Source organism: Paramacrobiotus metropolitanus, unplaced genomic scaffold, assembly GCF_019649055.1.
Source record: "Paramacrobiotus metropolitanus isolate TYO unplaced genomic scaffold, Prichtersi_v1.0 Parri_scaffold0000037, whole genome shotgun sequence".
Lineage (NCBI taxonomy): Eukaryota > Metazoa > Tardigrada > Eutardigrada > Parachela > Macrobiotidae > Paramacrobiotus > Paramacrobiotus metropolitanus.
In genome coordinates, this window is record NW_026570257.1 from 676,636 (window position 1) to 781,685 (window position 105,050).

The 105,050-nt window shown below is 41.4% G+C and overlaps 16 protein-coding genes, 2 long non-coding RNA genes and 2 other non-coding genes across 28 annotated transcripts; 11 read left to right on the forward strand and 9 right to left on the reverse strand.

Moving 5' to 3' along the window:
* The first annotated feature begins 364 nt into the window (after positions 1-364).
* LOC129589848 (uncharacterized) lies at positions 365-1,694 on the forward strand. Its single transcript, XR_008690662.1, has 2 exons — positions 365-975; positions 1,327-1,694. It is a non-coding gene; the product is annotated as an uncharacterized LOC129589848 (long non-coding RNA).
* A 588-nt stretch (positions 1,695-2,282) lies between these two features.
* LOC129589868 (uncharacterized) lies at positions 2,283-3,465 on the forward strand. Of its 2 annotated transcripts, none has more exons than XM_055484766.1 (2): positions 2,283-2,745; positions 2,973-3,465. In XM_055484766.1, the coding sequence occupies exons 1-2, from the start codon at positions 2,494-2,496 to the stop codon at positions 3,138-3,140; spliced, it is 420 nt and encodes a 139-aa protein (XP_055340741.1). In that variant the 5' UTR covers positions 2,283-2,493; the 3' UTR covers positions 3,141-3,465. The 2 variants fall into 2 exon arrangements, with proteins under 2 accessions (XP_055340741.1, XP_055340742.1); XM_055484767.1 differs by having other exon boundaries at positions 2,907-2,983.
* A 602-nt stretch (positions 3,466-4,067) lies between these two features.
* Positions 4,068-5,538, forward strand: LOC129589831 (uncharacterized). Its single transcript, XR_008690660.1, has 2 exons — positions 4,068-4,712; positions 5,205-5,538. It is a non-coding gene; the product is annotated as an uncharacterized LOC129589831 (long non-coding RNA).
* A 1,644-nt stretch (positions 5,539-7,182) lies between these two features.
* LOC129589870 (beta-1,3-galactosyltransferase 9-like) lies at positions 7,183-9,081 on the reverse strand. The gene is made up of 2 exons (XM_055484769.1): positions 8,390-9,081; positions 7,183-7,880 (listed from the first exon to the last, which is right to left on the reverse strand). The coding sequence occupies exons 1-2, from the start codon at positions 8,980-8,982 to the stop codon at positions 7,238-7,240; spliced, it is 1,236 nt and encodes a 411-aa protein (XP_055340744.1). The 5' UTR covers positions 8,983-9,081; the 3' UTR covers positions 7,183-7,237.
* Positions 9,082-11,244: 2,163 nt separating this feature from the next.
* On the forward strand, positions 11,245-12,269 carry LOC129589775 (uncharacterized). The gene is made up of 3 exons (XM_055484631.1): positions 11,245-11,434; positions 11,569-11,709; positions 11,834-12,269. The coding sequence occupies exons 1-3, from the start codon at positions 11,330-11,332 to the stop codon at positions 11,963-11,965; spliced, it is 378 nt and encodes a 125-aa protein (XP_055340606.1). The 5' UTR covers positions 11,245-11,329; the 3' UTR covers positions 11,966-12,269.
* A 2,423-nt stretch (positions 12,270-14,692) lies between these two features.
* LOC129589777 (uncharacterized) lies at positions 14,693-15,737 on the forward strand. The gene is made up of 3 exons (XM_055484634.1): positions 14,693-14,941; positions 15,108-15,236; positions 15,348-15,737. Exons 1-3 carry the CDS (start codon positions 14,837-14,839, stop codon positions 15,474-15,476), a joined length of 363 nt encoding a protein of 120 aa, XP_055340609.1. The 5' UTR covers positions 14,693-14,836; the 3' UTR covers positions 15,477-15,737.
* Positions 15,738-19,064: 3,327 nt separating this feature from the next.
* LOC129589776 (uncharacterized) lies at positions 19,065-20,515 on the forward strand. Its single transcript, XM_055484633.1, has 3 exons — positions 19,065-19,271; positions 19,668-19,796; positions 20,009-20,515. The coding sequence occupies exons 1-3, from the start codon at positions 19,167-19,169 to the stop codon at positions 20,135-20,137; spliced, it is 363 nt and encodes a 120-aa protein (XP_055340608.1). The 5' UTR covers positions 19,065-19,166; the 3' UTR covers positions 20,138-20,515.
* A 1,486-nt stretch (positions 20,516-22,001) lies between these two features.
* Positions 22,002-29,798, forward strand: LOC129589774 (protein tyrosine phosphatase domain-containing protein 1-like). Of its 2 annotated transcripts, XM_055484629.1 has the most exons (10): positions 22,003-24,234; positions 26,497-26,624; positions 26,738-26,759; positions 27,044-27,150; positions 27,407-27,494; positions 27,679-27,777; positions 28,438-28,534; positions 28,621-28,863; positions 29,063-29,143; positions 29,472-29,798. In XM_055484629.1, exons 1-10 carry the CDS (start codon positions 23,921-23,923, stop codon positions 29,724-29,726), a joined length of 1,434 nt encoding a protein of 477 aa, XP_055340604.1. In that variant the 5' UTR covers positions 22,003-23,920; the 3' UTR covers positions 29,727-29,798. The 2 variants fall into 2 exon arrangements, with proteins under 2 accessions (XP_055340605.1, XP_055340604.1); XM_055484630.1 differs by lacking the exon at positions 27,679-27,777 and having other exon boundaries at positions 22,002-24,234.
* Positions 29,799-31,314: 1,516 nt separating this feature from the next.
* Positions 31,315-35,168, forward strand: LOC129589781 (XK-related protein 6-like). The gene is made up of 4 exons (XM_055484642.1): positions 31,315-32,101; positions 32,491-32,692; positions 32,892-33,101; positions 33,560-35,168. The coding sequence occupies exons 1-4, from the start codon at positions 31,729-31,731 to the stop codon at positions 34,422-34,424; spliced, it is 1,650 nt and encodes a 549-aa protein (XP_055340617.1). The 5' UTR covers positions 31,315-31,728; the 3' UTR covers positions 34,425-35,168.
* Positions 35,169-35,365: 197 nt separating this feature from the next.
* Positions 35,366-35,438, reverse strand: Trnak-uuu (transfer RNA lysine (anticodon UUU)). The gene has a single exon. It is a non-coding gene; the product is annotated as a tRNA-Lys (tRNA).
* Positions 35,439-36,553: 1,115 nt separating this feature from the next.
* On the forward strand, positions 36,554-36,626 carry Trnak-uuu (transfer RNA lysine (anticodon UUU)). Its single transcript has one exon. It is a non-coding gene; the product is annotated as a tRNA-Lys (tRNA).
* A 26-nt stretch (positions 36,627-36,652) lies between these two features.
* LOC129589780 (tetratricopeptide repeat protein 21B-like) lies at positions 36,653-44,261 on the reverse strand. Its single transcript, XM_055484641.1, has 21 exons — positions 44,072-44,261; positions 43,769-43,898; positions 43,571-43,681; positions 43,379-43,443; positions 43,127-43,228; positions 42,971-43,053; positions 42,523-42,910; positions 41,948-42,140; positions 41,751-41,854; positions 41,523-41,684; positions 41,356-41,448; positions 40,877-41,095; positions 40,066-40,659; positions 39,461-39,710; positions 39,264-39,384; positions 39,129-39,194; positions 38,596-38,977; positions 37,973-38,239; positions 37,774-37,899; positions 37,586-37,699; positions 36,653-37,259 (listed from the first exon to the last, which is right to left on the reverse strand). The coding sequence occupies exons 1-21, from the start codon at positions 44,096-44,098 to the stop codon at positions 36,816-36,818; spliced, it is 4,041 nt and encodes a 1,346-aa protein (XP_055340616.1). The 5' UTR covers positions 44,099-44,261; the 3' UTR covers positions 36,653-36,815.
* A 599-nt stretch (positions 44,262-44,860) lies between these two features.
* Positions 44,861-53,059, reverse strand: LOC129589725 (transient receptor potential cation channel subfamily M member 2-like). Its single transcript, XM_055484573.1, has 22 exons — positions 52,794-53,059; positions 52,430-52,513; positions 52,274-52,351; positions 51,983-52,186; positions 51,578-51,917; positions 51,020-51,194; positions 50,620-50,959; positions 50,361-50,559; positions 49,839-49,990; positions 49,431-49,750; positions 49,141-49,361; positions 48,735-49,062; positions 48,518-48,675; positions 48,368-48,444; positions 48,236-48,295; positions 48,039-48,169; positions 47,864-47,982; positions 47,604-47,697; positions 47,344-47,515; positions 47,121-47,278; positions 46,280-47,050; positions 44,861-45,736 (listed from the first exon to the last, which is right to left on the reverse strand). The coding sequence occupies exons 1-21, from the start codon at positions 52,821-52,823 to the stop codon at positions 46,972-46,974; spliced, it is 3,519 nt and encodes a 1,172-aa protein (XP_055340548.1). The 5' UTR covers positions 52,824-53,059; the 3' UTR covers positions 44,861-45,736; positions 46,280-46,971.
* Positions 53,060-53,730: 671 nt separating this feature from the next.
* On the reverse strand, positions 53,731-60,858 carry LOC129589769 (transient receptor potential cation channel subfamily M member 3-like). Its single transcript, XM_055484622.1, has 19 exons — positions 60,372-60,858; positions 59,434-59,631; positions 58,945-59,281; positions 57,977-58,151; positions 57,480-57,828; positions 57,101-57,296; positions 56,876-57,027; positions 56,451-56,770; positions 56,144-56,376; positions 55,742-56,087; positions 55,479-55,636; positions 55,332-55,408; positions 55,205-55,264; positions 54,998-55,128; positions 54,802-54,917; positions 54,615-54,708; positions 54,376-54,550; positions 54,139-54,293; positions 53,731-54,064 (listed from the first exon to the last, which is right to left on the reverse strand). Exons 1-19 carry the CDS (start codon positions 60,444-60,446, stop codon positions 53,965-53,967), a joined length of 3,447 nt encoding a protein of 1,148 aa, XP_055340597.1. The 5' UTR covers positions 60,447-60,858; the 3' UTR covers positions 53,731-53,964.
* Positions 60,859-61,168: 310 nt separating this feature from the next.
* LOC129589772 (transient receptor potential cation channel subfamily M member 3-like) lies at positions 61,169-69,891 on the reverse strand. The gene is made up of 21 exons (XM_055484627.1): positions 69,786-69,891; positions 68,950-69,178; positions 68,620-68,673; positions 68,311-68,484; positions 67,783-68,149; positions 67,018-67,192; positions 66,599-66,941; positions 66,210-66,402; positions 65,947-66,098; positions 65,282-65,601; positions 64,713-64,894; positions 64,038-64,344; positions 63,671-63,849; positions 63,511-63,587; positions 63,365-63,424; positions 62,886-63,016; positions 62,651-62,781; positions 62,499-62,592; positions 62,258-62,435; positions 61,758-61,933; positions 61,169-61,675 (listed from the first exon to the last, which is right to left on the reverse strand). The coding sequence occupies exons 2-21, from the start codon at positions 69,004-69,006 to the stop codon at positions 61,450-61,452; spliced, it is 3,576 nt and encodes a 1,191-aa protein (XP_055340602.1). The 5' UTR covers positions 69,007-69,178; positions 69,786-69,891; the 3' UTR covers positions 61,169-61,449.
* A 1,694-nt stretch (positions 69,892-71,585) lies between these two features.
* Positions 71,586-75,205, forward strand: LOC129589816 (uncharacterized). Its single transcript, XM_055484696.1, has 4 exons — positions 71,586-72,269; positions 72,879-73,270; positions 73,689-74,136; positions 74,550-75,205. Exons 1-4 carry the CDS (start codon positions 71,933-71,935, stop codon positions 74,933-74,935), a joined length of 1,563 nt encoding a protein of 520 aa, XP_055340671.1. The 5' UTR covers positions 71,586-71,932; the 3' UTR covers positions 74,936-75,205.
* A 364-nt stretch (positions 75,206-75,569) lies between these two features.
* Positions 75,570-81,002, reverse strand: LOC129589788 (uncharacterized). Of its 3 annotated transcripts, none has more exons than XM_055484651.1 (9): positions 80,769-81,002; positions 80,351-80,611; positions 79,608-80,053; positions 77,558-79,084; positions 77,032-77,436; positions 76,694-76,936; positions 76,177-76,557; positions 76,013-76,108; positions 75,570-75,924 (listed from the first exon to the last, which is right to left on the reverse strand). In XM_055484651.1, exons 4-8 carry the CDS (start codon positions 79,032-79,034, stop codon positions 76,041-76,043), a joined length of 2,574 nt encoding a protein of 857 aa, XP_055340626.1. In that variant the 5' UTR covers positions 79,035-79,084; positions 79,608-80,053; positions 80,351-80,611; positions 80,769-81,002; the 3' UTR covers positions 75,570-75,924; positions 76,013-76,040. The 3 variants fall into 3 exon arrangements, with proteins under 3 accessions (XP_055340626.1, XP_055340625.1, XP_055340627.1); XM_055484650.1 differs by having other exon boundaries at positions 79,608-80,056; XM_055484652.1 differs by having other exon boundaries at positions 76,694-76,932; positions 77,028-77,436; positions 79,608-80,056.
* Positions 81,003-82,015: 1,013 nt separating this feature from the next.
* Positions 82,016-93,734, reverse strand: LOC129589797 (mucin-12-like). 3 transcript variants are annotated; one of them, XM_055484669.1, is made up of 10 exons: positions 93,480-93,734; positions 87,889-88,587; positions 85,318-86,142; positions 84,655-84,927; positions 84,170-84,585; positions 83,857-84,099; positions 83,339-83,758; positions 83,015-83,259; positions 82,489-82,914; positions 82,016-82,430 (listed from the first exon to the last, which is right to left on the reverse strand). In XM_055484669.1, exons 1-5 carry the CDS (start codon positions 93,526-93,528, stop codon positions 84,311-84,313), a joined length of 2,121 nt encoding a protein of 706 aa, XP_055340644.1. In that variant the 5' UTR covers positions 93,529-93,734; the 3' UTR covers positions 82,016-82,430; positions 82,489-82,914; positions 83,015-83,259; positions 83,339-83,758; positions 83,857-84,099; positions 84,170-84,310. The 3 variants fall into 3 exon arrangements, with proteins under 3 accessions (XP_055340644.1, XP_055340645.1, XP_055340647.1); XM_055484670.1 differs by having other exon boundaries at positions 83,339-83,776; XM_055484672.1 differs by lacking the exons at positions 83,015-83,259; positions 83,339-83,758.
* Positions 89,725-92,503, forward strand: LOC129589798 (uncharacterized). Of its 3 annotated transcripts, none has more exons than XR_008690656.1 (3): positions 89,725-91,213; positions 91,274-91,406; positions 92,043-92,503. XR_008690656.1 is itself a non-coding variant. In XM_055484673.1 (2 exons), exons 1-2 carry the CDS (start codon positions 90,192-90,194, stop codon positions 91,290-91,292), a joined length of 1,041 nt encoding a protein of 346 aa, XP_055340648.1. In that variant the 5' UTR covers positions 89,725-90,191; the 3' UTR covers positions 91,293-92,503. The 3 variants fall into 3 exon arrangements, 1 of the variants encoding a protein (XP_055340648.1); XR_008690657.1 differs by having other exon boundaries at positions 92,199-92,503; XM_055484673.1 differs by having other exon boundaries at positions 91,274-92,503.
* Positions 93,735-100,900: 7,166 nt separating the features above from the next.
* Positions 100,901-102,225, reverse strand: LOC129589750 (uncharacterized). Its single transcript, XM_055484601.1, has 4 exons — positions 101,971-102,225; positions 101,472-101,711; positions 101,010-101,414; positions 100,901-100,923 (listed from the first exon to the last, which is right to left on the reverse strand). The coding sequence occupies exons 1-4, from the start codon at positions 102,017-102,019 to the stop codon at positions 100,901-100,903; spliced, it is 717 nt and encodes a 238-aa protein (XP_055340576.1). The 5' UTR covers positions 102,020-102,225.
* Positions 102,226-105,050: the final 2,825 nt, after the last annotated feature.

Here is a 105,050-nt window from a genome sequence, read left to right on the forward strand (position 1 = left end):
GAAATTATTAATTAATATTGCATGCATAGAGTTCTAACACCTTTTTTTTAGTAGAAACGTTTCCAATATTCCATTAGCGGAGCTAATATAAATGAAAAATAATATGAGTATATTAATGTAATAAAAACTGAAGGCGCTCCCACAGCCGCATTTTCACTGCCAAAATAATAATTAATGCTCGTTAATCATGGTGATTGGTGATATCTGTAGAAGACTGTTAATCGTGAGAGCTTTAACAGGTTTTCGAACGAGATAACTGAACAAAACAAGGCGATGATCGCTTTAAGGTACTGAAGAGAATGATTTAGTACCACTATTAAACCATTAACCTCGGATATAAGTCATCTAAAGGGTTTAGAAAACCCTTTTGGCAGTTCAATTTCCAATAGCACAAGTATCAGTTTTGGTAAAGCCAGAGTACATATTTCTTGTATTTCCTTCTAGGATAAGGTAATAATAATCCACGCGCTCAGGAAACAGGTAATTCAGTAAGCTGTTATTGATACGAACGGAGACGATACGCGGATGTGCAAAGCTTTTGGAGGCTTGCGGCATTCGAAATTAATTAATGTCTGCTGACAGAATCACCGGTTTCTAGAGTTGAAACTCTTATAAAACCTGCATAACGTGAATGTAGTATTACCAATATCATTAAGTTTCCAGCCAAAAAACTTGTACACTTTACATCAATCCTTAAGCACTCTCTCCCATCTTGACCTTTGCAAAATGCTTGCAAAGAGCATAGTATTGATTAGCGTATGTATTGCGGTTGCCCTCGCCATCCGCTCGGATCCCAAGCCGGGCGATGCCGAAAGCACCAAAGTTGCCAACGATGCCCTCTTTGACCCATCATGTAATCCTCCTTCGTGCTTTCCTGAATATTCCCACTGCGGTGCCAGGATGGCCAAGGGAAAAGTCATTGTTAAGAGTTACCAAAGAGAACTTCAGCGTGAAGGAACCCTTTATATTCTGAAGGTATTTAAAACGTGTTTTCACCGGTGTTACGTTGACTTCGATCATTTACGGCATGTAGTGCAAAATTTCTTGGAGCCATAATTTATAGTTTTGTGGTTTGCTGCCAGCCATCTGCTGCTCTTTACCGATAACAATGTTTTCTCAATGGTAGTGATCAAGAACAATACATGCACTACACTTGCGTACTGCAAAACAGAAGTTATAATACAGGTGTTTGTTTTCTCTATCCTACTCCGCAGTAGGCGTGAGGTTTTACCCAGTTTCTGAATTACAGTACATATTTTGCACTCACTAACGCTTGCACTTATTGCTACCAAAGGCGTTCACTTATAACATTGCACTTCTTCTTAGGTCGACCTGGAAATGCCGCCCTCGGGTTCCCACAAAACCGAATTAATCCGTGGCAAAACCATGGAAGTGTTCAAGCCCAAGGGAAGAGCATCACCCACTGTGAAAAAGAATCCTTGCGACAATTAATCATCACAAAGTTTACTGTAGGATAAGGAATAAATATATAGTAAAATTTTCTGATTTCTGGTACAACTACTTATGGCCAATTTGTCTTACAACTGTATGTGCAACGTATTACAGTGCGTGCCGTTTTTAATAATCCACTCCAGCCTTTAAAGTACGAGTGCGTAGGGGGTGGAGGTTTGATAGTGCATGGTAATAAAAATGCGGGGTGTGGTATTAGGAAAAGCAAATTTATATTGCAAATGCACGCATAATGAAAATAATCCGTCAAAAGCGTTGAGAACTTGATTGTATTTGAGATCACACCATCTATTTTCTCTCTAAAGAATGCCACATATGCCAGTATTCGATCACGGCTATAATTGTACAATTATTACAGTTAGCTGCCTTATTTTGCTATCTCCCGACCCTAGTAATATTATACGAGCGCCATTGTTCCCTGCCAATGCATCGGGATGTACGTACGAGTACTACATCTAGCACTTATTGGCGCGATGTCCGAAATCCAATGCAGTAAATTTTAAGTGCAAAATATTTAATACTGTATTAACCATTGTATATCTTAACGGATGTGACATGGCAATGCGATATTTCTTTCATTCTTTTCATTCGTTTGTGCGAAAAGTACCGAATCTTACATTATGATACGATTGCACTGTGCGCATCCCTTATGTATATATAGTACTACATTGTGCTGCACAAACAAAACAATAATAAAATTCTGAAAATAGCCTGTAGCTGCTTTTTTAGAAGAATACTTCTTGTACCGCTGTAAATTCAAACCTAGCTGGGTATGGAGTGGCCAGTCCCATTACGCCGTAAATACACTCGGCTGTTCAGCATTCAGTAAATCAATATCTGTACATAATCACACCTATAAACCTGCAATATTTTTTCAGAACGTAGTAATCTCGACGTTAATTCAGTGCTGATTTTGATGGTTATACACTTATAGTGTGACACTTGCTATCACAGCTAGTTCTACAATATCGTGGTGCCAGTTCGCACTTGAGTTCGTTACATTAATTAATACGGCATTTCGAGATGCCGCGGATCGCAACCCTCGTGCTTTTGGTTTTTTGCAACTCACTGGTCATTATGGCCAAGCTGTCCCCCAGCAAACCCGGGGACAACGAAAGCCGGACGATCGCTCTGCAAGCCTTTGTTGGCGGCCTGGATGCCAGTAATAAACCACCGGCTCTGCACTGCGGAGTCAGTCCCGGTACATTGGTCAACCTCCAGGTCAACAGCTACCAAACCGAAAAGCAGAAGGACGGCACGCTCTATGTTATGAAGGTAACGATTAATATTTACTGGCATCGAACAGCATTTGTTCTTTTAATGCGCTTTAACGTTTTTATATTATGTTAAAATGCACGTTCATGGAATTCGGCCTCTATAAACGTGCATGGAATTCGGCCTCTACCGATATAACTGATGCTAGATTTGTTGCATAGATGTAGGTACTGCAGTACTAAGTACAGCAGAATGCGCTTCACTCTTGTGCCCAGATCTTCTGTTAGGTTGATTTATTTATTCCACAAAAAGTTGGCGGTACGGTCAAGATCAGGACGATACGCAACAGGGAACTGGACGCCTTCAAACCAAGTGGAGGGGATAGTTTTCAGAACTTCAAACCTCCAGTTGTCAAGAAAAACCCTTGTGATGGCCTTAAATTGAACACCGGCTGAAAAAGCTGGATTGTACCGTAGTTCTTTGATTTATGCGCTTATTAATAATGCAGATTTTTCCTTCGATATCGAATTTTAGTTTGCATACGCGCTGCGGCGCTTTTGCAGTTGAGCGGTTATGGGAGTTTACGTGGTTTTGTTTTACAGCCGCAGGCCGCAACAATGTGCAGGGATGCCGTTGACGTTAGCGGATCTGGGGCTTTGCTTTGTAAATTACTGCATTCAGCGTTAGCGCACATTAAATTGCAATGTTAGCTTATCCAGCGTACTTACATTAATAAGTGATTCTTGCCGAAGCTACTTCAACACTTTTTGTATGCAGATATGAAAAATTAAAGGTAAAATATATTTGAAGAAAACGTATTATTGTACCGTGCATGTAGAGACACTAACTATTAATCGGAACTAGCCGACTATTAATTTTTTCATAAAAGTTTTGCAAATTTGCATCCATTGGCGAAAAAAATTAAGTGCGGTTACCTCGCTTACTTCGAAATCAAAGTACGAGTAAATCGAGACGTCAGTGGATTATGTGTAAGATTCACTAACCCTTACATCAGTCGCACAGTAATGCTGCGTTTTATTTATTCATACAGTATTAACAGATCGTAATATATGTGTTGATCCCTGACATAATCGATATAAGGTTACATGGTTGGGAATTCGGTACACACTATGTCGAATTAACTTATACTGGAATTCTGACGATAAAAGTCAAGGACGCTCTAGCTTCACGTGTCTGCAACATGAGCTCTCAGGTTTTCTGGGATTTATGACGTAATGCATAATATTGTTATAATATGAACATGCTAACGCATACCTAAGCAAGTACTTGTAAAATAGTTGACGTAAATAGTTGACGTGACCGTGGTAGCAAAACATACAAAGTAGTAGAATCATATATACCTTCGCCATAATTTTCGTTACTTACTATTTTACAAAACACCGGCGTTTTATTTGTGCCTTGTAATGCATATCTCGTCATGATTCGCACCAAAAACGCTGTCCCATGCAAATTTCGCTGCCAACGTGATGAAGTGAGAAATTGACACAATTGTTTCCTAGTATACGAACCTGTCAAAAACCCGGTTCGGGACGGTCTGCGTCAAGCGCCCACTTCAATCAGCTGACGGACGCCCGTGCCAGTTGTCTCGATTATCTCAGACAGCGATTCCCATTTTGCCCGGTTATTTTGTAATTTCACTCGCCTAACAAGGAAACGGTCAATTCTTCGGCTTGCATAACACAGTCCGATATTATTCTAACGTTAACAATAGTGTTATAGCCCGGAAAAAGAATGCTGGCTAGAATTTTATTAGCAGCTGTGCTGTGTGTGCTGGCGGTGGACGGTTCCTTGTTTGGCAAACTGCAGAGGGTCAAACGGGACGGTGACGGTTATGGGTATGGTTATGGCGGATACGGTTACCCGTCGCCATATGGATACGGAGGATACGGCGGCGGTGCTAACAATGCCCTTTTAACCAGCCTCATGTTGGGATCACTCACGGGACGCCAGAGTACTGGCACCAGCAATACGGCTGCCTTGGCCGCACTCGCTCCGCTTTTGTCGCAGTAAGAATGACCTTTTACAGGATTTTGGTCCAACGTCGGTGTCGGCTCATGACCGATAAAAACTAGCTTGTAACAATAATGAATGGCTTACGTTACAACTAACTTATATAATTATTTACGTACGCATGTTAGTACTGCCACGCATTTTTTCGTGCGATTACCAAAATATCTATAGCGGTTATGTATACCCGGTCTAGCACATGTTCATTCTTCTGTACATACTAGTATTCAAAGACGCATAAAAATGCAGCAAACTGATTTTTTTTCATAGAACTAAAGGCACCACAGATCAAAATCCTCTCTTTTGTTATTGCTGTTGTACAAGCACCGTTTGTTAAATTATAATATTAATTTTTAATTAATTTGGTTTATCCAAAAAGCGATAAATACAGGAATCCGTTTTAAAGACACGGTTACCTTGAAAATTGCAGTATGGCTAAAATTAATAACAGGTAGCATAACCACAGTGTACATTGTTGAACATCTTTGCAGACCCTCTTATATGGGAATGGGAATGCCGTACTATGGCGGAAGAAGTTACGGAGGAAGAGGGGATTAGCCGGCAAAAAGATGGACTACTTGCTTGTTACGCCACGAATTGTATACGCATAAGATTGGGTTAAAAGGTTGTTAAAATCACTATACTACTTTCAGCAGTCTAGTTTTATTTATGGATGCATAGCAAAGCACTTCCCACTGTCAAAAACCGCATTTATTTTGTTGTTGATTTCCTTTGTGGTTTTTGCCTAACATTATTCTGCATGAACGAAATGTACTCTAATTCGGATTGCATTAATCAAAAAATGAATAACTGCTGTATAAGAGACCGAGTGGGCATCGGCTTTTTTACTGTACGTAGAAGTCTCGTTTTTAAACGTAGCATTTGTGCATGCAACTGTGCCGGTTAACCGGCTAATGATCTAGGTTCTAGAATACGTCACGTTCACAAAAAATATCAAAACACGTCAAAACACTGAACTACTCTGCGAGGTAATTAGAGCTCTATCTTGTAGAAAAACAGTAACTGTATCACGATAGCATAAAATTGTATCACGATACATATCGGCATAACTATGTGCAAATGCCAGAAAAATAAACTGCAATAAAAAACAAAGTAAAAACTTAAGAGCTTTTGCAACAAGCTCGTCGTTCGTCAAGATACTTAATAAATAAGGTAATACAAATGTAATAATGGAGTGCCCATTGCGAAATGCCATGATAAAAGCTAATATTGAGATCCATCTGAGAAAACGTTGTACAGTACAGTGCGCTGTATTGTTTCCGGTGCAGCCGAATGGCTTGTGATATCACTATCCAATACACCGGATAGCTCTGATGCCTTGTGCACGTTTGCAAGGCGAAAAATTTTCACCTTCTGAATTTCTGTTAGAAGGATGCTGCATCAGTGTGCAGTGCAGAATTGTGCATAACCAGATCATCCATGGCCATTGAGATTCTTCCGAGTGTTTCCGTCCGGAACTTTCAGGAATATGGACCACTACTCTGGTAGCGCCTCTCAGCCATATATATACTTATATACCTAGTTCAAATAAAAATATCCGAGCTGTTCAGTGCAGATATGTTCACCAAGAGTCCGGAGACTTTGTTATCCAATCCGGCAATTTCTCGTTCCCACGCGGGAAAATCGGTCTGATCGATGGGAACCAGTATGCGCGAAAACGTCAGCGATCCCAGCAACAAGCCTAAACTACCAAATACTACGGCTGTTGCAATGGCCAACAGGTAACGTTTTGACGTTATGATCATCTTGCAAAGTTCGGTACGTGGAATGTCCAGCGAGGATGCGGGAAGAGCATGCACCGGGGCCTAGCATAAGTTTTCAGGGACCACTAAGTATCAATACGAGTACTAACTGAAGTGGCAGTTTAAAAACCTGCCATAAAAAAATTCAAAATGCAAACTAGCCTTTACTCTAAAAAATCTGCATCTTCGCAGCAATACAAGTAGATTTTTCGAGATAAGATTTTACCATTACAAAAGTGACACGTAACAAACAACAAGTGAGAGTGAATTACACAAGAAACGTTTTGAAACTAAATTCTAATTCCTGCCATAACTACAAAGATTGCTTCGTAGAGAAGTGCCAGACGCGGAAGTTGTTTTCTGCGATCGACACCAGCATGCAGCAATGCTAGAATATCGCGGACAAGAGGGCGATACATTAAGTACGTATACGCTGACCGACAGCCGCCGGCCAAACATTAACCATAGTCGACAATAGTACGCATTTAGAAAAACGGTAGATATTAAATCGTACAAATTAACGTAGGTAAGTACTAGTTCATCTGCTCAAATATTTTGGCACTCGTTTAGATGTGTATAGGTGCTCGATTATATATTAAAGCAGTCTCCGTTTTGGAAAGTACTTTTTACGCTGCAGATAATTTATTTTTCAGTCTTTATAAAGAAGCAATAATAAAATCACAAAATTCAAATCCAGAATCACAGTTGTGAAAATATCTTACGAAACGAAACCTTGCGAAATTAACGTCATAATTTCCACATCAACATAATTTTTGGTAAGAATCACACGTATCATTCCACATGCGGTACATATCCTCCACCGACGAATAATGCACACACATTTCCTTTTTCTGACATTTATCCTTTTCCACTCGCCACGCATATCCCTCTACGTCCTTGCGCTCCAACCCGGCTGCTACCGTGACAATCCCATTAATATACATATCCTCGTTCAAGCCGGCATTCAGTCGGTTGGCCAAGTACACGACTTTGCCGACATATCTTGTCGGTAGCGCATAGAGCATGCCAGTTAAGTATTCCGGATACTCATCCGGTGGATAATCCTCCCGCGGCACAGAGTTCTTCTCCTCGGGATTGCGCAACGCCGTGACTCCACCCCTGAAAATTCCGCCGTGGACCAAAGGGTCGTCGGCCGGTTGGGAGCGCAGGTAGCGGAGGTACCGGGGCAGGTTCAACCAGTTGTCATCGTCAATTTTAACGGTAAAGGTGGAGTTTGGGCAGAAAGCCGCTACCCATTGGAGGGCGTGGATGGATTTGAGAGACTGAGCGCGGTAGTTGTCGTAGAACCGGTTGGACTGAACGATGTCGTGGAATTTTTCGGATTCGAGACCGATGCGGTATTGAATGGTTGAGCTGGCGATTTTCGCGATCATAAAAATTAATCTACAAAAAAGAAAACGATAATTGCTGCTGTAGTTAAGTCGGCGAGGAAGCAAGTTACATTCTGCATGCTCCACGGACAACGTCACTTCACAGATTATACCCATATTACTATGTAAAACTGTTACCATCGTGTAACCCATAACATTAATTTTTCAAACACCTAATAAATTAAGTATTAAATAAAATTTGGAGGGTTACGAGCTGGTATAATCACGATAAGTAGTCGCATCATAAAAAATACCAAAAATAAATTCCAATAGCCTTAAAAGTCTCCCAAGTGGAGTTTGGCTACTGTTGGTTCGATAATAATAATAATTGCTTAAAAAAGCGCTGAAGACACTGTATTAATTATGGACTAATGCGAATCGCGATCGCAGAAATGTTTAACATCGAACAAGCGTAATTATACGAGTATTATTAGCAGCTTATTTACCTAATTATTTATTAATTTTATAAGAATAATCATGCATATATTAAGAGCATGAGCAGTACTCATGCAGTTTTCGTACCTCACACCACATTGGATTTCAGCCAGCGATCCCCATGTTTCGCGAATAGCCACGCGGTAGCGAAACGCTTCCGGTCGTGTAACCACAATAACAATGGCAAACACCTCCTTGCCGTTGATTTCACAGGCTTCGGGCATGATACTATACTGTTTCGCCACAACTTCCGCTACAAATCGGAAGTCTAACTTGTCTTCCTTGAGCTTGTGCCAAGCCGGAAGTCTCTTTTGAATAAAATATTGTGCGATTTCATTACCGATCAGTAGATGCACCTTCATGAAGGTTTCGTTAATTGCTACCGGCTGCGCAACGGATCGCGATCGGCTGCGTCTGACCGGTAATGGCTCCGTAACCGGGTCAATAGGATTTTGTATTCGCAAAGGTGCCGGGTGCTTAACAGCGGCCAGTCCAAAAATAACGAATAAAACCGAACAAACTCCAGATAAAATAAGAATACATAGCTGCAGGTACGACTGAAACCGATACCGACGCCGCCGGTACATACTGTCCAGTATAACGCTCTGGTAACTCGGTAGGATGCGGAATTTCGAAGGATTAATCGTATGATCTCCGGGGTGCGTCGCGTACAGCGACATTATTCATCGTATAGCTGGCCATTATGCAATGGAAGTATGCATCGTAGAAAAAGGTCGAGCGGTTGATTAAAATATAAAACCATATAATAGATCATTGCTTTTTACGTCCTTATGCTAGTGTATCAACAGGTGGTTTAATTTTAATGCGCTTCCATGGCTTACCGTCGGAAACCGTGCAATGATAACAATACTTAATACACTATGAAAAAGTCTTGCAGAATTCAGGCAAAGCGCATCACATCGTAATGTACTCGTAAATCGTAAGTAGATCATTCACGAGGAGAAGATTTGGAGCAGATGTGCGAGACTACGCCGGAAGGTACGCAGTGCGTGCCAGTTAATGCATACTGCTTCAGTTTCGTACTAATACTTGTACAACGCTGATATTTTTAATTGTTATGTACAGTGTAATTTACTTTTTCCGAAAACCGTACGTATGTGCGAAAATTCAAACAGAAAAACCAAGTCAAATCTGACGGTAATGTTAAAACGAAATTCATCGTCTTGTACACACCGCTGGATCTTCCGAAGTGAAACTCTTTCGCCGGTATTGGATGACACAAACGGTACTTAAACAGCCTCAGTTTAACCAGTGATTTAAACTCCTGTCCATTACACTTAAGGGAAGTGGGCCGGTACATGGTGCCAAATTCGTATACATGCACGAAAACTTTCACTTTCGCGCACTCCCAAACACATTTTTGTTTCGGTTTAGGACATTCTACAGCCAGAAGGTTTGTATACACTGGCGTGAAAACCGTTTGTGCGCGCAACATCCGGTTCGGGAGTTATGGCTGTTAGAAAATCCAAAAAGTTTAAATGCGTTCAGGTGTACCAAAAGTCTCATTATGGACCGATCTCCCTCAAATTTTGCACGTAAATGCACATAATCACGAAGATCGTTTTTACACCGATCCACTGTTCTAGCATGTTTTTCAAATTTTAAAATGAATTTCAAAAATTTTAAAATTTATTTTAAAATTTGAAAAAAATCATTGAAGTCTGGATCGGTGTAAAAACGATCTTCATAGACATGCGCATTTATATGCAAAATCTGAGGGAGATCGGTCCATAATCAGACTTTTGGTACACCTGAATGCATTTAAACTTTTTGGAATTTTCTAACAGCCATAGCTCCCGAACCGGATGTTGCGCGCACAAACGGTTTTCACGCCAGTGTATACAAATCTTCTGACTATAGAATGTCACAAACCGAAACAAAAATGTGTTTGGGAGTGCGCGAAAGTGAAAGTTTTCGTGCCTGTACACGAATTTGGTACTATATACCGGCCCACTTCCCTTAATACGAGCATAAAGATACGTGTATCCATCTCCATACAGTTTGTGCATAACACATTTTTTGATTGTGGGGCAAGAAGCCGGTGTAGCATTTTAGTACATCGCTAGGTATTAAAATCAGAAATAGTTATGCGTATTATCCATTACTATGTCTCTCAAACAGAATATAGGTAAAATCTTAATAGCACAACCGCACCGGGCGATGCCAGCCGCGTTAAACGACGAAAGCATTTTAAATTTTCTTACGTACATGTTACGCTGTACACTATTTGTAAATGAAAACTACAGTTAATAGTGGGTGTTTAAACGAACAAACATAGCGTGGTGTTGCCGGAACTGGAAGACATTTGTGATTTGGGCAAAGGCCCGTCAGCCCCCTTTTACTGAACATACAACAACATGATGGATACCACCACAACAGATGCGGCAGAAAAACATTCGAAAACAAAGTCAATGCAGAGGGAAAGGGCGGAAGGGAAAAAAATTCACTGTCCAAACGCAGAAATGATTTCAAACGAACACACCAACACTTCAGCAGCGCAGAAACCCTCAGAATATCAATCTCTCAGGAAACAAAGCAACCACTGAAAGCTGACAAACAGCCATAAACAAGAAATGGGATGAATATTCACCCACAATAAACTATGATTAACCACGTTAATCATTCGTCATCCAAAAAGCCAAAGTCATTAGATAAGAAAGAGATTTTCGACAAATTCGAAGAAATGCGGTGAAATTATTCTATTCATGGACATATCGCGAATCCGCGCTAGGCAATCTATTAAAACTGCCTCCCAGGCTGTAGGATTACTTTATATTATTATCGCATAGAACTTGTACATAATTACACGTTCCCAGGCACCAGAATAAAGTTAATGCAACCGGACGTTGCAGTCATGATTTTACGGCATACCGCAGGCGGAACACACATCGGTCCAAATTTGACGGGATATAAAGTTCAGGTTTTCATTTTATTTCAAAATTCCGTTGTCGATCAGGTTAATATTAGCGTTAACTATACTTCGACGATCGTGCACTATTAGTTAGAATGGACGGTAAATTTTTGATTATTTTCCTGGGATGTCTGTGTGTGGCATACGCCGCCAGATCTGCTTCTCGGCCAGTTGATAAGCAGACGGAGAAGATTGGCCAGGTAAATTCATCGCACTTTTTATGCATTCCGTTGGCCGTTGTGCGCGCTCTTCGAACAATGCTTTATATATTTGCAGTAGCTTCTTTAGTTTTCCGTTATGCATTCAAACTGATTTTTTTGAGCATTATTTTCAGGATGCAATGATGACCCCGCAGAAAAACAGCCCGGCCCCAGCGGCCAAATGCGGCATGAGCTTTCAAAAAGTGATTTTTAAAACTTATCAGACGGAAGAAACCCGTATCTTCACCGGTTTATACACCACGTATTATTTTAATGTAAGCAAAAGAAACCAGCGCGGGTTATAGCTGTGCTTATTCGACGCGTACGCCGGCGCTGCGTGTCACGCCTCGTCTGGCAGACTGGCTCTGCATTATGCTGAAACTTGCTACTCTGATACAGGTTGACCTGCAATTTCGTGGTGATAATGCCGGTGCAGGCCGTCCTATGTTTGCCAGGAATAAGGCGCTCGTTGTTTCCGTACCTAAAGGAAGAGGTCTAGTGACGACTGTGGACGTTAATCCGTGCGCCTAATTTTCTTTGTGCATGATACAAACATGTACAAGAATGAAGTGAACGTCCTTTCCGATAGATTGTACATTGTTTTCTAACCACCAGCTTTACAAGTTTGATTTCGGAACATGTTTGGGCGAAAGGTCATAAATGCCATGGAGCGTTGTGTAACAAATGCTGTCAAACGCATTTTCTTAACGTACTTACTAACCTTGGAATGACTAGGACTTTCGTTGGAAAACTGATGTCAGGATTGTTTGTTAATGCCATTGCTGGAATGTTTTGTCAAATAAATACCGCATCTGATAAATGAATCTCTTTGCTAAGAGAGTTAAACAAATTTTAAAAGGTAAGGTTGATTTGACCAGCGGTACGATTCATAGACTTTACGGTCGCACCACGACAGGCGTTAACGCCACAGGTGTCGCAATGGCATCGGTTATTAACGATAAGTTAAATGCCAAGATTAGTGATAAGTGGTAGACTGGCAGTACAGCAAACCGTCATTAATTTAACTTTGGCCCTTAGGTTTTGGCACTACGGTACGGGATCGACCAGACTTGGCCTCCATTCCAAATAAACGGTTTGACGAGTAATACGAGTATAAATTCACAAATCGGTGGAACATTGCAATGTTATTACTATTTTGTCTGTATACGGAAATAAATTTGCTCATCGAAAAGATGTCGATTAAGAAGCAAAATTATTTTAATATTGTTTAACGAGCACAAAATAATATCAGATTTTACAATGGTCCTAAGTTTTAACGAGCAAGTAAATTTTGAAAAATTTGCCCAAAATCGTAGAATAAGCTACAGTAAATGACGTGAAGTAAAGTATAATTATCGAGGTTAGGAAAATCGAGACTTTGGTAAACATACAATATAATGAACACAAAGATTGGTGGTGCATCCTTTAAGGAAACAGCTTGCGCTGCCTTAAGCAGCTGGCGGGATTTTTAAGGAACTTAATTGTACAACAGGAGCTTTTACCTTTCATAAAAATATTTGGGCAGGGATGATCAATTTTATTATATGACACATGCCTCCCAAAAAACGTAGGCGTAAAAAAAGGCAACTAGAAAATTACATAATGTGGAATGTGAAATCAGTGCTGTAGGTTGGTTATTGTGAATCACGTTGTTAGTATTCGAACAAAATCAAAACTCCCGAAATATAGTTACTAGGGGTGTGTCTACATGAAATTCGGTTGAAAAATTCGTTATTGCTAGGCCGTTTAATCGTTGTCTCTGATACAAGGCACAACTGTTTTAGAAACAATGCATTACTACTTCAGATGTTCACATTTATTCTACTGCCAAAAAACAATAATTATAAAGGTTTCAAATCGTCGCTTCCTCGTGGCATTAAAATGTTTAGTACGCTGTTAGGGAACGTTGTGGTTCACCAGGTTTCAGACAAGATTTTTTGGATTCGACAGGAGTCAATCGACTACCCTGATACAAAACAAATCCTTTTTTTATTCATATTAATAAAGAATTTTGTATATGCAGTTATACGGTATATGCACTAACGGGTAGCATCACTCGCAAAGCGAAAAAAACACTGATGCTTTGACACAAAAAGTGCCATTGTACAACTTTTGTATTTGCTGTAAAGAAATAAGTTGTTCCGGGAATGTGCTTTTTATGAATGCTTATAATACAGGTCGATCGCACCAAGTGTGGGCAGTTGAGTAAAATAATTTAAAAAATAATCCTGTAAACAATTCTGTTGTTCACTTTCATCTTTGTTAGTGCAACTTTTTATTGCGGATCCAGTGATGTAAAAACTGAGATCCGTTGATGCGCCTGGAACGCGTAGGGCGGGGCTTAATAGGAGAGGGTATGGGCCAGTTTTTCAACGATTATAACCGCCCCTCTCAAAAATTCAGTATTTGATGTTTTTTTGTGAACTTATTGTTAACCATTGAGTGGCCTTAAAGGCATTCGTTAAGGGTTACCAAAAGATTTTTGCGCGATTAGTGCCAGTAGTGAGTTCAAAACAAGAAGTTGCTCTCATAGACTTGTATGTTAAAAGATTCCATCCGAAGGATGTGGTTGCCTAGAGTAGGGATCGTGGCTAGCCAGGTGTTTGTGATTCAAAGGAAGTTAGAAAAGGACTATTAGAAAACCAGATTATTGTTCGGTAGTTCTCACGTATCCAGAATTTTTAAAAAATTATAGACTGAGCATGGATATTTCTTAATAAGCAGTGCGTTTTTTTGGGAAAATGAAAGTAAAAATTCGGCTACCGTTCCTTGCGTATAAACTTCTACCGCAGAAATATGACTAAAAAAGTTATAAAAATAACAAAAAAATTTTCGGGTTCAATGGTAGCAAAGGAGAATTTTTTGTTACTGCCCACACTTGGTGCGATCGACCTGTATGTAAACATTTCAGGCACTTACTTATTTTATCGTTTCTCATCAGAGATACTTATTATAGTTACTTTTCTAAGCGTTTCTCATTTCGCATTCCGGATTTCGTCAGTACATCCCCTGCATCACATATAGACGATGTTATACCTACGTATCGGTTTTCTAATCGGGATCTTTGTAAAAATTCAACGCTATCAGATAAAAAAATTGCAGGAATTCCGGGATAACCTAAAGAGAATTACTCACGCGCATGCCGCGATACGAGTTTTGAAGCTACTCAAACTGCCTCCGGCCGGGGTAATTGTGAAAGTATCTTAAATATTACTATTACACAGAACTTACATAATACAAACTTCACCGTATACCGCAGGCAAACCACATGGTGGTCCAAATCGGATGGGATATAAGAGTTCAGTTTTTAGTTTAGTTTCCCAAATACGGTGTTCTTCCGCTATCGCCGCAAGTTTTCTCTGTGGTCAACCATACACTACCGCTCGTGCATAATTTGCTAGAATGAACGGCAAAATTTTGATTGCTTTCTTGGGATGCCTGTGTGTAGCTTATGCCGCAAAATCTGTTTCTAAGCCGGTGGATAAAAAGACGGAGAAAATAGGCCAGGTAACACAGTCCACAAATACGTTTTGAATTCCTGTCGGTTGACGGCGAGCGCCCAATTGGATAGTGTTTTATACTGTAGACGCAGTACTCTGTACATAGCTTCTCTGTTGTTTCGTTTCTGTCTTAATTACTGTAAATTGCCTATCTTCCTTTGTACTGTTTTCAGGATGCATTTATGGCCCCGGGAACAGATGGGATGCCCCCAATGCAAAAATGCGGCATGAGCATTCAGAAAGTGATTTACAACACTTATCAAAAGGAGGAAACTCGCGGAGGAACCAAATACTATTTTAATGTAAGCACAACACAACCAACGTGTTTATTATAATTAACAGAGCCGTGCTTATTCGGCATGCGGACCGTTTACTTGCACTGCATTATGATGGAACTTGTTATTTTGATACAGGTAAATCTGCAGTACCGTGGCGGTAATGCCGGTAGAGACGGTCCTATGATTGTTAAGGATAAGGAAATCGTTGTTACTGTCCCCAAAGGAAAAGGCAAAGCTACCGTGGACGTTAATCCATGCGAGTAGTTTTATTTGCTCAGACACATACTGGTACAAGATCGTAATAAACGTCCTTTCCAATAGACGATACATTGTATCTAACAAGCCACTTAACAAGTTTGATGTTAGAATATTATGCCATGGAGCACTGTATTATACGTGTGTTAAGAAGTGTAGCACATATTTTCTAACACAAAGTCTGCTAATTCCAAAGTATGTTGTCAAATAAACCTCGCAGGAATGGCTTTAGTAGAGGAATTTTTTTAAAGGCGTATAACTGACATTAAAATTCAGTCATTTTGTAGTCGTACCACGATAAATGTTAATAGAATGGCATCGGTAATTAACGAAAATGCCGAAAGTTAGTGGGAATACCACATTCCCTCTCAACAGCAAAGCGTTGTCTTAACTTTTGGCCAATGGGTTCTTGCACTACCGGATAATATAGCCTTCGGCCGCCATTCCAGATGAATACCTTTGATATAACCATAGCAGCTTAATTTGTCACAATTCAAATGGAATTTTACAATATTACTAGATAAATGCATGCTAGCATGCATTTGCAGACCGAAGCAAAGCGATCAGAACGAGTTTTATTACCGCTTCTTGTAATGTAACTTTACCAGTTTATAGCAAAATTTTTGTTGTTAACAACAAAAATGTACACGAACAGCGGGTTAAGCAAATTGAGTTTTTCTCACTGGTGGGCTGATCATGATATACCGTTTCTGTAAACATAAAAATTTTCTAGCAAAAAAAAGAAAACATTGATGGTTTTATTTGTACGGCTACAGTATTTACAATAATATTATTCTCTTACCGTTACAAACGGTAGATTTTGCCGCAGTCATAATTTTAAGCTCAAGCAAGCACATTTTAGGCAATTATATAAATATCTGCTGAAAATGATGAAATAAACTATACGCAGTAATTAGTAAATTATAATTACTGAGATTAGGAAAGGCAAAACTTGGGCAAGTATTACATACTGAACATTAGGATTGCTGTCGCACTCCTTAAAGAAACAGCTTGTTGCCTTCGAATAAATAGCTGACAGCTTTCCTATTAATTTTATCTTATTTTAGCAGTTTATTACTTTTATGTACTTGTTGTGTTTAAGATACAGTACGGACATTTAATCTCAATGACATTTAACCACCTGTATATGCTCAGTCGGTAAGCAAACTCTTAACTCAACTGCTACAGTGACAATCCGAGGATGGAATAGATGAGAGCGGAAACGCGAAGATCACGAATCCCTATGATGAACCATTCAGGAACTCGTGTTCTACTTTTACTTCCGGTCGTAGGTAGTGCGAGGGTCAAATATAAGACTAACCAATTGTGGCACGAGACTACCATGCAGATTACGTTATGTATATCCGAAAGGTGACTACGAACGCCAATGCGAAAGTGCTGCCTCTTATTAACACACAACGCTTTCCACAAGGAAATTAGACGTTAGAAAGTCGGAAATCGTAAGTCTAATTTCTGAGCTGCTGACATCAATGATCGTTGGAACTTACGTAGACTTCAGGTTTCAGCATCAGATATTCCGCGAGGTACAAGTAATGACGAATCACAGACAGAAACGAGTAGATAACATCCGGTGTGTTGCAGGTGAAGGCATACAGGAGTTCAGATGTGAGCTATCCAGTAATTCCAACGTGTAAGTACGGATCCGATGTGTACAATTGTACTCTTTCCACACGTCATTCTCATACTTTTTTTCTTCTTATTTACTCGTACAGTACGAAAGTATTTGTGCTGTATTCACTTACGGTTCCCATTGAGCCGGTGCGGCCGGTATCGGCTATTTGTGCTGTATTCACTTACGGTTCCCATTGAGCCGGTGCGGCCGGTATCGGCTAAACTACGATAGAGCGGCAATGCCTTAATCCATGCGTCTAATTTTACATGCCCAGACACAACGAAATGTACGTGCTTTGCAATATTAATAATTCACTGCAGATGGTTTGCCGAACCACTTTACAAGCTCAGTCCCAAATTACGCTTGTGTGAAAGGTCATAACTGCCATGAAGCGTACTCGAACGAATGTTGCCCACATTTTATTAATGTGCATACTAACCTTTGGATAAATTGACATTTCGTTGGAAACCTGAATTTTGAGGATTTGTTGTTAACGTCGTTGCAGAGCTACTTTGTCAGAGAAGTAACTTGCCACGGAAGACTTAGGGAAAAAACCGCTTTTTTTCGGCATCTCCAGGTTTGTACTCGCTTCATATTAGTCGCAAAAACAAAAATTCAAAATTGAAATGCTTCTGAAAGTGAGCATTTTATTGTAAAATCGCAGCTATGATTGTGGTTAATCATATAAAAAACTGGTAATCGAAGGGCTTATCAACAACAACGAAGGGAATAACGAAAGGTCTTATCAACAACGAAGGTCAACAACGAAGGTTTTATCAACAACAACGGTCTTATCGAAGGTCTTATCAATTCAACAACATTAGCATCATCCTCGCTTAGCAGAATTCCGAAGTCTCAACATATCTCTATAACACCCCTTATATTGTGGAAGTATATAATACAATACATGCTGGTAATGCACACAATTATTTTAAGCAGATGGATATTACGTGTACATACATGTACTCGTATTAACTTATAACAATCTGCACACATTTTAGAATTATTTGTACAACATTGCACCTTTTTTATCGTGACGGCATGTAAACCGCTTTACTATTTTTATCTATCGCTAAACCTTGAAATCAGAAATATTATAATGGTTGCATATTAACCGCACGTCTGCAAGTCCAAAGAAAACAAAAACTATCGAACATACAAAGGTGCTCGAAATTCATGTCTGTTAATTCTGTCATGCCAGGAAGCGATAGTCAATACGTAGTGCCATTTTACGAGAGCATTTGCAGTTAGCTACATAATAACCGGTAATAATAGAGCAGTTTAAAAACCGCCACAACAAAAAACAGTTGCAGTAATTCGCGATGGCCATCATGCAACTGTTTTTCCGCGCAGGCAGAACAGGGTGACGCTGATTTTTTACAAATCTTATTGAAACCGGCATTCTCTAAAAATGACTCGAAAAGATAATTCTTTGTTTTCCCATCTGCAAGTTAGCCCTTCGTTTTCCCATTTTTGATTTTTTGGGCCGAAGTTACTTTTCGGCCCAAAAAATCAAAAATCAGCAGAAACAAATTTTTAAAATTAAAAGAAGGCAAATCACGCAGCCGCAACGGGCAGACCCAACTGCGCCATGGATGAAAGCCCCTGAAATTCCTTTGCGTAAATGTTTAGCTCTGAGATCTTTGTAAAATTCTACGTAATCAGATCACGAAAAGTTTTTGCAGCAATTCCGGGGTAGCCTAAAGGAAATTACCCATGCGCATGCCGTCGCTATACGAGTAGTGCTAAATCTACTCAAACTGCCTCCCAGGCAATGAAAATTGTGGGAGTACGTTATATTATTTACTAATAACCAGAAGTTACATAATTATACATACGTTTCCAGGCACCAGCAGAAAGTCGATGCTACCGGATTACGGCAATTAAAATTATTTACGCTATACCCCAGGCGAAAAATATGGCGGTCCAAAATCGGATGCGATATAAAGTTCGATCTTTTCATTTTCTTTCCCGTTTCCGAAGTCTTTTCACTATCGGTCCAGTTAGCTGTCAGAAGTTTGCTGTCAGGTAAACCATACTGTAGCGCTCGGGCATTATTAGTTGAAATGGACAGCAAAATTTTGATTGCTCTCCTGGGATGTCTGTGTGTGGCTTATGCAGCGAAAGCCGATCCAAAGCCGGTCGACAAAGCGACGGAGAAAATGGCCAAGGTAATCAGCCTGCAAGCTGGTCCTGTGGTCCATATCGGTATAAATACGTAATATTATAGACATAGTGAAAAGATACATATATACGCATACTGCTGCAGACATATTTATATGGATTTATTTAACGTATATGTGGACCGTAACAGTAGACGTAATGAGTGGCAATAATTCATTGCGCAAACTTCGCGCTAAATACCTTAACCGGCTTAACGCTACGGGTAGATATTACGGACAAGCTGGTACGTATCGGTATCGGTATACTAACCATAAGTAGGTATGCCTTGAATTGCTTTCCGTGGGCTGTGGTGTGCACTCTTTAAAGAATGCTTTATTCTGTCGCTTCTCCGTAATTTTGCGTTAGTCATATAAATTGTCTATCATGTATATTATTGTTTTCAGGATGCATTTATGGCCCTGGATAAAAAGGGAATGCCGCGACAGGCGAAATGCGGCATGAGCTTTCAGAAAGTGATTTATAAAACTTATCAGAAGGAAGAAACCCGTGGAGGAACCAAGTATTATTTTGAAGTAAGCAAAGTAAAAGTAGCGCTGGTATAGCTTTGCGTATTCGACGCCACCGCGCTGCGTGTCACGCACCGCTTAGCGTTTACCTTGTTCTGAATTATAGAATAAAGTATCTGTATAAAGTAAAATGAGCCTGCGACGGCTAAGGAGAAATTTCCCAAAAAGTGTCCACACTTGGCTGAATAACCCTCTGTATGCTGAAACTTGCTATACAGGTTGACCTGCAATTTCGTGGTCCTGCTGCCGGTTCAAAAGGTCCTGATTTTGTGAGGAATAAGAAGATGGTTGTTACTGTCCCCAAAGGAAACGGCAACCCTACTGTGGACGTTAGTCCCTGCGAATAATTGTTATTTGCGCAGATACTCTGTATGTACATACATATGCAAGGGAAGAAATGGACGTCCTTCCCCGTAGACACTAGATATTGTTTCTAGCCACTTTACAGGTTGGATGCTAGAACACTTTTATGTGAAAGGTCACAATGCAGTGGTGCACTGTGCAACAAAATAATATCATCCCCCGTACATATATTAATATTGTTATTGTACTGTTGTTGTACAATTCTAGCTTTGAATGACTGAACATTTTGCTGGAAGATGAATTTATGGCACTGCTGGTTACTGGTAATACTCAAGTGTGTTGTCAAGTAAACAACGCACAAAATCGCTTCGCTAAGAGAAACCTTCAAAAGAGGTGAAACTGATAAAATTCGTTTGACTTCGCACTCATACCACCCGACTGTTGGTAACGCCGTACATTTGTAACGGCGGCTCGCAATAGCATCGGCAATTAATGAAAATCCAAAAATTAGTGGGAATACAATATTGCCTCTCAGTAGCAAAGCGCTGTCTAACTTTTGGGCGTTAGGTTGTTGCAATACCGAATTCTACAGCCTTGCGAGCCGTCATTCAAAATGAACTGTTCGACGTAACCAAACCAGCATATCACAATTCAGCAGAATACTACAGTATTATTAAAATAATCACTGATACGATGATAATTCTTTCTGGTCGAGAGTACTGACAGCAATACGACAGCCTCGGCTGCAGTAGCTCCACTTATGTCGCAATAGAAATGACCTTTTACAAGGTGCTGGCGCAGCGTCGGTGTCGGCTCGGGACAAATCAAAACGAACTGGTGCTAATAAAGAGTTGCATGCGCCACGGTTAATTTATATAGGTAATTATTTACGTACGAACGTAAAAGCCGTTGCGCACTTTTTTGTGCGATTATTAAAATATCTGCTGCGCTTATTTGTACTCAGTCAACACATTTTCGTTCTCCTGGTGTTGTTGCTCGTTAAGTATAAAACTGTATACTAGTGGTGGGTGTGAACCACAATCAATGGACGAGCGCGAGCGCCTGTACCACTTGAAAATGATACTGGATTTGTTGAACTGGAAAAAGGCTTCGTACGCTTTGCGTGGCGTCAGACAAATTTTATGCTCTTGAGGCTTAATTGCAGCATGTGGATTACAGCATTGCAGACGTCCACTGTTCCACGTTCCGATGGTTTTAATGCTTTTAACTGTGTTAAAATGTTTTTCGTATGTGATGTGGAAATTACTGGCTAATAACTAAACTATTGCAGCATCTCGCTGCGCTCGATGCAAAATCTTTTCTGGTACCGAATGCGAAGTACCGTTTGTTGAACTTTGTTCCATGAATTTTTAACTAATTTGCTTTGTCAAAAAAGCGATAAGTAGCGCTTCGGTCAAAACGGGAAGTCGGTGTCTGGCTCAACGCGTTACCATCCGCTCACATTGGCAATCTCCTCGACGATGACATACTAAAAATCTCATGATCAGTAGACCTCCGGCTCGGCGCCAAGGTCTGTTAAATCGCACATTTGCACGAAATGCGACGGGATGAGCGTCAGAGTCTTTCGTGTCCTTTCTCTGCCGGCAGACATTCACGGCATGGTGGACTTAACAGTATAGTATGTCGCGCTGTTGTATCGGCCGGAATGCCATCAAGACTTGAACCTCGTGGCACGCCCCACATCAGTGAACGACGTCCGGAGAATGCACGACTTTCGTGTGGCAAAGAGGTATATTTCTGGCCGGGATGTCACTTGTATGGATACCGTCGCCGCTTCCCAAATTAAGACCACATCGGTTGACGCAGGATCACCCGCTGTGCAGGCAGAAGAGAAAAACTTCTAGACTTTTACGGCCGTTACATTTTCGCACCTATCGCTTTCGAGACAGTGGGGCCGTGGAGTCCATCGGACACTGCCACCATCAAAGAACTGGGAAAGAGAGTACGGGGCCATTCAGGAGAAGGCCGCTCACATGTATGGTTCCGAATAATGAAAACGATTACAAGTACCGGAAGCCTTGTTGCAGACACGGTTACCTTGAAAACTGAAATGTGACAAAGATTAATTACACTGTCATTTACACATAGAATTCAGTACATTGCTGAATATCCTTTGCATGCCCTTATAAGGGAATGGAAATGCCCTACTATGGCGTGAGAGGTTTCAACGGAAGATCGAGGGGATTAGTCGGCAAATAGGATATACGTTTTGGTGGACTACTTGCTTGTTCCGCCACGGATTGTGTGCGCACAAGATAAACTTTGGAGGTAGTTAAAATCACAAGCATTATAGTAATATAGTATACTAGTTTCAGCAGTGTGGCTTTGTTTTATGGACGCATAACAATAAGCCAATCAGTTCGCAGGTGTAAGAACCGCATTTGTTATTGAATTGCTGGATATGTAAATTACCTATAGCTAAAATGCTTTGTCAAAATAATATATGCGTTGCCGGACTGTATTATTAGGTAAAGGAAATTAAGGATTTGTTTTTCCACTAACTGTAAGAGAAATGTGAAAATTTTGAATGAAGTAGACCTCACAACGTTATTTATAGACTTCACAGTCGCACCATGACGAGTTTTAACACGCCGGTTTCGCAGTGACATCGGCAGTTAGCGATGATACCAAGATCAGTGATTACTGATTAGTGGAAGTACAACAATCTCTCTCAACAGCAAGTGCTTTTAATTTTGGTCGTTAGATTGATGCACTACTGGACTGCACAATCTTCGGCTGTCAATCTGAATATACCGCACGAAATTAACCACTCAAGTGTAATAACATAATCATTGGCATCTTAGAATCTTAACCGAATCGTCGCTGATACTATTAAAAGCCAGAATAAGATATTAACAGAACTGTAAATGATTAACTGAGTTCATAGAATTAGGAAACACTTACAGAAGTATCTATGTTGCATATACGGTGGAACACATTTACAGTGCATGTTAATAAGTTTGATCAGGCGCATCCGCTGACCGACCGGCCAATTTCACCTTATTTTTGTCATGCACTGTAGATCGCTGTCACATACTTTTTAGCAAAAGAAGATTTTCTTCAACAGCTGCTGACATTCATAATACAGTAATTTTTTATTTACTTACTCGTACGTTGTCTTTATGCCGTTGTCGGCAGTCAGATGGTTGTATGTATATAGTAATATACAGATACGTTACTCCATCACTTCCGGTACCGGTAGGAAGAACTGTGCATCCCACAGTACTTGTGCAGGCCGACCGGTACAGTACAGAAAATAATTTAATAATATGACAATATGTAGAGTGTAGCGTACAAGTCTATAGCGCCACTGCAAAGTCGACAACAGGCAGGTCGACGCGATACTGAAAACAGATCGAAGATCATCACACTCTCCAGACGCTCCAGCCTTCGCCGGGGTTGGAGCAGGGCCTAATTGGCTATCACGCACCTTGACTGATGGAAGCATAATCCGATACAAATCCATAATGTAATAACACGCCATGCACGCCGGATCCGCGGGAGTTACCAACGCGCGCTTAACACAGCGCACACCGTCCGGGATTTCTGTCATTTCACTTTGTATCGCGCTGCCGGAAAGTAAAATGTAAAAACTGTTCCTGCCAGGTTAACATTGTTATTACTGTGCTGCGCGCTGGATGCTGGGTTGTTCTAATATGCGTCATTATGAGGACAGATTGACAGGCAACTTTGTCAAAAGTGCGTCAGCATAAACTCTTTCATGAACAGCTGTAAATTATAAAGATAATTTTTATCGGTGTTGTGCGATATTGAACAGCCATCGGTAATATCGTATAAAATTTATTATGGCGGAAAAAATCTGCGAGAATGTACTGACAGTTCCCGTTGAGCCGGTGCGACCGGTATCGCCTAAACTGGACCATCGTCCACGGTATAACAAACTATCGGAAGTGGTGCGACGGGTCGCGCCGGAGAATTCGCAGTGCTCGTTGTTCTGTGGAGGACGAAAGTGTAAATACGAAAATGAAGCATACTGGGCGATGGATCATCAAGCCATCAAGGGAATCTATTCGCACTGGATTAACGATAAGATTCTGGCCATGGCACGGCCCTCGACGTACGCCATTGAAAAGCACGGGATTATTGAGCAATTCAATAGGTAAGAAATACATAATATTGTTATAAGAAGCTCATAACCGTTTTGTTGGCAAGCCGTAATACTGAAATAATATTGATATATCTAACAGTACAGGATAAAGTCGTTTGTTAGCAGCAATACTACCCGATTAGTGCCACTATGTAGTCATACAAACCGTTTTCATTAGCATAATCGATCGTAACTGGATGTAGTATTGCTATAAACTGATGCACAGTAATGATGAATACTCTTATTTCCATTATAAAATAATAAAACGAGTAACAGTAAAGATCGTGTATGTCGTTTTCACATGGCAGCTTCCACACTTTCACTGTGACTTTTATGGCTACATGTAACAGCGTAGCTGAACACAGGTGTTCGTACTATCGCATATCATACGTTTATTACGTCCTCGGCAGTCATACGTTTATTACGTCCTCGGCAGATTACGAAAGATATATGATGATTTATCAGAGAAAAACGAGATTTACATTTATATATCGAATTTATTACTACTTTTTATTCAGACTGGCGATACGATACAGTCACAAGTTTCCTGTAAAAGTGAAAGATTTGTACTAAATTTATTAATTTGGATGACACCTGCCTTCGTATATAGTTCGTGGTGATGTGTAAGTTCAAGGATATTGTTTTTTTTTAACAAATTATATGTGCGTTTTGCTGTAATCTGTTCAGTTTTCTATTGTTCGGTCATGTACAGAGTACGTTTGAATTTAAACTGAAGAGGTAAAAATTTTCTCGGTATAATGTACTGCTTTTCACTGGATAACCAGGGAAAAAAAAGAGTATCGTTCAATACATCAGACAGTTCAAATCTGCTGCATGGCAGGATTTTACTGCCCGACGAAATGCTGTCCTTTTATGTATATCTATTTACGTTCGGAGTCGGATTTTTTGCCCTGTCGAACAGATATAATATGTAAGAAGCCTTTCGCACAAGTTGTACAAACGGGAAACATAAATTGTCAGTGCGGAATTGAGGAAGCCGTGAGCGCCGGTATAGATCGGCACATTTCCGGCTTCTGGAGAAATTCATAAAACCGACAGTAATCGGGTTACACCTGAGTAACTGTTCGTAATCTAAGGTGCAGCTCCCATTTCCGGTAGCAGGAAAAAGCCTAGATGGTGGATTTTTTAAGGTCACTGTACAATATGACTTTTTATCTTTCACAGAAAGATCTGGACAGAAGGACACATTTTATAATCTGACGCACGCAGATGTACAAAAATACACAAAGTAGAAAAACGATATACAATGTGAAAGCAGTGCTGTACGCTATGCTGGTTACTTTGCTGAAATTCAAACAAATCGAAACTCGCAAAATATATGTAATCCCGATCAGTGTATTTTCCACGAAATATTGTTGAAAAATTTATTATTTCGATGCCATTTAATCGTTGTTACTGCGGAAGTGTAAACGACTTTCAAGATAACACATTATTTGACAACAAAACAATACAACAGAGTTTTCCGTCAACGGTTCGGTACTAAAATTCAGCGAGGAAACGCAGCATCAGTAAGGGGAATAACAGCACCGGTGGCGAATTTAGACGAAATGTTTTCTGTTATTCGCTCGTCTCTGGTTTTGGATATTGCTTTGTAACTTGCTGTCATTCCGGTGTCTGACGATTCAGAGAAATTCCGAAAAATGTGTTACTGGATGCAATAGGAATACAATTTTGACAAAAGATAAATAAAAAAATACTTTTGGCAAAAGAATATGAGTTCTTTGAAACTGTGTCGTTTTCCCGTGGCGAAATTGTCGTGTTTTTTTTCCATGGCGAAATTTTGTAGAGAGATAACTGCTGTATCGATTTTTATGAATACTTTTCATAATGTGAGCATTTTGCAGGCAGTTACTTATTTTAGCGTTCTCTTCGAGGTTTTATTAGAACATCACTTTTATTAGGTATAGTGTGTCGGCTTTCTACGTTTCTTTCCTGTTGCTGATTGCGTATACCCTAATCTCTGTCCCATGGGAGCCATATGTCATGTCGCTGCATTGAGAATCGCTGATCGTTTATCAGCGTCCAGTCCGTCGAGAAAGCTCTAGAAATGTATCCTACTCTCGGCATCCCCAGGTTTATCTCGCTATACTAGCTTCTACAGGTTGCTACAAAAAGGACAAAATCGGGAAAGTGGGAATTATTTTTATATATCTCAAGTAAAATAGGTTTCGAAAATAGAAGCAACATCGCTTTACAGATATCATACGAGAGTTGTATTCGCAGTGACTACAATGGTGGCGTGTTTAATTTCAGACTGGGCATAAAAACTCTGCTCAATCTGCAGTGCCGGGGCGAACATCCGCACTGCGGACCGGATGTGGCGCTTGTCACGCCAAATCAAGATTTCTCCTACAATCCGCAAACCTTTATGGATGCTGGAGGTGGGTGGTAACGAGGATTCTGGTTATTATTGATTAACAAATGACCTTTCCAACAATCATCCCAATGACAACTGCGTAAGATGATTAATATGGCTTTTATTTTGCTTTTGCAGTGTACTTCTACAATTATGGATGGTAAGCTGGGAAATGTTATCTGTGTCCTAATAATCGCGCAATACAATATGCATACATGTATACTGTTCACTACGTAAAATTTCAGTTACGTTGCTTTGTTAAATTTTTCACCAATCAAAGCGCGAACAACAAATCTGTCATGACACACACCTTGGCACAAGTATAATAATATAAAATATTAATAGGGGTCACATATAAATATTAATTATGGTTCGCAGCATCCAGAATACTGAGCAAAGTTACGTATAAAAGACAATATTTCAATCCATTTTATTATATTCCAGGCGTGATTACGGCGTGGGTGCCTCGTCACAGATTCTGAGCATGGTAAAGGTCATGGCCTTTGCACTGACAGAAGGGAAAATTGCCGTGCACTGCCATGCCGGATTAGGTAAGACAGTCGGCACTGTAAAGCGAAACATTTTTCCGTTCACTTCATATTCCTGACCTCATATTACGCCTGGAAAAGACCACGCAGCGTAATTACTGCCACTTCCGGTCGAAGGCGATCGAGAGCAATGTTTACTATGTATACGCACATCGATTGATCCTTTTAGCGCAATATGTTGCATACAAAATATTATATGTTTCCTGCATCCATTTATATCAGACAAGGCATGCAGACGATGTGTTTACTGTTTGCACAGGTCGTACCGGAGTCATCATAGCCTGCTTCCTTATTTTCTCGCAGGGGCTTCCGGCCGAAGAAGCTGTACATTTGGTACGCACAAAAAGGTGAGCCGTTTGTTCCGCGAAATCGTTTTTGCCGAATAACCAGATTGTTGACCTCCAAAGAAAATGCATGATTTATTCTTGTGCTACCATTCACGTACATCTTATTTCTGAGAGATGTTTCTATTTGCTATGCTGACCCCATAAAGCTCTGTAATAGCACATAAAAATACCGCTAACATCGTAGGACCAACGCAATTCAGTCGCGCCATCAACTGGAAGCGGTGGCAAAATTCGAAGTGTATTTAAAGGAAACCCTATGCAGTGTATTTCCGTATTCGCTCAAGTAAGCAATACCGCCTTGTTTATAACAGAAAAATTTTAGTATAAACGAGTGCTTTTGTCTTTGTAACGTTTTGCATAAGATTTGCTAGCCAAGCACGCGCAAAATTCAACTTCAATCGCGCCAACGCTTTTTATTAACCTTACTATAAATAAATGTATTAATAAAATTGCTGTTGCTTTAATTTATAGAGTATATTTCTTGGGTTAATCATATCCATTAATTGCTGATCTTCTCACTGTATCAGTTTGCAATTGCAGCCTGTAGTCCCTGTACAGATGTATCATACAGATATATCTATACGATATATCAGTGCATGAAAAACCGTAAACGGCATTGTAAGTTTCAAGGTAAATATTTTATCGTTAATACTTGTACTGCATAGGGAATGAATGTATGCAGTGTGCACAGTCTACGATTTTAGTATGCACTCATGCCCGTTCGAGACCAGTATAAAATACGTACAACCCGCGCTTTATACTCTTTACACAAAAGCTTTACATGGTGTTATTATCTGTAATTATAAATATTTTGTCTGTAATTATATATATTTTGTTTGCAAAGCGCGGTGTTTTAATTATAACTATGTAATATCAGCGAGTAATTTAAGCAATTAAAACACGTGTGTCCAAGAATAACTGCCATATGTTATGTACTTTGTAGAGATCCATCGCAGAACTTGGCTCTGGAAGACTATCTTCTCCGCCAACAGCATGTTCTCCACGGTGATGAAGCACGCACACACCGCTACATCCCCAAAGTGCGTCATTGTGGTTCTGCGAAAATTAGCACTGACATACATGTATAACAAGAAATATTGATGACAACCGAGAGAGTGACCTTCAGGTGGTGGATATGCTGTTAACGTGTCTTGACACCGCCGTGGAAGGTATGGCTTCCGGTGAGGATAGCGTGATAGCCAACTGTGACCTGGCCGATGAGTCGCCGGCGGCGGTGCAGCTGGCACACTCCCTAGCCAGACAGTCCATATCCATCGAGGATACCGGCTTCCTGGCGGCCATCCAGCAGCACCGGGAGGATGTGAATTTTCTATTGAGTCTGGTGTTGTTGTGGATGGCGGCGTTAAAGGTGTGTGATATACGACGGAAGAGCTTAATAATTTTGTTATTGTAGGATTGTTATTGAAGAGATTAAGTTTTGATTTTATTCGCAATAATTTTAAAGGCGAGCATCGCTTATTAAGTGCTTATTAATATTGCTCTATGCACATCAACATAGTCCAAACATTTAGCATCATCGTAATATACGAGTAATATATTTTTTGCAGCATCCGTTTCTAAACGGAAAATTTCTACGGAAGCTTATCAAACGACGCACAACTCAGGCGGACCACTTCAACGTCGGCCAGGTAATTTGCACTGCATTTTACTGTCACTACTTTTATGCGAAAGACGGTAAATCAACTAGACTAGATCATAATATTGACATCTAATTCGACGTCCGTACGTTATATGGCTTATATTAACTATGTAGTCTGGAATAATTTCGTACTTCAGTAATACAAAGTGTACTACGAACATGCCTGTAAAAAGTACGAGTACAATACAGATGCAGTAATCGCACGTGGCGTTAACAGTAACTAAATATATTGGGCCAGTATGTTTCACTTTCACATAGTTGCAGAGGTAATTTTATTTATGCAGTACCTTTTATATATACACGCTACTTGTTTTTAGGGATATATGCAGACGCTACACCGTTTTGCCAGTTGTCTGCGGCATTACCAGTCGCTGAAGACTTCCAATCCATTCCAGCAGGACGTGCTTGCCGAACGGATAATGAACGCCCTAACGCACAATAACGACAAACTGACGCCCCAAAAAAGCCACTATTTATATGATAAATTGCTGCAATGCTTTTCCATTGTCGAAGAACCAATTGTATCGGTCTCCAAAGATGATGACAGTAATTCGTCCACGAAAAATGAATGAACCTGCGATAAACAGTGATTAATTATGCCGCAAAATAGCGCTTTCCTTCTGCCTGTAAAATTTGGAATAAAGATGTGCTATAAAGTAAAACTTACCATTAAACGTATGTAAGAAATCGTTGTTGTAGAATATTGATCGTCACTTCTGATCAGGGTAATCCAAAAGATGATGCGGTACATCTAATCGGAATTTCCGGCATGTACAAACCGTTTTTTGTGCCGGTCAGTATCGTCTTATAATTCGCGGGTGTACCGATGCGCGGATTGCCACTTGCCAGTTAGCTTCTTAGGTTTTTCTTTGCACCGTCAAAAAGGATGCATTAAAGCCACCTATGCTGAGAGCTGGAAGAAAGTAATCATCCATCGCAATAAATCTATTGTTCTGGGTGTTCGCTTTCTCGATCGTTCATGGCGACTGCGGCGCTAACTTGCTGAACACTAGCAAGCACTCTGCACTTCCGACGGATACGATCATACAGTACTAGAATACTATAGATATATCATCATATATGACAATGCGATGCAGTGTAACATTTGGTTGTCTTGCCGGAATTTATGGGCACTTTGCTCTGATTTTGATTATATTCAATGTCCGACTGTCGCGGGACCGGGTGATTCTCCATATATTTGACAATGTACGAGGAAGATACTGACCAACCGACCAATCCACTATAGCAACCATACAGAACCTCCGGCATCGTGGAAGCACAACTGCAGCATTTACCGGTATATAGGAAGTTTTCTCCACCACGCTACACGTCGTCGGCTTAAGGGGGACTAATTTATAATAAATACGTAAAAGTTCTTCACTTTCAGTTAAATTGGTGATCGTAGAATGATAGTAACGCCATAAGTGAAAGTGCTATTAAGTAGGATATTTTTTACTTTACCGCATGCACGATAGTAAAATTTGTAATGGTGCATTTTAAACTTTAAAATTTAAAAAAAAGTAGAAAAACACACATTTTAATACACTTCTTTCACAAACAATACCTACATAATCATGCCAAAACTGGCCTCAGCTGGTGTAGCATGCTATAAATTAGTCCCCCTTAAGCTCGCATGCGCTGGAAAATCACTTTTAGGGATCGCATAGGAATTTCCTAACATATATATTGTGTATGCATGCTCAAAGTTTTAAATTAGTTTCCAATACAAATGGTAAATGAGTGCAAGTATTTTTGCAAAAAATTTTCGCGGCAGTCAGTAAAGCGAAGAGATCTAGAATAGTGTGTAAATGAGAGAATGGCATATCGCAGTGGCACCGCTTTTCACTTCCGGTTCCACTGGAACTGGCTGTTTTCAAGATTTGCAGGCTCTATTTGAAATTAATTTGGAGAACAGAAGTCAGCAGATATTTCAGTGCTATGTACATATTTTAAAGCTTACATAATTCTTTTTGACAATATTACAGTATTAGAAAAAATAACTGTAGCCCAGGAAATAAGCGACAACGATTAACAAACTCTTAAACAAAAAAATTCGTATAGCGAAAATAATAATGGAATTACAGCCGCATTACCGCTTCCGGTTCCATTGGAAATACCATTCGGACGGCACGGACGGTTGCGAAATGCACCTGGAATGACTTTCAACTTTTCTCTGTTTTTCTGCGTTCTGTTTTCTTTTTTCGGAAATATTTTGGACGGCTCTCTGGAGCCGTTGTTGAATAGTTAGGTCGCAATCCTGAATGCCAGATAAACGAACCAGTGTTGAGAATTATCTACCGGTGCTCTAATTCCAACGGGGGTTCGTGATCTTACGAAGCTTGCCAAGTATTGCACTGCTAGTAAAGTTGCGATGATGTCGTCATGCTTTCACTGCGACCCACACTAACCACATCTCGGATTTGTGATGAACAACGCCTCCATTGCGGATCGTACTTTCTCGTATCGCCACGCATTATCACAACGTTGATGGATGCCATTCGCCAACAGATATGCTAGACCGCGACTCCTTACCTTCAAAATGCCCGTGCGATAAACCTTCATCATTATTTCTGCATGGCGTCGTTAAATGTCCCGTTCAGCGCTCGTCAGGACACCCCCAGTACGCCGTCCACCTCCACGGCCTTTCGCCCTAATCCCTTCGTCTTCCCGCCCACGGGGACCGATGACGCGCTGCACCCCGCGGACAGCACGTCCCCCAATTCCTCCCCGGACTCCACCTGTCCCCTGGAGGAGGAGGCACGACCCCGTCGACCCAGTGTGCTGCCGTTGGAGCAGCGGGTGACGTCGTTTGGGGTCTCTCCCGGGGTGGTCAGTGTCATCTCCGATGGGGGTGTCGTGGAGAATGGCCGGAGTACGGTGATCGTGCGGACGCCTGCGGTGGAGATGGCGCCCTACCGGACCAGGATCTACAACGAACGACTGAACGGTAAGCTCAGCGCGCGAAGTGCACGATAATTTTGTACTACTGGAGGATGGTTCCCTAGTCAGTGCATGACAACTCTGATAATCGTAAACGATTCGTTGTGGAATGCTTTATGGTATTTCTTTTTCTGGAATTTTTGAGAGCTGTTTAATGCAGGATTCAAGATTCCTGCATATGTTAGACAGTACGTGAATCAACGTTTTTTTATGGAGCTTTTTTTCTGGCCTTTCTGTCGTCGTTGTCGTTAGCTGATGGGATTTTCCCTTTACGAAATTATAGTCATTTCATTCTGGTTAGGTCGTAAGGAAGAAATTTTTAGTTATTTTGGCGTTTTTGTGAATCTGTATTGGAAAGCGGAGTGCATTTTATTGTCAACTGCCTTTTGGTTGCAGATGGAGTGTCGAGCAATCCGTACCCGCGATTGGCCCCGTCGCGGCCCAAATACGAGCGCATGCATTCCGGTCGTCTGCCAGTGCCGTCCGTCGATCCCGATGCCATGGATGCTTTACCCATTAAGAAGCGCTACCGGATCCGCGACATGATTCTCACCGGATGGGCCATGATCACGTATATCGCGGATATCGTAAGCGACTGGTAAAATTTCTTTGGACTATTTTTCTCGCATTTCGAATTATAATTTCAACTCTTTTCAGTGTTTATTAGTTTTTCGGCACTGTACTGTGATAATTATGATTAAAAAGTGTAGATATCGCTATATGGAGCGCTAATGGCGCATCGGGATAGTTATTGACGATGAGCCAACATTTTGACTACTCGCATTTCGCCGTTGTAGGTTCGTGGCGGTGGGATTTTATAACGATAACGATATTATATGGTTCGCGCTGACGGTGACGTTTATCCTGGTGCCGCATTTGTGCATGACGGGCTTCAGCTTGATTTGGTACATCCAGGACCATAAACACCATCCGTTGCGGACTTTATCGTGGAGGGATTGGATTATCAGGATTATTGTCCTGTTCTTACAACTGGCTCCCATTATGCGGTAAGGAACGAAAAACTGCTACAGTGGAGACCGCTTTAACCTTTACGAATTAATTAAGTACTTAAGTAGCTGCGTCGGTACCTTTTTCTGAAAGTACGTGTAAATTATTTTCGTGATTTATTTAGCGATAGATTCGAACTGATGTGACTGTGTATTTCAATATTTCAGTATATTGTGATTTTGCTGTTTTTGAGTACTTTTTTTACTATCTGTACTATAGACAGTGGATTAAACGTAGTACGGAGTGTAAAATACACACATGCAATCGTTCCTTACAACATGAATGTAATTAAATCAGGCTGGGAGAACGAAAGTTCACAAACGAAAGCCAGTTATTTTATTGCTGTTAATTTTTTCAGAATAAATTGTTGTTCTAACTAACTGCAGCTAAAGATGCAGCATTGCAGATATCGCAAATTTTACCTTGTTAACATCATCGCGTTGTTATTATCTCATAGATACATCGATTCGTTGCGCTACGGCTACAAATTCCGCAACTCCAGCGCCGGATCCCGGCTGGACCTGTACGAACTGCTTTGCTTCGAGAACGCCGACGCCGCCATGCTGCGTCTGGTCGAAGCCTTCATGGAAGCCGCTCCGCAGCTCGTCCTGCAGATCTACATCCTGGTGAAGAAACGCCTGGATTACGAGCGCTTCGATCTATTACAAACCGTGCAAATCGTCTCCATCTTCATCTCCTGGTTCTCCCTGGCCACCGCCATGGCCGCCTTCCACCGCGCCCAACGCTACTCCCAACCTACCAAGGGCTCTATGTCCATCTGCGGCTCCTTGATGCAGTTAGCCTGGCATCTCTGCATTTTCGCCTCCCGCGTTATCGCCATCGCGCTCTTCACGGTGCGCTTCACGTATTTCGGGATTATCTTCTGCGGCGTGCACATTCTGGTGATGATCGTGTGGATAATCAGCCAGAAGACGGATTTCTGCCCGAATAAGCCGCTGGAAGCGTGCTATGATGTGGCGGTGGGGTGTATCTATCTGTTCGCCTTTTTGAATGTGAAGGACGCGCGGACCCGGTGGAAGTATGTGGGGTACTATACGGTCTATTATGTGGAGAATGTGGTGATGATTACGCTGTGGTTCACGCACACGGAGAATGTGCATTGGTTCCGGGTGCCGGCCATGGTGGCGGTGATTGTCGGGTTCTGGGTGGGGATCGGGTTTATGCTGCTGTATTATCAGCTGTTTCATCCCGCGGACGGGGTGCTGGTGAGGAAGTGGCGGATGCGGTATGCCGTCGCCGGGGAGGAGGTGGGCACGACCTGGCCGAAATGGTTCCGGGCGGTCGTCGATTGCTGTTTATGAGAACGTGGAAAAATTCAACAAAACTTCTGGCAATAAACTCCTAAAAATTTTGCTGTGAATTGGACCGTTGGTTGTGGACTGCTGTTTATATGAGGGCGTCGACATGGAGAAAATCTTAAAAAAATCTCCTGAAAATTCAGCAGAATTATCTCGCAATCAGTTCATGAAAATTCTGCTGTGGATTGGACGGTCGGTCGTGGATTGCTGTTTATATGAGGGCGTGGACATGGAGAAAAATCCTAAGCGACAAATCTCCTGGCAATAAACTCCTAAAAATTCTTCTGTGATACGATATATTCTGGATGAATTTAACTGCCTTGAATCTGGATGTTCCTGATGGTATCCTCACTATCCTGTGGATATTTACTCACTTTCTTGGGGTCTGAGAGGATGGATTGGTTTGGAATCTCCCGTCAATGGATTTCTCCGATACTGCAGATCTTTATCTTCCCGAGAATAATGTTTCCTGACTCATCAAAAGTTCTCCAGAGATGTTGTGAACTGTTTACAAAAGTATTATGAAATGTACCCGTGTATTTATGAATCTGGCTTTTTTGCATCTGATTTCAGGTTTTAAACGTGTTGACTGTTGATGGTTTTGGACAGTTTTAGCATTATTTTGTGGCCTAAGCCGTTTAAGGGATATTTTCTTGTATAAACGTATGTCTCTGTTTAATTGTCTACGGTAGAGAAGTATGCTTATTTGTGCGCAGAATTTTAAAAAGAACCAGACATTTGTCGCTGCAGTGAACAGAGTGCCGTGTCTGGACCTGAATATGTACCTGATCTAACCATCAAACATTTACAGTTTGCTGAGATCAAAAGTCAGGATTTAATGCCCGTTAAAAATAAGTGCTTTAATATCAAACAAGTCTTGAAAGTACGAAATGGATTCTCCGCACAAAACTTTACGTAAAACTAAGAAAACAATTGCAAAAAGTCGCCCTCCGGGGGGCTCGAACCCCCGACATTCAGGTTAAAAGCCTGACGCTCTACCGACTGAGCTAGGAGGGCTTGTCTAAACATAACCGGCAATTTACAGAATAAGCCGTACTTTATTTAAGCGCGATATACTTGTATACTATATTCGAATAAATCGGGCTTAATTGCATGTAAATCAGCTACGGTAACAATAACTTATAATTAATTACGATAAATTAATAACTTCGGGTTTTGCTAATAATTTTTTAGCGTTACTAATTTATTTTAACCCTTGCTTTTAAATCACCAGTTACAAAACCAATAACATCAGTCCTGTTTTTAAATTATCTGTAAATGCCGATGTGAATAGTTATCTGTCGTTAACAGTTACATGTTTATCAGTAATTGCACTTCAATTAACTGCTGAGACTGTCAATACGCAAACCGCTGATGTACGCACTTCAACTAGTAATCGTATTTCAACTCGAAGTGAGTCCGAGTAATACAGTTTGTAAAAAAACGTTAGCCAAACGTTAGGTATAAGCCAAAATTCGAACACATCCGTTCATCTAGCGGTACTTAACGTAAAACTAATGTTTTTCTCTGCAAGCTGTTTTTACTCGGATATACTGTACAGGCTTTATTTAAGAATTTTTTAAAACATTAATTAGTTCCCCCTCCATTTCGACACACAGACATTTGAGGTTAACGCAACAATTTGAGGTTAATTAATCGTAAAATCGCGTAATTATTGTTATGTAGATGATAGATCGCCGTCTCATATAAGTTTATTTTGCGTGTAGCGCCCCTAAGACCATTGTTAGAACAATTCTCGATTTTATTGAGAAAGAATAAGGTATACTTCTACACGTATATATAGTAGAAGTATTGCAAGTTCCATCGTAATAGAAGGTGCATGAAACGATAGATGAGTCAGAGATTCAAAACCGATAACCACTTGCGAAGTTACGATCGCGATTACGAACATGCGCGGAAGGAAACAAACGCTAGGAATCACGCGACTCGTAGAAATCCAGTAAACGTTTTTTCATTTAATAAAAGTTGAAAAAGTTTTCGATGAAATATTAATACTACGGAAAAATATTAAGTTGTCCGTAAACAAAATCGTTCCACTAGTTGAAAAATTAAAACGAGAAAGTAGTTTTATAAACACATTATTTAGCAAAACGTGTTCAACTGTTAGCTAAGCCTTCCTAGCTCAGTCGGTAGAGCGTCAGGCTTTTAACCTGAATGTCGGGGGTTCGAGCCCCCCGGAAGGCGACTTTTTTTGCTCCTGAAGCCTCCATTTTTATATTCAATCCGCTGTTGACATTCCTTTTCGAGTCTAAGATGTAATTGTCTAAACACGCAGCAGCTGCCAATTGCAAACACGAACACCATCAAATAGACGCGCTGTAATGCGATTAGCGTTATTTATATAGCGACACCTTTGCGCCATTAGCCATTAGACTAAGTTCTCGACATTCTTCGTCCAGCCGCATCTGCCTTCATATCCCGCTCATCCTTGCGGAACGCCAGCTGATTTAGGGCAATCTGTCGCATCTGCACGATCGACCGGGCCATGTTGCCGTTGCTGTCCGCGGGCAGGCGGCTGAGCTGATCCACGGTATCCACGGCGTCCATGGGACGGTGGGAACTAAGTTGCGCCAGGGCCATGCGCTCCCCGCTGACGAAATCCGTACAGCCGGTGGTTTCGAATGCCCGCCGGAAGCATTCCGCCGCTTTGGGGTGGTTCTGGTTGCCGCAGTGGAATCCATCGTACATGTTGACCAAGTAGCCGGTGCGGTTGTATTCGATGCAGCGGAACATTAGCTGAGAGACGTCATCCCCGCGGTTGGACAGATCCAGCTGTTCGGCTAATAGCAGCCATAAGCGCTCCAAATATTCTGCATCCTGTAAAGTTACTCGTATTATTCAGTGACCTGCATGCTTAGAATCAACCGGCATTCTAATCCAGATATTAAGTCGATACCACCGTATAGCAACATAGGGTATATAAATTGCAGAGCAGAGAATTATTTACTTAACCAGCGGAATATATTATTTTAACAACTAATTATATTTTTCATATTGTACAGTTTGCAGGTGATTTTTACTGCACGCAATTAGCTTGCATTGTACTCGTATATTAAGTTGGCCATAGTTTTCGAAACTGGTTTTCACATTTTACGTATCTGTATGTACTCTTAATTAATCGTAAATGGCGTATTGCATTTCACCTGAAAGCTCCAAGGCATTCTTTCGTGTCTTCTCAATAATTCCAGAGCGCGGGGCTTTTCGTTTAGCAGCAGTAATACAGTAGCCAATATGTATGCGTTCATAGGCGGGATAACCTAAACAAAAAAAATCACAAAACCAAAATACTACAGTAAAATTGTATACTTCAATATTTTGCAACATGTAATACCTTTTCGGTTTCCCATTTTTCTATTTTGCCGAGCAGTTCCGCCACTTGGGCTCGATCGCCTCGATACAGTATGGGCAGATATTCGCAAATCATATAATCGTTGCTCCCTATCAAGAGTTTCGCTTTCTGCAAAAATTACGGTAATCAACTCGGGATATAAATCTTTATTCCCTTATTTCCGCAAAATAAAATCAGTTACCTGCCCAATAACATTGCAGACATTTACAAGATCTGTCGCGGAGGCGGAAGTCGACGGGAGGTGTTGACTGCCCGGTAGCTCGAGATCCCAGTTGCAAATGACCTCGATAAGGTTTCGAGCACCATAAGCTGCAATGTCGGTTAACTCAACAGCCGGCATAATCAACTCCACTGCGCGTTGCGTCTGTCCACAATACCGTGCACGCAATCCGTCGCACAAATTGAAGAGCACTTTGAATTCGGACTGACTGCGCATCTTTTCGTTTTCCTTAAATACAGACATATGAAAAAATACGGGATCAGATTTGCGAGGCGGGAAAAACCTTGATTTTTACTTCTGCCATTTTATTACGGATTACACTAATGCTAAAATACGTGAGTAAACCAAAGCGAGTGTGTATAATTTCGCCGGCCATGCGTAGTACATAATCAACATAAACAAACAGTGGTACGATTAACATAAATATGCACTACAGTACATAAATTTACTGCGGTTCCCATACCAAAATTTATAACGACCGGTATTTGTTTTCCTATTTTTATTAATTATCGAGGTAAGCAGACCCCGCGAACGCAGCTTGTTGTTTGCTCTAAGCCAGCACCGCACTGATTTATTTTATTCACCTCGAGAAACGATTGCAGAACGTTCACTTGCCCCAGTCTCATCAATACCGGCGCCATCTCCGCCACAGTTTTCAGATCCTGTGGATATTTCTTCAGATACTCCTTGTAATACGCCACCGCCATGTCAAAATCTTTGCGGCGGAACGCAACTTCCGCCATTAAGCGAATGGTTAGTGGTTCGGTGGGATTCATTTTCTGGATTTCTTTGGCATAACGAAACGCTTCACTGGCGTCGTTGTTGAGGAGCAGTACACGGGCCAGCGTCTTGGTTACTGTCAGTTTATCCTCTTCGCGCAGCAGAGACCGCGACTGCTGCAGGATATCCACGGCGGACTGGTGATCGCCTTGGTTACAGTAAAGGTCACACAGCAACTGAAGCACCCTGGGAAGATATACCGAAACACTGACAAGCCGTATAACTTAGCTTTTTTTATAAGTGCTTCAACAAAGTTTGGTAAAGCCGGTAAACGTGCAGGTACATTTAATTAATTATCGAACACGATAACAAGATACGAATTGCTTATTCCACTAACTCAGTTAATGAGGCCGAAATTTCCGGGATTGCATCGGGATTTTCTCGCCGCGCACGCAGAAATATCCTGTATATAAATGAGAATGCCATTACACTATTATATACCAACTGTTAAAATCATCAAAGATGCAAGTACTTTTCCAGTTTTTCTTTTCCTTCTTTTAGTGTTGCAATTGTTTTATCGGTTAAACCCATCGCTTTGTATGTTTTTCCCAGTAACATAAAAGCGACCATCTGCTGCATAGCGTCAGCAAAACCTGTAAATTATTCCAGAACATGATTTTATGTATTCTGTAGCCGAAGCAATTTTACACAAAAGATGCAGTGACAAACCGGGAGTTTCGCTGGCGATGATTTCCTGCAACAGCAGTTCCGCTCGTTCCAGGCGTTTCAGTTTTAATAAAAGCCGGGCGAAGTCCAAGCGCACAGTCCGGTTACCCTTCTTAACTGCCGCTTCGTAATAATTGACGGCATTGGCGAAGAGGTGGGTTTTCGTGTAGAACTGACCCATTGTGGCTTCCAAAACAGGGTTGTCCGGGTCGAGTTTCATCGCTGATTGGATCACTTGAAGAGCTTTGGTTGGCTGGAAACAGTGCGCATAAAACATTTTTATTGCGATATATAAAACATTTTTTTGTCAAAAACTCGTTTAAATACGGGTAATAAAATTTATAAAGGATGTATGCTATATATTCTATACTGATCATATACGAAATAGTTTTATGTACAGAAAAAATTACGAGTATTGTTTAATAATTATATAAAAAAAAATTACTATCGCCACTATTAAACGTCTAACAAAAACTAACTATGAGATACTAGAAAAATAATACCATCTTTCAAAGACTGGATGTATGATTAAGTCGATTAGTAGAAGAAATGTCCCACTTGTAGCTAAAGTTCAGATTAGGAAAAAACCGATCAAACGAACTGCGTACTTGTGGGACTCTCAAGTATGCCTCCCCCAACATCACCGCAGCCGCAATCTTATCCTTCATAGCCGCGTGTAGATTCTCATACAATTCCGCATATTCATTCGGCATCCCGTTGGCCAAATAATAACCGGCCAATTTTTCCTGCGTCCGATAGTAGCTATCCTCCATTTCCGGTCCAACCGAATTCAGCAGACTGATCACAGCCTTCGAACGGCTATCAATGGCCAATAAAACATCCGCCTTAGCCAGAATAAGGCGGGGATATTGTGATGTTCCCTTGAACACCCCGAATGCCACCTCCAGCGTATCCTGGGCGGCGGTGTACTGGCTGGTGGTAATACACAACTGGATGAGCGCCAGAAAGACGCTGCACCGATCGGAGAGGGTGTAGTCGGTGTCGGGGGTGTATTTGGAAACGCCGGGTTTGTTGAGGGACACAGTGAGGTTGGCGATGGCCTCTGCACTGTTGCCGGAAGCGGCTAGTTGTTGGTTGTGGAGGACGATGTATCGGAGATTGTCTTTTAAGCGGAAATTGTTGGCAAGCGCCCGTTCGAGGGCGGTGCGGCATTTGGCTGTCTGGTTTTGTGCCGCGTAAACCTAAATTTATAGTGTATAGACGCACTTATACTAAAGTACTCTTACCAGAAAATCATATCGGAAATAAGCCTTCCCGTAAATTTAATTATCATTATAACCCAGCTTTAGGGTCATTACAGATTTTGTTAATGAGTGGTTTTGCGTACGGATGAATACAGAATTTATGTCTTCTTGTTGCTTAACCAGAAAGCACAAATTTCACTGAGTTTAAACTGACTTCGGCTGCCACAAGAAGCGCTTCCGCGTCGCGCCCATAGAGTTCCGACTCCAGGACATTCTCCACCGTGTAGGCGGCTTTGGTGAAATCCGATTTGAGGTACTGTACATGTGCTAGCAGGACTGCGCAGTCCGTAAATCCCGGTGCGACTCCGAGCAACGAGGTCAGCACTTGCTCGCAATGGTTCAGTAAAGGGCTGTTAGCAATCAGCTTTTGCGGCTGAAAAGGTCAGTATCGCAGCTATTATAAAATTCTGTACCTGGTTAAATAAAACTGTAGTGAAAATATGAACTATTCTAAGATGAATATTAAGCACATTCAAATTGATTCAGGCTTTACGATGCTTGATTTTTGACTAAGCTGAGTTAAAGATACGACATAATAAAATAATCTAGCATAAATAAAAATTGTTCTACATAGTAAAGTACGGGTAGGATACATTTATTTTATTGTAATTATCGGAGCACTATACCACGTACCTCTGACTGGCAGTACTGCAGTGCATCCCTGATGAGACGCGTTGTGAAGTATGGATCAACCATGACGAAGTAATCCAGATCAAGCGGTTTGTTCTGTTTGTCAGTCCACAAAAAGATCACGCTTTTAGTAGATTTTTTAAAGAAAATTAACATGTTGGTTTACTGACCGTCTGCATGAACGATGTCGAACGGCTAAGAATGCGCAGTAGTTTTGTTCCGGTGGTTTTGCTGGTTTCCGGCGTACTTTCGATGCCATAGTTCTGTTTGACTAAATCCAGTTTTACGTGCAGATAATCGAGTTCGCTGCTTCTCAAGGGCAAATACGGCACCTGTATCATATTACTTAATAATTCTGTCCATGTTAGCCGTCTTGCTTTTTCGCAATAATTATTTACCAGTTCTCGAGGTTCAGTGTCAGAAATAAATAACTGAGCCGCTCGTTGCAAATCGCTTTGCGCCTTCTCATGTTTTCCTTGCATTAAATCACACTTAACTAAACCTGAAACGCACGAAAAAGATAATATTCAGAAAGTAAAGTAATGCAAAGTAGTTTTACTTTTATAATTTAATACGTATTTATATTTTACGGTACCCAGCATGGCCCGGAATCCAAATGCCGGTCGATTGAGTGCCCTTTCAAACATGCCGCGGGCGTCTTCGCTGCGACCCGCCGTCAACAGATGGTCGCCCAGCTCCAGAAGCAGAGTGGCATTGCCGGTGAATGTGGAAAGTGCTTGCCGCAGTAATGTCGAGGCTCTTTCGAGAACCGCCCCTGAGCCGTTATTCTAAAAATTAATATGGATATATTATCATATATTCATTATCATATATCAGTACATTTCTTCGCAATAAGGTATTCTTCGGATTGCAAACCAGTTATATGTAAAATATTTATTACGGTACATCCTCGTATTTAAAAAGATATAATGTTGTTTGAAAATAATTATTATGATATCGCGAAATAATCCAAAACATCCCTCACGCAAATTGTCTGCTGTGCGTGCAATTATACGGTAACTTGTGATCTGGTTTGAAACTGTTAAGCAAACACATCTGTAACAATCTGCCTTAGTATGTATCCGGTATTTTGGATACTCACCCACCGGAAGCTTTTGTTATACTGTATGATTATTACATAGCAGTTTAATTTTGATGGTCAGTGCTCACCATTCTCGTCAGTAGACGACACACTTTCGCCCACAAACCGGGGTTCTTCGGTTCGAATTTCTGCAGACGCTCCAGAACGGTAATGGCCGACGCCTCAAACTCTTTCCACACTGCCGGTCGCCGGGAGCAAATGTTGCATAGACACCAGTAAATATGCGGCAAGAACAGCTGTTGATCGACCGACACTAGTTTGTCCGCGGCCGTCGCCACGGCTTCCCAGTTGTTCTGCACGATCAGCAAGGTCAAGTTCATGATGCGCACCGGTGCGGCTTTCTCATTGCTGGAGACGATGTCGCGAAACTCCGCCGCTGCCGTCGCAAGGTCATTCTGTAGGATATGCCAGTGGATCAGTAAAAGTTTTGCCTGGAGGGCTTCCTTGGGATTTGCTCTAAAAGGGTGCAAAGTATTTTTTAAAAATTAATTCGGAGGAAAACGGTGCGCATCGTACGTAATGGATTTCTGAAGGTTGGTTTTGACGCGGTCGGTTGGACCATGTTGTTGCATTTCCAACATCGCCATCAAGGAATATGCCTGCAACATCATGATACCGCAATTAATACATTTTCAATAATTTTATAAGTACAATTTAGGCCGAAAGGCGTACTCGTCCATAACCGGCGTTGACCGCGATGCTCTGCTGAACGGACGCTAGCGCTTCGCTGTAGCTGCCGTTGTGGTAAAATATCCACCCGCTAAGAAAGTGCGCCTGAAAAACATTGACTCGAATGCCATCTTATCTCAACCAGAAACATAAGAAACATTTAATTTTTTCAGTCTATTTTATATTTTTAGAAAATGCATGAAGAGTTATAAAAAATAAATTTTTTTAATAGCTGCAATGGGTTAGCTAACGCACCTCGTCGATTGCGGAGGTCTTCGTCTGCTCGATTGTCTGCCGAAGCTTCTGCACAGCCATTCTGTCTACAGAATAAAATGATTAAAAAACATTCTACAGATTTACGGTTTACTTTTTATGCAGTTATATTCCCAACAGCGGCGAGCTTTTATTGTGGTCTCATTTTCCTACAAAAATATAACTACGTTCCACCTTTTTCATCTTGCTGACTGTAGATGCACATCTGTCCCGTCAGCGCAGGAAGCGCGAACACAGCATGTTCGAGGAGCTCGGAAAAATCCCGTAGTGACTCCTGTGAGTTTCCTGTCGGTTTTAAAAATTATTCTTAGCAAACAGAACCGCTTTTGAAGATGACCAATGCACAAGAATGTAACGCAGTATTAAGTGCACCTTCCAACATGTTGACAACACCGAGGAAGAATGTGTAGGCCGCATCCTGCTTGCTGTAGTTCGGAATCGACCTAATAAACTTCCGCGCCTGCTCAAATACTTGGTTGGAAAGGAAGAAGTCCACATTCACCTGAGAAATGAATGCACAGTGGCTTTAGTTAAAGTACTTCTTTCCTAAACCATACAGTCAAGTCTGAAAAGATTGTTTAACAGTGCATTGTACTGTACTGTGCAGTGTTTACAAACAGTGCCATGCAGACTGCGAGAAATTTGTGGGCATGTACTGTATAACTGTAAACTTACGAAAAAGTTTTCCGGCAAGTGGTTCATGATTATTGCAACTAGTGCCAACTACCCCTCCTTTTGGAAACAAAGCAGCGTTCGTGAGAAGCGAATAAATAAGAATTGTTTAAAGTAAGTAATTGTAAATGGAATTGTTATTACGTAGTATTCAGCAAAGTGGAAGCTAATGAGTAGATTATCAGGTGAGGCAGTGCAAAGACACACATCCACTGCAGGTTGCGGCGAACGACATGGTTGCTCTGATTCTCCCAGATCGATTCCTAGTCCTGCTAATCGTCCCAGTTCAAAGCAGTACGATGCCGGTGTACGCGGTAGACCATCCATTTTCCGTATGTACTGTACTTGAATAGTATTCATGACCGCTCGAGCTGGTGAGTGTCTACATTTGTATGGGTTTTGAATACTTTTATAGGTGCAGAGCCGATACCTCTACCTACAGAGTACGTACGTAATTATTATCACGCTGTACCTGTGCATGCACTCATCCATACCAATAGATGCATTTAACATTTAACATAGGTATTACGTATACGGGATCGGGAGCGTGAGATCCAAACAATGAGCACGTATAAAATTAAATTATCTTATAGTTATCATCAAAAATTCAGGCGAACATACAGCGTATACGAATATCATTTATAGGTGCCACACAGCACAAAATACTGTATTTATTAGATTGTATTTTTTGGGAGCTGTTCATGATCAGCAAATGTAAAAATCTACATTTTTTTAAGACAAAACGAGTATAATGATGGTATACTTCGAACTGCGACATCAGAGACTTCTAGATACCTTGCGCACGACAATGTGCGTATTTATTAATTAACAAACTCAAAGACTAGCGATTGTGAAACAAAAGCTACCTTTGCCGATATGAGAAAGCCCCCGAAATTTGATCACCGCCAAATCAGAGCTCTTGATCATGTGTCTGATTTTCAAAGGAACGAAAGCGAAACTGCGCTGCCGGAGTGAAATATCTGCGCTTGACGTACATCAAGAGCAGGCACACCAGTGCGCCTATAACACAACCCCCCAAGATCGCGGCAAACAGTTCCCCTCCGGTGTATCCGCTCTTAACCGCAACCAACTGCAGCTGTTGCGATTTACCCGGCGTTGTAGATGGAATCTTGACCGTTGGGCTAGTGCCTGACGGGCGCTTAGATGTGCTGGACTGTGAGGAGGTGGCGCTGCTTTTGGCGCGTGTAGTTGTGGCGGTCGGTGTGGTTGTGTCTTTTGCATGGGCCGTTGTGGATACTGTGGTCGGCGTTGTGTTCCCTGCGGGAGCGGCTGTAACCGTCGTTGTCACGACTGCCACAAGTGTACTCGTACCGGTGGTCGTAATAACCGTCGTCCCGGTAACGGTGCTGGGGTTTCCGGTGGGCGTGGTTACGGGGGATGGCATAGTGGTGCTGACATTTGTCGTGAAAGAACTGTCATTAAGTAACGCGGATGTTGTGTCTAATGGTGCAGTAGAAGTTGCTGAGCTGTTCGTGATATGGTCGGGAGGAGCTTTTGTACTATTGGTACTTTCTGTATTATCCCGGTGCACGTGTTGATTGACCGTAGGAGGAACTGGTTTGTTTGCAACGGCTGCTGATCCTGAAGGCACAACTGTCGCGCTGGTGGTAAGGCACAGGACAAACATAACACAGTGGATAGCGGTGCCTGACATAAAGAATATAAGATACAGTGTATTAGTGCCTAATTTATGATGTTTGTTCGGTAAAACTGGGAAGATAACGTCGTTTACATTCCGACAGCTATTGTAAAGCATCACGCTGTACAAATAACAGTTTTGAACCGTTTCCTGTCTAAACAAAAGCCTTAATAATATAGAAGAAATTATAATTTTTTACCGTACCGAACTTTGGAAAAGCATGCTTGGTGGTATGATCATCAAATATTCACTTGCAAATAAGCACGTCATGCAATTGAATGTGTTGAGCGATTAACTTACGTATTTACTCAGCTGTTCATATAAAAGCTAAAAATAACTATAAGAAATTAGTAAAACATATAATGAGTAAACACGAGTAAATTCAGAAGCTATTTTACGCCATTACGGTTTTATTATCGAAATATGCACTGAAAGACCATTTTTAACATTATTGACAAGTAAAAGAAGTCGACTGGCAAATTGTTTTTAATTGATTAATTTAACGAGATTTATGTTACACTCATTCAACTTTCTTCGGTTGACTTACTTACCGGTAACGGAAGTCATCTTCGTTTTGTAAGTCCAAGGTTAAGAATAATCCTCAAATACCGGCGGAAAGCGCAGCCGTCCCCAGGAACTCAACAAACGGGTGTCAGCAATGATTTTTCCCCCTACTACTTGCCGTTCCACAAGGCCGACACGATCGCTTTCGAAATCTGGCAGAAAGTCTCCATATAGCGGGAAGAATGTTCAACATCGTATTATTGCAAAACGTCTACCAATCACAAGTTCGAGTGCGCAAAGAAGTCAGCAGAAAGGTATATACAGGTGATCAAGTGCGCAGTAAAGTGGAACCGGCAGTACAAAACGTTTACATCAGCATTGATGTAAATTGCCGTAAACGTTGCTTTTATTATGCTGCAACCTTTGGTATTTACGGGCGTCCAATATGAGCATGACATCACAGTACAACTAAGTTTATGAACACATAGTCAGCTCATGCAGAACCGATAATAATTCTTATGATTTATGGCTTTGTCCGTGCATTCACCAATAGCGGAACATAATTGAGGCACGTAATATAGTACAATTAATTCCCGCTCTTTTCTATTGTACACCTACGCCGTATTGTGTTGCGGGAAGTGGACGGTACTTTACTGTAGTGCGTTGACCGGTAAATAAATATAATTTGAATGGTTGTTTAAACAGCACACCCATACTACAGATTTACAAAATTTGCTGATTACAAAGAAGACAGCAGACGTTGTTTGTCTTCTATGAATTCCAGAAGATAGGTCAGACCGACCTCCACGTTATGGCACCTGTAGAATTCACCATCCAGTCTTACTTATGGTAAATTTACACAACAAAAATAATTTTGCATTTGCTTACGCCTGGTCATCTTTTTCTTTTTGCAACACTGCGTTTTTCTTGTCATCTTCGTTACCGAAATACCGCAAAGCGACGGAAGACCAGTATGGTGATAAAGGACCACCGAAGGATGAATCGGCTCGTTCCAGTTTTTCCATCTCGATCATATTTTTAAGGCCCTATTTAAAATACCAAGTAATTAGATTACCAAACGTAAAAGGCAAAAAGGTCACAATCGCCTTACAGAGCCGGATTTTCTGCCTTTACTGATGCAATATTTAATGACTGTCCCCAGGTAGCCGAGAATATTCAGAGGCGGTGGCAATGACGACAGCACTCCGTATTGCATAATCAGCTTCGTGCGGTAATATTTCCAAACCAATGAATTATCCACCCATTCATCAATAAATCGCGTACTAAAAGAAAATCGTTTACATGGTGGAAATTGCAGAGGTGCGTTAAGAGCGAAAAAAAAGTACTGTCATTAGTTACAAATTTACGTACTAGATGGCGCAGGATAAAACAAATTGGGATCCGATCAGGACAAAAATATAATAATGCAGGTAGAAACCGTAGGACCAGAATGTAACCGTGTTACCTGGAACCAGCCAAACAGGTTATAAGGTGATCACGATCATTTCACTTATGGTCAACATAGGGTTTTGAAAAATCGAAAGAATTATCGAAATGACGGAACCGGAACGGGCGCCGCATCCTTTAAGTTGCAAATGCTACCAGTTATAATACAATTCAACAATACGTACAGCCGGGATCAGAGTAATCGCCAATCCAGCAGCGATCCTTTGGGTAAGCATTCGACATGTTCTTCATCGGTTGGTTAACGTTCGTCCAGTCTATTTTAGAGCTCGCACACGCTCCAGTGCTGCATATAGAACGTTTTCTCGATCATGCAAAATGAATGGATGGTGACAGCCTTACTATTCCAGCGAAGGGTAGTCGGCAAACCCGAATATCGCTCCGAAGGCCCGAAACAGCGCTCTCCGCCATTCACTGCCCGTGGCTGGAGCGTCTGGATACACAACTGTTTGCCACACTAATCCAGTCGCCATCTAGAGAAATACGAACAGAATACGGTCAAATTGTAAGTATTGTGACACTGTTGTTTAAATACGTACAAACATTGGATAGGTCACCGCGACCCATTTGGTCACATCGATTGTGAAGGACCGTACAACCTGAAAATATAATCATGTGATGCGCATACTGAATATTGATACCGCTGCTGCATACAATACACAGTCATTTACCAGTCGTATCGTGGGGCCAATTATGCCATCCATCGTGTAGAACATATCCCATACGCGGTAAGAATAATAAAACACTCCTAAATCAATTCCAAATTATTATAATCCAATTCTCGTTTTTACGGGTGACATGTTATTCGCCGCATACTGTACCGAATCCGAGAATGACACGTCCGGCCCATGGATAATCGTACCGGAACGGTGCAATTCGAAATAAAAAGAACAAAATACAGAACACTCCTTCGAAGAAAACACTGAGTTTGGTCTTCCAAGGTTCATAGACGAATTTATTCTGGTGCATGTAGGATCCTCTGCAATGTTTGTGAACATTGCAGCGTAGTAGGCTGGAAAAAAGGTCACCGCCACCTACTTCATGATTACGGCTATCCAACGCAGAACCACGTAAACACAGACGGCGATATCCACGCCAATGTAGCGGCACGGTGGCAGCATCATGGCGACGTACATGACAATCAGGAAAGTGTAATAAATCCATTGGCTGGTGTAGAATTTGATACAGGGAGAATTCCACACCGCATAGATTCGCTTCACCAAAGGGACAGAAAATTTTTTAGGGCGACTAGTACGGCGTTGATTGCCGAGGATTTCTTTGTCGCGAAGGGATGTGGCCAGTGTGCCGATATACGCTTGTTTTTCCTCGTCGGTGATCGGCCGTTCATGAAATCTGCTATTAGTATCTGGAATGCCGACAAAATCGAGTCACTAAACGTTAATTAGTCATTTGAGGACAATGTGGAGTTTTTACGTTTTTTTACCTATAAAATCCAAACCAATGCGACTTCCAGAGCGTAGCGTCTTCCTTCTTTTATAATACTGGGTTCGCTCGAGAGCAGGAAACGACAACCATTTATAGATAGGCAACACGAACAGAGCGGAGAGTAATAACTTTGCCGTATCGAAGCGTCCCTCCACGCTGATGAAGCCGTAATACCATCTACTGAGAAATTCTTGTATCCATCGATGCGATAAGAATTTCCTGTAAAACGTGGGTGCAGCTTTATTACAGAAAATAATTAATACAAAGTACACCATTATAGTTGCGTACTTGTCACGAGCATCCAGAGCCAATCTGAGGACGTTGTGGTTATTGTAATCCGGAAGATCACGAATCAGCAAGGCTCGCGCACGATACCGATTATCACTGTACGCCATATCGTACATGGCGTGTGCCACCTCACCCAGCCGGTCGGCCCGGGCGCGAAGCATCTGTCTGACGCTATAATCTGGCATGCAGCGCGCCAAACCCCGGTACATTGATTCCGCGAATAGCGTTGTCGGGATGGGATCCAGAGAATGTTTAATTGTCACCAATACCAGGTCGAAATCGTCAGCAAGAACAGCGAAAATCATCAGGGCATTCATTGCCTAGAAAGCCGCATACCACCAGTCAGCAAGACAGAAAACTGCCCCACAGAAAAAAATTGAATAAATCAAATTAAATAGATCCCTGGACCTTTCGATCAATATTAAATTCGGTTGCGCCTGATGTAAATCCGTAGGCAAACGTTGAAATTTCGCCTAGATCGACAAAATGACTGATTCCTGTCAGCCTGTCGATAAGCGGATTAAGGTGCAGCGTAACGAAGCGATCGTCCAGAAGGTCATCTAAAAAATTTATATCACCTCACATCTCCTCTTTATTCAGTAAAGTATTTCTGAGAAATTTAAATATCGATAATTTCGGTTGCTCTTTTCTTGTATGTGCTGAAAGTTTTGATGTTCTTTGCAAGGAAATCTGTTAGCTTCCAGCACCACCAGCGTGAGTTTGTTTTATCTTTGCAGACTTTACGGTAGAGACACTTTTATGTATTGTATTGTTGGAGCTATTCGTTACATATCGATTCTCACCACTCTCAAACTCAACTCTAATTGCTTTTGTTGAAATTTAACTTATGGCTTCTTCTTTCGTAAAGGTGCTAGTTCGTAAGACTAAAGATCAACTTGTCCACTCATAGTCAGCTAAAGCTTTACATACCATCACGAAATCCAAGTATTTCTTTCCACACATGTTTCCAGAAGAACCCTGTGGGATCATCAAAAGTGTACTGGAACAACCGTGCCAGTTTTACGGGTGTTAGGTGATGCTTCAAGGAAAACCCATCTTGAATAAACACATCCACAAACTGAGATCGGTTGCGAATACCAACGGCTAGTTCAAATATGTGCCAAGGAACCTGTTATTGTAACGAAGCGTTGGAATTCTAGTTCTTCGGGTACAGTAAAGGTAACCGTACTTGAAAAGCATTCCAAGTTGGATCGTGAAACATCATCGCCTTGGTGACTTCTAGCTGTCGGCATTTGAGCGCCAGTGAAAGGTTAGCATGAAAGATATATTCTTCCGCGAACCCGTACGAACCGCGCACAATGGCTCGCACCACATATTCTTCCAGATTAGCCAGGTTTTGTGAGTCGGTAGCGTCCAGTACGACAGCCCAGTCATCGATGGTTTTGCGTTCGAGAACTTTTATGACCGTTTCTACTAGAGACTGTATGGACGGTTTACTCAGGGCAGGAAGTAGCTGTTTTGCGTATGCTTCTAGGTCATGGGTTAATACATCACCGCTGACTTTCTTTCTGTAATGAGACTTGCTTTACCCATTATCGGGATTCTTATGCAAGGCGTCTTTTCGAGACCTCAGCGTTATTCCCTCGGCTAAAAGGTCCGCCATGCCTCCTGTTCCCGCTACAATGACAATAGCCACATTGTTGTCAATATAGGTCAGCAGAGCGGGTAGCTCGTCGACGCTCCCTTGGATCAGAATGACGACCGACGCAACTGGACTTCCACGGATATTGGATTCTCGTTTCTCTGGAAAGAATGGTTACAAAACTGCGCCACAGTTTCTTAGGTCATTACTTTTTAATAGCGTATACCTTGTAAATTGTAGCATGTGCAAAGTTTGTAAAAGAATGGTGACCCGCCATTTTGTCGACGAAAATTCGTCGACCGAAACTTCGTCGAACACACGCGATGTCGACCCGTCGCAAAGTCGACCAGCCGTTCTGCTGAATTTTCTTAGTTTCTACGTTCTTAGGTTTTCTCAGCTGTCGCCCTCGTGACTTTCGACAAAGTGTTAGTCGACGAAATGCCGGTGAGCCAATGAAAAGGTCACAACAGAAAATTACACCATTGAAGTTTGTATTACAGTTAAAAACTACAGATCACCTGGTCTGGCTGGTTAGCTGGCTTACCTGGTCTATACGAGTACTGATAAAACAGCTCCATCCATATGGCCAGTTCCAGCTCGGACCTCAGTCGGCTGCTTTCGGCAGCATTCGGCGCCCGCAGAATAACGATCTTATCGTAGTACGCTCCGACATACGGACCAATCTTAGCCTTCTTGCGTACCGGCTGCTGGAGGCGAATGACGGAGTTTTCATGGGGAATGTCCAGCCATTGTTTATCCACGGCGAAGCCCACGTGCTCTTCGTACTCGCTGACTCCTAGCAGCATGTTTTCCAGTAAAGTGGCTGGTTCTGACGGGATGGAGTGGTCGTATACGAAAATCGAGCCCGGCAAGTGGAGAATCAGCTGCGATGAAACAAGCCAATATCAGACGCTTTGTGTAGATTATGAAAAGTTCTGCAGACGCTCACTCCACCCATCCCCGCCTGGAATGCGTTGCGCTGCGAGACGGTGCGGAAGACTTTGCGATGCCCAGCTGATCCTGTTAGCAGAGAGCATATAAGATCCGGCATCCGGTCGGCGCCCCATTGCGCTGACACGGCTTTCGCGAGAGCGGCAATCTGATTTTCTGATTCGACTATAGCGCTCAGTCTGCGGTTATATTGTAGGGAATCCTATAATAACGGTAAGCTTTGGTAATAAACAAAAAACTCCTTTATAAGTGCAAAAGAACTAGAGTCTGATAGATCGTCCATCCGTACCCTTGGTTTCAGGTCGCCATATTCAGATGGTTGTGGTTTGGCTTGTGGGACAGTTGCTTTCAACCGCGCAGGTGAGTTCTGGGAAGACGAAAGAACTAATTTATCGGCTATCGTATCACCTTCAGTTTCAAGTGCCAGTAAATGGGCTTGACTTACTCGTGGTGTTAAGACCACTGTTTCAGTAGACAGGGACTTCACAGGAGCAATGGTCTTCTGCGCTCCACGTTGGCTGGCTGCATGCTATATTTATAATAAATATTGTGGATGTAAGCGTCATTATACATTGTAGGAAGTACAACGAAATTTTAGCAATAATTATTGTATCTGATCGTATAATATACAGATATGTCTAAGTCATAAGTCTACTCAGCTAGTTAGCGCCACTAAACGCTCCACTAAGTGTACACTTCGATTTTTATGTTTACATTATCACGCATCTTATATCTACAAACAGAGTAATTTGATGTAAATGTAAGCTACACCGTGGAACTGAAAACGGTAATAAATTTGCGGTACTTACAAAAATATTGCTGCTGTGAGTCTTGCGCATCTTGTAGTATTGTCAAAGGTAAATAATCAAAAGTATACAAACATGCAGTAATCGAGTGCAGTTTCCCGAGTAAACATTAACAGTTCAAGGTTTCTGTCGGTTACCGGAAAAAATGCACGTGAAAACAAGCGGAAACCACTGTTATACGCAGAAATTGACACATTTGCCATGTGCGGCACGTAATGACCAAGGTGTCGGATGATCATGTTTGCCTTTCATCTTAGTGTTGTTTAATGTATTACTGCAGGTTGTCTTAATATCAGTACTGAATATTGCTGTTGCGGCACAGCGCACAACGTTGCAACCTTTCCTGCTTGAGATCGTCAATTATGTATCAGTGGCTGTCAAGGCTGGAGGAATGTTTGACAGCTTTGCAACCTTAGGGCAATACCATCAAACGAGCATTGTCACATTTACAAAGAGTGCTGCTACAACACAAAACTACAGTTTTATTATCTAAATTAATTAAAAAGCTGGTACAGTAATAAGAAAGAAAGGCGTACATCAGTAGGAAAAAACGGTCAGCCATACTTGCGATTGATTTAAGCACTGTATCGTTTTGGTTCCTTGCGTAACTGTTACCTGATAGCTGTATGATTGTCGTTGCGCCAATAGCGTTTAGTCCCGGGAAATGGGCGCTGATATCTCTATCCATGCTCTCGTATCGAATCACCACAAGTTTTACGAACTTTATGGATAACAATGCTTTATGACAATTTTTGTTTGCCGGTTAATTTGCAATTGCATGAAATCGGGGTAGATAAATTTTTTCTCGCATTTCAACGCCTCGTAAACGGTGAATTCGTTGTATTTTCCTATCATTAAAGGATCCTAAGGAAGTATTTTTTCAAGTTTGTTGTTTTTGAATATACTAGATACAGACCTCTACACTATTATGCTTCCTGCCTGAACTGTCGCTGCTGCATGTGCAAAATTCTTGGGATGTAGTGCTAATTTTCACATGCCAAAAAGACAGATTGAATGACCACAGAAGTGTTTGTGCGAATGTATCTATGCCGGAAACCCAGACCGAGCCCGAATAAAACAGTACTGTTAAATGTCAGGCATTTAAATACAGCATTGCTTTTGCATTATAGACGGGAGCATGGCACGGTCGATTAATGATCAAACGTGTACGCAGCTATATAGAAGTAGTTAAATCCGAGCTCTTAAACATTTCAGCCTTTCTTAGCTCCAGGACTTGTATGAACTCATTCAGTTCTTTTTCGATATCGTCCGAACTAAAACAAATGAAACCGTACGTTAGTCGAAATAACTGATCAGATGTTTCGTCGCCATTTTACGCGCTCCTTACATGGCATCGGCTGCGGCGATCTTCTCCTCCATAGTCTTTTCCGAGTCTTTCTTAAGAAAGTAGCGTATGGCCACGGTGGACCAGTACGTAGAGACGGACGCAGCGGAGGCTTCCGGCATGTTGGCCTGCTCCATCTCGATCATGTTTTTAACCACCTGTTATAAACATGCACACCGCTTACAAAGCGATTGCTGCTGCTCGTAAAGAGGCATACTGCGTTGGCATGAAATGTCTTACCCCAACTTTACTTTGGCCTCTTTTTCCCATGAAAATTCTGATGCTGTTGGCCATGTAACCGAAGACATTTAACGGTGGCGGCAGCGATGACCGCACTCCATATTCCAGAATTAAATTGGCAAACCGAAATTTCCATATAACGGCATTGTCCACCCATTCGTCAATGAATCGTGTGCTATAAAACAGTGTTTCTAATCGTACCTTAGAAAATCAATTTATTATTTAAAAAATGGTCGTACAAGATAGCGCATCCAAGGACTAGCAGCGTTCCCAGTTGCAAAAATACGTAATAGTGTAAATAAAAGGCGTAGGACCAAAAGGTCACGGTGTTACCTGCAAACAGCAATAGCAGTCAGGTACGCTACGAAATTCCCGTGCTAACGATAGTTAACGTTATGTTATTAAAGATCTTGACAAACTGCATACAACTAGGGTCGCTATAGTCGCCGATCCAGCATCGTTCTTCTGGATAAGCGCCCTTCATCTTCAAAGGCTGTGTAACGTTGGACCAGTTTATCTTGGATGCATCACAGCTCGGCGTACTGCAAATCGGGAGTTAATTTTACAATGAAGAAAAAAAACTTACAGCCTCGCACTACCGATACTAATATACAAAACGTACTATTCAAGTACATTCGGGTCACCATAAGAGAAGAGTGTTCCAAATGCCCTGTATGCTGCCTTTCGCCATTCATCGCCTGTCATTGGAGAATCGGGTAAAACCGTTGCTTGCCATACGAGGCCAACTGCGAACTAATGAATACAAACGTTTTGCAAATAATAATGAAAAATAATTGATTTTTGGATGCTTCAGAAAGTAAGTACTAACGAATGCTGGATAAGCTATAACTGCCCACTGAAAGACATCGATTGTGAAGGAGCGATAAATCTGCAAATAGCAACCAAGACACTTGTTAAATGCGCTTGTAAACTTAATGAGTCGATGGTCAGCGTACCAGTCGAATTGAAGGACCGATGATGGGATCCATTGAATAGAAAATATCCCAGATGCGGTACGCATAGTATAAAACAGCTGCAAAAAATCACTGACATGACATTCCGTGATTGAAAATAACAGTGAATGATAAACCTTCTGGTTTTACCGAAACTTAGAATGACTCGTCCGGCCAACGGATGATCATAGCGGAACGGGGCTATTCGATACAAAAAGATCAGAATACATAGCACTCCTTCGGTTATTAATTCGAAGGTCACCATCCAGGGTCGCCAGGCAAATTTGTTCTGCCATCCATAGAGTTCCCTGTTTAGATCGGTACACGTATAACGGTTTACCATCAATTTTGGTGCGAGTTCAGTTTAATGGTCTCGTGAATGGCGAATATCACAAACATTACACAATCCTCACTTTGTTATAATAGCAATCCATCTCATCAAAATCCATATCCACACCGCGATATCTACTCCGATATACCTGCACGGTGGCAGCATCACATCCACCGACATCAGCATAAAGAACGCATAGTAGATCCATGCACTGCTGAAGAACTTGACGCAGGGCGAATTCCAGATGGCATAGATGCGTTTCCGTAGCGGCACGGTGGTGCGTTCCGGCCGGCTCAACTGGACGGAGCTGCTGCGCGAACCGAAGCGGCTCTTCCCGTGGAGATTGTTGCCTAGATTGGCCACGTATGCTTCTTTACCTTCTCTGGTTTCCGGTCGTGTGAATAAGTTCCGAGCCATATCGCCGCGATCTAGACGAGGAATGTACAGCTGATGGGTGACGATAAGGTGGAAGCTGGTTACTAACCGTATGAGGTCATACTGAGCCGAGCAGCCGCCATGGTTGATCGGCGTCGCCGCCAATACCCTGTTTTCTCCAGACTCTTTTCCAGCGCTGGGAAGGATAGCCATATGAACATGGGAAAGATGAGGAACGCCGACAACAACAGTTTCACCGTGTTCATAGATCCCTCAATACTGATGAAGCCGTAATACCAATGACTTAAGAAATTCTGCACATTGGGATGCGCAATAAACGTCCTGCAAAATAAGAGTCCAGGAAACAGCGAAGAATTTTCTTCGCAGGCAAGAATAAATGCGGTAGAATAATTTACTTGTCCCTGGCTTCCACTGCCAATCGTAGGGGATTCATGTTTTTATAGTCGGGAAGATCACGGATGAGCATAGCGCGCGAACGATTGCGATTGTCGTGGTACGCCATGTCGTACAGATCGTGGGCCACTTTGCCCAGGCGATTGGCCACACCCACCAGTGCGGCTTTGGCCGCTACTTCGTGACATGAGCGCGCCAGACCACGGAATAAGCACTCAGCAAATAACGTATTGGGAATGGGATCTTGCGAGTGCTTGAGCATCACCATGACCATTGGTTCGTCATAGGTCATTACCGCAAACACAAGGAGAGCGTTGCGAGCCTGCAAAATAAATTATTGCAACCAGATATTAATCCGTTATTTTGTCAACTTAAGCTGTACAAGATTCGTTAGCTTCAGAACCGCAATTAACTTTAATCAACGTACCTTTCGCTCTCCATCCGTGTCCGTGGTAAGAGGCGCGCCTTTTAAAGCGTGCGCTGTAATTTCCGCAAAGTCCAGATAGTCTTCCACACCGGTTATCTGATGGATGTAAGGATTAAGGTGCTTGATAATGAAGTGCTCATCTACTACATCATCTGCAAGAGAAAACGATTGCTGTGTGACAACATATACTCTGAGATTCCTACACTCTAAAAGGACAGTACTTACTGTCAGCGAAACCTAATCCTTGGCGCCACACGTGGGCCCAAAATTCGCTACCGTGTCCTTCCAGAGCGTATTGATACAGCTGAGCATATCGTTTTGGTGTAAGAAACTGGCGCACAGGGAAACTATTTTGCAGGAAGATATCGACGAACTCTGACCGCTTTAGGGCAATGGCCATTTTAAAGGGCTCCCAACCAACCTACAATGTTTGGAATGTGCGTACATGCTTCGACGTAGCGAGTGAGCGAGTACTTCGATTATTTTCGCATACATAAGAGACCCTAGTTTACATATTTCTGTATACTGGACAGTAAAAAAACGGAACTCCGGAATGCGAAACAAGTCGAAGTACTACAGTGACGTAGCTAGTAATTTTTCTTACTGTGAAATCGTTCCAAAGCGGATCCTCAAATATCATGTGCAGGGCTAAATCTGTTTTGTCGCATTTCATAGCGATCCGCAGGTTGGCATCGAAGACTAGATCTTCTGGAGCCAAAAACGAACCTTTAATAACCGCCTCCACAATGAACTGATCCAAACGGCTCAGCTTTTCGGGATCGGTCCCATCCACGACAACAGCGATATCCATGAAGCGCCGGTCACTGATGACTTCCACATGCTGCCGGGCGATGGAGCGGGCCCGGGTGGGATCATCTGCCAGATCGGGAAACTCTTCCACAATGTAACGCTCCAATAAATCGATGAGATCGCTTTCGTCCTCTCCTGATTGTCTAAGCACAATCGTTATCGTTATTCTCATACAAGGATGTTAACGATAAGGCTATTACTGTTAGCGATCCTGACTAGTTACGGTATACCTCGCAGTTCGTGTACGGGAAAGTACACATTGAAACTGGTACCGTAGCTGAAACACCTTACTTAAGATTAACACCATGGGCCAGCACATTAGCCACTCCTCCCGTTCCACCCACAACGACAATGACGTTGGTGTTTTTGGCAAAGGTCGGCAAAACAGCCAAGTCCTCTAAGTTGCCCTGCAGTAATATGACCGCCGAACCAACTGGACTGGAATTTACTTGTCGGCCATTGTAACCTGAAAATAATTATGAGTGTGATCAGGCACATGCAATCTTTGTTCGGAAACCGATCGTGGTCACTTAGAACTTGAGCTACTGTTTTCGGTTTTTTTCACCAACGAAAAAGATCACATGCGGATATTGAGGTACTTATGAAAATTTATGCAAGCCCGATCGGTTGTAAGAATTTAATAAAATTAATATTAAAAGCAAAGCCGGTATCTGCGCTGCGGCGCTGTACGCTCGCTGCGCAGTACGTAAAGTTCGACTTCGCACGAATCTCTAGAAGCTTCAAATACTTGCGAAAATTAAGGGAATGTGTACCACGTTTGGGTACAACTGCTAAAACTTTCGCACACTCCCAAACACTTTTTTTCATGACATTCTTCCAAAAGCGAATTTTCGAATTTCGCATGAAAACGCAAAATATCCTGGAAAGTTTTTACACCGAACCAGCGTTCCACCCTATTTTTGAAATTTTAAAATGAGTTTCAACCATTGTAAAAATTATTTTCAAATTTGAAAAAAATTGTTTAAAAACGAGCTCCGTGATAATGTGAGTTCGCAAGCAAAATTTGAAGAGCATCGAATCATAATGAGACTTTTGGTACATCTCCGTGCGTTTAAACTTTTTCAACCGCCGATTTACTCAAATGATTTGGCCACACAGTGTCATAAAACGATGCAAAAAATTGTTTGGAAGTGCGTGAAAGTGAAAGCTTTCGTACAGGTACTGAGGTACACCAGTTTGGCACCATGTACCATGTACCGACAGACTTCCCTTTAAAACAGCATAATACTCGTACGTACGAGTGGCAATGACGGCGGCATACTGACGGTAGATCTCTGTCCAAATGGCCCTCTCCAGGTCCATCATAAACTGCAGACTTTCTTGCTGGCTAGGTGACCGGCTGATAGCCGCTTTCGTATAGCTGACACCGGCAATAACACTACGCTGGATGCACTCTTCCAGCACCAGCATAAAATCCTGTCCCCGGCGGCTCTCGGTGAACCTCTTGTGCACGCCAGCGCCCAAAGATTGTTCATGAAGGGATAACTCGGTGAGAACATTCTGAAGGAGGTCGGTGGCCGCCGACGGAACTGAGCGGTCGTAGATCAATACTGTGCCGTTAAGGTTGGTTAACAACTGCCAAAAAAACGATTTGATCTTTAGATTTTACATATTTTTATAAAGACTTGTTAAATTGTGTTAAAATTAATTTTATATTTGGCCTATACGATATTAATCGGATGTTATTTTAGATGCGTGTTACAGTATGCAGTGCCAGAAACACAAACCGAGCCGATTCCATGCAAAAAGTACTGGCGATGCTGAATTGTGGGAAATGTTGGTCTTCCTTGCCTCACAACACCGGTGAGAAATGTGCAAATAAGATCGGGAAGCCGGTCGATTTCGGTGCACTGGCTGGCAACTATTTTAGCGATGCGTTGTGTCTGTTCTTGATGATCTGGATCGCTTACACTGGAATATTGTTGCTGAAAAAGCAATTTAAACTATGTAGTTAACAATAATATCACAATTAAATAATTCAGCGCTTTATGCATGCATGCGCATACTAAATGGATGCTAATGATGGTTAATTTGTTATTTTTAAAAAAAACACAGCTTTAAAGGTGTGAATAACTCGGATGCCGACAACTGCTCGACATGGTCTTGCCGCAAATATTTAACACAGCCCGTATGCCAATCACAGTCACTCCGTTTAGAATCATTGTCAGTGTTACGAGTATAATACGTATTATGCCTGCAGAATGTTAGGTGCGTTTACTGCGTTAGATCAGCACGTGATATTAAAACAGCGGTTTGCAGCAATTGCAAAAAATGTCTAATATTATGTATGACTAAGCATGTATACTTCTATAAATGTTTCTCTGTTAAATGCCGTATAGCAAAAGCCATAAGGGATACGAAGCACTATACAGATAAAAGAAACAGTAACTTTTTGATTCAGGGAGATAAAATGTGTGAAGAGTGCAGTAAATAAATTAGTTTTCCAGCGAAACCAAAAATACGTATTTACGTGCATAAGAATTAGAATAATTCATGCAGAGAAAGCATATTGTAAATCAGTAATAAGTTAATAACTGCAACTTCCGGGCACGTGCAGGCCTGCCAAAGCGCTGTTCAAACGTACCGTCATGTAGCAACTATTACATAAGTTTACCAAAGGTGATTTTAAATAATCCTCAAATAACATAGATAGCTTTTGGGTTACCTTAGTCCCGAATTCATTTCGAATTGTTGGCTTGGGGCGTTGTGACATGGGACGACCGTTCTGAATGGAACTCATGGCGCGAGTACTAGTATTGTATAATTAATGTATAATTTAAAAGAAAAATATACGGTTTTACTATAATAATATATGCATGCGTCCTGGTGGCATGATAGAAAGCTAGCAGAAAGGCCTCACATTTTCGTAATATCACACCCATGTGCAGCGTTAACCGTCGACTGTAAGTCAACTGTCCAGATATAATCGTAAAATAACGTGCAGTATTCGAAAGGCTTGCCAGCGTTCGCTGTAGCCTGTCGATGGTAATTTTTTGCCAGCCCTGTCTTGCAACAAAGTATAGCCGTCGCTGCTCCCAGAAAAATGCGCATTTCGCTACAGGCTAAGTGTTCAGTTAATCGCGTAACATTGTACGAGTTAAAGGAAAAAAAAATTTTGAATCGACATCAAGCCGGGACATATCTGTGCACGGTGTAGGACAACTGAATGCTTGTGCTTATATTTTTGTGCTTGCTTTTTCTGACATTTTCTAAAAGTGGTAATGGTGCACGTGCGGAACTAAGCCAGGGCGGAAAAAATGTTGCCGGTTTAGCAGCTGCGCGGCGTCGATTTACCGCTATTTATCATTATTTTGTGAAATCCCTTCGAGCAGAGTTGTTGCTGTAGACATTACGTCTGTAGTATGCAGAAGTGTTCAGCTTATGACTGCGGGCATTATTAATCAAAGAACCGTGTTCAACCACACCAGCAAACCAGTTTATCAATCGCACTTTTTTAATATCAAGGAAGATTTTTGTGAAGTCATGGATAGTAATGGATTTTTATGGTTGCAAATAGTCAACATAATAGCGATTCTTGATATGTGGCAACACGTTATACATTTATATGGAATAATGGCATAAGCGCAATAGATACTAAGAACTCTGAAACAGATGGAAGAATCAGTAAGATCAGCAATACAATTTAGTTACGTAAACAGATGCAAACCCTACGAAAAATGCATTTCGTTCTATATGTAAAAATTGGATTAATTCGGCATATTTCCTATATACGAAGCTGCTCCTTATTCGTTAACATCATGATGTATGTGGTCGTATTCGGAATCACTGAACGGTTCCGGCATAGCGTAGGTTGGGGCAACGGGACTCAGTGGACTGAGCGGATGTTGCGGCTCGTGAGCATTGCCGACAGACTGCCCGATGGGCAAAACTGGAGCCGTTGCTACAATGTGTGCCAAGTTCCCTGATACTTGGACTAAAGCGGCTAGTTCCCTTTCAATGTCGCCGATCCTACAACAAGCAACGGGAAAATTGCCGCTGATCGCATGTTTTTATCGTTTGATTTAAGAATAAGTTCAAATAGCATTCTTACGATTCATCGTGCTGAACCGCTAAAGTGGACTTTTCCGCTTCATCCGCTTGTGCACGATAACAGCGCTGGGCTACATTCTTCCAGAAGGATGAGTCCAAAATAACATTGGGAACGGGTGCATGGTTGGGAGATTCCGGAGAAAGAATCGGCTCAGCTTCGGTCATCGCTTTGAGACCCTTCAAAGTTATACGGAAGAATAATGAGAAATGATTTTAAAATGCAAGACTTTTCTTTTGTTACTTTGAAATGGACAATTCAGTGATTCCGATTAATTAAAAGTACTGTATGATATTTTTAACATTTACTTTGTTAATATTATTTAAATACGGTATTTTGCCAATGTTAAATTTTAAACCTTGCATTTATCTCGAGTTTTTGCTAATATTGTATAAATTTTATAAACCGTGAATTCGAAGCATCCTGTGTCGAACGTTTGGATTATAATACATGGAAGAATAAGTGCAGATTCAGACTGAAATAAACGGCGCGAGTGAACTTACGGTTTTCGGCTGATTATCCACATACTCCACGCCTTGTTTCTTGACAATATTGAAGATATATCCGATGATGCTGAATGGAGCTGGCAACGAGGTGCGCATACTGTAGTTCATAATTAATCGGCAGCGATGGTATTTCCAGATATTCGCGTTTTCCACCCATTCGTCGATGAAGCGCGTGCTAAGGTCCGACGAAAAATGTCATCGCCAATAATTGTCATAATCAAACTTTGTTGCGACTTACAAAATCCAGCTGGCCAACATGAGGAGAGTCCCCATCAGCACAAAGAAGTAGTATAGCAGATGGAAAAACCACGCCCAAAAGGTCACCGTGTTACCTGAAAGAACCTTGTTTGAAAAAAAAATTGCGCTGCCATTTAAAATTAGTCTTCCTACAAGAATAATCTGAATAATCTCCAATCCAGCAGCGTTCAGGTGGAACGGCCAGAACAACTCCGGCTTGACTGTACTGCTTAATGGGCTGAGTCAAGGAAGAACTGACCAGTTTGTCAGCGCCGCATGTTGCACTGCAATATTACATACCACATTTCAATTGCAAATGAAACAAGTATGTCAAAACTTGGCCTTGTTTTTATTAATAATGGATTTTTCAAGGATAACAATAACCTACACGAGATCAGTGTAGGGGGCACCGTATAAGATGGAATGAAATCCACGATAAAATGCTTTCCGCCAGTCCTCGCCGGTTCCCGACGGATAGTCCGGATAAACAACGGCTTGAAAAATTAGGGCGACAGCAATCTGTGTATTAAAAAAATAGGTAAAAGGAAAACAACTTTCCATTTTATTATTGACTTATTGATAATATACTTAGCTCAATACGTGTACGGTGTGCGTAATAATTTTCGAGGTACTTTGAAAGTCGAATGCGATCAAACATTTCAGGATCGTAAAAATTTTACTTTACCAAAACTCACAAATGTCGGATTGAAATTAATGCTGCAATAACGGCACTCTATTGTCATATTTTCAATAAAGGAAATTACCACTTTTTTCTGTAAATTTATTTTGAGAACGAATACCGCTCATAGAATAATAAAAAGCACTATTGATTTGGAATTAAATAACGAATCGGGATTCAATACTTACGAACAGGGTATAGGTAACCATTAGCCACTTCATCAGATCATATCGGAAAGAACGAATGGTCTACAGCAGCAGAAGCAGACTAGCAGTTACCATTAATACGAAGTTACGAACGTCATTGATGTGCTTCCTTTGAAGACCGCACTCACCATTCTGATAGTTGGTCCCAGGATGCCATCCATATAATAGTACATATCCCAAACACGGTAGTAGTAATACAGCACGCCTGGATTACACAAAAAATATTTAATCCAACCTTCGGGGTGAAAATAACAGACCGTGAATTTAATCTTGGCCAGCTTTACTCACCGCAACATAAGACAACTCGACCATACCAACCGATCGTACGTACGAACTCAATACTCGTATCTTGGAATGGATAAATGCGGTAGATGAAAAACAGAGCGTTAAAAGCGCCTTCAACGAATAGTTCCATCATGAGCCATTTGAAGTTAACCACCGGCAGTGCAAATGCGTCATAGATCGCTCTGCAACCATCAGTCATTATGTCAAAAATTTAAAAAAATGAGTTTCCGTTAAGAGATAAAATTATTATATATCTTTTTATAAATAATAAATAAATACCAGTTGCGGATATTAAAGGCAAATCAGCGCAATAAACCGGTTATATTAACAGGTAATTTTATAGAGTAGAGGGTTATTATAAAGTTTTTACTTCGTGCACAGTTCCAACCAGCGCAACCCGGCCAGCACCATGACAGCGTAATCAACTCCTTTGTACCGGCAAGGCGGCATCATGGCGGCAATAGCCAACAGCAGGAGAAAGATCCAGTAAGTGAACTGGCTAACGTGAAAGGTCACCGCCGGAGTGTTCCACACCGCGAATATTTTCTTGGACATGGGCAGACGGGTTCCGGTGGACTTTTCGGGCTTGAATGTCGAGTGCATTCGAAGCTGCATGTTGGTTATGTATTCATCTTTTTCCAGTTGGCTTTCAGGGCGCGGATGAAAGAATCCGTTGGCTAAAACAACGCCGCATGGAATTCGGGTTCAATGAATTACGGTAGTTTATTCTGTAATGCCTGCATCTGTTTGTAATTTGTATCTACATATTACGTCTTTAACACTGCAAAAAAGGTACTTGACGGAAGTGGCCCGGTCCATAGCACTAAATTCGTATACATCCAAGGGGACTTTCACTTTCGCGCACTTGTAACATATTTTTCCGTTTGCTTCTTGATATCGAGTAGCCAAATGATTTGTGTACACAGGCGTGAGCTCCGTTTTCACGCGCCACATCCGAAAGGGAAAGTTCCCGTGGATGTACACGAAATTAGTGCTAGGTACCGGGTAACTTCCCTTAAAAAGTACTTGCGTCGTATAAACATACCAGCTACAGTGGATCGTTCGCCGCGTTTCTCTAATGCCGGAAATCGCAACCACTTGTTGATAGGGAATATGAACAGTGCTGATGCGATCAACTTCGCCACGTTGAAGCTCCCTTTGATATCGATAAAACCGAAGTACCATTTGTCCAACAGCTCCTGGACAGCCGGATGAGCAACAAAAACCCTGCAGTGATTATAAATCCTTGCATTATTGGCAATTTACTAAGACTGCTAATGAATTTTGAAATTACGAGAACGATATTACCAAATTACATGTAAAATTACTACATAATAATGTGATATAGTTTTTCCAGCAACGGCTAAAATATATTAATGATTTAGTGACCTTATTAGTGATTTCCGTTATGCCAAATTTTTTTGAATTTACTTACACAAAATTACTGTAAATAAAAATTTCGAAATCGTATTTATTATAAAACGGGTATGGTTAGCAGGTAACCACCACCACAATAACAAAAGATGCTGCGTGGCTCAAATCACTTTGGAAGCAAAAAATCAGATAATATTAATAAGAAAAATATATTTGTAATTAATACAAATGTTATTTTACCGATCTTTGGCATCGTATGCCAGGCGAATGACATTGCGATTATTGTACAGCGGCAATTCCCGAATCAGCAATCCGCGAGCTCGTTGCGGGCTTTCCTCTAGCGCCATATCAAACAGCCGGATAACCATTTTACTGAGATTGTTCCCGTATTGTTTTAATTCTATCTCCGAGGATTTTTTGCGAGTTTCACCACCCAGTCCATGGAAGATGGCTTCCACCAGCAACGCAATCGGGATCGGTTCGGGCGAATGCTTAACCATAATCTGCACCAGATCCTCGTCTCCCACCAGTGCACCAAATACTGCCAGCGCGTTGAACGCCTAAAAAGATCATAAATTTGCCCATTTGTCACTAAATATTTATTTATATACAGACATATTTCTTTATAGATATTATGTAGAATTTATATGTGTTTGAATTTGCCGAATGGGCAAAGAAAACAGTTAAGAGAAATAGGCAGTACATTTCCTCAACAAAAATAAAAAAAAGTAATAGTAATACGTAATACTAATAGAACTAGTGATAGTAAGTGGTAATAGATAGTAATAAATAGTAATAGAACTACTCAGGATAGTAATAGTAAGTAAAAGTAAAGTAGTAGTAAGAGAGTAGTAAAAAGTAATAGAACCACCCCAAACAGGCAAAATTCATGCACAAAGTCCTACCATTCGTTCAGCAATGGAATCCGGAAGTGTTGACGATTTACTATGAACGCTCTCGTTCAGCATACCGATGTTGATAAAATTTTTTACGTCGGTTAATTTAAATATTAAATTGTTCAGCTCCACTCGGACAAACTTTTCCGTCACCGGTTCATCTGAAATTACAATGCAGCTTGTACATTTTTAAATAAACGTGCTGGAAATGTGATTAATTAAAATAGTATGCTGAATTATGTACTAGAAAACAAATCGAAAGTTACGCTAACTGTATGCGTGATTAAGCATCAGTGTCCAAACATTGTCGATGAAAAATGCTTCCTGGCTTCCGCGTTGATAAAGCCGCAAATACAACTCATCATCCAGGTACTCATGTATCGGATATCCTTGCTGTAAGAACAGATCGACAAAATCCGCACGATCATGCCGCACCAGGGATTCTTCGAAGGCCCGATAAGGAATCTGCGACAACCGCAATTTTCTTCATGTGGAAAACCTTTATTGTATTTTTGCTACATGGAAAATCTTTATTATATTTAGTATGTTTACTATAGACGTACTGTACTTACTTTATTATATTTATATGTATTTAATACATTTACTTTCTGACTATTCACTGTATAATAATCTGTACTCATTTTTGGTTAGCCACACACACCTGCATGCTTTCCCACACCGGGTGGCCAAAGAGCACCCGTTCAATAACCGCCGGCCGGTTGGCCTTAATTCCCAAGATCAGATTGGCTGAGAAACTGTGCTGACTGGCCGACGAGACCGATGCCTGAACCACCGCATCCACAATTAACGCGTCCAAATGTGCCAGTTGTTTGGGCGTGACCACTTCAATCAGGGTGACCTCTTCGATAGAGGCCAGTTTCAGCACGGCTAAATGCAGATCCACAGCGATGCGGAGGAGTTTGCGATCACGGGAGTACTCTGGGAAGACCGTACGGACTTTCTCGGTGACCTCGGCGCGGCGCTCGTGGTCGGTCAGCACTGAACTGAATCGACGATACATAGAGCGTGGTGCTTAGTTTGAAATTTTGAATGGCAGTGCAAGTAAATTAGCTGATTTACCTTAATCGTAATCCGTGAGCAAGCACATCGGCCACGCCTCCGCCGCCTTCCAGTAGAACGACTGGAACCCGATGACGCAGGTAGACGGCGAGACCCGATAGATCTTCGATGTTGCCGTTAATCAGCACGGCGGCAAAGTGGATGGGTTGCAGGTCCGCCCGTTCCATCTCATCATCTATCATTGCGAACAACGTACGTTTTGTTTCAGATATACATAGTTGCATATTATTTATGAAACTACTTAATTTTCGAAACTAGTAAATTCATTTTAGATTAGTGGCATAATTCATAAAACCGTTTGAAAATTCTGAAAAAGAGACGCACCGCAATTAGCACCGTTTGTAAAAGGTTCTTAATAGTCAAGCCCCATCCATACTTCTCTTCACAGTGGTTCAAACATACTTTTCTGACTATTTGTAATATCATAAAAATATATGTGTTATATACGATTTCTAATCCAAAAGTTAGAAAACGTTAATACAGCAACACAAAACATGCTTATTATAATTTTTGCTTTATTTCCATAAGTTTTTGCTTTCTTATGCCCTTTTATATAATTTGTTTAAGAACAACAACAAGACCAGCTAACACTTTCAGTTAAACACTGAAGCCCACTAATAACAAAATAATAATGCTTAATCCAATGATTAACACTTAATAATTAGCAATTTTGGACGAAGGATGGTAATACTCTATGTCAGTAAATTGTTAGATTTGTGTAATGAATGGATATAGTGCCGAAATTCTTTGTTAAAAAATGCGTACCTTGAGTGAGCCATTTCTCGTTATCCGTCAGATTTTTCCAGACAGCCATTTCCATTTCCGCACGGATCTTGCGATTCTGGTCTTCCGCACCGGCATCCAGAACAACAAGTCGTGTATGGTTGGCATCCGCCTGCAGATCGCGATGTTGCCGGGCGGGGGTTTGCGACACGACCCCGATCAGCTGTTTAATATGCCGAACATCGGAGACGATGTCCTTAGCCTTCTTTTTGTGCCGTGTACTGATTTTTCTCCGCTGCACATGCTCATCGAAATGGTCCAGTCCGCACAGCGTGTTTCCCAGCAAATTTGCTAGGCCGCTGCGCGAGCCGTTGTCGAAAAACAGTGTGTCTGGCAGTTTGTTGACCATCTGTAGTCAAATTATAAAGTAACTGTTAGCGGCTGCTGTTAGTTATTAAATACGTAATTGTTGCCGATTTATAAAAATATAATCAAATAATTGTCCCTGTTTCCAAAATGCACAGCGCACTTTTATGTATATTTAACCATAATTTAAATACGAGTAACTACCTGACTGATGCCCTCTTGAAAGGCATTACGCTGGATGATGTTGCGAAATGCACCTCCGTTATTCTCGTTCGTAAGAAAGGAGACAATCAAATCCGGTGGCCGACGAATCCATTGAGTGCAGATTTTGTTGGCTATCTCGGGGATCTGTTTGGAGTTTTCCACCCATATTTCCTCCTACAACGTATATTTTGACGAATTTGGTGGTAGAAACAGACTAACAGTTAAAAGAAGAACATAAACAATATTGCATTTTATTATTTTAAGATTATCGCGACATTCTGTCGAATTTTACGGTTCTTTCATCCGCACCTGTACGAGTGATCGCTGGTCCTGGAATGCCGGCTTTGGTAGAGCTTCCTCAATCTGCAACATATTGTATCGTCGAGATACTTCATGATTTAATTAAATCTTCTGTATTTACAATATATGTTCTATTTAATATTTTTCAAGAAGTAATTCGGTTTTCAAACTTTTCAAGAAGTTTTCAAGAAATAATACAGTATTCTAGCGGCTTTGCTGATAATATAATTCACGGCTGCTATAGCGCTCTTGTTTAAAAACACGCCTCATTTTTTTAAATTAAAAAAATTTGCGAAATAACGATTATAGTTTTTTGCTTTCAGAGTGGATAACCGGTACCTGCACGGGCACAGCGCTGTAATCCACGTTCTGCAAGGGTGCGGCCGTACTAGACATTGTTGATCATTATACAATCATTAATACATTGGCCAACTGCATTACAACCCGCGACAGAGCATGGAAATAGCGGCGAATGCTCTTTTAACCGTTCTCTAAAAACTTTATGCTTGGTTTTTCCAAAAGAAGACGTTCTCCCGCAGGCATAAAGTGAAGACAGGCCAATGATTTTCTGCAAAGCAATTTGAGTAGCGTACAGAGTATATGCAATAAGTAGTATTATTGTACTTGCAGTATACTTATTATAAAACAGCTAGAGCAACCGCTATAAGCGCCGGAAGCGTTGCTACTCATCCTTAAATTAAAGACAATGGGCGTCGATACTACATATCTACACCGACATGCTATAAATAACTGTTCCGGATTTATGTTTGCCAGGAATGTAAATTTATGCTGCTGCATGGAATAAGTAAATATAATGGAGTTTAATACTGAATGTGTCGAAGTTACATCCATATTTTTAATTATATGAAACGTCTAGAAAGGAAGTTCCGTAATATTTTACAATATATCAGTGAATATTTAAGCGATACTTGTACTGATGTTCACTTGTCAGTCTACAGTATATAAATATATATGCTTGTAACTAGCCAGAATTCAAAATATTGTATCAAACTTGAGCAGGCTGGAGGATTAAGAATAACGCAATATGCGCAAGTGTTATTTTTCAAAAATTTTCAACGTACGTACTTGTACATAAAAAATTTTCAACGTACTTGTACACTGTACTACATTTTAATGCTTCTGGTAAAAGATCATCCTTCGAGAAAGTGCAGTACCCCAGCGCAATAATACGGCTTTCGCTTTTAAGCTTATTCATGACTCATGGGTAGCCACCCTGGGGTGCTTGCGAATATGACCACCACATCTCCAGATGAATAACCGAGATCATTTTGCCGGCAAAAGTAAAATTATTACTGCAATTTGATGATGCCGGGTGCTCCTATACTTCTAGTGCATTCTTAGCTTTCTTGCAACCGTAGTCAGGTGATCCCATTGTTTTTACACACAGAAGGAGACAGATTAAATGCATACGCTGCATTGAAGAAAATGATATACTTTATTGTATTTGTGCTTATTATGTTTGTGTACAGAATATATTTACTTTGCACAAGTTATCAGCTTGGAAGCGAAAGTAAGGCTCGTGGTCTTACGAGTTGCAGCTTTTCATTCACTGGTAATATCGCCCCAAGCACATCAAAACTTTTTTGCGATACGGGTAGGCCGTGAATGTCTAAAATATGATAGCTGTATAGCTGCCGTAGTATGAGTATACATACGCCTTTAAAGTTTCGGTGCAGACTGCAAATTGTGCGGTTATTTGAGAATGGTATTTTAGGGACCTAGGGTGGTAAATGGCATGGTGACGGATGAAAAATACCACACAAACCCTATTTTCAAGGGTTTTGTATAATTAGGAGATACTCGTAATCAAAGAATAATATTCCAAAATTACCGCTCCAGCAATTAAGGACGAAACAGCATGTCCAGTTGACAGGGTGTGTATAACATATACATATATGAGGCTTGTTTGTAATTATAATTTGGCGCGTCACTAATGAAAGGCAATAGTGTAAGCAATTTAGCTGCATATACAATTTTTCACATCTTTCCATTCATTATTGACGGCCGGTATTTTGGCGCCTTTGCGGCCTTGTATTTAGCGAATCTGTATTTTTTTAAATTGTTGTTTTTTTCTGGCCTCTGGTCATTGTTTTCGAATGACCATGCCATTTTGAAAATTTTTGAAGCGTGGGATGACTGCGTTTTACTTTGTGCTGGTTTTGTAAGCTCATCATACTCCATAGAAACCACGATAAGTACAGAGTACAAGTACTCGGAAAACCAATAAAAAGAAACGTGGTGAGATCGACAAATGATTAAGGCAAAACCGCGGGAAAAATGGAGATATCGCTTTTTCCGTAGTGCAACAACTGGGCTGCCACTAATGCATGATGTTAATTGTTGGGAAAAAGCAAGCTTGTTAAAGATAATAACATTTGGCCAAAATAATGATAATCATATGATTCATATCGGTATGATTGTCGAGTACCGGGGTTTGTTTTTTTCCAGTCATGATTGTGCTATTCTAGTAACGGTAGTGGTACGACTTAGCAGGTACTTGTACATCGAAGATTGATTAATTTCTGAAAATAGACCATTTTCAGGGAATGAAATTCAACGCCACTTCTTCACAAACAAATACTACGACAAAAGCAAAATGAAATACACTGGTACGATTGGCCGTAGCTTGTACGATATTTGTTAATTTAATTAAAAATTCTTACTTATTAGTAAGGTGATTGTTGTTATGGAACAGGCTGTTTTTGCGTCATCTCGATCATTAATTACAAACCCACACTACTGCGAGGAATATTTTAAAAGCCGGTTATGACAACATCTGCAGTGCATAGAATTATTTCTAAAAGAAAAATTTCCGCCCTTAGTGCCAACAACCGGGAAATAGATCGATATTAAGACATCAGCTTCTTAATAAATCAGCTGATAATGATGTAAATTCGCACTGAAAAACTCAAATCATGTACGACAAACAGTTCATCTAAAGTCAGTTCCAAGATTGTTTATGTTTGAATGAGTGAAAAGTTAGTATTTTTCTCAGACCGAAAAGCCACTGTAGAACGGGCGTTAAAACATTGTTGCTGATTACGGTTTGTTTAACCGGAACTGGGTCCTGATATTGTTATCGCGCTTATGAATTAAATATTGATTTCTACTTATAAAATCATTTTATGCTTCATTGTATAATTTGTGTTCGACGTATTAGAACAATTGGATACAATTACTTCATAAAGAAAACTACAATCTTTAATGTGCGGATTACATCGTTTCCAACTTTCCATCATTTTGCGAGTTTCTCTTATCTTTCGCGGGTTCAATAGTTATTGTTTTGGCTGCTGTCTGTGCAATGTTATTCGCAGTCATTCTGATTACCGGCGTCAGCATGACGGCCGGATCAGCCATCGATTCTGACAACCAGTGCTGGCCGAAAGGTCAGTACACTTTGATGAGTGCGGCAGAAGGATGTCCTGGACCATCGTGGGCCAAGGGATGGACCGTGAATTATACGCACAAAAAGTCCATTGTCCCGCCACAGTTTGTCAATGGAACCGTTCAGGGACGGTATGTAAAACTAAATTACTGCTCGCACCAGATCAATGACAGCAGCTGTCAGGGAGGCGAGGAGCCGGCAGCGTTTCCGCCGGGATCGTATTGTTTGTTCGCACATGGACATCCCCCGGGCGGTAAGCGTACTAAAGCGGAAACGGTACTGTCTTATCCATGTTGAGACTGTCTGTTCTGACTAGCTTGCCATGGGCGTAGATTTACTGGAGGCGGGTCTCATGTTAAGTAATAAATAATCCCACTTCAGTTTTTTTCCCTTTTTTTATATTAGACAATTTAAAAGGTTATTGAATCGAGCGTTTGATCCAGGGTTTTCTTGGTTCTGGTAACTGCAATCATAGCGGCATTCTTGACCTTTTAGTATCGTTTTGTCACATAAGCAGCTTGAACCTCTCGCATAATCAACAGCTCGACTAACTTGCTTTACAAAATTAATAGAAGTAGGAATTTAGCAGCATGGTCCAGTTCGGCTAAACAGACAATGCAACATTGGCTTCATTGGCTTTTGTAACTTACATATACGCAACTTACGTATACTTTATGACAGAAAACGTATGCATCATAAAATAAGGTACGCAGTGCAGTTACTGCAACCAGAAATAGTTTACATCATGCGAACGACAAAAGTAAAGTTTAATTTGTTTCATTTGACGGGAAGTACGGTAGAGTCGTATGTACGTCAAACGTATCTATATCCATAAAACTAATAAATGCATTTTGCAATTTAGGCATCATCACCGCCAATTGTCCGGCCGGCTTCAACTGGACCTGGGTGGCCATTGACGACATTAACGGCGGCAATCTGTCCCATGGTGGTCAGCTGCCCAGCGGCGAGTTCTTCTCTTTCGCCACCGTACAGTATTACTGCTGTCGTGATGATGGCGATGCCGACACCGAAATCCAACTACCAAATCAGAAAGCCTTCCTTCTCTATCCCACCGCTGTCGGCAAGACCTGCCAGCAAGTTGCCGGTATGACAGTGAACAAGACGGAGATCTTCTATGATACGGATGACGATGATGCGACCACCAACGGCGCACCAGCAGCACCGGATTTCACTCCGCCTGAATATTCCTTGGATACTCATACGGGATTTTGGGGCAAAGGTCTCCATATGGCGGTAAGGGACTGTATGGCTTCTGCTAATTGAAATTAAGGAACCGCGGCAACGCTGACATATAATGGATATATACATTTTTCGCCAGATGCTAACAATTTAAAAATTTGACGTCATTGTAAAAAAATCAGTAAATTGCAAACTTATAATTTTTGCGCAAAATTAAATCGAAGGTAAGTGTACCAGCGCGAACTGCATTAGTATGGACTAAAAAGCAGCATTTACTTTTGCAACTTACGTAATTTCCTTAGGAAATATGAATTGTTCTGCACGTGCTGCACTTTTCAGTGTTGTGGTTTTTCTAACGATCAGCGTTAATGTATGCACCGTACGTGTTGCGTAAATACTAGGGCAAAATTAATATCATTCGTGCTAACAGTTTTGGAAAATTTGACATTATGTACCTTGTAATTGACTGTAGATATGCCACTATACTCCAGTAGATAAAAAACCCTTCGTTCCGCCCCGCAACGACACCCAGACGAAGAAAACCGCGCCGGTATGTTGGCCGGACGATAACTTTGTCCTGTATAAACCTACCAGCGGTTGCCCACTCAACTGGACTACCGGCTCCATTAAGTCGACCCTTGGCCCGAACTCGACCATAGCGGCTGATTTAGACGCCCAGAAGATCTCCAATGGTACCGTGGTCAACTTCTGCAACCACAATGCCAACACCAGCACAAGCCGTTGCAATGCCAACAATACGGCCCACTGGAACCCGGGTTCATACTGCATCTTCCTGGGTAAGGTCAAGGAGGGCAGCAGCATCGACAAAAACTGTCCAGCCGACTTCCAATACAGCTGGTATGTCGTCGACACAGTGGACAAAAATAATACGGACAGGGTTAAGGGCGATATACCAAGCGGTAGGTCAAATAGGCTTGTTTTGGACTGTTTACTTGTAGCTCCTTTTGATTTCTTTAAGTACCGGGTGTACCGAAAAAAATTTGTGAATTAATTCTGCTTCGTCATAATTTCTGATTTACCAAGAACTATTTCCCTGGCGCCGGGGAAGAGGCAATTTATTTATTAAGCCATTTTATGATGGCACTTTCGATCGTAGTTACACGATATTTGCATAATTTATATAGTTAAATTTGCTAATGTTTTGTGTTTATGTGCAATTTTGCACAGAGCTCCGATTAGTGTGCGTCCTTGCCATTTGATTAAACATCGCCAATTTAATTGTCATTAATTTTTTTATTTTGATAGTATGTATAAATGTATTAATGGTAGAAGTATAGGCATTATTATGTAAGGTAACCATGAGAAGTTACAGGTGAATACTATAACATCGCTTCGGTGTATTACTTATGCTGCCGTGATGACGGAAACGTCACCGACCCCATAACACTGCCGACCATGGATCCCTTCTTCCTCCTGACCACCGACCAGGCGCGCAACAAATGCCAGGCCGTGAACGGCATGACCGCCCATGTTAGGAATATGTTCTACGATACAGAGGATGTCGACGCGGATTATATCCCGGCATCGCCGGTACCGCCGGGTCCGGCGGTCTTCCTGGGCTCCAAAATTAACAAACCCCGAGCTGCCTGGGGTGCCGGCGCCAATATTGGTGTGTGCTATTACAGTGCGGTGTCGGTGCCAGCGCTGGAAAGTGGCAGGGATGAATTGTTTGGTCTCGAAGGTCATCCTCCCGCGTAGATTCCTGCCCGCGGCTTTCTTAGAGCCGAATAGTTACAATTTGAATTCAGAATATTTTTAGCACATAGATAATAATTTAATAATGATGTGTTATTACGTAGTAACGTTTTTGCATTTTTGTAGAAAGTCAGGGTGAAAGACTGCTCATGTTGAATCTGGGATACAGAAATTGCCTGTTATTCGCATTAGTTCGCAAGAACAAAAGTAGATTCAAGTTCCTCGAGGTGTTACGAAGATTTAAATCGTGCTAAAACGCACATCGCTGACATAAAATTAAGAGGTTACCGTGTGTTACCGTGTGTGCTATGTTCAAATTCGGACGTCAGCAAAAACTTCAAATAACGCTAGTGATCGCGTAGTTTTGAAGTGGTGCATTTGACGCTAAGTGCTAAGAACATTACATCGCCATCGGCAAAGCCAAGACTAGAGGTACTACCGGGGTACTCTAGAATAGTGTATCTCGTATGTTTAAGAGTATCGACGCTTTTTTTGACAGGCAGATCTTCCGGCAGCTTACTAGGTTTAAAAATCTTCATTGAATACACTGAATCCGGCCGTTTTATATCGTATAAGATGACCTGAAACTATCGTCGGTTGTATCATAAGATGCAAAGTACATTCCAACGATCGAGTATTATCATATCATAAAATTATTTATTTTTGTAAACGTAGAAACCACAATGTTTACACTTGTGAAATTAAGTGCCCACAAATGCAAATCTGTATAAAAGAATGTTTCAGTGTTTCAGCAAACAAAATAACAACTATGAAATATCTCTGGTGCGCTTGTGATTAAATGAGCGTACAACAGTACATAAGTACAGATAAGCTCAGCGCTTAAATGGAGCATTGTTTGGTGACGTTTGTGATGCTGAAAAATTTAGATTGGGTATTATCGGGAGTCAGCTGCCAGACCACAAGAGGTTGAAACGCTTGTCCAGTTTCTTGTGTTATTTGTGCCAGGTCATTCAACAATAGCGTTCAAATGCCTACATAAACAAATCAAATCATCAGCAACATACAGCAGGGCAATTTTGCATGCACAGCTACTGATGGCAGGCAATCATTACTGCGTACCTTCTAATTATGGGAAAGGTCAGTAATATTAATAAATGCCCTGAGCCGGTTGCAAGTGTCCTTTGCGCGTTGTACACACGCCGCCTCCTTCTTCTCCTGAAAATTTGCAAGGCTAATCTGTAACCATCGACTATAGCCTGAAGAATGCAACACGCAACACTGACCTTGCTTGGTGGTAATATCATCCAGTGCAATGGCCTGCTTATGAGAGGAGCAACGACTGCTATGATGTGCGACAAAATTTACGGTGAAACTATCGTCGACGTCGAATTCTACGGTTATGTTTTGCCACTGGTTGGCCGGCAATGCTAAATCTGTACGCCAAATAACTCGGTCTGGGATACGATTTTCGTTGCCCTTTCCTATGCGGACATCCAGGAAATAGTTGTCGGCTTCCTGGTTACCGATGACCGGAACGCCGGTTAAATTGTAGCTGAATGTGAGCTGATAATGGGAGCACTCTCTAACGGTAACGAGCGGGGTACGCAGCAGGGCTTTGCCGGCGACAGACCCGCACCGTGATAAGGCTTGCATGTTTTTAGGAGCTAAAACAGTAGAAGTACAGAAGTTACTTAAAAGACAAGCTACGTAAATAATGAAAGATGGCGTTGTAATCGTGCTGATTTAATTATGCGGGTGAAAGCTGAAATAAACAAAGCGTTCAGATAAAATTCGACGTACAGCGCTGTACAATGTCGAACTGGTATCGTTGGGAACTAAACTTCCGCTCCCAGTTTCGGCACCAGTATACGGACTGCGATGATGACGGTTGGGATGAGCCAAAGGTGCAAGTCAGCTTAGCCATGTCTGACTGCGGGAGCGGTTTCCAATCAGGGCATCGAAGTTCAGGGCAAAGAGGCTTAGCCGGTGTCGTAAGCGATGTTGTTGTACTGGGAGTTGGCATTGTACAATCCGTTTTTCTTCCTGCAAAACAATTAGCATTTTAATTAGTTCGGGTATTAGTAGGCTAGTAGCTGTATTCAAGTATTATGTGCAAATGAAATGCACAGTTAACTCGCCTTGTTTAGTAACAATATCGTCAATTGCAATCGTTTGCCGCTGAGTCGAACAGCCGTCATTGTGGTGAGCGACAAAGTTGATCGTGAAGCGTTCATCCGCCGCAACTTCGAATACCGCAGAGGCATGTACCCATTGGTCGGTAAAATTGGTTTTCGGGTAATCAGACATCTTCCCCCAGATGACGGTATTGTCAGCAGGAACTCTGGTTTCGTCTGGTTTACCGATTCTTACATCCAAGAAGAAATCGCTACGTGGAATAGCGGAAAGTTTGTATTTGAACGTGACGTTTAAGGTTAAGCACTCGCTGGCCAATGTCACGGGTGTGCGAAGGACTGCTAAGGCTTCTCGCGAATTTAGACTACTGCTCCTCGAGCACCTCGATATGGCGAAAAAATTTTTCGGATCTAAGACAATAAGTTACGGATAAGTGTTACATAAAGCCAAAGACAGGATTTGATTCCGAGACAATAATGACATTGTAATACTGAAGCATTTTAATTTTTGTATTCCTGATCAGGAACTCACCTGCGGGCAAAGAAGTGACATCAAAAGCAAAACTGTAGTAGTCAGCTCTTCTTTGCCACTGTGGGCACCAGTAAACGTTCTGCGAATTAGCGGGTTGGGAAGATCCGAACTGGCAGTTTAACCTATTCGCGATATTGCCATTCGGAGTCGCCCACTCAAGCCCACATTGGCTGTTCAAAACGTCACAAACAGATTCAATCGGTGTCTGAGTAACAGTGGTGCCTGATTGTAGTGTGGAATTATGCAAAGGGTCAAGGGTAGTACTGAAGAACACAGTAGAATTGCCCAGTGGATCGCTGGTAGTATTGAAGAAAACTGTGGAATTATCGAAAGGGTCATCGGTAGTATTGGAGGACACAGTAAAATTGTCCAGAGGATCACTGGTGGTATTGAAGGAAACTGTGGAATTATCGAAAGGGTCATCGGTAGTATTGAAGAAAGCAGTAGAATTGTCCAGTGGATCGCTGGTAGTATTGAAGAAAACTGTGGAATTATCGAAAGGGTCATCGGTAGTATTGAAGAAAGCAGTAGAATTGTCCAGTGGATCGCTGGTAGCATTGAAGAAAACTGTGGAATTATCGAAAGGGTTATCGGTAGTACTGAGGAACACAGTAGAATTGTCCAGTGGATCGCTGGTAGTATTGTAGAAAACTGTGGAATTATCGAAAGGGTCATCGGTAGTATTGAGGAACGCAGTAGAATTGTCCAGAGGATCACTGGTGGTATAGAAGGAAACTGTGGAATTATCGAAAGGGTCATCGGTAGTATTGAAGAACGCAGTAGAATTGTCCAGTGGATCGCTGGTAGCATTGAAGAAAACTGTGGAATTATCGAAAGGGTCATCGGTAGTATTGAAGAAAGCAGTAGAATTGTCCAGTGGATCGCTGGTAGCATTGAAGAAAACTGTGGAATTATCGAAAGGGTCATCGGTAGTATTGAAGAAAGCAGTAGAATTGTCCAGTGGATCACTGGTGGTATAGAAGGAAACTGTGGAATTATCGAAAGGGTCATCGGTAGTATTGAAGAACGCAGTAGAATTGTCCAGTGGATCGCTGGTAGCATTGAAGAAAACTGTGGAATTATCGAAAGGGTCATCGGTAGTATTGAAGAAAGCAGTAGAATTGTCCAGTGGATCGCTGGTAGTATTGAAAAAGACTGTGGAATTATCGAAAGGGTCATCGGTAGTATTGAAGAACGCAGTAGAATTGTCCAGTGGATCGCTGGTAGTATTGAAGAAAACTGTGGAATTATCGAAAGGGTTATCGGTAGTATTGAGGAACGCAGTAGAATTGTCCAGTGGATCGCTGGTAGTATTGTAGAAAACTGTGGAGTTATCGAAAGAGTCATCGGTAGTATTGAGGAACGCAGTAGAATTGTCCAGTGGATCGCTGGTAGTATCGAGAGATAACGTGGAATTTTCGTAAAGATCGCCGGTTGTGTTTGATGGTGGAGTGAAAGCTTGTGTTGGTTTGGTCATTGGAGATGTGTTTGTCGCCGGAAGTGTTGTAGTTGTACAAGTGACTTCTCCTAAAATTTTCATCAATGCCGATTTTTTTTTCATCAATGCCGATTTTCATCAATGCCAATTTTTTAAGCATTCAAAGCGCCTAGTACTACCCTATCTTAAAACAAAAAAAGAACTGTTTTTGAGGGCGATGAAAAAAGAAATTCCTGCCAGTAGTTGCTTCGATCACATGTTTACTCAAAAAATTAATATAAAAAAACGAGCTACCTGCGTTGATCACAGCAACTTATTTCATAGCTGCATTATTATGTATAATATGAGGGCGACGAAGAATTGTCAAAGTCCATGATTACGTAAATTTGATTGGGTACACACTACACACGCATGTTCAAGTTAACATTACCAATAGAACTGGGTCGCTATAGCATAATATTCTTTATAGGCAGTAGCCACCAAAATAACATAAGTTACTAGCGGAACATAGGATAATTGTTCTGTAATCATTCCTCTTATTCGTACGTGTCTATACTACTCCGACTCTTATGCTTGTTATATTTTGTATTTTCTTACTATTGCAATACTTACTAGCGATTGCTGTCTCGATTCCGCGAATGTCAATCGAATTTGCTTCATTTGTAAGGCAGGAAAAAAGTTTATGGTGAGCAAAGAAATTAAGAGTGAACTCCTCGTAGACAGTGTACTCGACGACGACATTTCTCCAGATATTTGAACCCGGGTGCTGATCATAATCCTTCTCGTCGCCCCAAATTCGCCGATTGGGAATGAAGTTAGACGCGGTGTTCTTTTTATAATGTATCACCAGTTCGAGGTAATGCTCCAGGTCCGCGATATCATCATGGAAGGCTGGCTTTGAAGAAAAGCGATACCAAAAAGACGTCCGTAGTTTACGGCAACCGTCGGGACGGTATGCTAACCTCCGCCGAGATGAGCGATTTGCCGGTCAGGATATTCAGTCTTTCCGGAAACGTCAGGTTTTCTGTAACAATTTGACTGCGCGAACCAACGGTAGACTGCTGCAAATACGAAGACGAAAATTACAAAGAAATAAAATTGTTAAAATTAGATTAATGTGCGAATACAAATATATACAATGTACTATTCCACAGATGGCTGCAGATACGGTATATGTCCTCACGCGCAGCACTAGTTTTCGGCCTGGGCAAGGCCAAAACTTGCCAACTGCCCGACGAAGATGTTATAATTCGTAGGATGTTATAATTCATGCTGTACTGTTTGTTGCTAAGTTTGCAGCTATACATAAAATCTAGAAACTGCGCCACTGCGGCTAATACAAATGCAAGCAGTACATGTTTGGGAGCCGTTAGATGATGGGAAATCGTTTCCATTATAATTACGAAGTTCAAAGCGGAAGGGAAACAGTATCGATGACCGCTTCCAGAATGGGCATGCATCCAGAGTTTCCATGTCGTTGTTGTACGGGTTCATAAAATCCATATTGCAGCTGAGCTTGAGGTCGTCCGCCGTCGGCAGCGGTATCCATTCGTAACAGCTGTGCGGATAGGCGCAGCTTTCATTGCCATTTGTCTTGGATTTCTGCGTTGTTATTCCTGAAACACAAAACGATGCGAATCATGCGATACATCCCACTGACATACGGAGAAAAATAATTAAAAATGTGTATTTTGTTCTGTATCAATTTTACAGTGACCTAGATACAAGCAAAAATCTGTAAACATTAAACTTCCAATTGGATGGACCTCTTACCCATAATCAGAGAAATAATGCAGATAATCGGCAACGAAAAATGGCCTGCCATGGTCCGAGTAGTAAGTACATGTATTTTATATGTAATTAAAAAACCTTGAACACCTTTCTTGGATTTAATACTGCGTCAAAGATCCGCAGTCAACCGCATAGGTCACAACTTCGGTACAACGTAAGGGTATCACTTTAAGAGTCTATAGTGTAGTGTCATTTTAAGCCCGTGCTCAGAAGCCGTCTAACAGTTCAAGACCACAAATGAACTGTCGAACATAGCATAAATTAAGACATACTTGTAATGGATTCTGTGCATTTCGCTGTTTTGACATTTTTACACTTTGCTCGCCCACGACACTCCAGGAGTCTGTCCTTGAATTTTGCAACCACACTCCAGGATACTCACTGCTTCGTGACGCCCACAGTACTTGTGGAAGTCACGTTCGGATAATCCAGGTTAATGGATGAGAATTTTACTGCTTGCGGTCATAACATTATATGCCGAGTGAAGCCCGGTTGCCTCTACTGGCTCCACATGTTGCAAAGTTTTAAAAGGTACTGCAAGAATTTTTACCAGTAATAAATTGATGTGGGCACTCAAATCATTCCTTGAATTTTTTCCATTATAATTTAGCATTTGTAATAAGTATCTGCACCCGTTTACGCAACCTACGCAGGCGTTCACGTTCCCAGGCATAATAAAGCGTACATATTAATTTTGTATGTGCTGCGATTCTCGTGTCTGTACACTGCTTTTGGCATGCCGGGCAATCGTATTCTTTTGAAATGTTTGTTAAATGAAAATCAGTGTTTTTAATATGAACTCATTGCCGGTTTAAGCTCCTCTTCATCCATGGCAAAGCAATGACCATCGAAATTGGTTACAGTTACAAACATATTAAATTTTTAGATACTGTATGTACACTGGAGAAGTACGAGTACTCGCATAATCGTATCAATTGATAATGGTTTACATTTGCAATTCCTTTATGTTACAAGTTTTATTTAGATTCAGATGTAAATTTTGTAATTAGATGTAGATTTAGATGTAAAAGTTAACATTCCAATGCTTTTCTAAAATTTTTAGAAAAGCATTGGAATGCTAATTTTTTTGAAGACTTGACTACGAGTAGTACTTTTTTGAAAATTAATACTATTCGATTATTGTATTTACACAAAGTGACCGCCTAGTGGAGTAGCGCAACATCAACACGGAATTTTGCGTTCTTCATGTACCTACTTCATGTATTCGTTAAAACATACAAACATACAACATTTCCGTCGCAGTCCTGCCTAAACAATTATATACTGTAATAAATTCGCTATGCCAAGGTAAGCGTGCAGTTAACGATAAACACTAATAAAAAACTTTGTTAGCAACTTCCACAGCGACTGCCATTGGATGGTGCGTGCTGCATTGACACACATCCCATTTCACGAAACACTACGGTGACAACTCTGACAATGAATGTCTGCGGATTTTATCTGTGTCTAAATTCGTTGTTTCTTCAATTACAACGGTATCAGCAGTACTTTCGCTTGTCTCGAAAGCGTCTGTTGTCGAAATCAAGTCTTTTGTTGTTCCATCCGTTTCATCCGAGCCATCAGCAGACGTCGTATCTTCCGATCCAGTTGTGCTTACGGTATTGCATATTTCGCCCTCAGCTTCTGTAACAGATAGAGCATAACGGCGCTTCGTTTAGGCGCGTGACGGAAGAGCTCTAACCTTTCAGCGTTGTGATATCGTCGATGGCTGTAGATTGACCTTTGACTGCACATCGGTTGCTGTGATGTGCTACAAAGTTTACCGTGAAACTAGCGTTTTCCGCAACATCAAATTCTGCGGTCACAGTGTAATTTCCCATGCTAATATTGCCTTCCATCAGTTCCATGTAATCCGCTCTGCTGCCCCAGATTACTCGATCCGGAATACGAGATTCACTACCGTTCCCGATACGGACGTCCAAAAAATAATTCTCCATCTCGTTGTCAGTAATCACCGGGGTGCGGGAGAATTGTAGGAAGAATGTAAGTTTATACCGGGCGCATGGTCCGACTGTAACGACTGGAGTTCTCAGCACAGCTTTCCCTTGAACGCTGGCGGACGAAGTCCCCACTGAGCATTTCGAAACTGCCTGCATGTTTTTGGCCTCTGCAGACAGATCCGTTACTTGTACAGTCTGATGTATTATAAACGATCTTCGCAAATGAAGCTATATTCGAAAGAAATATCATCGTGAAGTTATGTTTACCTCGTTGTGTAATTTCGAACTGGTGACGAAGCCAACTGAATTTTCGCTCCCATTTTGTGCACCAACTAACGCCCCGACGCTGCTGGTGACTGGGAAGCGCCGAAAGAGCATACCAACTTTGAGGATTCCGATGCCGGTGGCGTATTCCAGATGGCGCACAAAAAGGTCAGGGCATAATTTCGGAGCTGGTGTTGTTGTCCATGGGGTGGTTGGTGGCGGGGTGGTTGTGCAGTCTGTTTCCTCGGCTGCAATTAAATAGGGTTCGAATCTGCTGTCAGCGCGTTTTCGACAAAAACAGTGTTTGCTCGAGTAGAAAGAACAAACCTTTCATCGTGTTTATGTCATCGATGGCTATGGATTGACCTTTGATTGTACAACCGTTGCTGTGATGTGCTACGAAGTTTAGCGTGAAACTGTCGTTTTCCGCAGTATCAAATTCTGTAGTGACATTGTTATTCCCCATGCTTATCTGTCCCTCTTCATAATCCGCTCTGCTGCCCCAGATTACTCGATCCGGAATACGAGATTCACTGCCTTTCCCGATACGGACTTCCAAAAAATAACTATCCATCTCTTCATAACTAATCACCGGTGTGTGCGAGAATTGTAAGGAAAAAGTGAGTTTGTAATGGGCACAGGCACCAATGGTAATGACAGGAGTCCGCAAAAGAGCTTTTGCCAAGACAGTGCCGGCAGACGAGCTTCCCACAGAGCATTTCGAAACTGCCTGCATGTTTTTGGACTCTGCAAATAGATCCGCCACTTTCGCAGACAATATTGAAAAAAAACTGTTGCAAGCAAAGGTTTTTCTCTGGCAGTATTACTGTGCAGTTCTGGTCTACCTCGTTCAGTAATGTCAAATTGGTGGCGAAGCCAACTGAATTTTCGCTCCCATTTTGTGCACCAACTAACGCCCGACGCTGCTGGTGACTGGAAAGGGCCGAAAGAGCATACCAACTTAGAGTTTTCCGATGCTGGTGGCGCATTCCAGGTGAAACATGAAAGGTCAGGACATAATTTCGGAGCTGGTGTTGTAGTCCACGGGGTGGTTGGCGGCGGGTTGGTAAAGCAAATTCTTTCCTTAGCTGTAAAATGGGTTTTGAATCCGCTGCCAGCAGGTTTCCAGAAAATAATGCGATAGCAAAAGGTACAAACCTTGCAGCGTTACAATATCGTCGATGGAGATATTCCGTCGATTTTTCAAGCAATCGTCATTGTGATGAGCAATAAAGTGAACGTTAAAGATCTCGTTTGCTGCGGCCGTGTACGTCGTCGAATTGAAGAGAAGCTGGTTGGTCAAATTACCGAAATCGGTCGGATAATCTTGACGTTTGCCCCATATAACTGAGCTGTTTGGTGGGATCCTGCTTTGCCTGGCCTGCCAATTCTTACGTCGAAGAAATAATTGTTGTCGAAATCTGGCGGTGCGGCAAGCATGTAGTTGAAGCTGATGTTATAAATCACGCATTCCTTGACTTGCACAGGCGGTGTATGTATTATTGCTGCAGCTTCCCTCATTGGTGAGCTGCTCCTACGAGAGCACCGTGAGACAGCAAGAAAATCTTTCCCGTCTGAAAAAACATATCCATGCAAAAATGCAATTAACATTTATTATCGTGTTGGTCTGGTACAAAGTTTACTTGTGGGCGATGGAACAATATCATATACGAAGTTTAACCACGGAATCGTCCTCTGCCAATTTATGCACCATCGGATGTTCGGCACGGTAGCAGCTTGCGGCGATTTTCCAAAACCGCAGTTTAATTTGTTGTCGGTAGCAGAGCTCAACGACACCCATTCATGTCCACATGGTGAATTTTGAATAGGACAAGCAGCAGTAGTCGAATCGGTTGGCGTGGAGTAATCGTATGAAAAGGCTGTAGAGTTGGATGTTGTCTCCTCTGACGTTGTATCTATAGGATAAACTAGTCACAGTTGTGTTATGGGTACAATCCCCGAGCAGGATAGCATTGAAGAAGTGTTTTTGCTTTAAATTCGTTTGTTTTAGTACTCTTTTTGTACTTTCATGTGATACCCATTAAAGGTCAGTACACGTCACAGTTGACATTTAACTCGAAAGTCGTACAGTAGATCTGTCGTGGTTTCCTTAACCGACACTTTGTATGATTGTATCAACATTTACGGTATCGCTTTATCCGTATCCAGCAAAATAAATGTAGACGATTCATTGCTGGTGATATCGCCTAAGCTGATCGTATCGGCCGATTTGGTGACTACGGTATCTGGTGATGTTTTCGTTTCGACAAACACCGTGGTTGAAGCATTGCCTATAATTTCAGTACCTGTAATTTCATCTGGATCTAGTGTCGTTTCCTCCAATGCAGGCGCAGTTTCGACTAGCTCAGGTGTCGTTTCCACAACTGGTGTTGGCGTGGTACTGTCCGTCTTAAGGGTGTTTTCCTCTGCTAGCGTCGTTGTTTCTTCTGGCACCGATGTCGTTTCTTCTAGTTCTAGCGTGGTTTCCTGTGGGACGAGCGAGGTTTCTTCGGATATTGTTGTAGCCTCCTCAGATGCAGGTGTGGTACTGGTTTCCCCGGGAGCAGCTGTGGTCTCCTCTGGGACAATTGTGGTGTCCGGTGCGGGTGTAGTTTCCTCAGGTTCAGTTGTGTTTTCTTCGGGAGGAGATGTGGTTTCCTTTTGGACAATTGTGGTTTCTTCCGGTGCGGGTGTAGTTTCCTCAGGTGCAGTTGTGGTTTCCTCGGGAGCAGATGTGGTCTCTGCTGGAACATTTGTGGTTTCTTCCGGTGCGGGTGTAGTTTCCTCAGGTGCAGTTGTGGTTTCCTCGGGAGCAGATGTGGTCTCTGCTGGAACATTTGTGGTTTCTTCCGGTGCGGGTGTAGTTTCCTCAGGTGCAGTTGTGGTTTCCTCGGGAGCAGATGTGGTCTCTGCTGGAACATTTGTGGTTTCTTCCGGTGCGGGTGTAGTTTCCTCAGGTTCAGTTGTGGTTTCCTCGGGAGCAGATGTTGTCTCCTCTGAGACAATTGTGGTTCCTTCTGGCGCAGGTGTTGTCTCCTCGGGTTGAGGCTCTGTTTCCTCGGGACCAGGTGTGGTCTCCTCAAGTTCAGGAGTGGTTTCTGATATAGATGTTGTACAGTGGGCTGATGGGACTAAAATGAGCCATAAGGCAACTCGCTTAAATACCGGTAAGTATCTATTGTCGCGGCAGAGGCAGCACCCTTCATTGTCGATAAAAAATTGCGTTAGTTTCCTTCACGATCAAGATTTCACAAAAAGGTGCTAGATTGAAACGGTTTGAAGTAGAAAATGGACAGAATGCTCAAATGTTCAGCTGAAATCATACGCTGCTGTGCCGCACACTGTATGTTATAGTTATACTGAACTGGTTTCACATAAAAATATCTGGAACTCTATGGAGCAGCTCTCACAAATTTGCCATTGGACAGAAGACACAGTTAAGAGAAGAATGAATTTCTGAAATTTCAAAATTTCTGCAGTTCAAAAAAATTGATGGAACCCTGGTTAGGTACAGGAATGAACATCATATTTATCGTTATGATTATTGTTATTATTATCGAACAACAGTTGCCGCGAACTCACAAGAAAAATTTCCTGGTTTACGAGATAAATTTGTAGACGATCGATCTATACTTCAAGTATAGTGTGACTTTCAGCCCATCTGAACGCACTTGAATTATGTTTGACCAAGAGTGTATCTGTACTCTATGGGATAACCCCTAGAGTACGTGCAGTCTTGGTTTGACCATCGCTCTTCAGCCGGGTGTTTGCGCACATGTACAGATTGCACGCCCGTATACCAATAAACCTCTCGTTACATACACTTCTTTATTAAAATTACTACACTTCTCTATAGCATACAACCTGTAAGGAACAGAATTGGCTCGCATGTTTTAGCATGGGGGGATTCTCTTTATAACATTCACCTCTTTATAAGCCTTACATACACTTTCCGCGGAACCGAATGCACCTTAACAAGTATAAAGAACCTCTGAAGTCTGAACAACATTCAGCTCCGGTTAAATACAGCTGCATACAGGTAGCGGGATGCAATCTGATGTTATCTTAACATCCTGAACTAATATGGAGCAGAATTAACGTTGCTTGCGTTATTGTATTACAATTATTATTACAATATGCAGAAGTCCATATAATTATCTCAACAGAATAATTTTATTTTACCAGTCTTCACTACTAATCATACTTTATGATGACCTTAAACCGAAGTTGGTATTTCTTAATGTGCTCGTATGTAATACAAATTTGTAAAGTACGACTACAGATTACAGATTCTTAGTACGATTACAGATTACAGATTACAGATTACAGATTCTCGTACTACAGATTCTTGCTACTGCCTTATGTTGCAAAATGCATTTATAAAATACATGTACTGCGACGCCGCCCATCCCAAATTATAGCAGTGCTCCTGGGGGCAGTTTCTCTTTATAAAATACACCTCGGTATAACATACGAAACGGATGAACCGTGCCTGTATTTTATGGAGTTGTTTTACTGTAATATGCAACTCATTTAACGCAAAAACGTTATATAGTGATGCCAAACATTGTCTGGGAATTCCAGAAAGCTGAAATTCCATTGAATGTACCGTTGATACGAGTACATTTGGCGCTACATATACTTCGTATGTCGTTTCACTTTCTATTAAGCGGAGACGCTTTAGGACGCATGCGATTGTATTTAAAAACTGTATTAATTGTAGCAAGAGAATTATTTAAAATTAATGATAGATGCGAAGTAAACTTCGTAGCTTTTCTGCAAGGCGGTTAGCATGATACGTACGTGCGGGTGCTGTTAGCTCAGTGGTAAAACGCATTTTACGGGAGTGAATGAATCTTTCTGCGTCAGAAATTTACCTGCTATTTTGGTGTCGATGCCGTCTAAATCTATAAATGTTGTATTGCAGGTGTCGCCGTGATGCGCATAAAAATTAATGGTGAACTGGTCGTCCGCTGCATATTCTGCTTGGATCCGCGTCCATATATTTGGACCAGGAAAGGTTGTGTAATCGATTGCGCTTCCCCAGATCTGCCAGGTCGGGATGAACCCATCCGCGTCATCCGCGGAATGATGCACTACCAACTCCAGAAAGTAATCTTCGTCGGGGTCACCAGTGAATATCGGCGTAGCTGACAGCCGGTACCAGAAAGTGGTCTGGAGTTTGACGCATCCATTCGGTCGAAATGCAGCCGACCTCATAGTGGCCGATTTTCTGTTAGGATGGAAGGAGGTGGAACCAGCTTTGATGTAGCACCTTGACTGCGCAAACTGGGAATAAATCCTGCTTTCGATTTCTGCGCTTTTTTCGTTGGGAAAAATCTTAAACTGATACGGATACAGCTGATATGATCGAAACCAGCCGGGACATGCATAATTGTCCAGTATTGCGGTGTTAACATTGGTCTGCTCGACGCTATCCAGATCACAGCTCAGTTGATCGCCACCGAAAGGCAGTGAACCCCAGTTATAGCACTGTTCCCGATAATCACAACTACTTCTGGTTTGTTTTATGACATTGTTCTGGGGCCAAAACGAGACGCTTTTGCAGGAAATATCTAAAAATATTGATTTCGGTGCGCTTATAACGTAAATTTTGATCCGGGTTGGAGTATTGTCATGCAACAGAATTGCTAAATACCGCAATGGGCCTTACGGCTAGATTTAATACTAATTACTTCAGTCATGCCTGTTAAAGGGGTTACGCTGATTACGCGCGAGTAATCGCATTTCTAATAATGTTTTTGCTTCCGGCAACGTGAAATGTTTCGGAAATCGGAGACTGACGCCCTGCGATGGACAAAGAAAAGCCTAGTCACGGTTGTGAAACCGACGGATGCATCCCGGCCGGAAGTCGGGGTAAGCAGAGCGGCCAGTTATTTGTGCACCCCAAGGTACCTTTACTGAGCGAAGCGAATTCATCATAGAAATACCAGATGAGGCGAGTGAAAACTGCCTTACTAGCAGAACACAACGGTCACTATCTAGATAAGCAGAAGTAAGACTAACAATTGCAAGCATCGACGTAGACATCGCTAGCACCAGCGGCAGAAAGCTCGTACAGGGAAGTGCAACTAGGGCGAAGAAGAATACATAGACTGGAAGCTCTAAGAGAACATAAGGAATGAAAGTAAATAAGTACTCATAGCGCGGCCCTGAATGAGGCAACGCAGATCCTTCTGCAACTTGTCACATCCTTTTGCACATGTTGTTGGCTAATGCCCCAGTCCATGTACCGGTATATAAGTACGAGCGCGAGCGTTACTGTCAACAGACAAGATTCTCCTAAAAAGGAAATTCGTCCATTATTATTGGCTAGCGGCGCAACCTAAGCCATCCCGCTTGTAGAGTTGCTAGCCGTCAGCGTCTGCATAAGGTATATAAGCAACTGCCTGCACAAAGTGCACAAAATTGCTCGTATCCTCGCCGTTAGCATGGAAATTTTGTTCTGACTTCGTTTTTCTGTGACCTTAACAATAACACTGTTTCGATGTTTAATTAACTCCCAAAAGTACAGTTACGTCGTTGTTATGCGTAGCTAATGCAATAATGGCATTTAATGCTGAAAGCATTAAATGTCGTTAACGCAGAGCTCTCGTAGTGCTTGGCAACGAAACTTAAGCAGTTCGTTGAAAGCTAAAAGTATAGTGCAGGGCGTAGGGCTGTTGTGAGAAAAACTATCGTAATACTGCATTTTGAGGTTTTGCTTGTATATTTCGCGCAAGTCATCACAGCTCGAAGTCATCCAGAGATTGTACGAAAGTACTTGGCTAAAGAGATCAGCCTTCGTCATACACTAGGGCCGTTCGATTACATGCCGTTACCTAATTTTGTCGTTTCCTCTCTTGGTGTACGACCTAAGAAAACCGGCGGTGCGAGGTTAATCATGGATCTTTCGCGTCCGGTTGGGGATTCCGTTAACGATTCCATTTGTCCAAAATTGTATTCAATGAAATTCTGTTCTGTAGACGACGCAGTCAAGATCGTTACTCGTCTCGGGAAAGGCGCTCTAATGGCCAAAATGGACCTTAAGCACGCCTTTCGTTTAATTCCCGTCCGGCCCGAAGATTGACATCTTTTAGGATACTCGTTTGATGAAAAATTCTACTTTGATGTTGTTCTTCCATTTGGTTGTCGTTCGTCTCCAGCGATATTCGATCGAATGGCATCCTTCTTACACTGGATTATTGTTAATGTCGGCAAATTCCCTGATGTTCTACATTACATGGACGACTTCTTTTTTGCCGGTGCTTGCAATTCGCTGATCTGCAGGCTTGCTACGGAGTTGATGACACTCTTGTGCGAAGATCTTGGAGTGCCGTTAGCTCCAGAAAAGACGGAAGGACCATCTTCGCGGTTAATTTTTCTCGGTATCTGTATCGACTCGGAAACACAAACTTTATCTATTCCAGATTCGAAAGTGCAGGAGCTGCAGAATGAGTTCATTATTTTCTCCGCTAAGAAATCCTGCTGCAAGCGTGACCTTCTCAGTTTAATCGGCAAACTTAGTTTTGCAACAAAGTGTATTCCTGCCGGCAGGATTTTCTTACGGCGGATGATAGATACTTCGCAATCGGTTAAACAACTTCATCAGCATCTGACGTTAACTCGTGAATTTCATGCAGATCTTCAGTGGTGGATTCGGTTTTTGCCTCAGTGGAATGGCACTACATCGTTTCTTGAACCCGAATGGACTGATTGCGCCGCCATGAAAATTTTTACTGACGCATGTGGTTCCGGTTGCGGTGGGATATTCGGTTCTCAGTGGTTTTATATCGCCTGGCTAGACAGTGTACGCCAGTTAGAACCGCATATAACCTGGTACGAAATGGCTCCAATCCTTTTTGCTTGTTCCGTTTGGGGAGTACACTGGCATGGGAAACGGCTGACCTTTTACACCGATAACCAAGCAGTAGCTCAGGTTTGGAGTAAATTTTCTTGCAAGCATCCTGGCGTCATGCATCTTATTCGTGCCATTCACTTCGAAGCAGCACGCTACAATTTTCATTTGCGAATAAACTATCTTCCGGGTTGTGTGAATTTAGCGGCCGATGCCTTATCTCGACACGAGATGGTCAAGTTTTTTAACGTATATCCGACAGCCTGTGCCGAACCTAACACCGTCACGCCTGATTTTGATGCCTTTCTTCCTAGCCTTGCCGATTCTAAACGGTCACGTTTGAAGTATTAACCCTGCTGATTTTTTGTTATGTTTATTACTAATTGTATTCATTCTTGTTTCAGGATACCCAATTGCGCATAATGCGCAGTTTAATTGCACTATTACGTCCCTTTTGCGAGCTCATTTAGCCCCTTCAAGCCGTCAAGCTTATGGAGTTGCATTACGCTGCTTCAACCATTTTTGTTTGCTCTTCAAGTATTGCGCGATGCCCGCGGATTCTCATGTCATTCGGGATTTTTTAGCATATTTATATCAGAAAGGTCTTTCATGTGCAACGGCACGTGTTTATCTTTCTGCAGTAGTGACCCATCACTTATTAAACGGATATACCGATCCCGTCCCAGACAAGCGGTTTTTGACGTTTATGTTTTCCGGGTGGATGAGAATCCGTAGGCAACCAATTCGTAAACGCGATGGAATTACTCTGGACAGGCTAACCTTTTTATTGCGCTATATTTCTTCAATGCCTGTTCCTCCGCACACTATTGCTATGCTTCGCGCTGCCTTATGTCTTTCTTTCTATGGCTTTCTTCGAGTTTCCGAATTTTGTGCACCAAAGCAAACAGCCGTTTCAGGTTCAACTCTTCTACGATCTGATATAGTTTTTTCTGATTGCTGTATTCGGCTCACTTTAAAAATTTCGAAATCGTCTCAGTTGATCCCTGTCACCGTTCTCCTTCCTAGCTTACACAGTGAAACCTGCCCAGTACTTAACTGTCGTACCTATTTTTCGTTTCGCGATCGTGTTCATACTTCTACGTCTCCTCTATTTCTTTTCCCTGATGGACCATTTCTTACTCGTCAATATATGTCTTCATTATTAAAACGAAGTCTGGGCCATGCATATTCTTCTCACTCCATAAGAATTGGTGCAGCCACTACAGCAGCCGCTGCCGGAATTCCTGTAGAGCAAATCCGCATGCTTGGACGATGGTCGAGCGACGCAGTTTATCGTTATATTAAGTCTGATTTTTGTCATATTTCCAGATTGCTTATTCGGATGTCATCTCTGCAGTAACCGGTTTATTAATATTTTTCTCATCCGTTTTTCTTCCGCTCCGGGTTGGGGGTTGCGTTCCGTTTGGGGTGTCCGGCGCGGTTTGTGTTGATTTGCCAAGCGACCTGCGGTTGCCTTTCGTCGTCAGTGCACCGTACGGACATCGCGCGGCGTAGACGACAAGCCCCGGTATCCTCAAGCGGCAAAGATTTACTTCCGAGAGCTCGATAAGCGTTAATGGCATTTAATGCTGAAAGCATTAAATGTCGTTAACGCAGAGCTCTCGTAGTGCTTGGCAACGAAACTTAAGCAGTTCGTTGAAAGCTAAAAGTATAGTGCAGGGCGTAGGGCTGTTGTGAGAAAAACTATCGTAATACTGCATTTTGAGGTTTTGCTTGTATATTTCGCGCAACCCTCCCACCCGGCCCCTTGTTGATCGGTGTCATTCATCTCGTTGTTTCTTATTGTGTGCATTTTTTACGGTGAATTATGGTGATTAAAGGGGTGTCCGGCGCGGTTTGTGTTGATTTGCCAAGCGACCTGCGGTTGCCTTTCGTCGTCAGTGCACCGTACGGACATCGCGCGGCGTAGACGACAAGCCCCGGTATCCTCAAGCGGCAAAGATTTACTTCCGAGAGCTCGATAAGCGTTAATTTATTATAAAAACAACTGTACTTAGTATTCATCATTCTACTGTGTTTCTGCAAATTGGAACTGTAGTTTGGGTTAGACGGTTTACGCATTTTTTCAGTCGATTTTCAGTAAGTCGGTTTATGTATTTTTTCAGTTACCCTACGAGTAGGCATTTAAGACTAACGTGATTCCATCAAAACAATTCTTGGCAAAAAAATACTGTATATTTGGTATTTAAAAACCAGTCATTTGTGTTAGTTAAAAAACAAATATTGCATGTACTGTACCTTGCATGTAAATGCATGTGTGGCATGTAAATGTCAAAATTATGGCGTTTCGCAGAGATCGCAGCAACAGGTTTCCGTTGACCGTAAAAATAGCGAGATTCAATCAATATGATAGTTTAGAATGCAAACCGGTGCATTGGAACATCTTTAATCAAAGTTCATGAGAAACTCATGCAATTAAGCTTTCATCACAATTTCCACATGGAAAATGATAATTATGGAATTAACTTTACCGAATCATTTTACCTTTATTTTTACCGAATCATCATTGCGGAAAAAAATACTTACCGACCTACCGGCAACACTTACCAACAAAATTATGTATGCTGGATGTGACCGTTATTGACTTACCCACAAAAGAATAAGCAGCGCAGAAACAAAATACCGATAATAACTGCATTTGTTAATCAATGAAAGGATAGTATAGTTGCTTTTTATCACGAGCGCTCTTTAAATACCGTCATACGTATTGCATAAACCGTCATGAACACTGCACTGCAGTTTGCGTATTCCTGCTAAGAGCTAAGAATCATCTGCTTGTGTATCATGATAATAATTAACACTTTCATTCGAAACGTAACAAAACATAAACTTGGACTTCCAAGTGTGCTGTATATGTATTTCAACTGACGTGGCTTTTATCTGTGCTTCTTTCAGCGTATTATCAATGGCTATTATGACATATTATGCTTTATTTACTTTCCGCAATGTGCGGATGCCGCTTTACGGTATCAGCTTGTTGTCTCATCATTATCATAATCTCTAGCCATATTTCAGTCTACCGCGGTAATTTTGTTTCGTTTAAGTAATAGTTTCGGTGACAGAATGACTATTTCTTCGGCAGCGGGGTAAAGCCGGAGAATAATTGGCGATTGATAATTTATTTTAGATAATCAATAATATATTTACGCATCATTCGAATCCACTCGTCGCAATTTTTACTGAATGCCGTCTATTTATGTACAAGGTTTTGGCTTTCTCCGGTCACCAACGCGTTCTAAATTGTTAAAAGTGCAAAAATTCCAAGATTATTAATTTCATTTTCGGAAGTCGCCAATTTTAATCTACTCATAATCTTTTAACGTTTACTCATAAATGTGCCAATTACAAGCTCTAAACTCACAAAGCAAACAGGTCACTCTGTAACATGTTACCTGGAGGACCGGCGACCAGTTGTTAAGGGGACCGGCGACCAAAATCAAACCAAAAAAAGTATAAAATTTTCAAAATTAAACAAAAAAATTTTCCAATAGCCTAAACACCCAAAGGTTTTCACCTTAGGGTTAAAGTCTCCTTTGATGGAGTTTGGCTACTGTAGTTGCTATAATAACAATCAAATATTTAATGTTAATTGCCTAGCCTTGTGGTAGTACGTCTGGCTTTAAGATTGTATGTCCTGGGTTCGATTCCTAGGTGGGTAACTTATATCTCATAAAATCAAACCAAAAAAAGTATAAAATTTTCAAAATTAAACAGAAAAAAATTTCCCAATAGCCTAAACACCCAAAGGTTTTCACCTTAGGGTTAAAGTCTCCTTTAATGGAGTTTGGCTACTGTAGTTGCTATAATAATAAAAATAATAATAATAATAATAAATGAATAGGTCGTTTCAGTGACTGGTTCAGAAATACGGAAGTACAGTGAAACTTCTCTACAACATACACCCTCCGTTCCAGGCTTTCTGAATGTTACAGAGGGGTGTATGTTATGCAGAAGCACTGCACCCCAGGGGCACTGCCCTCAGGGGCTCAGGGGCAAATCCTCCGGAGGGTGTTTCTTAACCAAAACATTAACAAAATATCGGAATATGGACATTATTCGGTGTAAACGTTGGTTTTGCTGCCCTTTTGGACGCCTGGAGCTGGATGATCCGGTACTATAAAGATTAAAAACAGAAGCCGGAACTTTCTTTTAGAGACACCGAAATGGTTTTTTTCTCCAGCCTAGCCAACCGTATGTTACGCAGGGGGTGAATAAGCCGGTAAAACTGTTACCGGTTCCATAAAATAAAGGTGTATGTTATAGCTGTAAAGGGGTGAATGTTATACAGAGAACTGCCCCTGTGTTATAGTCTACCGGACGGTTTGGTTCCCAGCCTCATGCATGCAGTAAAGGGGTGGATGTTATAGGAAGGTGAATGTTAAGAGGAGTTTCACTGTATAGCAAAGGAATAAGCTGGGTCACCCAGCACATGGATCACATGAGCAATTAGTTTTTGCCCTGTTAATCCGATCAGATAAAACGCGTTTAACGTATTCCCGATTGGCCCTGTATCTCAACGTTCCTTAGCAACACACGTAATATTCTTAAATCATAATTGGTGTTAATATATGTAATAATAAGTTTTCCGTCCCGGATTTCTGTGCCGATTTGTTAGTGTTAAATACATGATCTGACTGCTTGCACTCCGCAAGCTTCTGGTTGTTCCTCTTTCCAGCTCCATAATCTGACGGGCTACGTGTCGGTGGAATGGCATTACCCCTTCGAACACATGCTCTCAGATAACAAGAAGCAAAACGTACATGTGTACAATACATACTTTGCCATAATCATCCTACTGTGTTTCTGCAAATTGGAACTGTAGTTTGGGTTAGACGGTTTACGCATTTTTCAGTCGATTTTCAGTAGTGGATTATGGCGATGAAATTAATAAATAATCTTATCGCCATGATACAGGCCTACCGTGTATGACATCAAATGTTAATTATTAACATTTGACGAGCAATAGCAGAAGAGCATTTACCCATAAAAAATTTACGAACATGGCAGACATGAAATGGAGACGAAAGCGTGATGAATAAACCTCTCTGTCATAAAATTTATTATTGTTCGCTGATAATCATCTCGCGCTCGATCATCATAAGTTAAGCGCTTCGGAAACTTTCGAATTTTCGCCATTTTCCAAGTTGCGACTTAAACAAAACACGCAGAAGCAAGGATTACAGCATTACAGTGCAGTCATTAAACCGAAAATTTAATGAAATATGTATTAGCTGAATAATGCTACTCATATCCTTTTTGTTAGATTTTCAGTGCTGCAGGAGTGTCCAGTAGTAAAAATAACAGCATAGCTTTTTAATCATGTTTGTTGAGCGAAGCTCGCCTTGCATATATTGAGAAATTAAATTACAACCAGCATAGCTCCAAAACAGCCCATAATAGTCCGTTATATGTAGTCGTCGATTCTTTTGCGGATTGTGGGCGGCTGCAGAAACTTTGCAAGGGTGACTGATTGGCTGCACACACAATCCAGCTCCTCCTACAATCGTTCAATCCTACTAGCAAACAATCACAAAATGTCGTATTTCTTTGTAACAACTGAGCAGATGTCATTTGTTTTCGAATTACATCTTACGTAATAGTGAATAATTTTGAATTGAAAATGAACGATGGGAATGCAGTTCTCCATCATTCAAAACGCAATAACCATTTTAATCACGGCAGGTTTCAGCTATGAATTAACTGCACCTTCGATGGTGTATCGCTATTGGTTGCAAAAGTTCTGCGTAACATCACACAATGGTGATTTTACAATCGACGACTGTAATGGACTAATAATTATAAGAATTTTCAATTTTGTGCGGCAAAAAGATCCATCACGGATTGCAAGCAGCTGCAGGGCTTTGGCTTCGGCAAATCGTTATAGTACTAGGCAATTCTTTTTTGCAACAACTACAAATAAAGAGGCAAAACTGATCGAAATCCGTAAAGTTTAAAGATTGCAGGAGAATCTTGAAGCCAAAAACAAAAATTTCTTACCTTGCCGCGTTTTTATGTTGTCAACGGCAATAGATTGTTTTGAACTGGAACAACGTACGTCATGATGCGCGATGAAATTCAGAGTGAACGTCGCGTTAGCGTTCACTCCGAAACAAACACTGGCATTCATCGGCTGATTTGGTTGCACTACTGCATAATTTGTTGTTGCCCAGATCACAGACTCTGATACACTTTCTTCTATCCCTGTTCCAATCCTGACATCCAGATAGTAAGTGCTGTTTGGCATACTACCAAAGGTGTATGTAAACGTCAGCAACAAGACCACAGATTCTCCCGACTCAATCACAACAGCAGGCGTGCGCAGTACAGCTTTGTACGCATTTTGACTTGTGAGATGCCGGTTTACTATAGAACACTGCGAGATTGCCTGCATGTTGTTTCGACCTACAAGCAAAAAACAGTAACGACAGATAAATCTTGTTGTACATGAGCTTACGTACCGCTTGCGCAATGTCGAACTGAAATCGTAACCACTTGACCTTTCGCTCCCATCTGGAACACCAGTAGACGCCATTTGTTCCTGATGGCTGAGAGCTTCCGAGGTTGCAGTTCAGTTTATTATGGAGGGAATCCGGCAAAAGCAAGTTGTCCGTGCAGTTTAAACTGCCACATAATGATGGGGAATTACCGGAACTGGTCCTGGTGTAGTAGCCACAGTAGTTTGGCATAACGATCCGGCTACGTAAGACAAACCGTTCTCAGTTGTCAAAATTGTTAAGTTTCTTAGAGAAACCGAATGCAAGAGAAATTTCACATCGTAATTTACCAACCTTTTAACGTGACAATGTCGTCAATCTCAATTGTTTGCTGCTTTCTACAGGGATCATTTTACCTTTATTTTTACCGAATCATCATTGCGGAAAAAATACTTACCGACCTACCGGCAACACTTACCAACAAAATTATGTATGCTGGATGTGACCGTTATTGACTTACCCACAAAAGAATAAGCAGCGCAGAAACAAAATACCGATAATAACTGCATTTGTTAATCAATGAAAGGATAGTATAGTTGCTTTTATCACGAGCGCTCTTTAAATACCGTCATACGTATTGCATAAACCGTCATGAACACTGCACTGCAGTTTGCGTATTCCTGCTAAGAGCTAAGAATCATCTGCTTGTGTATCATGATAATAATTAACACTTTCATTCGAAACGTAACAAAACATAAACTTGGACTTCCAAGTGTGCTGTATATGTATTTCAACTGACGTGGCTTTTATCTGTGCTTCTTTCAGCGTATTATCAATGGCTATTATGACATATTATGCTTTATTTACTTTCCGCAATGTGCGGATGCCGCTTTACGGTATCAGCTTGTTGTCTCATCATTATCATAATCTCTAGCCATATTTCAGTCTACCGCGGTAATTTTGTTTCGTTTAAGTAATAGTTTCGGTGACAGAATGACTATTTCTTCGGCAGCGGGGTAAAGCCGGAGAATAATTGGCGATTGATAATTTATTTTAGATAATCAATAATATATTTACGCATCATTCGAATCCACTCGTCGCAATTTTTACTGAATGCCGTCTATTTATGTACAAGGTTTTGGCTTTCTCCGGTCACCAACGCGTTCTAAATTGTTAAAAGTGCAAAAATTCCAAGATTATTAATTTCATTTTCGGAAGTCGCCAATTTTAATCTACTCATAATCTTTTAACGTTTACTCATAAATGTGCCAATTACAAGCTCTAAACTCACAAAGCAAACAGGTCACTCTGTAACATGTTACCTGGAGGACCGGCGACCAGTTGTTAAGGGGACCGGCGACCAAAATCAAACCAAAAAAAGTATAAAATTTTCAAAATTAAACAAAAAAATTTTCCAATAGCCTAAACACCCAAAGGTTTTCACCTTAGGGTTAAAGTCTCCTTTAATGGAGTTTGGCTACTGTAGTTGCTATAATAATAAAAATAATAATAATAATAATAAATGAATAGGTCGTTTCAGTGACTGGTTCAGAAATACGGAAGTACAGTGAAACTTCTCTACAACATACACCCTCCGTTCCAGGCTTTCTGAATGTTACAGAGGGGTGTATGTTATGCAGAAGCACTGCACCCCAGGGGCACTGCCCTCAGGGGCTCAGGGGCAAATCCTCCGGAGGGTGTTTCTTAACCAAAACATTAACAAAATATCGGAATATGGACATTATTCGGTGTAAACGTTGGTTTTGCTGCCCTTTTGGACGCCTGGAGCTGGATGATCCGGTACTATAAAGATTAAAAACAGAAGCCGGAACTTTCTTTTAGAGACACCGAAATGGTTTTTTTCTCCAGCCTAGCCAACCGTATGTTACGCAGGGGGTGAATAAGCCGGTAAAACTGTTACCGGTTCCATAAAATAAAGGTGTATGTTATAGCTGTAAAGGGGTGAATGTTATACAGAGAACTGCCCCTGTGTTATAGTCTACCGGACGGTTTGGTTCCCAGCCTCATGCATGCAGTAAAGGGGTGGATGTTATAGGAAGGTGAATGTTAAGAGGAGTTTCACTGTATAGCAAAGGAATAAGCTGGGTCACCCAGCACATGGATCACATGAGCAATTAGTTTTTGCCCTGTTAATCCGATCAGATAAAACGCGTTTAACGTATTCCCGATTGGCCCTGTATCTCAACGTTCCTTAGTAACACACGTAATATTCTTAAATCATAATTGGTGTTAATATATGTAATAATAAGTTTTCCGTCCCGGATTTCTGTGCCGATTTGTTAGTGTTAAATACATGATCTGACTGCTTGCACTCCGCAAGCTTCTGGTTGTTCCTCTTTCCAGCTCCATAATCTGACGGGCTACGTGTCGGTGGAATGGCATTACCCCTTCGAACACATGCTCTCAGATAACAAGAAGCAAAACGTACATGTGTACAATACATACTTTGCCATAATCATCCTACTGTGTTTCTGCAAATTGGAACTGTAGTTTGGGTTAGACGGTTTACGCATTTTTTCAGTCGATTTTCAGTAAGTGGATTATGGCGATGAAATTAATAAATAATCTTATCGCCATGATACAGGCCTACCGTGTATGACATCAAATGTTAATTATTAACATTTGACGAGCAATAGCAGAAGAGCATTTACCCATAAAAAATTTACGAACATGGCAGACATGAAATGGAGACGAAAGCGTGATGAATAAACCTCTCTGTCATAAAATTTATTATTGTTCGCTGATAATCATCTCGCGCTCGATCATCATAAGTTAAGCGCTTCGGAAACTTTCGAATTTTCGCCATTTTCCAAGTTGCGACTTAAACAAAACACGCAGAAGCAAGGATTACAGCATTACAGTGCAGTCATTAAACCGAAAATTTAATGAAATATGTATTAGCTGAATAATGCTACTCATATCCTTTTTGTTAGATTTTCAGTGCTGCAGGAGTGTCCAGTAGTAAAAATAACAGCATAGCTTTTTAATCATGTTTGTTGAGCGAAGCTCGCCTTGCATATATTGAGAAATTAAATTACAACCAGCATAGCTCCAAAACAGCCCATAATAGTCCGTTATATGTAGTCGTCGATTCTTTTGCGGATTGTGGGCGGCTGCAGAAACTTTGCAAGGGTGACTGATTGGCTGCACACACAATCCAGCTCCTCCTACAATCGTTCAATCCTACTAGCAAACAATCACAAAATGTCGTATTTCTTTGTAACAATCCGAGCAGATGTCATTTGTTTTCGAATTACATCTTACGTAATAGTGAATAATTTTGAATTGAAAATGAACGATGGGAATGCAGTTCTCCATCATTCAAAACGCAATAACCATTTTAATCACGGCAGGTTTCAGCTATGAATTAACTGCACCTTCGATGGTGTATCGCTATTGGTTGCAAAGTTCTGCGTAACATCACACAATGGTGATTTTACAATCGACGACTGTAATGGACTAATAATTATAAGAATTTTCAATTTTGTGCGGCAAAAGATCCATCACGGATTGCAAGCAGCTGCAGGGCTTTGGCTTCGGCAAATCGTTATAGTACTAGGCAATTCTTTTTGCAACAACTACAAATAAAGAGGCAAAACTGATCGAAATCCGTAAAGTTTAAAGATTGCAGGAGAATCTTGAAGCCAAAACAAAAATTTCTTACCTTGCCGCGTTTTTATGTTGTCAACGGCAATAGATTGTTTTGAACTGGAACAACGTACGTCATGATGCGCGATGAAATTCAGAGTGAACGTCGCGTTAGCGTTCACTCCGAAACAAACACTGGCATTCATCGGCTGATTTGGTTGCACTACTGCATAATTTGTTGTTGCCCAGATCACAGACTCTGATACACTTTCTTCTATCCCTGTTCCAATCCTGACATCCAGATAGTAAGTGCTGTTTGGCATACTACCAAAGGTGTATGTAAACGTCAGCAACAAGACCACAGATTCTCCCGACTCAATCACAACAGCAGGCGTGCGCAGTACAGCTTTGTACGCATTTTGACTTGTGAGATGCCGGTTTACTATAGAACACTGCGAGATTGCCTGCATGTTGTTTCGACCTACAAGCAAAAAAACAGTAACGACAGATAAATCTTGTTGTACATGAGCTTACGTACCCGCTTGCGCAATGTCGAACTGAAATCGTAACCACTTGACCTTTCGCTCCCATCTGGAACACCAGTAGACGCCATTTGTTCCTGATGGCTGAGAGCTTCCGAGGTTGCAGTTCAGTTTATTATGGAGGGAATCCGGCAAAAGCAAGTTGTCCGTGCAGTTTAAACTGCCACATAATGATGGGGGAATTACCGGAACTGGTCCTGGTGTAGTAGCCACAGTAGTTTGGCATAACGATCCGGCTACGTAAGACAAACCGTTCTCAGTTGTCAAAATTGTTAAGTTTCTTAGAGAAACCGAATGCAAGAGAAATTTCACATCGTAATTTACCAACCTTTTAACGTGACAATGTCGTCAATCTCAATTGTTTGCTGCTTTCTACAGGGATCATTTTACCTTTATTTTTACCGAATCATCATTGCGGAAAAAAATACTTACCGACCTACCGGCAACACTTACCAACAAAATTATGTATGCTGGATGTGACCGTTATTGACTTACCCACAAAAGAATAAGCAGCGCAGAAACAAAATACCGATAATAACTGCATTTGTTAATCAATGAAAGGATAGTATAGTTGCTTTTTATCACGAGCGCTCTTTAAATACCGTCATACGTATTGCATAAACCGTCATGAACACTGCACTGCAGTTTGCGTATTCCTGCTAAGAGCTAAGAATCATCTGCTTGTGTATCATGATAATAATTAACACTTTCATTCGAAACGTAACAAAACATAAACTTGGACTTCCAAGTGTGCTGTATATGTATTTCAACTGACGTGGCTTTTATCTGTGCTTCTTTCAGCGTATTATCAATGGCTATTATGACATATTATGCTTTATTTACTTTCCGCAATGTGCGGATGCCGCTTTACGGTATCAGCTTGTTGTCTCATCATTATCATAATCTCTAGCCATATTTCAGTCTACCGCGGTAATTTTGTTTCGTTTAAGTAATAGTTTCGGTGACAGAATGACTATTTCTTCGGCAGCGGGGTAAAGCCGGAGAATAATTGGCGATTGATAATTTATTTTAGATAATCAATAATATATTTACGCATCATTCGAATCCACTCGTCGCAATTTTTACTGAATGCCGTCTATTTATGTACAAGGTTTTGGCTTTCTCCGGTCACCAACGCGTTCTAAATTGTTAAAAGTGCAAAAATTCCAAGATTATTAATTTCATTTTCGGAAGTCGCCAATTTTAATCTACTCATAATCTTTTAACGTTTACTCATAAATGTGCCAATTACAAGCTCTAAACTCACAAAGCAAACAGGTCACTCTGTAACATGTTACCTGGAGGACCGGCGACCAGTTGTTAAGGGGACCGGCGACCAAAATCAAACCAAAAAAAGTATAAAATTTTCAAAATTAAACAAAAAAATTTTCCAATAGCCTAAACACCCAAAGGTTTTCACCTTAGGGTTAAAGTCTCCTTTGATGGAGTTTGGCTACTGTAGTTGCTATAATAACAATCAAATATTTAATGTTAATTGCCTAGCCTTGTGGTAGTACGTCTGGCTTTAAGATTGTATGTCCTGGGTTCGATTCCTAGGTGGGTAACTTATATCTCATAAAATCAAACCAAAAAAAGTATAAAATTTTCAAAATTAAACAGAAAAAAATTTCCCAATAGCCTAAACACCCAAAGGTTTTCACCTTAGGGTTAAAGTCTCCTTTAATGGAGTTTGGCTACTGTAGTTGCTATAATAATAAAAATAATAATAATAATAATAAATGAATAGGTCGTTTCAGTGACTGGTTCAGAAATACGGAAGTACAGTGAAACTTTCTACAACATACACCCTCCGTTCCAGGCTTTCTGAATGTTACAGAGGGGTGTATGTTATGCAGAAAGCACTGCACCCCAGGGCACTGCCCTCAGGGGCTCAGGGGCAAATCCTCCGGAGGGTGTTTCTTAACCAAAACATTAACAAAATATCGGAATATGGACATTATTCGGTGTAAACGTTGGTTTTGCTGCCCTTTTGGACGCCTGGAGCTGGATGATCCGGTACTATAAAGATTAAAACAGAAGCCGGAACTTTCTTTTAGAGACACCGAAATGGTTTTTTCTCCAGCCTAGCCAACCGTATGTTACGCAGGGGTGAATAAGCCGGTAAAACTGTTACCGGTTCCATAAAATAAAGGTGTATGTTATAGCTGTAAAGGGGTGAATGTTATACAGAGAACTGCCCTGTGTTATAGTCTACCGGACGGTTTGGTTCCCAGCCTCATGCATGCAGTAAAGGGGTGGATGTTATAGGAAGGTGAATGTTAAGAGGAGTTTCACTGTATAGCAAAGGAATAAGCTGGGTCACCCAGCACATGGATCACATGAGCAATTAGTTTTTGCCCTGTTAATCCGATCAGATAAAACGCGTTTAACGTATTCCCGATTGGCCCTGTATCTCAACGTTCCTTAGTAACACACGTAATATTCTTAAATCATAATTGGTGTTAATATATGTAATAATAAGTTTTCCGTCCCGGATTTCTGTGCCGATTTGTTAGTGTTAAATACATGATCTGACTGCTTGCACTCCGCAAGCTTCTGGTTGTTCCTCTTTCCAGCTCCATAATCTGACGGGCTACGTGTCGGTGGAATGGCATTACCCCTTCGAACACATGCTCTCAGATAACAAGAAGCAAAACGTACATGTGTACAATACATACTTTGCCATAATCATCCTACTGTGTTTCTGCAAATTGGAACTGTAGTTTGGGTTAGACGGTTTACGCATTTTTTCAGTCGATTTTCAGTAAGTGGATTATGGCGATGAAATTAATAAATAATCTTATCGCCATGATACAGGCCTACCGTGTATGACATCAAATGTTAATTATTAACATTTGACGAGCAATAGCAGAAGAGCATTTACCCATAAAAAATTTACGAACATGGCAGACATGAAATGGAGACGAAAGCGTGATGAATAAACCTCTCTGTCATAAAAATTTATTATTGTTCGCTGATAATCATCTCGCGCTCGATCATCATAAGTTAAGCGCTTCGGAAACTTTCGAATTTTCGCCATTTTCCAAGTTGCGACTTAAACAAAACACGCAGAAGCAAGGATTACAGCATTACAGTGCAGTCATTAAACCGAAAATTTAATGAAATATGTATTAGCTGAATAATGCTACTCATATCCTTTTTGTTAGATTTTCAGTGCTGCAGGAGTGTCCAGTAGTAAAAATAACAGCATAGCTTTTTAATCATGTTTGTTGAGCGAAGCTCGCCTTGCATATATTGAGAAATTAAATTACAACCAGCATAGCTCCAAAACAGCCCATAATAGTCCGTTATATGTAGTCGTCGATTCTTTTGCGGATTGTGGGCGGCTGCAGAAACTTTGCAAGGGTGACTGATTGGCTGCACACACAATCCAGCTCCTCCTACAATCGTTCAATCCTACTAGCAAACAATCACAAAATGTCGTATTTCTTTGTAACAATCCGAGCAGATGTCATTTGTTTTCGAATTACATCTTACGTAATAGTGAATAATTTTGAATTGAAAATGAACGATGGGAATGCAGTTCTCCATCATTCAAAACGCAATAACCATTT

Bases quoted from the DNA above. Each gene is read 5' to 3' on its own strand.
- LOC129589780 (XM_055484641.1), bottom strand. From the start codon at position 44,098: ATGAACCACTTGCCGGAAAACTTTTTC. The intron at 42,911-42,970 runs GTACGATGCGCA...GCACCCTTTTAG, and splicing joins AACCTTCAGAAATCCATTAC to AGCAAATCCCAAGGAAGCCC. The intron at 39,711-40,065 runs GTACGCAGTTCG...CACTGTTTCCAG, and splicing joins CATACTTGAGAGTCCCACAA to CCAACCAAAGCTCTTCAAGT.
- LOC129589816 (XM_055484696.1), top strand. From the start codon at position 71,933: ATGTTATTCGCAGTCATTCTGATTACCGGCGTCAGCATGACGGCCGGA. The intron at 72,270-72,878 runs GTAAGCGTACTA...TTTGCAATTTAG, and splicing joins ACATGGACATCCCCCGGGCG to GCATCATCACCGCCAATTGT. The intron at 74,137-74,549 runs GTAGGTCAAATA...GAGAAGTTACAG, and splicing joins TAAGGGCGATATACCAAGCG to GTGAATACTATAACATCGCT.
- LOC129589798 (XM_055484673.1), top strand. From the start codon at position 90,192: ATGGCATCCTTCTTACACTGGATTATTGTTAATGTCGGCAAATTCCCT.
- LOC129589725 (XM_055484573.1), bottom strand. From the start codon at position 52,823: ATGCGCAAGACTCACAGCAGCAATATTTTT. The intron at 47,983-48,038 runs GTAAGGCTGTCA...TTCTATATGCAG, and splicing joins GACTACCCTTCGCTGGAATA to CACTGGAGCGTGTGCGAGCT. The intron at 47,516-47,603 runs GTACGTAAATTT...ATTTTCTTTTAG, and splicing joins GTTTTATCCTGCGCCATCTA to TACGCGATTTATTGATGAAT.
- LOC129589776 (XM_055484633.1), top strand. From the start codon at position 19,167: ATGGACAGCAAAATTTTGATTGCTCTCCTGGGATGTCTGTGTGTGGCT. The intron at 19,272-19,667 runs GTAATCAGCCTG...TATTGTTTTCAG, and splicing joins CGACGGAGAAAATGGCCAAG to GATGCATTTATGGCCCTGGA. The intron at 19,797-20,008 runs GTAAGCAAAGTA...CTTGCTATACAG, and splicing joins GAACCAAGTATTATTTTGAA to GTTGACCTGCAATTTCGTGG.
- LOC129589774 (XM_055484629.1), top strand. From the start codon at position 23,921: ATGGCGGAAAAAATCTGCGAGAATGTACTGACAGTTCCCGTTGAGCCG. The intron at 27,151-27,406 runs GTAAGACAGTCG...CTGTTTGCACAG, and splicing joins GCACTGCCATGCCGGATTAG to GTCGTACCGGAGTCATCATA. The intron at 29,144-29,471 runs GTAATTTGCACT...ACTTGTTTTTAG, and splicing joins ACCACTTCAACGTCGGCCAG to GGATATATGCAGACGCTACA.
- LOC129589870 (XM_055484769.1), bottom strand. From the start codon at position 8,982: ATGTCGCTGTACGCGACGCACCCCGGAGATCATACGATTAATCCTTCG. The intron at 7,881-8,389 runs GTACGAAAACTG...TCTTTTTTGTAG, and splicing joins GAAATCCAATGTGGTGTGAG to ATTAATTTTTATGATCGCGA.
- LOC129589781 (XM_055484642.1), top strand. From the start codon at position 31,729: ATGGCGTCGTTAAATGTCCCGTTCAGCGCTCGTCAGGACACCCCCAGT. The intron at 32,102-32,490 runs GTAAGCTCAGCG...TTTTGGTTGCAG, and splicing joins CTACAACGAACGACTGAACG to ATGGAGTGTCGAGCAATCCG. The intron at 33,102-33,559 runs GTAAGGAACGAA...ATTATCTCATAG, and splicing joins CAACTGGCTCCCATTATGCG to ATACATCGATTCGTTGCGCT.
- LOC129589777 (XM_055484634.1), top strand. From the start codon at position 14,837: ATGAACGGCAAAATTTTGATTGCTTTCTTGGGATGCCTGTGTGTAGCT. The intron at 14,942-15,107 runs GTAACACAGTCC...TACTGTTTTCAG, and splicing joins AGACGGAGAAAATAGGCCAG to GATGCATTTATGGCCCCGGG. The intron at 15,237-15,347 runs GTAAGCACAACA...ATTTTGATACAG, and splicing joins GAACCAAATACTATTTTAAT to GTAAATCTGCAGTACCGTGG.
- LOC129589868 (XM_055484766.1), top strand. From the start codon at position 2,494: ATGCCGCGGATCGCAACCCTCGTGCTTTTGGTTTTTTGCAACTCACTG. The intron at 2,746-2,972 runs GTAACGATTAAT...ATCTTCTGTTAG, and splicing joins GCACGCTCTATGTTATGAAG to GTTGATTTATTTATTCCACA.
- LOC129589772 (XM_055484627.1), bottom strand. From the start codon at position 69,006: ATGTCTAGTACGGCCGCACCCTTGCAGAACGTGGATTACAGCGCTGTG. The intron at 63,588-63,670 runs GTGAGTAAAGCT...TGTGTAATCCAG, and splicing joins TCGAGTTGTCTTATGTTGCG to GCGTGCTGTATTACTACTAC. The intron at 62,782-62,885 runs GTAGGTTATTGT...GTAATATTGCAG, and splicing joins GCCCCCTACACTGATCTCGT to TGCAACATGCGGCGCTGACA.
- LOC129589797 (XM_055484672.1), bottom strand. From the start codon at position 93,528: ATGCAGTTATTATCGGTATTTTGTTTCTGCGCTGCTTATTCTTTTGTG. The intron at 86,143-87,888 runs GTAAATTTCTGA...GGCTCATTTTAG, and splicing joins CATCGACACCAAAATAGCAG to TCCCATCAGCCCACTGTACA. The intron at 84,586-84,654 runs GTAAACTTTGTA...ATGTTTTTTCAG, and splicing joins TATTGTTCCATCGCCCACAA to ACGGGAAAGATTTTCTTGCT.
- LOC129589788 (XM_055484651.1), bottom strand. From the start codon at position 79,034: ATGACCAAACCAACACAAGCTTTCACTCCACCATCAAACACAACCGGC. The intron at 77,437-77,557 runs GTGAGTTCCTGA...TTATTGTCTTAG, and splicing joins TGTCACTTCTTTGCCCGCAG to ATCCGAAAAATTTTTTCGCC. The intron at 76,109-76,176 runs GTCAGTGTTGCG...GCAAATTTTCAG, and splicing joins TGATATTACCACCAAGCAAG to GAGAAGAAGGAGGCGGCGTG.
- LOC129589769 (XM_055484622.1), bottom strand. From the start codon at position 60,446: ATGAGTTCCATTCAGAACGGTCGTCCCATGTCACAACGCCCCAAGCCA. The intron at 59,282-59,433 runs GTTTGTGTTTCT...TTTTTTTGGCAG, and splicing joins TTTTGCATGGAATCGGCTCG to TTGTTAACCAACCTTAACGG. The intron at 54,918-54,997 runs GTACGTTTTGTA...CCCGATTTGCAG, and splicing joins GACCCGAATGTACTTGAATA to TACGCCGAGCTGTGATGCAT.
- LOC129589750 (XM_055484601.1), bottom strand. From the start codon at position 102,019: ATGCAGTTATTATCGGTATTTTGTTTCTGCGCTGCTTATTCTTTTGTG. The intron at 101,712-101,970 runs GTAAGTCAATAA...TGTCTTACGTAG, and splicing joins CGCTGCTTATTCTTTTGTGG to CCGGATCGTTATGCCAAACT. The intron at 100,924-101,009 runs GTAAGAAATTTT...CTTTATTTGTAG, and splicing joins CAACATAAAAACGCGGCAAG to TTGTTGCAAAAAGAATTGCC.
- LOC129589775 (XM_055484631.1), top strand. From the start codon at position 11,330: ATGGACGGTAAATTTTTGATTATTTTCCTGGGATGTCTGTGTGTGGCA. The intron at 11,435-11,568 runs GTAAATTCATCG...CATTATTTTCAG, and splicing joins AGACGGAGAAGATTGGCCAG to GATGCAATGATGACCCCGCA. The intron at 11,710-11,833 runs GTAAGCAAAAGA...ACTCTGATACAG, and splicing joins ACACCACGTATTATTTTAAT to GTTGACCTGCAATTTCGTGG.